The sequence below is a fragment of the Zonotrichia leucophrys genome, chromosome 4, assembly GCF_028769735.1.
Source record: "Zonotrichia leucophrys gambelii isolate GWCS_2022_RI chromosome 4, RI_Zleu_2.0, whole genome shotgun sequence".
NCBI classification, from domain to species: domain Eukaryota; kingdom Metazoa; phylum Chordata; class Aves; order Passeriformes; family Passerellidae; genus Zonotrichia; species Zonotrichia leucophrys.
In genome coordinates, this window is record NC_088173.1 from 48392339 (window position 1) to 48536517 (window position 144179).

The 144179-nt window shown below is 39.8% G+C and overlaps 2 protein-coding genes and 1 long non-coding RNA gene across 7 annotated transcripts; 1 reads left to right on the forward strand and 2 right to left on the reverse strand.

Annotated features, from left to right (window-relative positions):
- Nucleotides 1–9481: 9481 nt before the first annotated feature.
- HSPA4L (heat shock protein family A (Hsp70) member 4 like) lies at nucleotides 9482–29351 on the reverse strand. The gene is made up of 19 exons (XM_064711579.1): nucleotides 29114–29351; nucleotides 25879–25936; nucleotides 25116–25256; nucleotides 23998–24120; nucleotides 22594–22693; nucleotides 21194–21327; nucleotides 20341–20585; nucleotides 20181–20257; nucleotides 18883–19034; nucleotides 18327–18433; nucleotides 17833–17966; nucleotides 16449–16651; nucleotides 14287–14388; nucleotides 13666–13803; nucleotides 13193–13318; nucleotides 12486–12593; nucleotides 11484–11603; nucleotides 10976–11137; nucleotides 9482–10175 (listed from the first exon to the last, which is right to left on the reverse strand). The coding sequence occupies exons 1-19, from the start codon at nucleotides 29218–29220 to the stop codon at nucleotides 9981–9983; spliced, it is 2532 nt and encodes an 843-aa protein (XP_064567649.1). The 5' UTR covers nucleotides 29221–29351; the 3' UTR covers nucleotides 9482–9980.
- Nucleotides 29352–37430: 8079 nt separating this feature from the next.
- INTU (inturned planar cell polarity protein) lies at nucleotides 37431–72980 on the reverse strand. 5 transcript variants are annotated; one of them, XM_064711581.1, is made up of 17 exons: nucleotides 72847–72970; nucleotides 68224–68810; nucleotides 60245–60330; nucleotides 54895–55089; nucleotides 51526–51644; nucleotides 51150–51239; nucleotides 50700–50777; nucleotides 49325–49508; nucleotides 46621–46674; nucleotides 45364–45426; nucleotides 44885–44938; nucleotides 44129–44350; nucleotides 42569–42973; nucleotides 41954–42051; nucleotides 41137–41326; nucleotides 39113–39264; nucleotides 37431–38298 (listed from the first exon to the last, which is right to left on the reverse strand). In XM_064711581.1, the coding sequence occupies exons 1-17, from the start codon at nucleotides 72945–72947 to the stop codon at nucleotides 38187–38189; spliced, it is 2790 nt and encodes a 929-aa protein (XP_064567651.1). In that variant the 5' UTR covers nucleotides 72948–72970; the 3' UTR covers nucleotides 37431–38186. The 5 variants fall into 5 exon arrangements, with proteins under 5 accessions (XP_064567651.1, XP_064567652.1, XP_064567653.1 ...); XM_064711583.1 differs by having other exon boundaries at nucleotides 37444–38298; nucleotides 39113–39276; nucleotides 49325–49460; XM_064711580.1 differs by having other exon boundaries at nucleotides 37445–38298; nucleotides 39113–39276.
- A 272-nt stretch (nucleotides 72981–73252) lies between these two features.
- On the forward strand, nucleotides 73253–77702 carry LOC135446966 (uncharacterized). The gene is made up of 3 exons (XR_010439949.1): nucleotides 73253–73367; nucleotides 74956–75094; nucleotides 75571–77702. It is a non-coding gene; the product is annotated as an uncharacterized LOC135446966 (long non-coding RNA).
- The last annotated feature ends 66477 nt before the right edge of the window (nucleotides 77703–144179 follow it).

Below are 144179 nucleotides of genomic sequence, written 5' to 3' on the forward strand. Positions count from 1 at the left end.
GCCTTGATAGAACTGTTTATTCCTTCTGTCAGAAGAGAATGAATGGATTTCCTCTTTGTGCTTCACACAAGCAGCAAAGGAGGAACCATCTGTACCTGTCACAGGCAGCACAGTGTGAGGTGTGCTGTGAATATATAGGATTATTCTGGCATTACCTGGTGTCACATGAAGCACAGGAGCTCTGTGGTGGCAGTGAACAAGCTGAAGTGACCATTGCTGCATTCCTGGGATCCCAGACAACCTGTGACATTTACATAGCTCCTGGGCCATAACAACCTCAGCTTCCTCTTCCTCTAAAATAAGAGGAGCTTGGGAAAAGAGAATTAAGATTTCTGTCAGTTTTAGCAATAGAACCAATCACTAACTAAATGAATGTGGTTATTTGCCATCATCTTGGCTGAAAATAAATTTGAAGTGCCTGCTTAGACCATGCAGCTCCTCTGAAGCAATCATAAGAGAGCATTTTCCAAGGACAGAAATTGTAGTGGACTATTTTCAGCTGTAAACATAAGCAGCTGTAGATCCATTGAAATTAGAGAAGTTGTATAGCTCTGTACAAAGGTGTCATTTGATTCCTAGGTTGGGATTTAAATTTTTCAAAAGCAGGGATGTTATATTTCTTCTGTGACATTTGCAGCTCAATAGTGAACAGCCTTGCTCATATTGAATAGGAGGGAAAATTAGAATAATGGGAGTTTTTCCCCCAGTGCAATTCACATTTGGTTTGTTTGTGGTTTTTTTCCCTGCATGCTCCATTCTCAGAAGTACTTTGAGTTAATTGCTTCACATCTGTGTCACTTCCATGCCAACCAGTGTGTGCCTGGTTTTACTGGAGCCAGAGGCTGGGCCTGTGTTTGAGGATTAAGGAGCCTGTGCTGAGCTTTGTGCTGCTGTGGCTGCACCAGGACTCAGACAAGGTGCTTTCAAAGTGCCAGGGGTATATTTGCTATGTGCCTCAAGTTGGAGGTACATGAAGCAGTTCAAAGCTTAGCTTTGAAACTCCTTTCTTAGCCAAAAGCCTGTGCTCAGCTTTAATTATTGAGGTCTTAGTTCTCCTCCCTGATATTCTCTCCTGCCAGGGAGACCAGACTGGTTTCCTTGAGAACTTTCCGTGACATGTTTATTGCTGAAGTCTGACTAACAGTAGCGTAGCTGCAGTGCAGTACAATCTCTATTTTCACTTGCAGTAGCCCAGGTTTTGGTTGTTTGTTTTTTTAAAACTTTCTCCACTTCAGATTCGTTCTGTGTCTGCTTGTAGCCACATCTCTCTTCACAGAGAAAAGCAAAGCACAGCTTCCCAAGGATATTTTCTGAGGTTCACATTCTCTGAACCTCAGAGAAAGAAAAAACAATTCTTATCTCAATTGCTGCTCCTCTTGTTGTTCACAAGTGGAATACATTTTAGAAGATTGTTTACCTAAGAGAAATTAGTCATTAGATTCCAGTGTGAGTGTTTTGATTCATTAACCCATTAAATCCATGTGTGTGTGTAGGGACTATCAGCTGACAGTCAAGAAATTCTGAGCAGTGGAGTGAGGTTGAGTGCTTGTACAAATTCAGTTTAAATGTAGTATAATATAGTATAGAATAATATAATATAATAAAGTAATTAATTAACCTTCTAATATGCACGGAGTCCTCCTTGTCATTCCTCCCCTTTGTTGGGGTGCCCTAATTTACAATAGCTGCTCAAGAGAATGGCATTTTTCTCTTCAGCATGCTCAGAGGAAATAGGATTTCAGATGGCAGAATCTTTGTGTTGAGACAGGCTTGGAGCTGAACAAATATCCTGAGACCTGGATCACTTTTGATGCTTTGCCTCACACAGGAAAGGGCTGCAGCTCTCATCTGTCTGTATGATGGCGAGTTCTCCAGAGGGAGCATGTTCCAGACAGAAAAAATAACTGAAAACTTCTTCCTCCTGGAACTGACTGTGCCACTGCTGTGCTGATTGAGAAAAAAGATGTGGAAAAAATTGTTTCCTCACCTCCCCTACTTCTTTGGTAGTGAAATTCAGTTTATTTCAGAGAAGGAATTTTTTATGTAAATCTGTATCTTTAAGAAACAAGTCAAACTTGTTAGCCATGTGATTTAGTTTACTCATCTGTAAAAGTGACAACACGTTTCATCCCTTGGCTGAAGGGAAGTCATTTGTAATGTAAGTGAAGAAAAAAAAAGTTTGTTGAAAGAATGATTCTGAGAAGCTGGTCATTAAATATAATCTGTTTTGAGTAAAATGCTTGGTGTGGCAGAAGGCTTTGTTGCACTGACTAACACACTTTTATGGACATTCCAGCTTTGAACCCTCCTATGAAGTTACTGGCCTTAAGCCTATGCTACAGGAGCACTGTGTTGCTTGTGTCAGTGCTGTCAAAGGCAGGTGGGTATTTTATTTACTGGTTGTGTTGGACTATAGTGGCAGCATTTGGCAGCCCAGTGGGACTTCACCATTTATGCCAGCATAAGCTTCCCCCTCAGATCTTGTGTCCCTGTTGGTGAAGTTAGAGCAGTTGTGACTGTGTGGTACAGTGGAGCCTGTCCCTGTGGATACCAGGGCTGAGCTTGGGCAGTGACTGAGCACCAGAGCCAGGCTGACATCATGCTGGCTTATGGAAACAATGAGCTCGTTGGAAGGATTTGCTCATTTGGCTGATGCCTCTCGTGTAGGTGTCTGTGTTTGTTGCTGTACACAGCCCCACATTGTGCCCTGTTCCTGAGCAGGGCATGAACCACTCTGCAGGTTTTTCCAGATGCCTTTTCTGTGATTCTTTTGATTGTACTGCACTTGTGAGCACTAAGTGATAGTTTCTAATAGAGAAAACTTTTGCAAGTCAAAATAAATTCCATGAAAAAGGGTGGTCTCAGTTTGTGACCTGTTTATGAAGACCTAGCTTGGTCTGGAATTATCATTAAATCCATCACACAGTCTGCACACTTTGCATCTCCACTCTCTATGCTAAAACCACCATATAAGAGCATTTTGTCCTTGATATTGTAGACAAGGCAGCACAGGTAGATGATGGACTAGGTGGGGAATATTTATTGCAACAGGAGCATTTGAAAGATGTGAAAAGAATAAGTAAAATGGGAAAGGTTATTTTTGCTTGAGAAAGGAAACTTCTTGGGCCACATCTTCCTGTAGTATTGTCAAGACAAATGTTTCCTGTTTTGTTTTGTCATTTCATTTTCCAGGAGTAGTTCTGCTGGTTGCTGCCATGCTCCACAAGAGGAACTCCAAACTCTAGCTGGGATTTTTGTGCTGGTGTGTTGCCTTCCTGGTGGTGTTGGCTTATTTTCTGAAAACATACCATGTTTTTCCCCTGCAGTCGATATTTTGTGACTTGAATGCATCACTTAATTTCACTGTCCTTCAGAGGCATAATTAGTAACCCACATTTACTTCTGTCTGTTCAATGCTTATCAAATGCTCAGTTTTATTCCTGGAGTGTTCCCTCATGTGAGGATAAGGCTATTTTCTGAAGAAATTTGCAAGTAAAATGCTCTCGACCAATGGTTTTTAAGCGTTGTGTTTGCTGTAGAAGGTGTCATTTCTTTCTTTGTAATTGTAAATGCTTCAGCACCACTGAAAATCTAATTAACCTTATGAAAGGAAGAGCACATTGATATTTGCAGGGAGAATGAAGAATGTAGGACAGAGGCTGAGAAAGTAAAGGATAATATTTAGCTGCAGCCATGGTAATGATCACGGGGACACTCTTGTTTCAGAAGCTCTGTGACAAACACCATCCCTGTGAATAAATTGTTTTTATTCTGCAAGCAGCTCCTTTCTCCCTGAAACTGCACCCAGCCAACCCCTTGAGGCAGAGTTAGGATATTACAGTTCAGAGAAGCTGGCTTTCAGGCAAAATTTGAAATTTAGGGTCTTACAATGTACTTAAGCATTTTGATGGAAATACTATTGGCTGTGTTTTTAATTCCTTCAGAGTTTCAGCTGGCTACCTTCAGCTGCCAGGACCCAAGGGAAGGGCTTGAAGCTGTGTCAGGATAGGGTTAGGGTGGGTGATAGGAAAAGGTTCTTCACCCAGAGGGTGTCTGGGCACTGAACAAGCTCCCCATGGAAGTGGCCACAGCACCAAGCCTGACAGAGTTCAAGAAGCATTGGGACAATGCTCTAGGTGGGAATGCTGGGCCAGGAATTGGACTTGGATGATCCTTGTGGGTCCCTTTCAACTCAGGATGCTCTGTGATTCTTTCAACATTCACCTTATTTTGCTGTAACAGTCCTCTTGCTGTGTGACAATGGGACAGAACATCCTTGCACAGCTGGTAAATACTGGAGTAAGGAGCTGATTGAGTGCTCTGAGATGCTGAGACAGCAGAGTAGGTTAAGGGCAGTATTTTCCCCTGTACTGATAAGGGGAAGTTGATTTCTAGTGTACATTTTTACATTTGCACTATGTATGAGCATGTATATACATGTAAATATATACAGCTCTTTTAGTAGGAAGGACCTTTCCCCACCCCAAAATTCCAAACCTGTCCTGTGAAATATAGCTGAAATATTTTATTATTTATTGAGATGTAAGAATGCAAAGCCTGGATGAAATGCAGACTTTGAGGAGCTTTTAAAGCGTAGCAGGGAATATGGATATAAAAATGTTGAATTATGTTTTTTTGGTGCTTTTGTCTTGGTTATGCAGAATTCTACAGTCATTGCATCCTGGTGGAGGATACAGGGATTCCTGTCACACTGCTAGCACACTGAAAAATTCCTGGAGGAATACCACAGGTTGCTGCTCAGAGAATCAGCTGTGCCCAAAGCCATCCATTTCAGTTCAAGGCCCAGGAAAACTACGTGGAACTTGTATGTTGCAGTAAGTCATTCATGAATTTCTGGCAACTTGGGACTTTGTGTTTATCCTAACACAGAGATGTGATGGGAGCTGTGAAAATAACTGCAGTTCCACAGAAGCAAAGCAGTGCTGTGATTGAGCTGCAGCAGCCTGGGCCAAAAAAGGTGAGAGAAACAACACCAGGACAGGTGAGGCACCAAAAATGCCTTTATCTTACCTGTGGCCTTTTGGGCAAACTCCAGTTGTATCAACCCACAACATCAGACAAAGCTACTTTAAGGACATTGATGCAAAAACGAGGTCTTGGGTGGTCATTTCTGGTTCAAGTAGCTGTTTATATATTTATTATAATTATACACAACCTTGACAATCTGTATTGCCATTCAAAAATAAATCCAAGTCTTGTCAATTTGCACATGATCTGTCACTACTAAGGATCCCATTTACATACATGGTAAACTTTTTCCATACTTAAACACTGCTTGAAATTCTGATGCTCCCATCTCCTCCCCCCTTATCCCCTGGAGTTATGGTTATCAACTATGGAAAGAAACTTTTCCAAGCACTGCAACATTCAGGGTCTACCACCTTTTCTGATCAATTTAAATAAACTATTTCAACACTTGGTAGAGGTGGCTGGTGGGTGTAGCTCTCAATTGCATTTTTGTTAAAAATTATTCTTGATGGATTTCATTGCAATGATTCCTGGTTTTCATTGTTTGATGCATTTCCTTCTGACCAGGAAAGAGAAGGAAACCAAAGTTAAGCAGCTGTATCAAGTAAGTCACATCAAGCACATTCCTGGTTTAGTATTCTACAGTGCCAACAGTCACATTTAGTTGTTTTCACTGTTATTTACATGTGTAGTAAGTGGTTGAAGTCTTCACATTTCAAGTGCAGAAAATGAAGAATTCAGCTAGGAGTCAGCCACCACACACTTTTAAGAGCTTGTGTTTATACTCCAACTGCTATCTTGGGAGCTGAAATTATAATTTATGAGGCATTAACGCCTTTTGTTAAGCAACATGTTCTTTACCACCTCTTTTGAGAGTTTCTGTCTCCTGGTGCCTGGAAGATGAGAAAACCTAAGAGTAGCAGAAGTGCAAGAGGCAACAAAATATTCCTCCATCCAGTTAATAAACTCACAGCTAGTGGCAATTAATATAAGCATCCTTAGAGCAGGCAGACCTTATACCAGCCCACAACTCAAGTTTGGGCATCTGAGCTTCACTTGAGAAGGGCTCCCAGAAGTGGGGAAGTCTTACAGTGTGATTACACAGCAATGAGGAGCCCTATTTTGAGGAATGAGCTTAGTGATGGCTGAATCTATGGGAATTGAATTTCACTTCTTTTCCTACAGCAGCTGGGCAGGTGCTTTGAACCAGCAAACGCAGCATCTTTGCAACATGGCTTTGTGTTTTGGATGCCAGCATTGCTTAACTGACAGGCATAGAAACCCAGAGCTCTGACAAGTGTAGATTCCAACTTTTGTTAAGGCTGTTCATTTTTCACACCAGTGTCAAAAAATAATAGGGAAGAAAACCCTTCTGCCAGCTCCTTGCTTGTTTCCTGAAATTACACTTACATAATCCTTACAAGAAAACCCCCACTTATATATGGAATATTTGAGAACTGTTCTTAGCCATCTGTAGGAGAGACTGGAGTTCAGCACACAGAAATGTAGCAAAACATTTAGGAATTTCAAATGGATGCTTTTCCTTAACAGCTTCCACTTGTAGGTGGAAGAAACAAAATCTCCATCCCTCAGACCCCAAGGTGTCCAGACTGCTGGAGCTGCACTGCAGACACTGCCCTGCTTTTCCCCTTGCTCTGAACTCCCCTACAGCTTGTGGAATGCAGGCTGGGCGTTTCCCCACTGCCCCTGAGCATTCAGGACCAGCTGCTCACTGCTCTGCAAGCATGCCCCAGAGGCAGTGATCAAGCAGTGCAAGGACACTGCCAGCAAGGGACAGGAGTCTTATTCAGATTCACACATACCAAATCAAATCCTTCATTCACAATCAAGGGGTGTTTTGTCATGAAGCAGCAGCTTCAAGAAAGAAGAGCATAAAACCCCAACTTGAGTGTTTATGTTACATCTGAAGTTTGAAGAAACTCCTTGGAGTCTAAAGTACCATAATAATAAAAGTGGAAAGGAACTCATGAGTCAGTTCTACACTAAACTTAGTTTAGTAAAGAAATTTAAAACAAATAAATGTTGAAGTCCTTTCTTGAGCAAGTCCATTAGTGCTCCACACAGGAGAGAATGAGTCCTCTTTAAAGGAAAGAGGGAAGCTCTTACTGGTAAAATGAACCAATGTATCTCTGCTGGTTTCTAAATAGATCTTTACATGACACTTCAGCACCTGATTTACAAAACTTGTTTTTTAAACAAACTCTACTGCCTTTACAAAGATAGTGCTGCTTCCCTTTTTTCTTTTTGTGGGACATTGAGGGAACATTTTCAAATATTAGAAATGCATCTTGCCCTCAGCAGAAAGTTTCAAGTAAGACATTATCAAGAAATACTTGCTGTTACAATATACAAGATGCAGAGCAGCAGACTGCTGCTGGTTCTCTACCAAAACTTTGTGCTGCCAAGACACTCTGGAGCTGTCAGGGGAGGCAGAGGGACCTTGCTCATTGAGTGTGACACACAAAACCACAAGTTGTGCCTAGTGTCTAAGTACTTCAATCTGTCCTGTAAAATCCCCTCTTTGTAACAGGAACCAGATTACGTATGAGCAAGTCATGTATTAATGTGAACCTGGCTGTGGAAAGATCAACTCTGCCATCCCAAATGGGATTCCTAACACGGACCTCAGAGCCAGCTTCTGTGGGCAGCACTCTTCTTCAGAGGGATCTAGAGACAGACCAGATGCACAGCAAAAAAACTTCCTATTCTAGTAAGAAAACTTGACTACAGCCGTTTGTCTGAACCATATCTGCTTTGAAGCGTGCAGAATTCAGAATTATTCTAGCCTTTATCCTAAGCACTGCCTCAGACATCTGTGATGTGGTATTAAGCATCTGATGGCCATGAGCAGAGGACACACTGTTACTGCACATGAGCCTTGAGCTACTGGAGAGCTGACACAGGACATTTCTGCAGCTTTGTGCTCTTCTACCACAGGTACCAAGAAGTCTACCTAGACAAATTACTGTGCAGCTGGATTTTAGGAAGCCAGTACTTGAGAATGCTGCTCATGACACTGCTGTGGTAAAAGCCATTAGGATATAAATGGTGTTAAAGCCTACAGGACCCAAGCCAGCCCAGGCTGACTGAAAGGACAGCTGATGCTGCAGTACTGTCCCCCCTCAACACCAGAGGGGTGACCACCGTGGCAGAACTCAGGACTGAGGTCACAGAGGAACTGAGCTGCAGAACAGCTCTCAAAGTCACTCAGTTCTTGTTCAAGGACATGAAACATGTCAACTTACAGTGCCAGACCATCCACACTGATTGCATGGAAAAGAACAAAGTAGATGCATCTCAGTCACTTGAGGTCAGTCACAAAGATACAATTCCAGCACTTGAACTAGTCTGGCAGATTTCTGTACAGCCATGAATGATGCTTCCTTTTTCTGTGAAAGTATGAGAGAGTTGAATTCACCTCTCCCAGGGGTCATCAGTTACTTTTCATAGCAGGAACAGTGGTAGAAGATGAAGGGCATGGCTGAAGATAAAATGCCAGAAAGAAGATTGTGGCTCTTCACTTGTTTACAACAGCAACATCTCCTATGGGAGAACCACTGCAGGAGTGCCTGGTTAACATCTGAATTTCTTTCTGGGACAGACTTCAAGTCACTGAAGCATCACACTGCAACTTACTTTAGTTTCTTATGCTAGGTAAAGAAACCACTTTTCATACTTGGACTAGCTCATTACCATTCTGGCAACAGAAGAGTTTTGAAGTCAATAGTGACTGGCTTTAGCAAGTGCTGCAGCACCTCAGTGACTGACAGAAGCATTTGGAATATATTTGGGACACAGACTGGACCTTGACAACCTTTAAGACATCAAACAAAACAGTGATTCTATTGAGTAATACATTGCAGACACTTTCATTAGAGAGCTAAATGACCAAAGCTAAGTGGCAAGCTATGCAAATTCAGCAGGTAGATTCCACCTTTGGGGTAATAATATCCAGTTTTTAAACTCTTTTGTTTTGGTCCTTGACCAAAAAATGTACGTGCTGAGCATCAAGGCTTAAAGAAGCTCTCAGCATTTCTTTCAAGTTTGCACCAAACAACATTTAAGCCACCACAAAATCAGAGTGCTGATACCCAGTTTGCACAGCACTGTTTCTGTTTCTTCTCCTCCCCAGGATGAGATACAATCAGATGAAAATTGAAGTCAAAACAAAAGAAGTGTCAATAGTTCCATGTGTAATAAGACATTTTCAAGGGAAAGCTACACAGCAGGCCATGGATATTGTCCCCTGTCATGCTGTTCTCACCAGCACCACCCTGTCCTAAGCTCAGCAGGGCATGTACAGCAATGTGCAGAGCCCAGGGATTCCAGCACCCAGCAGAGCCACGGGGCTGGAGCAGTCTGCAGTCAACACTGGTAGTGGCATGGGAACCCAAAAAACGCTGAAGCTCAGATTAATTCCTATGAAAAAGACATTACAATTCTCATGGTACATCAACAAGATGGACTGGTATGCCAACTAACCTCTATTTAATATTTAAATTATAACAATACATTAACTAGAAAAGGTCAGTGCTTGAAGTGACAGGTTTTGCCACTTCGATTCCAATATTTTTCCAAAATAAAGATGCGATTAGATCTACACTTGAGCATCAGTAGTGCAATACAGTATCCTTTCCTGAATAAAGGAGCTGAGGTTTATCCACAATAAAAGCTTTAAATAAGGTAGATTGTTGCCATTTATATATCAATTCTGTATGTTTGATATAAAATATATTGGGAAAGCTTCAACTGACTTATACAATCTACATTTGGCTAAAGCTCCACATAAGCAGCATCAGTGGAAATGAACATCAGAGGTGTACTTAATATAAAACACTTTCAAAACTACTCAGCAACAAATGACAGAAGTTTGGCTAAGAATAACTGAACATCTGAGGTGTGTACCAGACAAAAAGAATGGACCCTGTGGTTACTTGCACTATTTTAATGAAGTAAAAGAAATGCAAGGTTTAGTCCACTTCCATTTCCCCGGGGGGTTTGGTCTGCTGGGGGTTGTCCTTGGCCGCTTCGGGCTTGCTTTCGGCAGCGCTCTGTCCGTTCACGGGCCCGTTGTGCTCCCCGTTAGCTTTGGCCTGCCCCTCACTGGGAGCTTCTATCTTCGGCTTGGGCTTGGACAGAATGGGGTTACAGAAGCTGTCCAACTCCTGGGTGTGACACAATGAGACAGCAAGGTCATTTGGTGGCACAGCAACTGCACCCAGCTACACTGCCTCTCATTTGTACTGTCCCTACTGTCACCATGACAGTTTATGAAAAATCCCTTCACCAGGATTTCTTCTCCTAGGAAGCTTCAGCTTCTCCATGTTTGCTCCTCTGGAATGTGACTTGGAGAATTATTTACCCAGCATGTGAATTGTTTTTAATTATTGGCCAATCACAGCCAGCTCTCTTGGACTCTGAGTCAGTCGCAGGTTTTTATTATAATTCTTGTCTAGCCTTCTGATGTCTCCCTTCTCTTTACTATAGTTTATCATTTTCATATCGTATCGTATATCGTATATAGTATCGTATATCAGCCTTCTGAGAACTGGGAGTCAATTCTCATTTCTCCCCTTGTCCTGGGGACCCTCACAACACCACAACACCTAGGGGCCTGGAATGTCATTGTCAAGGACCAGACTTGTCTATTCTGCAAAGTCTAGAAATTTCAAAAAAACCCTTTCAGCACTTGAAGAGATTCTGATTTGCTACAAACCTGTACGTGACAACCCATTCTGTAGAAACCTGGTGCTGTAATCCAGGGTATTTTAAAAAGACTTGTGCAAAGTTACTACTGTAAATCAAGAGCCAGCACTGAAGAGTGCTCTAACTGCTGCCCTCTCTGTATAAATCTTTTAATAGCTTTAAAATCTCTGTAGATGTATAATTCTAGCTCAGATCTAGGCTAAAATCTGGTTCATGAAAAACTGATTAGAATGCAACAAGTACAATTATTATTTTTTACCTTAGATTTTGCAAGTATTTCTGCCACTTTGACAACTGGATCCTGAGTTAGACTGAGTTTGTTCTGGGCATTCATTTTGCTGTTCAACCAATTCATAGCCTCATTAATGTATTTTTCAACTTTCTCCATCTCAGCAGGATCTAGGTGGTCATATTTTTCATCCTAAGGGGAGAGAGAGAGAGAAGTATTTGTATCACCAATTAAAATACGCTGCTCACCCAATTAAGTTAATCTTTGAAGTTACAGAAACACTGGTAACAGCTGTAAGTTCAGAGATCCATTTCAGGTGGTACCAGCCACCATAAAAACACAAAAACCTCTGATTTATGTTCTCATGAAGCAGCTCTTTCTGCTAGCAATGCTGAAAAAAGCAGAGCAAGAGGCAACTTTACAGGATTTATTTAAAAGACTCTACAGCAACTTTACAGGATTTATTTAAACACAAAAGACTCTACAGCCAAACTCAAAACACCTACAATCATTGAGCAGCTAAAGCATCTGGCTTTACCTTATTTTTGTATGCTTCTACTGCTTTCATAAGGAGCTGAATCTTCTTCCCCAGTTCATTTAGAACTTTTGGTCTCTCTTCATGTTCTATGCATCTTTCCTGGATAGGCTGTCCAAATTTCTGGAATAATACGCACAAAGATCTTTACAAAACACATATTTCCTTTAGTCTGCTCTAAGAATACAATGCAGCATGGGAAGGAAGGCTGCCTTCAACTCCTTTTCTCACCCCTTCAAAGAGCCAAGTCTTTGCATACTGCTTTAGTCCAACAACAAAAACAAAAAAAAGCAGAAGGTTAAACCCAGGAATAGTGACTGTTCTTTCTGGGCTTGGCATTTTGCTGTTTTTTGCAAAAAGAACATTTGGAACGGAAACCAGTGAGGCTTTAAGGGATGGTTTAATTTTTAAGTAGTTAATCTGAAAACATCTAATTTTATCCACTGTTTGCTTTTTCCTTCTCTCGAATCCAGGCAGTTGCCTGGATCTACTCTGTTTCCATTAATTATTCCTCCCCTTGAGGAAATGTGACTGGAGAGTAAACAGCTGGAACCCAAGGGCTAGACACATCAACTTCCAATAAAGTAGGTAATTATTCACCAGAACTCATTTTCCCCATCAGATCCTTAAAATCTGAAGCATTTGTCATCAATAAACAAATGATACAATGGAAGCTACTGTTAAAGCACCCCAGAGCCTTTATTGTTGGATATTAGACTCAAAAGTTGGCCTTACTGCACATCGAAAGAAGATCACTGAGAACAGGGAAAACAGAATATATATTCTGGAACATAATTCTCATTACCCAGGAGTGCAGTCAAACTACTCAGAAGCCTCTTGCAGACTGTAAGAAGTCTGACAGAAAATTCCCAGAGCAATTAAATCTATTACCAGTAGTGACAGTCTGCTTCATTTCAACCATCATCAAATTAGGAACACAACTCACATTAAACTGTATTTTTAGTTCTAAGTATGAGTTTTCTAGAAAACAACTTAAAACCTTACTTTTAATTCCTGAAGCTTATCCATGTATACTTGTTTTGGCTGGTCCTCTCCATCTTCATAAAGCCAGTTTTCTGTGTCCTCCAACATCAAGGTCAGCTTGTTTGAGTCCTTCAAAGCAAATTATGGACACTCCAAGTCAGAAAGGAACACATCAAATGAGACTTCTGTCCCTGGCACAAACCCACCCTACTCAAAAAAGGACTGCTTCATCAGCTTAAAACATTCCAAGTGAGAGTGAAGGAAAACAGTAATTACCAGACTTCAAAGGCAAGATTTTACAGTGATGAGAGAGGCAGGACAGCCCTGCTCATGTGATTTGCAGGTGAAGTTTACCAGAGTTACAAAATCAGTCCTGAGGGTATTTAAGGCAGTCCATGCACCTCTGAAGAGTGTTCCATATTATCTGTTCATTTCCTTTTTATTCCTACCCACTCATGCCATTCAGAGCCTACTTTCCTGTGCTGACCATAGGGTTTTCACTTTCTGCCTGCATCCCTGACCCTTCCTTGCCACTGAGGAGCTTCTCAGGCAGTGAAGAACTCTGCAAGTCAAATGTCAGGTGTAAACATTAACCTGAACTTCACTGAAGCCATCTCCCATTCCAAAACTATCCAAGAGACCCCTGCAGCCTCCACAGAACACACACTCAAAATTTATCCACACAAAGGAACTTTTCCCAGCAGCTGAAATGTATAAACAGGTCTTACTTCTTCAGTGATGAATTTCTCAAAGGCTCCACACAGCTTGTCTCTGAATTCATACACATATTCTTCAACAGCATTCTTAGCATCATTTCGTTCCTTCTCCAGCTTGTCCTGCATCATCATCTTCCCCTAGGGTGGAGAAAGGCACACTGAAAACTGAAAGCGTTTTGAAGTGTCAAGTTTAGTGACTGCTCTTCAAACTGCACCAGAGAAGCTGGCAAAGGCCTGATAATTCACAATTATTGATAAAAATGTTCACCTCTGTCTAAGTCATCACTACAAGCACAACCAGAATGGGCTAAGTCCAGAGAAATTGAGACATTTCAACAAAAACCAAAACCACAACCAAAATCTGTTACAATTATGGGCAACTTTCCAAAGAATTCTAAATTAGCTAAGTCAATGATTGCAAATTTTTTTTAGATACTTATTTACAGTGACATGAATTTGAGCAGTCACCTCTTTATGCTGCTTACCTCATTTTCTATATAGGAATTGATCAGATCTTGTCCCAGCTGCCTACAGAGGCTTGCCTGTATAGGGAGGTCAATACTCTTAACTTTTGTTTTAGCCTTTGGCTGGGAGGGATGATCTTGCTTTTCTCCAGAAGCAGCCTGTGAAAAGAGTGACACTACTAAGAAACTTCCAGGAATCTTAAATATTATTACATTTATGACCGAAAAAGAAAGACAAATGAAACTAGTTAAGACAGCTACAAATTAATATTATGTAAATTAAGCACCTAATTATTTCTCTGTATTCAAAATCACTATTAACCTTAGTTTGGAACCAAACAGGTGAAATGAATTTCTTTGAAGAGCCATTAAGTAAACTTGTTCAAAAGCTTAAAGCACTGCATATTATTCTTCACAATGTTTCCTAATCTCCCTAAATTTCATCTTCATTAGAAAACCAGGTTAAAAACCTACTTCAAAGTTTTAATCATGTTGAAAATTTAAAGTGCTATGGAAGGATTCCTGACTTATCCATTTCAGTACAGCTGTCTTCTAAACACATTCCCATGTTTTCCAACTAGCAAAATCAGTTAAGTGTGAGAATACTGGGCTAAAAATGTCCTATCAACACTGAATACAAACCTTTGTTTCATTTCCAGCATTTTCAGTCTCCTCATCTGCCTGGTTCTGTTGTTCAGCTTGACTTTTCTGCACACCCTCTTCTTGATCAACCTGCATTTTATCCTGCAGAGAGTTACATAACTGAATGCAAAGGTTTGCTGTAAGATTGAGGACTGATGTCAACTGCAGTAAATCCCACACAACATACAAACTTCACAATCAATCTTGAAAATTTACGGTTCACCATGTTTAAACAGGCATTTTGATGTAGTATTTGTAGTATTTGTATTTATAACTTTCAAATTAAATGAAAATTCTACTCTGCTGATGTTGCTGTCTGCCCCCATTAAATAATTACACTAAGCCTTGTGAATACTCCCTTGAAATTGGAAACAAAAACATAAAAAATGAAATCAAAGAACATTCTAGCAACACACCACCAACACAAGAAACAACAATGGATTCTCTATGGAACAGCCAGAACTTTGACCTTCTGTCATTTCTGACTTCAACTTTGAAGCTTGCAACCGAAAGCAGAAGTCATTTAATCACTGTAATTATTACCTGCATCTGTCTCAAAAGGCAGTGAAATCAATAAAAATTAGCTTCTGTAGATAATTTTTTTAAGTAATTTTTCTGTAGCTATTTCTTTTAATCCCAAAGTAGCCTCTTGGGAGTATATGAGCAACTATCTTCCCTCCATGCCACCCAAAATAGAGAGAGCCTCACTTAAATTTTTCAGTAAGTTTATCACTTTTGCCTCATTCTAACTTTAACAATCTGATTGGTAAATTACCAATGCAGATCACTTGGTTTAAGTAATACAGCTCCATGTCATCACTCAAAAGCACTTTTAATGACAGAGTAATGAGTAAGCCTGGTGTATTCAGGATGATTCTAATGCTCAGAGATCCAGAGCATTAATAACCAACATGCTGTAGCTAAGGTCTGAAAGGTCCAAGACTGCCTCCATTACAAGGAATTAATATTTCTGGATTCACAAACTACATATGAATGTAGAATAATTTACTACTAGTTCTGCAAAATAATAAGAACAATTGTTTAAGGATTTCAAACTCTTATCACGGGTGCCTATGTTGTAGTTCAAAGTGGAGAACAAGAAGACTACTTCTACCAAATTTAAAGTTTTGTCACCTGACAGTAACAAAAAAGTGGTACCTAAATCTTAATTTGCTGTTCTTACTGTTCACACAGAAAAGCCAACAACTGGAAGGAGCTGCTTTGCCTACAGGAAACAGCTAGAGAGGGGATAACAGGACACACAGACAAGACAAACCTCCTCCTCAGAGTCGAGGGGATGATCCTCAATACTGAAAGGTAATTGCTGACAAGCACCATCGTGAAACAGAAGATGTGTTAGATGAAAGAAGTGCTACAAATGGAAAGCCTGAGCATGGAGGCAGCTACTCTCACACTGAATTCAGCACACTCCCAGTAAGCTCCACGAGCCTCTTACACTAAATGCCAGCTCCAGCACTTCCAACCTTGGCTCATTTGATCACCAACATCATGTATGGAGCTGCACCATGCTCAGCATTTCAAATATGCCCACATTCCTGGAAAGCAGTGTAGTGTTCAAGAAGTTGCTTATACCAATTATGTAATCCTAGTTGAGTAACCATTTGCTCTAATTCCTGTAGAATACCCAACTAAGGTGGGAGAAGCTAAGGCCAAATCCTAGGAGAAAGGCTGTCAGGGCCAGTGCTGGTGTTGCTGTTTCCAGCTCCAAAGGGGCACCCAGACCTCAACTCTGCACTGCAAGGGGGCACAGCTGCACCCCACTGGGAGCTATTTCAAGGAGCCAGTGCAGTTTTCCATGGACAGAGAAATTCCATAGATTTTTTACTCACTGAAAATATACTTTGTGAGGAAAAACCTTTAGAATTAATTTATCAGCAGATCTCTCTGCCTTTTGCTAGCAACACTAAAGACTAGTAGAGAGATGATGAAGAACAAGGAAAAAACTACTTTGTGACTTTTTTAGAATCCGTTTTCCCATTCTTTGTTCCTATTGCCACACTCAAGCAGTTACATAACCAAAGAAGTAATTGAAGGGTGGAGCAGCAGTACCCACGAGAAGCCAAGCAGGGCCATTTACCCTGCAATTATGGGCTCTCATTGTTGCCACAATGACAGTGAAGACGTTTACAAGCTTTACATACCAGCTCCTCATCTCTGCCTTGGTTCTTACTTGCAGACTCGGTGTCCATGGGGGTGTCGTTGTGCTCGCCCTCCACGCTCAGCTTCTCGATGATGGAGGCGCTGGCCACGCTGAACAGCCCGTGGATGTTGACTCGCACTTTCACCTTCACCTTGGAGTTGTCGCCGTCGTGCTGGGGACTCACGTTCTGAATAGTGAAACGCCCTTGGGAACGACAGGAATGGCTTTCATTGTTGTCCCAAAGTGCAGAAAAAGGGGGGAAAAAACCCCAAACACAATTCTTTAAGGGTGTTAATTTAAACAGCAAGTTCACTGTTTGGAAACTTTCTGCTTAGCTGACAATCCTACAATTTAAGCTGCAGGTAGATAAACTAAAAGCTGGTTCCCCAATTATTATCAGTTCACTGATAAATTTGCTTTATCTGTATTCATAAAAAAAAGACAGTACTTTACTAGGTGTTCTACTTCTCTGTTGCCTTCTGTAACCACCACACTAGAGAAACTACTCTGATTTCATCTCAAATGGTTTCTTTTGTCCACGTAACTCAAACTTCACACTGAAAAATAAAACGTTAACAAAGATAAAATATACTGCTTAAATTTCATAACATGGCTGCACTACACTTTTCAGAAAATGAACAGTGCTTAGCAAGGTTTCTGAAAGCAGTGGGGTTGATCATTTATTTTGCAACTTGTTGAATATTTAAGTGCAGATGATGTGCATATATAAAGGAGAATGTTTCTTCCTCAGCACCACAGATTTCTTGCATAGACAGCCAAACAGATAGCAGCAAATTTTCACCTGATTCATGAATCAGTGAATAAAACAATGAATTAAGGAAGTGTACTAGTAACTGCAAAAAAAGTAGCATTAGCTAACAAGACACTTATTTATGCCATCTAATTCTTTAGACTATACTACAGGTGCTTAAACTGAGGAAACACCTATATTTTATATTCTCAGATTAACAGAAAGAGACATGACAGATAGCATGAGACAAGTTATCTGTCCAGACAGGCAACAGCTCCTCTGATCCAATTTCTTTGAAAAATACAGGCTGGCAGGCACATAAGATCCTAATCAATTTTATAGAGACTAAAAGAACCAGACAATAGAGCACTAAACTCTTCGTGCCTACTTCTTTTGAAGCATTCAGTAACTGTAAAGATAGACAGAAGGATGAATGCAGAGGTTTTTTTAGGCATGTCAAACAGAGATGTCAACATGGTTTGCTCACTACACTTAAATGAAGAAGCCTGTGCTGAGCCTTTCTAAAGAACCTAAGCTAGAAAATATGGAAGTAACAGATCTCACAAGAGAGGAGAACCACTTTTTCCCATATCAAAAGGAGCTAGGGATGGGGGTTTTATTCCCTTGTCCTTACCTATTCTGGAATCAGGATAAGGCACTTCATGTGGATGGGTATAATAAGCTTCCAAGTCAAAAGGCTCCTTCTTGTGGAAGGTAATTACTTTTGAGAATGGAGCAGCATGGTTCTTACTGAAGACTTCACACTCCCTACAGCAATAAACGTTAGATACCATTAAACCTCTGAGCGTAACTTCATGGATAATCAAAGTCAAGGTGTGTTAACAATCAGCAGTCCTGCTGACCAAGCAACTGAGTAATTTGGTTTAATTCAGTTTTTAACAAGAGTTGGAGGTTGAAGGCCTCTAGGTCTCAAAGCTGGACTCTGCATTTTATGTCACACTTGTTAAAAATTAGGCAACTTCAACCCAACATTTTAATTAACTGTATTTCCAATTGTTAAGCAGTAACTGGAACCCAAAAGGCAAAATGCTAAAAAAGAAAATTAGAATTTCAACATTTCTCTTTATATCCAAACACACATTGTTTTGTTGGCACTGTCCAACTTACCCTGTTCCTTCTTCATAAGATGATTTCCATCTCAATGTTATAGAGTAAGGAACAACATCTGTGATGGAAAACTCACGCACTTTAAAAGCTGGAGAAAGAATTGCACACTAGGGAAAAAAAGAGACCAAAAATGTATTATATCCATGTAATCAAATAAATAGCAAGTACAAGAATTAATACTTATCATATGGAGGCCCTGCTTATCACAGACATTTCTTTTTAACAGAAACTTCCTAGAGTTAATCGAACTGAAAGATTTAACTAAATTAATAGGCATTATTTCTTCAGTGATTTTCAGTGAAGGTTCCAAGTGACAACACAGAAGTGGAACAGCAGAATTTGGGTTCTCAAATTTAACAGGTCTTTTTAACAAGCCTGTCCTTCTAACATCACACAGCAAAGTAATGAATGTAACAGAATTCCAATTAGTGCAAGAACAAGTAAGACTCTACTACATCTTGTCTCAGCTGCAGTACCTTTTGCTTGTGGTTAGCTGGATTTCATTAGTACATTTTGTTAAAGAAGCAATATTAAAGTTTTATTTCAGGAACTATACCTGCAAGGCACAGCCTCTTGCAACAGCTTCATCAGCATTTAGCGTGGTGCTTATCTCTTTACAGAAAAAGTTAGAGATCTGTTCCTTCACTGCTGGAATTCTAGTAGCCCCACCTACTATTTCTATACTGTAGATATCTTCACGCTGAAGCTCTAGAAAAGAGAGTGCATGCCCTTAAGTTATTATCAAGGTATCAGAAAGCTATCTTTGGACAGAGAAAAAGCAGAGAAAAAAAGATAAAAGTTCTCTTATTATCTATACACTGTGACAAGGGCTGAATGTATTTCATGGCTGAAAAGATCTTTAAAACTCTTTGTCCCTCCTGTAGGCTACAAGGTTTTCTAGTTGCACAAACCTGGGAAATGCAGAAGCCAAGCATCAATGAGAACAGCTGTTCTTTGAAGTGTGTTGTCCATGTGCATCCCCTTTCTGCTCTGCATGAACTCAGAAAGGTGAAACTGGGTCTTCTGCACTACTGGACATTATCTCACCTCTCTCAAAAACCCAACAAAATGAAACCCAAATAGATCTCATTTTATATTTGGCTGAATTTTGCTTGCCAAAAGAGAAAAGAAAACATTTAAAGCCAATATATGTAAAAAATAGCACATTGTGCTTGAAGGTTAACTTGCTGATTCTGGAATCAGGATATGTGTATGAAGTCATCTCAAACAATTGTCAGTCCTTGAACAGCTCTGCTCAGCAGTTACTCAGGTTTTTAATTCCTGTATTTGCTATCGAGCCAAGTCACAAGATCAGCACAATTCTTCCCTTTCAGTTGAAGGTGCTGGAATTGGGGGTAAAACCTTCCCTGTTAAAGTCTACTTCTCTCCTTTACACTACATTATGCAAAAAAAAAAAAAAATTACTTTGTTATTGGCACATGCTTTAGGTAATTCAATTTAAGAATATACTGCGAAATTACCAGGTCAGTGAGGACATGTAAGTACCACATGGAACAGGCTGGCCAGAAGGTTGCAGTAAAGAATAATATATTTTACCATCATCATTTTGGTTTGGTTGTTTGGTGTTTTTTTTAATAAATTCAGAGTGCCAACCTTTTCCATGACAGAGGGTGAATGAGGGTCAATAACCAAGGCTGCAGAGTAGCATGTGCACTAAATGAGGCAGGAATGGGGTCATGCATTCATGGCAAGCATATGAATGGAACTTACATTTAACTTTTCAGTATTTAGCTTTGCAATTCTAATAAATACAAAAATACATTGAAAAGATAATCATTAAGGAGATCAGCAATGACTGGCTTACTAGCAGCACCTCAAGAAACTTGCACTTACTGGCTTGATCCATGGCTGCTCTTAGAGGAGGCTCCACTCTGGCCAGAAGGGCAGCACACAGCTGCTCGAACTGAGCTCTGCAGGGCAGGGAGAGTGTTGGTGTTACCAGGCTGCTCAGACACCACAGCCCCTGGCCCAGAGAGGGAACAAGAGCCAGTACCTGTTCATCTTACTGGAGACATCCAGGTCGTTCATGAAGCACTCGATGTTGAGGGGAAGGTCGGAGGCGTTGGCGCTCATCAGCTTCTTGAGCTTCTCACATTCCTGGTACAATCGCAGCAGGGCCCGGGGGTTCTCCTTGACATTCAGCTTGTATTTTGTCCTAAATTCTTCAGAGAAGTAATCTACCAAAGCCTCATCAAAATTCCTGCCACCTACGAAAGGGTCAAAGGTAGTGGCCAAGACCTGGCAGAAGTCAAAGAACGAGATCAGAAGTTATCAGACAGGGTTTGTGCTGTGTCATTTACTCAGCAAAGTAAGAAGTACCATCATTGCCCTCCACACAGCTTCAGAGGGCATTTGGCTACCACAGACAGGCCCACAAAAGCACTCAGCCTTTAGTAGGTCACAGACAAAAAAGTCTCCAAACCAGGAGGCAAAGACTGTGCAGCTTTGCTTCACATCCCACTGGATTTAGACTTTGAACTGTCATAGATGGCACAAAAAAAAAAACCCCAACAACTCACAGTGACTCAGGGCAGTTCAAGAGTCTCCCATAAGTGAGTCAGTTGCACAACTGCAACACTTAAGAAACTCCCTGAATATGCAAATATTTCAGGACATGGCACAAAAACTGTGTGGCGTCCTTAATGATCAAGCACTTTCCAAAACACACTTCTGTATTTTACAAAAACTGACTTGATGAAATAGCCAAAATGTAACAGAAAGGTTCTGTATTTCACATTTAAAAAATATTTTCTATAGACACATTTTTTTAACAGCTAATCTTTCCACAGAGCAGTATTTTGAATTTTAAATACTTCAGGCTTTTAATGTACAACTTAAAAGATTACCTTCAGTTTTCCCTTGTTAAAAGCACAGATGGAAACCTGATATGCAGAATGCCCCATATCTACAAAGACCACATTTCTTGGCTTCTCTTCCAAGGCTGGCAGATCTTGCTTGTATATTCCATAGGCTAATGCAACTGGAAAACACCAACCCATGGAAGGTAAGGGGAAGGCACACACAGCTGCAGACCATGCATTAAAACACCACCAAGAGACAGACACTGCCCATGTTCACCCTTCCTAAAGACCTTCACAACTCTCATTAAAAACTCAAACTTGTGTTGAAAACACATTTTTCATTGACAAGAGAAAAAGATATGAAGGTTTAGCACTAATAAAGACTCCCCCTGTATTTCAATTCTGCTTGTAGCCAAATTAACACTGCAATCTGTGAAACTGCACAGATTAAGACTCATGCCTACACCTCTCCCTTGAAATGCCCTAGCTTTGAAACATTCAAACATGCCCAAGAGATAAAGGAAATGTGTAGCTATGATATTTTCTGAAAAATCCTTTCCTTAGGATTTTTTTCTCCTGAGAAGCTGAGAGGCCTCAGGAACAAAATGTAAACAATTACATTTTGTTTATTAACAATTACACTGTTGATTATCTGCTGCTGTGGAATGCAACAGGTGCATCTGTGATTGGTGTCATGTGGTTGTTTCTAATTCATGGCCAATCACAGTCAGCTGGGTTGGACTCTGTCTGACCCACAAGCCTTTGTTATATTCTTTCTTTTTCTATTCCTAGCTAGCCTTCTGATGAAATCCTTTTTCTTCTATTCTTTTAGTATACTTTTAATGTAATATATATCATAAAATAATAAATTAAGCCTTCTGAAACATGGAGTCAGATCCTCATCCTAAGAGCCCTGTGAACACAGTCACAGAAATGTTTTGGAAGATTCATTCACACAAATCTATGCTTTCACAACCAGCACTCATTTGGAAAGCTTTTTCAGACTTTCTAAAAGCAAAGAGAATCAAGAAAAATAAAAATTAGTGATTTAAACAGCTCCAACTTCAGTCCCCATGAAGTGTTATGTATTTCTATGCTCTACCTTAGAATTCACCAAAACCAGAAGAGAGGAGTAAATTCCTTTATAGAAACAGTTTGTGCCACTGCTCCAGCAGACAGGACTGCCCCCACTTGAAGCCCAGACCCCAGGTTTATTTCCAAAGCCATTCCCAAGTGTGAGTGTGCTCAGGCCAGCAAACCCCAGCTCTCATGGTGCCTCCCAAGGGCTGCACACCAGCTCACTGCTGTGTTTCCAGTTCCCAAACTGGAATGGGCAGTACTAGCCTGGACAGCTCTCTCCCAGGCTCCCAATTGTGTAAGAGCAGGGTGTCATCACACTCACATTCAACAGCCTCAAAGGACAAAACAAAGTCCTGGCCCTTTACCTGCTGTAGTTTCATTCATCAGCTTCAGACAATTTAATCCTGCAATCTGTGCAGCTGCCATTACAGACCTTCTTTCAGCATCAGTGAAGAAACTGGGGACCTGTTTCCAAAAATAATGACATTGGATATTACAGGATATGGATTTTTTAATTTAGAGTAGTCAGACCTGCCTATCAAGCTATCCTATAAATGTCATTACCACAAGAAACTGTTATAAGCTAGCCTCAAATTATTAAGGCTGTCTGAATAAAACAGCTAGCAAATTTATTTTAATGCATATTTTAATTAAAAATTCAAAGTATGACAAAAATGAAGTTGCATCCAGGGTTGTTTTAAATAAAGCAGATTTTAACATGCAAAAAGAAAATCCTGAAAATGTTTTCTTGGATTGTTGAACGAGTCTTTCACCTTAAAATGATCACCAGTTTCTGCAAACACTTGTGCGGGACAAAGCCAACCCAACAAATACCCACAGAGAGCCCCACAGCAAGTCAGTGGCAGAAGCAATGCTGGAATCCAGCTTGAACCTGCATCCCTTTCTCAGCTCTCAGTGCCAGCTTGCAGCGTGCTGCAAGGCTCAGGGCCACCAGAAACAGCCCCAGCACCATCAGAGCCCATTCAGGATCTGGCTGCAATCAGCTGGCACCTCTTCAGCAGCCTCTTGAGCACAGCTCCATTTTGTTGTGTGTTTTCTTGGCTACCCCTGTGGGGCATTGCCAAGGATGCCTGGGTGTGTGGGAGGTGTTCTCCCAGCTTAAGGAAGCAAGGAAAAAGATCAAAGCAGGTTTTTGAACAGCTCAAGCACACAGCTTTCCAGTTCCCATGGCTGTGCCTGACAGGGAAGGGATAGCTGCAATCCTTCCCGCCCAAACTTCCCAGCAGGGCCAGCAAACAAACACCATGTGGAAAGCAGACACAGGACTGAGGATCCAACAAAATAAAATTACTTTTTCAAACAAAGCCAAGTGGTTTGGGGGTGTCACATTATCAGCATGACCCTCAGAGCCCTAATTCAGGCAACTCTCAAATACAACAGTGTTCCCCCATGCAACCAGAAAGAAACTTAACAAGAATTTGGGAAGGCTCTTTGGAAGCAAGAAGGAAATGCTTACACCTAGGACAGCTCCCATTTGTAACAAGAGCTACAGTAATCAGAAACACTGTCTGTAGCCTTGGAGACAGACAGACTGCATCAGCTGAAGCACTGTGTCCTGGCTGAAAATACACTCTGGATTGAACAACCTTTTCATCTCCTCACACATGCTTCAAGAAGTGTTCTCATTTGGAAATCCTGCCACAAAGGCCCATTTTTGGGGATGTGATTTCTATCTGCTACTTGAACCTCTTACCATGGTATAAATGGCCCTAGCTTGCATGAATCTGCAATAAATAGACAGAACTTACTGAAATCACACAGTCAGCCACTGGTTTCTTCAAAGCACTTTCTGAAGTCTCCTTCAGCTTGGCCAGCAGCATTCCTGTGATCTGTTCCACTGCAAACAGTCTCTCTTCATCCAGGTACCTCACCTGGAACAGAGAATTGGGATTCTGTGACCAATCATCCCAACCTTGCTCTCAAGATGTGCAACTTCATAATAATTATTCATTCATAATAATGGATTATTATTCATAATGTTGAGCACTGAGACCCACTGAATATCAAGCTCTAGACACAAGTGACTCTCTTTCTATTGATCTGTGCTCCCTACAACAAATCTTCAACAGTTCAGCTTGGGGTTTTTCTTTTTGTGGGAAGCTTAACACCTCAGTTATCTCAAGGGATTATTCACAATGATACAGTATTTCTGCTGCTTGTGTATTTTGAATAAAAAAAAAAAGGCACAAAAAAAAAAGAGCATAATATAAGTAGGATCACATTGTGCTATAACACAGGCTAAAAATAAAAGCTTTGGAGCAATCCCAAGGAACATTTGCTTCCTGCAACAGTCACTCAAGCACAGGAGGCAGGGAAGGTGTAAACCAGGCAATTCCAACACTCCTGCCCTGCTCAGGAAACGTGGCTGAATCCTCAGCCTCCATGGGAGGTTGTGTGTCCTGAATTCCTAACCAGCTATCATCTCTCCAGCAATCCCAAGCACTCCTGCCATTTAGTCTGGAAGCAAATTAAAGCTAACTTGTCCAAATTTCATATTCAGAGCATTATGTTGTTTTCCTGACACTTGGTCTCTGCATGTCTGATGGGAACTAATAATCTCACACTGTAATTACACAGATTTGAAGATAAATCTAGTAAGGCCAAGTGAAAAGCTAATGTGACTAAGGAAAATTATTATGATTGATGAGAAGCCTCAATGGACATCCTGGAGAAAGTACAGACTTCTTTAGAGACACAGCAATTTTCTAAATCTCATCATTTCTAAATTTTTAGATTTCTAATTTTCAGATTTTCTAAATTTCAGATTTCCTAAAGGAAAATGGAACTGACAGAGTAAGTTAAGTGACAAGGGCCCAAAGTGCTCATCTCTGCCACCAGAGAGATCCCACCCAAAGCTCTCACCCACCTTCACTCCTACAGAGCCATTTGGCATCTTCTGAAGCTCATAGGGAAGTTTGGCCCTCTCAGCTTGGATGTAAGGATCTTCAAACGCTCTTCCATGCAGTTTTTTGAAGCCATGGACTGCATTTTTCACATTTGTGATGATCTGTGGCAAAGATATTCTCGTTACCCATGACATTCTGATACAGAGGATTGTGCAGAAAGGAATTTTTCATGTTGGGCTTAATGCACACACTGACCTGTGTCAAGCGCCACACATTCACCAAAAAGCAAAGTGTGAGGAGAGTGAAAGAATCACCTACTTTTTAATCTATGGCCACTATTAGAAAAATTCATATTTTCTTCTCTCTGTAATATCCATTACCTTGCTGCCATCAATTTTCACTGCACTTTTTATTTTAGAGGAGCTTTTGATACAGCATGAAATATTTAAGATGCTATATTGTTGCAGTGGCTGCCTGCAGGAACTAATGAAGTTATTACCTACATTAACCTTAAATGAACCTTCAACAAATTAACACATTTCCCTTCCTTTAAAGTTCTCCTCTAATTCAGATCCCATTTGGATGTAAAGCCTCCCCACACCTATTTTCTCACCAGTTTTTTAACCTAGTCATTTTCAGGACAGCCTTTTAACCAAAGAAAGAACCAAAACAAACAAATCCCAGCAAACACAATACTTCAAGCTATCAAAATAAACGACTACAAGACAATCTTCTCCAAGATGAACTTGATTACAGGTCAAAAAAAGTTTTTGGTCCATTTACCTGGCTCTTTGCTGCATTCCCGATGGCTCGGGTCTTGGATCCTAAAGATATACATGCTCTATGCAAAAAAAAAAAAAAAAAAAAAAAAAAAGAAAAGAAAAGAAAAAATGAAAAATTCAGCTTTAAAAGAAAACATCATAAAATATTTCTGTGGTATTTTAGAACACCCACAAAAATTCAAGCAGCAGGAACATGGATGTGTTAAATAACAGCATTATTGCATGAAGCACCAGAAGCTGAAGTGGAATTCTAGTTATTTTGTAAATTAGCTTAGAAACAAGCAACTGCGACTGTTACCATTTTATTTGCATTTAAGGAATTCTGTGAAAGCTGAAGTGTTCCACAGTTCTTATCAGGAAGGAAAGGCACTGATAGTTCCTTCTGGGTTAGAACCTCAGAAGCCTGAGAGACCTCAGTCAAACCCCTGAACTTTACCAGCCAGGATCTCTCAACTCCACAACCCTTGAGCCTCACAGGGCCACATTCACACCCCGAAAGCCCTCAGCAACAACCCCAAAACAACAACTAAAATCCCACAAACCACGGGAGCTGAACGGGCTGTGAAATGCTCCCGGGTCCTTACTGTGAGTGGGCACCAAGGGATGGAGAGACCTGGGGGCAGCTCCTTCCCAAGCACTGCTCCAATCAATCCACAGCTCCCTGCAGCTTCCTGGCCACCAACACCACCCCCTGGATCAGCAAGGGCTGCCTCAGAGCCCAGCCACCATCTGGCCTCTCAGCGCCGCCTTGGGAAATGTTCTTTCCTGTTCTGGAAGGTACTACCTGCACCTTCGCATCTCAGACCTGAAATACAACTCTGCCCCGAAAGGCAGATCTGGCCAGGGCCATCCAGGGGCAACAGAGACACTCGGATTTCACACAGCTCAAATGGAATTGTTTAATGCACAAAGGTCACTCCAGCACACTGCTTCCTGCTTGCCCTCCATCACTGGGGGCACGGCAATTTGGCAGGATTTTCTAGCAACCTCTTCTCTGTGACATCCAAAACCTCCTCCGGATTCAACTGCTGCAAACACACCAGGCATCTCCCTGCATTTTGTTCAGCTTGCACAAACAACTTTTACAATCCTTCAGCTCCCCAATTCCTCTTTGTGATAATTAGGGGAAGTCAGATAAACGAGCAATTTCCAAGGCAAGCAAATGATTTACAAACGAATGCTATTGCATCACACCTTTCCAGGGCAGGAATTCTACCTCTGCTCACAGCCAGCACAACCTGCACATCACCCCACGCAGGAGCAGCTCAGAGCCAGCACAGCTCCTGCCATGGGTTATTTCAATTACTTCCAGCACAGGGGGATGGATGGATTTTCCCTCCTGCAGCTGGGAAGCCAAAAAAAAAAAATAAACGTGCCCTCGTTGGCTTCAGAAAATTCAGTCGTTTCCAAGATTCCTTATTACATCATCTCAATTACAGCATGTGATCACATTAATCACACCTGGTGTGAAGTAAGTTATGAGCTATCAGCAACGGCCTTGTTTTCCCACAAAACCACAGAGGGTGAGGCAGAGGCACCTGAAAGGACCATTTGCCATGAGCTTAACGTGCCAGAAGCACTGGAAATGTGCTCAAACAGCCAGGAGAAATCAAGTGTCAGTTTTCAAAGAGATACAGGGCCAAAAGCCAGGAAATATCCAGGTTTTACTGAAATGCAGGGCTTATTGGCAGGGTCTTTTTCCCTTCTTTGTAAAATGCTTGTGCTAAAGCTTCCAGGATGATACATAGTTGTACTGACACTGGATTATAGACTGTAATTAACTAATAACTAACTCAAGCACCTGCATGATGCGAGCACCTCCACAGGAATAAGTTCATTTAAATAAGTCCACATTCAAATAAGTTCATTTACCGTGTGCAATAAGGGAAGTTCTGATGATTGAAGAATTAGATGTATCTGTATCACTTGAAGTAAAGATTTAGCTACTATGAGAAACTTACATAACAGCAATAACCTGTTACATTTCTATTTACCTTTGTTTGATTTCTCTCAAGACAATAACACTAGAAAAAATGTTCCTCAAGGTCTCGTGTATTACTACATTTTGAGACAGAAAAGGTCAATGAAAATGTCACTTAAAGTGTGACAGGCACTGTCTTTAAGTGTATGTGCACTGCAGATGCTGTAATTGCTAACTCGAACCTCTTTCACAATCACTTTGCGAGTATCTTGAAAGTACAGTTAATCAGACATCAGTGTGAAAAATATCGAATGCACGTAAGCCTACCTGCACAGAACACACTCCAAAAAGAGCTAAAAATCACAAGTGCTCTTCACCACAAGGGAGAAGGAAACTGCAGCTGCCTGAGGATTCTCTGGGCAACAGTTTCATGGGATACTTTGCATTTGAAAGGGCAGAGAATTTCAGTTCTCACTGCATATCTGGTGCACAAGGATAATAACTTCCTCAGAGCTCATATGAGAAGCACATTTTTCTAAACAGCAAACAGAATTTTCAAGAGTACTCCCATTAAAACAGACGGCATGCTCTTCGGCCACCAACTTCTTTGTACTTTTAAAAAGCAACTTTTTCGAAAGCGAACCTGCATTTCCCCGAACTTACTACAGTCTGGCACAGCAGGAACAGCTTTCCCTGTTGGCTCCGAGCCCCTTTGTAAAAACAGAAGCACCATCCAACCCCCGATTTTCATGAGTGTTACACGAATCCCTGAATCCTCCTTCCAAATTATGCACAGATGGAGCTCTAAAAAATCCTAGACGTATCCCATAGAAACAGAGGAGGAATATCTCCACCTCCTCTTGCGTCTCCCATCATCACGGCCGCTGCCCGGTGCCCCCCCGTTCCCCGCCAGACCTCGCTATGCCAGGGCCGGCAGATGCGCTGCGAGCACCAACAGCTCCAAAGAAAGGGAAAAACTCATCGCGCCGCTGAATCAACCTCCTCCTCCTCCTCCTCAGTCTCGCCACCACTCGTGTGATTGCTAATGGGAACGCTCCCAGCCCTGGCAGCCGATCCGGGGCCGGGCAAACACGCTCACTCCGGGGGTATCCCTGCCTGCCCGGGAGCCCTGCGAGCAGCGCGCCGCCCCGGGCTCCTCTGGCAGGGATTTCAAGGGCACGCCGGCACACACCCCGCACACCCCGCTGTTCCCGGCAAGGCGCTCTGTGCCGCCTCCCGGCTCTGCCGGCACTGCCGCGCCGGGGATCCCGCGGGGGGACGCCGGCGGGCGGGGCGCGGGCGCGCCGCTACTCACGGCGTGCAGCGGTCGCTGTACTCGTTGGCGATGGTCTCGATGCCGCCGCTCCGCGCCACGCCGATGTAGCAGTTGAGGAAGCCGAGGTCGATGCCCACCACGGACATGGCTGCGCCCGGCGCTGGCTCTGGCGCTGGGACCGGCACTGGGGCTCCGCGCCCGCCGCTCCCCCACTGCGGAGCGCCGGCACCAACCGGCAGCGGGCCCGCCGTGCGCAGGCGCCGCCGGCGGGGAGCCCGCCCGGCCCCGGCGCCGCCTCGGCTCTTTCCGGCAGGGCTCGGGCGGCGCTGCCCTTCCAGAAGGATCTGGAACGGGAGGGATGGGAGGGATGCGGGCGAGCGGGGCGGGAGCGGCGCCGCCCAGAGAGGCACAGCGTCAGCGCTGCGCTGGGACCGCCCCGGCCGCCTTAAAGGCTCCGGGCAGCGCGGCTGGCTGGGGGCTGCCGGTGCCACAGGGGCTGAGTTAATGAGATTAGAACAATCCGCAGCAATTAGCGCAGAGCGGCCATGAGGGCACTGGCGCTGCCGCCCTCAGGAGCCGCCCTGAGGAAGGGGCAGCCCCTCACGGAGAGCTCCACAGGGCTGTGGTGCAGGGCGAGCCCTGCCGTGTGTGAAAAACGCGTGTTGTATGATTGGCTTTTCGCAAATATTAAAAGGAAGATCATATCTGTTATGTTAGGAAGTTAGGCTGTATAAATTTAAAAAAAAAATCCTATGTCGGAAGAAACTAACTTCCTCCCGCCTCGCTCAGTCATGAAGACGCAGTCAGAATTAAGAGGAAGAAAGTGACACTGCCCAGACAGAATCCTGTGTTTGAATGGAATTTATGCATCATGTATGAAATGTATGAAAATGCAACAGGCTGTTGCTTTTAAGGGTTAATCCTGTGTTAATGTGGGTCCTTTTTGGGGCTTATTTTGCCCAGAAAGAGATACCCAGAGTGTCTGTAACTCCTTGTTCCTATTGCCTCATATTGTCCTAATCCAAATTGTTCAAATTTCTATTACTCTAATTATACTACTATTTTTATAACCATCTTGTTACAATTAAACTTTTACACTTTTAAAAACAAGTGATTGTTGTTTTACGCAGGTGGAAGCTGTGTGTGCCCCAGAGGTGGGCACAGCTCCGGGTGCCTCCTGAGCCAGGGCCAGGCAGAGTTTGGGCTCTCTGCTCCTCCATCCCACCCATTGCCAACACCTATGGAAGAGTCATCCTCGGCTGGGCTTGGGCTCTGTCTATTTCCAGAAACAGACCCGTCTGTTTTCTTTCCCTAGGGAGAAAAGTCAACTCGAACCCCAAGTGTCTCTGCTTACCCCGCGCTTTATGGGTATCGGATATTTATGTTTTGAAACTTCACAGAATAAACCTACAGGCTGGAAAAGTTCCCCAAGTATTTATTTGCTTCTAAAAATGACACTGTTTCACACAGCAATGTGACGTCTTTGTGACACAGCATGTGACACTGCACTGCACGGTTCTGTTCCACTGGAGAGATTAAAAATAAGCACAAAACGACTAAACTAGTTTAACATCCCTGTCAAGAGGCTTGATTATCTCCCCATTTATCACGGCCTCAATGGTCTCCTAAACAACCAGAATTTTCCTAATGAAAACATGTTCTTTTCCTCTAAAACCTCCAGAGGCAAGAGAAACCACTGGTACACAGAATTATTTCTAACACAACTACTCCACCTGCCTTGATTATCTCATTTTTACTTGCTAGGATGAGAACTGCAAACCAGGTTCTGTCCCATCTACAGTAGCCAGGGAGGCAGATCCCCAGCTCCAATTCCTGCTCTGCTCTTTCCATGGCTCAAGGCATGGCATCAGCACTTGAGGCTGACTCTGACTGAATAGAAGCCTCAGGGGCAAAAAGATTAAATGCAAATGCTCCTGTGTGCTTGTGCAACCCCAGCCAGCTGGTTTGAAGCTGCTCTGGGGAGCAGCAGACTTGTGCAAACATTCCTGACAGCCACCAGAAAGTAAATCCATTTGTACAAATTCCATGAGCCAAGGGTTTCACGTCAAACTTAATGGCTGGGGTGAAATCTTAGGAACACTGCTGGGCTTAATTTCTTTGAAACCAGACATTTAAATGCCACTTAAATGCTTCTTTTATCCTAAGTTGTCAATACTCCACAAGGTTTGGTCTTTCCTCCTTGAAGATTACTACCTCAGAAATATGAGTTTTCTCATTAATCTATATGCTAAGGATTTATCCTAAATACTGAGGAGGATCCTGAGCCATTTTAAACTTTCTCAAGAAATACTGTAATAAGTATGCTTGAATCTTTGTATTTTTGGGCCATGTTTTGGCTAAAAATGCTGCCAGCCAGGTAAAAACCTTTTCGATGTTGTTTTAGTATGAGCAAAATGGAAACATTGAGAATTTCAAACAAGAGGCAAATAAGTATTTTCTTGGATTCCTTGGTCTTTCTGTAGTACAGAACACTAAGGAACTTTTCTCCTAATGGATCACTCCACAGGAGGATCTTTTGACCATTAAACATTTATCTGGTGTCACACTCTGTGTTAGCTGGGACCAATGGCTAAATTTAGAAAAGCTGTGATCCTTCTTCTGATGCTTTTTTTAAGCTCTACTGGGCAAGTAGAAGGCTTAGGAATTAAATGAGGTCACTCCCATCCTAAGGGTGCTCTGAATTCTTTCAGTGCTGTTCAAACTTGCACAGCTCATTTTTTTCCTTCTTTAGTAGGAGTGAAATAGTTTTTTTACCAAGTAGAATGCTGTTCATAAGTGATCAATAGAGTCCTCTAAAATAGTTTAAGGGCTGTATTAGGAACTAGCACTGGGTTTTTTTTTTGTCTTCACTAGCAAAAAACATGCACACATTTTTTTGGGAGAGACAAATCCAAATCCCTAATTATAGTGGAGAGAAGACACTTTTTAAAAATTAATATTGATTAAAATTCAAGTACATCTGAAATAAACTCCACTTGCAAGGTCAAGGTGAAGTTCTGGGTCCTCCATAATGGCAGAAAGACAATCTTCTCTAATTCAGGCCACTGATACACACATTTGAATTTAATTTTCACAATAAATATAATATTTATGTCCATCAATATAAATAACTGGCATAACCTTGCTAAAAAGCATTTAGCATATTCTATTTTGGATAACATGAATGTATGCAAATGAGAGGCTATTTGATAATTGTTGTTGCTGCTTAGCTGACAGAAACCAGTTTTGCTGAAAACAGCAATTGCAGTACAGTTGTTGTTTCAGAAAGTTATCCCATCTGGAAAACAGAGTCTTAACTGGGGAAATAACAGGTGATATATTAAATTCAAGGCCTCCACCTGAATCAAAATTAGCAGCATGACAAGAAGTTGTTAAAATCATATCAATCAGCTTCATTTGTACCTTCAGAGCAACACGAATGAAACAAGGATCACTCACAAAATACATTTGTACACCCGCAGCACATATAAATCCTCTCATTCTCATATTTTGTGCTAGTAAACCCATTACCTTAATATAAATTATTATAATTTGGGCTTTTAGTAATCTTGATATTCTTCTCTATCCTACTGGCAAGTTAATGACCAGAAGCAGAGGCAATTCTTTGGCAAAGCCTCAAGAGGCACAGCACTTTGAAATAAAACCAGCATGAACTGCAGGCCTGCTGCTCAGATAAAGCATAAAACAGTGAAATCACCTTTAGTCTGAAAAGGAGACATCAGTAGTACTAATGGGGTAAGCTTCAAGGTTTGTGATATTTAGGACAGATTACCAGAGGTATGCAGGGCATTATGTAAGAATTTAAGAATCCCTGGTATTTTCTGAAATGACCTAAGCAAGTTCTATGCCAACATTTATTCAGATTTTTTTTTTTGACTTCCTGGAATGCCAAGAGAGGAGATCCTTGAAACAAAACACTTTGGAACTAACAACTCCTGCAAAACTTGCTCAGGGATGCAGGGAGCAAACTCCTGTTTTCTCAAGAGCATTTTCATGGTTTTTAAAAGGAATTATTTATTTGAAGATAATCTTCACAGCAAGAATTAGCATTATTAAATGTACTTCAAATGCTACTGAGCAACCTAGTAAAATTATGCTATCCACAAACCTGCCCTACTCCAAATACCTGGCTCTGGGTAGGAAAACTCATCCTAGTTTTCTACTAAAAGTTTTCACCAAGCTGTGAACTGAATATAATTCTTCAAAACAAAAGTGGAAGCCTGTACAAGTTCTGTAAAATCCAGTAGATAAGAAATGTCATTTTGATCAATTTCTGCTACTGTAGAACGGCTTGGCCCTTCAGTAATAGTCTGTCAGGCACAAATAACTGTAAATGGAAAAGCTGGTGCTAACACCCTCATGAATTCTTAATAAACATGATGATAAAGATTTAAAAGGCGTTCATTTCTGTTTGTAAAAGCTCCCTTAGTGGTGTCCATAACATCCAAAACTGAAGGCTTGGTGCACAACAATTCCCTGTACTGAGCTCCCCAATCCCTGCACAGGCCAGGCAGCCCATCTGTATCTGTAATTGTAATAATCCAGTGCCCAGTTCTGGAACTGCTGCTCAGCAGCACCTAATCGAAAAGAAATTTATGCACATTGTTATGCATGCAGGCACTCTGCTTTCCAGCACAGCCTGCAGACCTGAGACATTTAAACAGAGGAGATCACTGCTTTGTCTCATTTCTAACAAAGCACAGAGACCTGGAGGGGTGAAGACAGAGTATTCCCACAGGTAGTGCCTTCCATTTGCTGAAACACTTCCCAGCTCAAATATCCGCCATTCCAAAGCTGCTGTCCTCCAGCAGAATCCTTAAGGATCAAATTCTCTTCCTTTTTCTCTGCAAAGAATTTTTTTCTATGGAAAAGCAAGCTTTCACTTCCTCCCCATACATTCTTGCTCAGATGTATAAGAAGCATTACTTGTTTCAGCTTTTCCCTATAGTGGAGCAAAAATTAAAAAATCTGTGTGACAATGTTAAAAAAGTTAAAATTATAGGTGTGGACCTTAAATCTGTTTTCCAGCTCTTGGGATTCTCTACAGGTGAAAACATGGCAGGCAATAAACCAACCTTTGAAGAACTCCAAACTGTGTACCTCCTTATATCAAAGGCATCACAAAATTATTAATTCAGCCCAAGTAAAAGGCACAGGGAGCAACAGGTGAAGCAAAGCAGCCAATTCCTGGGATAACCTTGCACAGACAAGAACCAGAGTTAAGTTGTCCATTGCAGGCACATCAGGAAAGCCAACAGCCCCAGAGACAGCAGAGATTTCTCTCTGTACTGCAAAACCTTCCAGACATGCTTTTCAGGAAATAATTTTACCTGTTTGAATGAATGAAATGTATCTAGAGACATAAACTACCCAGAAATCATCTCCAGTTGAGAAAATCTTCATGTGATATTCTTGATACAGAACAAGGATGGTCATTAATTCTTTTAATCACACCCCATAACACCTTAAGTTAGGAGAAACCAAACTCCTCTGGTTTCTGCACCCAAAGTTGGCAAAATCCAATTAAAACCTTTCCCTACAGAATCTAAACAAATGCAAAATTTCAGAATCTAAACAAATGCTGTGCTGTGCTCAGCACTACTTCCAGGGAATTTTCTTTCACTCCACTTCATCCTTTTCTTTAAGGATTGTGCATTTCTTATTACTTTTATGCTTCTAATTGCACATTGGTAAATTTTTAAGTACCAGAAAAGATTCTAATACTATTGTGCATTGGTCTGCCTCTAGAAAGAAGTAAATATAACACCTGAGGCACATTTATGAAAACCCATTTCTTTGGTAAGGTAAAGCTGGCACCGCCACTGCAGAGGTTTCACTGCCTTCCCCTGTAGGAGCAGCACGCTCTGACAACTGAGCTGATCTCAGTGGATCTGGCTCCTGCTGCCCTGCCCAAACTGAAACACAAAGATTGCTGCATACAGCTGTGAAAACACAGCATGACAATATTAGAATGCTGACCTTTCTACTAAGTGAAACTTCAGAGCACCAAGAACAAGACCTGTCCAAAACACTGCATTTACAAAATAATCAGGAAACATGGCAGTCTCAGAGCAATTCCTACAATGAGGTTTTTTTTATCTTTGCACTGGTACAAGTTGATCACAGTAGGGGAAACATTTTACTGAAGTTTTTACAGCTCTGACATAGCTGTGCTGCCTTTATCTGCATCAGGGGCACATCTTGGGCAGTAAATACAGACCATGTGGATGTACCCAAAAATCACTTTTTATTTGCCAGTTTAGGAACAACTCTGCAGCTGTAGTATCCCATTTCCTGACCTGAGCAGAACATGTAAGACAGCATCCAAAAACCCTGAGCTTCAACAGTGGATATGGCACTTGGCTAAATATTGTACTCCTAAGGAAATTAATCTTGAGTGTTATTCATGGAATGTTTCTAAAATTTGAGTCTCGAGCTCACATACACATGTGAGCCATCTGGAAGCACTTCCAGGAGACTTTAAGAACTATAAACAGTGTTATTTACACAATGCCTGTTTCACTTCTTTCCACTACAAGTAAAGAAAGAAAACAACCTTAAAATCTTCATACATAAATGACTGTAATTGAAAAGGGACTGCTTAAGAATTTGCATGTGATATCAGGAGATTAATCAAACTTTAGTGACTGACAGAATTCCTCCTGGTCAGCACTACCAGAAAAGCCTGTGGCAAGGAAATTTTCTGGCAATGTAGTAAAGAACTGTCAACAAGAGAAAACACAGAACACTGGATTTTTGTTTACATTATCAAAACCTAATCAAAGAAATCCTGAAAGAGATAACTTAAGACAGAGACAAATGAAGCAGATTTTCCATCTATTTTCACATTAAACAAACCAGAGATGAAGAATTTATTTTCCATTCTGCTGATATGAATGAATTTTATACACTTTGCCAAATGCCAGTATCAACACTCCATATTCCAAGACCAAGATTCCTTGTCATTAATTCCACGGGTGTGTTGACCTGTGTGCCTTTCAGGAATCCATCTGAATGGAGGGGCATTTGCAGGCACCTCAAAGTCATCAATCATTTAAGATCAAACCCAAATTTTATTGCTGTAACAACAGGCTACACAGTAAAACCTGCCTCTTTGTACCACCACTAATTACCAGCCATTCTGAGGGAAAGAAGTGCACAGCTCTTGACCAGATCTATTTTGTTTATTAAAATTAATATGCAAAAGATTGTTTTTACCTGTTTTCCTTTATCCCCTTTGGACAGAAAAATGTTTGCATTTGTCCTTAAAATTTTAGAGCCTGTTGGGTAATGGTGCATCACGTTTGCCAAACAGTGCCAGAAATTCTATAGAGAAAGAAATGGATGTTTAAAAACAACTAGAGATTTTGACATTTCCAAAGTTTATACTATACCAAGCATATTATAGAATATCACTTCTATTTGGTATGAGCTGCAACAAAGGCCAATAATCTTCCTTTTCAGGTCCTTTCTTTTTCAAGGACTTCCTTTTGGAAATCTGGATTTATTTTGAAACTTACCAACAGTGTATGAATTTGGTGTTAGCACTAGAAAATCTCAATGTACAAGTGAACCAGACATTGCTCTCCTGCAGCATTTTGGCTGACAGAGAGGGTGCTCACACTCCACCTTAAAGCAATGCCTGACAGCTGATACAGGTATCAGAAACTCGGTGGCACTTTTAGAATTAGATCAAATAAATTAAATAAAGGCTTCTCCTGGACATTAAGATAAACAGCTGAAAACACTGCAGCAAGCTTGCTTTCCTCCACGTTCCTTCTTCCATCTACCAGGAAATCTAATGCCAAACCTCAGGTATTTCAGACTTTTGAGAGGTGCAGCAGTGTAACTCTGCCATCACTTGATTTATACACAGAGAACAGAGCTCAGCCACTGCTGCTGTGATTTGTAGGCTCAGACTGAAATACTGCTGCTCATCTGCGAGGAACCATAAATCCCGGAGAAAGCTGATTAGCAAAGTCCTCAATCACAGCTCGCACTTCAGGCCCAGGACTTCTGCTGCTTGGAACTGAAGCAAGTGCTGAGTGATGAAGACAAGCTGTGAATCACCCTGTGAGCACTGCAGGCATTTGATTGACTGTTTTAGCACCACCCCAAACTGTGTCCTTACTAGTGAGAACAAGACCTAAAGATTTGGCCATGAGAACCCATGAAATTAAATTTGCTTTCCTAAACACTTAAACTTTTTGATCCCGTTATTTGAAATGCAATTCTAGTTATGCATTTTATGAAAAGCGCTAATGAAAAACAATTAGAACAAAAAAAAACCACAAAAGACAAAATACATTAAGTAAAAAAAGAAAAAATCATGCTTTACTGTTCTTTAACAAATATACATTTTTATTATGAAATTATGAATATAAAATCAGCCAAGTCCATGCACATCTTAAAACCACCCAGCCCACTCCCCTTCTTTTTTAGGGTCTTCAAAATTGCATTTTAACAAATTTAAGTAATATTTACAGTTAAAACTCATGGAGTCAAGTAAAACACCAACCACACTATAGTCCTTGAGTGTCCAGGACAGCAAAAATGGTAAACCATCAGTTTTGTGAGACTAAGTGCCAGGAATTGTCTTAAAGATTTCTCTCTGTTTTGATTAACACAATGCTACTGAAAACATTCAGTGTTTTCCAGGCTCTCAGAGGTGCAAAATTTAATGTTACTGGAAAAGTTTTTTTTTTTTCCTCCACCACCAATTTCCATGTTCACAGAGTACTTTGAGGATCAGCTTACCATTTTATGTGGCATATTGTACACTGAACAGCAGTGAACATACAAATGATGTGTTGTTTCCATATAATAAAGTTAGGACCAGGATAAAAAAAAAAAAGTGACTGTATATAAAAATAAGAACTTTGGTTCTCTGAAAATAAGCATTCCATTGATGAGCTCATCAGAAGCACCACTGAAGTTTTAACTGCTTCATTCCACAAAGTATTTGATTTTTTTAAAGCATTTCAAAGATGCCCCATGGGTGGCACCCAAACTGAGTTCATTTCCCTTGACATGGGGTATTTTAAAGAATGAACACCACCCTGCAGGATGCCTGAGTGTGCAGGAAGCTCAGCTATGCAGCTAAGCCAAAGGACAGCTTGAAGGCCAGCTCCACAGCAGCTTCTGTCACCGAGTCATGGAAACACACGTAACACTCCTGAGGTTTGGGATGGAGAATGAGTCTCCTGGGGAAAAAAAAAAAGGAAAGAATAAAAAGAAGAAAATCATCAAAAGTGTTATTTTTTTTTCCTCCTCAAATGGTAGATTCTGGTTGTACTGCAAGGTTTCAGCAGGAAGTTAAAACAAGCTGCTGTGTAGGACAGTTGGCAAATGTTGGTGTCTGTCCTTTACCTCTTTCAATACACTGGATTTTAAAATCAAGTTATTCTCTACTCAGTTTTTTTAAGGCTGTGTAGGGAAAAAAATCTTCAGGTTTTCAGGATCTTCTGGGTCTGTTTGCAGCAATACAAGCCTGTGGGCTACAAGCTGCCATCAAGGACATTGGGAGCAAGCCCCAGGATTCACATATTTACTAATTTTTAAATGTAATAACATCTGGGTAGTTACATTTCCACATATTAATCCAATGAGGTCTCCTAGGGAAAGAGCTAAAGTAGAGGAGATAATTATTTCTTAAAAGGTACCAACAATAGCATAAACATTTTTTCAATGTTTTAATTTTTTCCACACAAACAGCAGTTACGTACATTCATGCTGGGAAACAATTATTTTTCTTCTTTCTCTTTAAACATTTTTCTTCCCAATGAAAGAGCCTCTTTTAGAATATAACAGTAATTATAACTGTCACCTTATTTGTTTATGTCATTGACTCAGCAGCTGTTAAAGTGGAAATTCACATCGGTGCAACTTCTCAGTGCCCTTAAATTAAAGCTACCTCAAGTCAGCTCGAGTGATGTGCTACAGTTCAAGTTATTTTTCAAGAACACAAAGGCATAGTCCAAATGAAAAACTGGAGGTGAAATTTGTCTTTAAACCTACCCCACAACCCAGTAGTTCATTGTTGGTGGTGGTCTCTTCTGGTCAGTCCAGTTTTCAGGAGAGCACTCAAACAGCAGTCCGTGTTCTCTTACCAGCCCTGGGTCCTCAGCTGCCTTACTGAAATCTGAAATCCCACTGCCTGCCTTCTTTTTCTGTAAAAACAGCTGGTGAAATGTTAGTGGAGAATGAGACAGGCAAATACAAGCATGTGATTTGTTCAGGACTCCCTGATGGGTGACTCTGCTGTCAAAAAGCCAGGCTTAGGAGATAGAACTGACTTGCTTACATGATTATTTTCTCCACAGTTTTGTTACTTGGGCATCAAAAGGCTTTTCTGTTGTTATACAAGTTGGAATTAGACATATGCTCCTTTTTTTTGACTTTTCCTTTCAAGCTAAACACTGTTTTTCTAATAAGACATCTGAGTTACTACAGCACTCTTAAAAAGTGTGCTACAACAGCTAAAGCTCTCACCTTTCTTTTCTGTGTGCCTCCCTAATGAAGAACTGTGATAGTAAAAGTCTATTAAGTAAATTTAGCCAGGCAGGAATTTCTTTTTGTATATAAGCAGCTGAAGCACTTTGCTCAGAGCATTTTCTGACTCTTACTCAGTATGAAGGCATAAAATCATAGAAAATAAAGACATTTTTGTGTTTTCTCAAGCTGTTAGAGCTGTGTTTTGAGAAAAGTCTTTGAATAAACCTTGCAAATTTCCAATTTATCTCTTGATCTGCCAGTGAAACAATTGCTTCAAAGGTCAAAGAAAAGGTGTTTTTAGAAAACAACTCAAGGAATTTCTGTCTGCCACATGAAGATGGAGAAACCACATTGGTTCAACCTGCCTACAATATTGAAGCTATAGGGACTGAAGATTGAAAAAATATGGTCAAAACATCATATTTTAGGGTTTAAGACCACTGAGCTGATCTTTGCTAAATTTAAGATTTATTCAAAACTCCTGTACACATTCTAGAAGTTAAATTGTGACTTTTCAGTTCTCAAAAACAGAGGAAAAATTAATTATTGATCAGTTTACAATAACTTTGCATTACTGGTGCAGCTCTCTGGATCCCAAACTGAAACAATATTAAGCAGATAAAGAATACACAGTATATTAGTACATTTCTGTATTTGATTTTTTTATCATGTACTACAAAAAAGGCAAATTTCTATTTGTTCTTTAACATTCTCCTTGTGCCATTATACAGCCTGCCAATTTCAGCATTAATTGCTAGAGCCAATCTGCAAAGACTACAGCACATTTTGCTGAAAAGACATGTCCAGTTATTTCTAATTCCCAGTTTTTATGACTTGAACTATAAAATGTCTAGTTAACAGCTATATCCAAAGGCAATTTGATGCCAAGATACACTCATTCATTCTCTCTGCTTGCTTTTGGGTTTCTGCATCTCCCAACAGAAATGCCCAAAACACATGGCTCATTGCCAAAGTCCTACTCAGCCAAAGCCCAGTGCCGTGTGACCAAGCCACCAAATTAACACCATTTTTAACACTTAAAAATCCCTTGATTTACAAGGCACATGGGTCTAGCCAGAAATGGAAAAGAGAAAGCCTCAGAGAAAAAGGAAAACAATAATTATCTCATTTGCTTCTCCTGTGTTGTGCTCATGTGGGATGAGTTTGGAGATTGTTTACCCACAGGTGATTGTTTCTTTGGTCTCTGGTGTGGGTTATTTTGGCTCATTGACCAATCAGTGCCAAGCTGTGTTGGGACTCAGAAATTACTTCTTCAGTAACATCAAAGAAACATGAAGAAAAACCATGCTGCTATTTGCAAACCTGCCTTCATGCAGTCTGTACTGTTATTTCCCCTTTTCTCACTTAACTCACTCGCATTGTCACTTTAGGATCTAAAAAATACAACTGACACTGTTCCACTTTGGTTTAGAGTCTGCAGACATGCAAATACAGCTGCTCGTGAACCACTGAAATCATGAAGTGAAAAGAACCTAGAAATACTGAATTGAGAATGTGATTGGACAAAGAAATCCAGATTTCCATACCTCTTTCTTCATGGACTGCTGGAAAATGGAACGGATTGAAAGGCAGCACTGGTAGAAATTCTCAATTAACTGAGGGTGGATGGAGCCACCAAGCTGGGCTACTTCTTTGTGAGTTGGAGTAATAAAGATTCCTTGCATTGTCTCCAAAAACAGATAGTGGAACAGGGTGTTCTCAGGACCAGATGTCAACCTTAAAAATATTGGAGAACTCATTTAATTAAAATAATTAAAATAATTAAAATAATTTGCAGCTTTTGTTTCTTAAGGCAGAATTGGTTTTCTAATCACAAGAGGGTACAAAATGGATACAGGCATTCAAAGGTTTCTGCCTTCGCACCAAGGAAATCCTGCTGCTTTTGACTATAATACTCAATTTAAAAAACCAACAAATTAAAAATTGTGCTGCTAGTTAGGCTTTGCAACATAAATTTGTGTTCTCAAAAATTGTCTCCAAAAAAGGAAAGTGAAATAAAAGCTTTTTTCATTGTACACCTACCTAGAGATAACATGGAAGCAAGAAGTTAACCACATGGGTGGTCCAGAAACTCCTGCTTGAAATTCCAAGGTCACACAGATGTGGGACAGGTGTGCACAATACTGACATATTATTCAGAAACAGCTTTCTTTTATTGTATTATTTCAAATTTTTATGTTTAATTAAGCTCTCAGTTTAACAGATTCACTTCTGATAATCATTGCATAGAAAAGCTTTGGTTGGGATAAAAATCACGAAGGCACTTTTGCGATCTGTGTATATTTAAAAAAACAATCTAAGCATGGCCTAAAAAAATGAAATACTCAAAAAATAGTTTCTTACCTCATAGCATTAGGAAGTTCTGTATCTTTCTCTGAAGAGTTCTTTTTCAGGTTTCCTGAATGAAATGGGTTTGGCAGGGTGTGTTTTTTCCTAGTGGCCTGAAGAACAAGAAGATAGCTGAAATAACAGAGAACACACAGGGAAAGAAAGAACAGAATCCAGCCAAACCAACAGAAAGAAGAGGACAGTGTTGTGTTTTGAATAAGGCCCAGTTATATCAATTTATATAAGTGTATTTTATAGCCTATTTTAGACTAAATTTAGACACAGTTGTACAATTGTACAGCAATTAGTTGTGATGTGTGACCCCAAAATAACCTAACTGTACAGAAATTAGTTGTGATAGGTTATTTTGGAGATAGTCTCCAATTACATCTGCTTTTTTCAATGCAGCTGTGCCCACTTCATATGTGAAATCCCCAAATATTTACAAGCAATGATAAAATAAAAAAGTGCGATGGCTCTGAGGCTGACTCAGCACTTCCCAAGGCAACAGAATTATTTTATAGGGAATTCAAGGGACTTACTCTTTTATAATGTGCCTTTTGTACAAGTCACCTTGGGTTTGAAGGGGCTGCCCTCTCCCCAAGCCCCCAGCAGCTGTTCAATTCTGACCTGCTCCATCAGAGGCTGTGGATTTGTGCTCTCCTCCTCCGCGGGCGCCTCGCTGCCCTGCTCGGCCGCGCCGCTGCCCCGTGGGGTGTGCCCGGCGTCCCCAAAGAGGCTCCTCCTGCTCCCTGCAGTGCTCCCAGCTTTGCAGGAGCTCTGCAGCTTGCTCAGCACTGGGGAGGTGCTCAAGCTCTCCAGCCTGTCCCGTGCTGCAGGAAGGAACCAGTCAGCACAGGCTAAAGGTGGCATGGAGGGAGCATCCAGCCTTTCCTCGATGCTGGCGTCGATTCCTTCCAGCTGGAGAATGGTTGCTTTGACCTGGTCTACATAGATACAGTCTGGTCCTGGGTTCCCAACAGCTCTGGATGCACAGCCCCCTGCCTCCAGCAGGACACACAGGACAAAGTGTCTCTGTAAATGCAAACAGAACAGACTGCTCACAAACTCATCAGCTGTTTGCGGCATTCACATTTTCTGAAAAATCCCTTTCCCCAGGATTTTAGTCCTGGGAAGCTGAGAAGCCTCAGGGAAAATGGAAAACAATTCTTATCTCATTTGCTTCTCCTCTGTTTTGCTCATGTGGAATGTGTTTGGAGATTGTTTACCCACAGGTGATTGTTCCATTGGATTCTGCTGCGAGTTATTTTGACCCATTGCCAATCAGTGCCACACTCCGGAAAGAGTCACAAGTTTTCATTATTATCTTTTCAGCATTCTGTAAGTATCCTTTCTGTATTCTTTAGTTTGGTATAGTATTCTTTAATATAACACAGTATCATAAAATAATAAATTAGCCTTCTGAGAACATGGAGTCAGATTCATCATTCCTTCCTTGGTCTGCAGGCAATGCAACTGCAATAGCTGTCTGCTTGAAACAAAGTCCACATTAGAAAACCAAACCCAGACATTTCTGATGTGAGCTGTCTGAAAAGCTAAGATGATGAAGGTAGAAACATTTTCAACTGGAGTCAAAAGGCATAAAAATAATGAGAATTTCTTATAAAATGCTCCCTAGGAAATTCTATCCCATGAAACAGCTACAATTTGAGTATTTCGAAAAAATGACCCAACTATCGGAACAAGATGACCCCTGTGGCAGAGAGAAATGATGAGGAGGGCTCCATCTTATCAGAAGGCTAATTAATTAGTTTATTATACTACATTATTCTATATTACATTACATCTCAACTGAACCTGCCAAGCACTCAACTCCAACATCTCGTGACTGTCAGCTGACAGTCCTGAAACACACAAACCTGGATTCAACTGGTCAGTGAATTAAAACACTCACACCAGACCCCAATTACCAATTCTCTTCAGGTAAACAACCAATGCATTCCACTTGTGAACTAACACAGGCACAGCAAATGAGATAAGAACTGGTTTTTCTTTCTCTGAGGTTCAGAGAATGTGAAACCCAGAAATATTCTTGGGATTGCTTTTGTCTGTGAAGAGAAACGTGGCGACACCCAACGAAATGCATGGGAAATGTTGATCTGGTGAATAGACAACTCACAAGAGCAAAGGAGAGGCTCAGAGAATGGGCATGCTGCAGCATCAACTCACCAAGCCCACTATCAGTAAGAAGTATCTTGCTTCAGGCTCCCTGTATCCTGTGAAATGTGACTCCTCATCCGGCTGCAGGTGATGCTGTGGGAACACTTCCCGCCAAATCACCAACTGCCCAATCCTCTGCTCTGCTGCCAGGGATAACAGACAGTGGTGCTGGCAATAGAAACCCACGTCAACAAGGTCTTCCTTTGGCAAGTGATTGCCAATCAAGTAACCCTTCATTAAACACAGCAAAGAAGAGTGTTCAGTGAGGATACAACACCACCACGCAGCACTTCAGAGTCCTTTTCATACAGAGATACTCCTGCTCCGTGTGCACTGAGATCTTAGGGTTTCTGTCCACAGACTTTTTGGTGTACATTTGTACAACACTGAGCTTTTTCTAAATAATCAAAACACTAAATATAAGCAAATCAACAATCAGCACATATGTGAGTTATCAAAGGTGAGCTGGGCTTTCCCAGCTTGCAAAACAGCTACAGTGTTAAGGTGCTCGAGTTCTCATTTAATTCTCTAATAAATCTCACTAATAAAATTATTAAATTTTATAAATGAAAAAAAAATTGGAATTAATAAAATTTCCAAAGAAAATCCATATTACAGTGGTTCCAGCACTAAGGACTTCACAGCTGAAGTGCTCTCATGGTAGATACTGTGCAGTTCCACTTCTCTTATAACACTCCTAGCACAAAAAACAATTGCCTGATAAAATTCTTAAAATGCAGGTTTTCTTAGAGCAAAGGCTGTTACCTTCCTCTTTGTACTGTTGATTACACTGTCTCCATTTACCAAAGAGAAATAAGGCTGTGAATGAGGCCAAAGTGAAAAAAGCTGTCAATACAATTTCTCAAGTCTTGGACTCAAAGACAGATTCAAGAGAGAGCATCTGCTGTTAAAACATAGGATTGCACAAGAGTTCCCATTAAAATATCCTACAATCTCAGTTGAACAGACTCTTACTACTTTCTTATTACTCCCTCTTTCCAATCCTTGGACAACACCAAGAAATTCCAATTTTAAAGAAGTGTTTTTGTTTTTGCTGTTCATACAGTACATAGCATTTCCTGACACTGATTTTTTCTGTTATGGTGTTTAAGCTTTAAGTCTGTCACTAAAAATACATGCTTAAATCAGTTATATATTCACCTCAGATTTGTGAGATTCTGAAACATTAAATCAGATTTCTAGATGCATTTTCCTAACCTTTAGGTCTTAATCATTTATATTACCTTGTAAAAGAGACAAGAGCCCAGGATCACATATAATCTTCTCATGCCATAATAATCTTCAGACTGTTGGGGGGGAAAAAGCATTGTGCACTTTTTAATTCTGCATTTTAATTCTATTTACCAAATGCAAGTGAACTAATTCTGGCCAACTATAATATTTTAATACTTTCATATTTGACCACCTCTTATTACCAGTACAGCAGTTAATACTGAGCATTTCGGGGAAATACCAAATTTTTAGACTCCATTATTGAATTTTGTGTCATTTACATTTTCTCTAAAAATTTCAGCTTAAAATAACTAGTTTCTATTTAACTGTTATGTGCTCATAAACTATTTTTGTTAGAATATGTTCATTCTCACAGTTAACAGCAAAGTAACTTCAGCATAACTACTGACACCAGGGGCCCTCCTAGAGTAAAATTTACAAGTCAAAGCATTTTTTTCCAAAGCAATGGAAAAATGCTTTGAGTAAAAATAATTTATTTGAGTAAAATACTTATTTATTATTTATTTGAGTAAAAATTATTTTACTCAAAATATTCCCATTCATTCATCTTGTATTGTCCAGTGCTCTAGCAGCACTGTTTTTAGATAGATGCACTGCATTTTAAGGTAAGTAGGTGGAATCAATTTCTGTGCAATTTATCTGTGCAATAAACTGTGACTCAAACACTGATTTCTGTAAATGATCATCCAGCTTGTTCAGTGCAGGGATTCTTTTGAATAGAATTTTAGAGTAACTTTAGAGTAATTTGGATCTCAAGACAACTACTTCATTACAAATTAAAGCTGAAATGTCTATTTACACCTTGCACAGCTAAGAGTTACTGAAGTAAATTATACTATTATTACCTTCTGTAACATTATTAAAACTAAGCAGAATTCGTAATTTTGCGTTCTGTAAACTGGACAATTAAATTCTGATTCATAGATGTTTCCAAGTTGGTTCACAATTGCTTGGGAAGGAGACAGTTATTTACACAAAGAAGAAATGGAACAAGAATCACCTCTGTGATTTTTGTAGACATCCCATGGATTTAAATTATATAAAATCATGGATTTTCAGTGACCAATCCTATAGGATTATAATATGTTATAGTATTAAGCATGGAGAGAAATTCAGGATAAACTGCTTTTACTCCCACTTCATTAAAAGAAGTTGATGGATTTTGAAAATAGTCTTTGTTTAAACCACTGAATGTGGCACCAAGGCAAGGAGATACTGCACAAAGCAAACAAAACCAAAATATTTACCAGCTCTGCAAAATCAGCTGCTTCCAGATCACTCAGTGCTGTGTCAATTTCCATCTGAAATAGTAAAAAAAAGGAAAAAAAAGCTTTTTTAATAAACATTTCCAACACATGAATTTCCAGTAATAGCACATCTCACCCTGTCTTGCTCATCTCAGATTGGGATTTAAAGTGATTGGATAAAAACTTGCACCTGTTTTTATTAGTAACATCAAATACCAAGAACAGCTGGGGATACCAGAATTAAGACAAATCCTTCCTAATTTCTGGCTATTTTCCTGCTCTTTGAACTGTCCCATTTCTCTGTTTATGTGCCTGCTGAGCCCAGTATTGGTACAAAGGAGATGTTACTCTTACTTTGTGTGCTTTAAAACGTGAGGGCTAGAGACAAACCTGGCACACTGCTGCATCCAACTGAGTTTCCAGAAAAATTTTTATCCAATGGATTTAGGTTTTTTGTCTCTATTAAGTCACCAAAACTTTCTCACACATGATTTTTGTTCCATTGGAACTACTTTAAGCTTCCTTATTTCTGGAACTGCAAGAGCTGTTGGTTAAATCAAGTTGAACTATGGGTACTTTCCTTGGTCCAAGGCACAAACTCATGACATAAATGTGCTACCTAATGAAAAGAACCTAAATCACATGGTTGCAAACTTCTTGAGCTGTGTTAGCAGGCTGCCTCCAATTGAAATACAGCCAGTTTTCAAACAGAGAAATGTCAGCAAGCCTGTTGGCACTCAACAACTAATCATCCTCTCAGCTTTTCCCCAGTCAAAATTTAAATGGCTTTCTGCCTTAAGACCTGACATTTTTAGTTTTATATTCCTTACAGAACAGAGGAGCTCTTCACCAAAACTCTGACTGGAAATGTCATCTTCTGCAACAACAAAACTTTGCTGGCAAATGGGAATGATCTCAAAGAACTCTGGAAAGTGATGCCTGTATTTTAAGTATCAATGATGATGTTTCCTAAGTACTTTTAAAACGTATTGTTTTATAAGAAAAAAGCAGCCTGCAAGCTGAACTGGAGACCAAGGCACAACAGAGCCTCTACAGAAACATGAGAAGTAAGAAAAAAGCATGGAAAGACTCCTGATCAACAAATTGTAAAAAAGCAGTAAAAACCCTGCAGTGTAAGGTGGAAAGAACTAAATAATGATCAGTCTGTGACTAAAGATAAAGGAGAAGATAATTCTCCTTTAAAGGAGAAAAGGGAGAAAGCCACATGAGCAAAGAGAAATCTGTTTAGGAACAATGGCACAGGCTAACATATTTTAAATGTCTAGAGTCACAGATAATAAAGTAATGAAAGTGAGGTTTACAACTGGCAGCTAAAGTGTTATCAATTTTATAATTAAATAATTATTATAATCTATATTATTACATAATAAAATTATATAATATTTTAATTATTAAAATACATTCTTATAATTTATATAACTAAGTTAAAATTAAAATTAAAGTTAGTTACTGTGATCTACCTTTTGTCTTACTACTGCTTAAAGCACAACTCAGTTTCTAACATGGAGGTAACATGGCACAGTGAAATGGTGCAGAACAACTGTACCTGTTTAGCATCAACAAACCACATGTAGGTATTTATTTTGATTCTGTAACAGCCATTTATAACTCTCCTAAATTATGAGAAGTACACGTGTCACCTTGATTTTTTAACATTTTCTAAGCCTTCTGATTTTAGATTCTTGTAACAAACTTACTCACACACTTGATGTAAATAATTTATTGTTTTGCATTCTTTTATGGAGGAGGAGAAACTTGATGGACTGTTGGTTTGTCCAGTGTCATTGGGTGGCACTGTCACCCTCCAATCCACTGGCACTTTTAAAAATATATAATTGTTGGAGTCAGAAATTAGAAAATTCCTTTTCCCTTGCAAAGAGCAGTGTCCACATCACATTCTTTTGTGGCCTATAGTGACATAAATGGGCTTCTAGAATAATATTTCCTTCCTACCAAAATACTTCAATGGTTAAAATCAAACACTGAGCTACATACCAGGGCCTGCTTTCTCTGCTTTTCCTAGAAAAGTCACTGAACTAGACTCTGTTGGAGAATTTTGCTCAGACATGGCTTGAAGGAAAAAAGGCCAGGAAAATATACAGCTGATGGAAAAGTAAAAGGCAGCTGTGAGGAGCAAATTCTCAAAGCCTGTTTCTGTAAACAGCAAGATTCTCAGGCACGTTTATGTAAACAGCAGAAGTTCTCAGGTTGTTTTTAATAACAAGTAAATATCTTGTCCTTGGATAAGGTATGGGAAAGCAAAATGACAAACATGAAGGCCTTGAGAACCTTTCATATCAGGGTGACAACACAAATCTTGGTTTCAATAACAAACCACAGGTATTGAAAACAAAAAGAGGGGTTAGTGTTTAATCTGTAACCTATGATGAGCTCAGATTTTGCAATATGCATGAGCTTAATTAACACAGTTATAAAAAGTGACTGATTGAATCAATAAATCGGAGTTCGATGCTGATCAATTAAGATGGGTCGTCTCCCTTCACTTCGTCACACTCTCAACAGCAATCCTGTGGGAATGGTGGTGTAGCTCCAAACTTGAATTTTACAGGCAAATGGACCATCTGGCATGGGCAAAGCACTTAGGTAAATCAGAGAGGAAGAGCACTGACTTTGTGGCCTGTCATGGCCAGGAAAAGCTGGAGAGAGGTGAGAAGGACCTGACCTTGACTTGCTGGGGCAGCGTCAGCCAGCGCAGCGCGGGGAGAACGCCCGGGAGCAGGGCACTGCAGGGATCCTGCAGCTGGGCACTGCTGCCAGCCTGCAACCCCGCAGGACGGAGGGCACGCTGGAAGAACAGGCTGAAAAAGTGATCCAGGCGAGAAACGTTTTCCACCTGGCAAAAAGCACTGGACAAACATGAACTGCAAGTTAGAATAACTCTGAGAATTGTGCAGCTTGTTTATATAACCCTCAGTGACACAAAACCCTTTTTGCAGCATCATGCTACATTTGGATTTGTTTTTTAACATGAAAAAAACCCACTAGGCTGATATCCAGGCAGTACCTACAAAGAACAGATTAAACCAGTATGGTGTTACCATAGAGCAGTGTCACTGACATGTTTTATGAAAAATCCTTTTGCTAGGATTTCTCTCCTGAGAAGCTGAGAGGCCTCAGGAACAAAATGTAAACATTGATTATCTGCTGCTGTGGAATGCAACACGTGCATCTGTGATTGGTTTCATGTGGTTGTTTGTAATTAATGGCCAATCACAGTCCAGCTGTCTCAGACTCTTATCAGTCACAAGATTTTATTATCATTCCATTCTTTTCTTTGCTAGCCTTCTGATGAAATCCTCTCTTTTATTCTTTTAGTATAGTTTTAATATATCATTTTCTTTTAATATAATTTATATAATAAAACAATAAATCAGCCTTCAGAAACATGGAGTCAAGATTGTCATCTCTTCCCCGTCCTGGGACCCCTGCGAGCACCACCAGAGAGCAGCTTCAGGTGAGTGAAAGATCAGCCTCATCCTTTTGGAAACTGAGATTTGCTCTTTTTCATTCACTATGGCATACATGAAGCCTGAATTAAATGCAAGAATACGAGTAATCCACCTGGGCAGTTTTATTTAGGTAACAGTCAGACTGAAAGTCTCCTGAGCGATTTCCAAATGCAGAGAAAGACACTCACTCTGCCAAATGGAGTTTGGTGCTCCAGACACTCACTCTGGCCAAGTCCAGAGTATTTTCTAAGTTAAAAATGTAACACTGATACACATGTATCTGTCACAGACACAGGGTAACATTTGCAGAGTGCTGCTGACATCCACGGTGACTTGGATTATGGGAATGATTTAACCCGACCAAGGGCAAAACTTTCAAGTGACAAAGCCTGCTGAAACAGTATCTTACTAATGTTAAGGCTGAAACCAAAAGGCAAGACCAACAGAATTCCTGTTTTTATACAAGTGTAAAGAAACATGCCAAGATATTCCCTGGAAACATTAAAATTAATCCTAATATTTGTCTTTTTCGGTGAGCACCAATGAAAAATGAGTGACTGAAAAGAAAATACTTCTGACAGAACTCACCTGTCCAAAGAACTGTACATGAATGTCAAGGTCCTGACAACATTCTGAATCATGTTCCTCAGCTGATAAAGTGGCACACTGACAAAAATTAAAACATCTTTATGATGAATAAGTCTCCTACAATGTGTAAATATGTAATATTATTGTTATTCAGCAGTCTCTGCAAAGAACTTGAGTTTACCAAATCCTAGGGTATTACTGTTTTCTAACTTACAGGTATTTTTGGGATCTTATTATCTTCAGAGGAAATGAAAAAGAAATTATAACAATGGATATATGAAAGACATGGATTAAGTCAATCAAAATAGTGAAATCACAGACATAAAAACTAATTACAGTAAAAAGAGAACATTTTAAGCCCTTTCTTGCCTTTTTTGTTAGAAGAGTACACACAATAAAGTTGAGGACACACAATTTAAAGGAAAACAAAACCTTTCCTTTGAAACTCACTTTTCTTCAGGAAGGCCAATTACCAGCAACTTGTCAGATTCTTTCCAGTAAACAACTTGAACAAGTTTTTCACACAAGAACAGGGAGGAGCTAGAAAAATGAAACCAGAAGTGTTTCTGTTAACACTGTGAAGTTATAAAGGAGTTGAAAATCATTTAACTGAACTAAAAATCCGAGTTACTGCTACCCACTACAACAAAACTCCCCCAAATCCATTTACATCCAGGCTGAGCACTCCAACTGTTGTAGTTAAAGAGTTACTGCCTAAACAGGTTGAGTTGCTCTGGTTTGCCTAGAACTTGATGCATGAGCCCTGTTTGCTGTACATGTATGTATAAAAGAATAAAAACAGTAATTACATTTCAAACACTTTTACCTGATAATCTCGGTACCAGTAACACTTTCCAGTATGTCAGACAGTGTGAGAAATATCCCTCTCACACTTTTCAGTTTTTGGGATGCTTCTGATATGGGGTACTGATAAATAATTTCTTGCTGTGAAGAAAGTTAGCTGTTAGTTAAGTAAACCAAAACAAAAACACCTCCAAAAATCCCCACAGAACACAAGATAATGATTTTTTTTGTGGCAACAGTATTTTTTTTAAACATGAAATCTTTTATCATATCCTTTTATAAGACATTGGAACCAGCATTGTGCTGCATGGGCATACTGGAAAGTTATAAAAGGCATATGAATGTTCCTACAGTTTTTCTATAGTTTGAAAATCTGTATTTTATAGAAAAGCATGACTTATTTAGATTAATTATTACATGGAGAAACGTAAAATGACAAGCAGCGTGGCCACTGCAACTTAAAGCTTTAAGTACACTGTTAAGACATCTGAGGCCAAGACAGGGGAAAAAATTCTTTATTGTGAGTGAGGGTGCTGAAATTTTAAAATACACCACTATGATTTCTCATGAAACATCTGACCAGATACACTTACACAAGCCATTTGAAACTAAAGCTCTATAGACAAATATTTGTGAGATATTTTTCTCTAACCATTAAAAAAATCCTTCTTTTATTCAAGCACTTTGAAGAACTTTATTATTTCAGCAACTATAACAGTATAGTAATAAGCAAACATGATTGCTCCTCATTTATTGCTTTCTGCCAAATCATGATGGGCCATTATTTTTTTTGCATCTTCTCCACTGCAAAGATTACAGTAAATTATCTTTCTCCACAAACAAATGAAACACAGGCATGATTAATTTCCCTGTTTATGTCACTAATCACAATCAGCCAGTGCCAATATCCATTAAAAATTTTTCCTTCATCAAGACTAAAAGAACGCAGAATTTCATTGTAGAAGGACCTGACAAACTCTTCATTTATATCCAATTTAATTAACTCTATTTAGAAATACTCATTAGTGACAAGGATCTTTTTTCTGCAATCAATCCCTCAGCTGGAGAAACCCTGCTGTTTTCTAATTGCAGCATGCAAAGGGCTAGAGAGAGAATTTTTCTCCCCCCCACCCACTATGAACTGGGGCTTTTAGACAAAATTTGTTTGAGAATGACCTGAACACATTCCCAGGGAAAGAAAAGCCAAGTGTAACAAACAGGCGGAATGTTATCATGTATGGATACAGTGATTTAGCAAGGGCCAGCACATGCCACCACATCAGCTCTCTCCAAAGCAAGCCCAAAGGTCACGAGCCAATGACAATGGGATTAATAAATACAAGCAGCTCATTTCTTCAAGTGTAAATCCTCCCTCAACCCAGCCCAAACCTGGACAGAACCTTCCAGTAACAGCAGAAGGAAAATGAACATTATTCCTTTTAAGACATGCTATTGCCAAAATCAGGTAACATACAAAGATGTGAGTGTTGCACACTGCTACAAATAATGTGTAATTGCAATACTCACCTTAAACTAAAATATAAAAAGGCAGAATTGACCTTACTCACTGAGGAACTGTTACAATAGGGACACACATCCCAAATGATTCCAAATACTTCCCTGTAGAGCTGAGCAGACAGAGCTTACAAGCCTTAAAGCTCATTAATTCTATTTTAGGTGCCAAAAGCTCCCAAGTGGAACACTTATTTACAAGCTGCAGTTGCCACAGTTGACACAGATGTGATCTGCATACTGTGCCTCCCCTGGGTATGGGCAAAGCAGCTTCTTAAAGGATCATTCTATTTCTATTGGGCAGGATGGCTTTGGTGTACCATAACTTCATTTAAAGTACAGTTTAAACTAAATCTGGGACAGCACATCTACAGGATAGAAGCTGCTTGAAGTACAGAAAATGAAATTAAAGACAAATGCCTTAAAGAAGGCAGCATTCTTTTGCAAGGAAATGTTATAAAGAGCTTCATTGTATCAGCAAAGCATCTCTCAGCATATTTGGGGCTGCATGATTGCCAAGACTTCTCAGGAAACAATTATTTCATGTTGTGAAGGGACAACAGGGGCATTACAATCCCTCTTTTACCTCTGCTCAGTGTTCAGGATTAATCCACCCCTTGGGAGAATGTAAAGGAACAATGGGGCAAGAAACCAGCACTCAGTTTACTGTCAAGTGCAGAATTGCAATCAGGCTTTTACATGTGGAAGAGAGGAGCCAGAGGCCCTGAAATTATTTTTTAACTATTTCATAAAGTTTATGTGGTCAAGAAAACACTGGTATTGGACTAGTACATATTATGGTACCATGTAATTTCCTAGGGTTCTCATTCTCAGCCCTGTTTCCAGAAAATAAAATTAAATCCTATTTTTATAACTGTAACACTTTATTACCCACCACCAAGAGAATGTAGATTTATATCAGTTGAAAAACACTATTAAAAAAAAGTAAGGGTATCTCAATCTAAGGATAAATTCCAAGGGAGAGAAAGCAAAATGATTTCTTTCTGCTCCCCACTCCATCACTGTCTTGCCATTTTAGTCCCTGGGCACTGGAAAAACCTGTGCTTTGTTTGCTGTCTCCTCAGCACAGATTATACAGGGTCACTGAGACACAATGCTAAATTTGAGAATTCACACAAAAGCAGAAGAGTTTTTTCCCCAATGTCTGCTCCTAAGAAGTCCACTTTGTCCCCTTGTCATTCCCAGGCTGGGCAAGAGGCCAAGCCCAGCTCTGTGTCCCTGCCTGGAGAGGAATTATTTGTAGCTATGGCTACACCCTGAACAACTACACAAACTTACATGCACACTGGCAACATTTTCCCGAAGAACACAATAAGGAAAGAGTGAAAGGAAGCTTTACAGGATAAATAAAAAGTACCTCAGTGGCTCTAAAAGCTGCCCAAGCAAGAATCAGCAGCTGACTGTTACCAGCAGACATACCAGAGCCCTCTAAGAAAAGGCACATTAGCATTTCAAAACAGGAGAGGCCAGACAGATTATGGATGAGGACTGCCAATAGCTCCTGCAGGGGGATATTTTTTGACCACCAGGCAGATCCTGGTGTTAAAAACCTCCAGGTCAGCATCCCAGAGCCAGCCTGGCACTGGGGAATGCACCTTGGCTGTGGAGTCACCACCGGGCTGCTCCTCACCTGACTTCAAGGCCAGCCAGGAGTTTGTCAGCAGCTATGCTGAAATTTCACACCTTATTTCTACCAAAATGGCTATTTTATGGATAACTCCCAACTCCAAACCATTAGGAGGATTTTGGATTTATTCTTTTACATCAAACGTCCTAGGAGCTGCTGTGGTCAGTGAGCTGAGGGTGACTGAGTCAGGCACATACCTCATCCTTGGCTGTCCCAGAATCAGGCACATACCTCATCCTTGGCTCTCCCAGAGTCCAGTTTCAGTGTGAGGAACATGACAATGTGAGGCACATGCTGCTGAGGCTCCACAGTGTCCTCTCCCCACAGCAGCCGAGCCAGGTTGTTCATGCTTGACTGTGTGTGTTTGTTCCTTTGCTCACAAGTCCCTTCAGCCTCAAACACCGAGGTCTCAAATGTCAGTTTAACCTATTAAGGTAATTAATTACGGTGAGAATGAGGCTGTACTTGCAATTACTTTGCAGTAGCAGATGAAACAGATGGAGTTGGAGCCCTTTAAGAGGTTAGGTTTTCTCAGCCTCAGCTTTACTGGGGAAGATGTAAGCAAACAAAATTCCTGCTGTTTCAAGAAAACCAATGATACATTCAGCATTACATAACCAGCTATTACAAAGGACAAAGCCAGCTATTACATGGTCTATGAACCATGTGAGTAAGCATGTGGTTTGCTGTGTTTTCATACTTAATTCTTATGGTTTTGAGAAGGGAAAAATAGACTTACTGCTCTGGCTTTGTCTGAGCACAAAAACCCATTACTGTGCCTTTGAAACACACACAGTATTTGACTTCTTTCAAAATGTCAGCAGTTTCCTAAGTACATATCCTGAAGGCTCTTTCTTGAGCATTTCTTTGCCATTTTGAGTGCACTGACACATTTGCACAGGGAAATCCATTTAAATTTACACTGGACTGCAAAAGTCTGGTAAACTGTAATGGCAGCAATTCTTTCATTTTCAATATGTTAACTTTCCTTTTTTTAACTATAAAATCAGAAAATAAGTTTTGTTGCTGTATTTAACAAATGACACAACTACCAAGTAGCCTAAAAATTACTTACATCCCTTACTGTGCTATGCCTTAAGAAAAAAAGATCAGAACACAAACACAACATCATCCTCTCCTAAACAAAACCTTTAAAGCTTACATGATCAAGCTGATTTTGCAAAAAAAAAAGTTTACTGTCCCTTATTTCCCAAATAAGTTTAAATCCAGGAGTTTTAGAATAAATGAGTATTTCCTGACACACAAACAACATATTATCCAAACTTCATGTGGAAACATGCTTCAAAATTTGCCATATAGACCTCCTTTAAGCCCTAACTTAAAAATATTATGTTTGTTAGTTGTCTCAGCAGTGATGAAAGTGATTTTTTATTTTGTGTGAACACATTATCCTAAGTATGAAAGGAGGAGATGTGAGAAACACTTATCTCTTGAGTGAGCATAAAAATGCTAGTTCCAAGGAGAAGAAATTCATTGATGTTCTTGGATGAGACCTTATTTTTTTATCAAGCTGACTAAAGATACATTTGGACTAAGTTGGCATGCTCTTAGTTTCCCCTTTCACATGTTTTTACTCAAGACTGTTTATCTGCCTTGAAATACTGCAACATGGGAAGTTCTGAACATAATACATCACACCAAATCCTGCTTGTTAAAATCAGTGGCAATTTAGCCTGAGGACTGATGCAACAAAATCCATTTTTCTTTTCTCAATTGCAATGAATTTTGAGAAGCCCAAGCCGATAATTTATACATTTAAAGACAGATCATTTTTGCCGTTGTGCATGTGTGTACACAAACTTCAGGAGAGGAGTGCCAGCAAGAAATAATAATGATGCTTTAAAACACCCACTGCCTGTCAGACTGGCTCAGAGAGAAGTGCCATCATCAGCTCTTACAGCTACATTTGTCACTGCTTGCCATCCTCCACCTCACTCCCTCTCCCAACACTTTCCATTGATTTTCCCCTCTCCTATTTGGGCTGCTATCAGCCTTTTTTCTCCTCCTCTTCCCTGGTACTGCTCTCCTGTCCTGCACCACCTCTTTCTTTTCTGGCAGTACCTCATCCCTCACCCTCTCCTCACCAGTCCAGTTTTGATTCCTGACAAGGAATCCAACTCTGCTGAGAAGCAGCTGCTTTCTAAGAGCCAGTAACTTGATAGCTGACAGTTTCAGAAGAGTGTGTTTTCTTCTCCAGCATTCTGAGACTTGGTTCTGTTTCTCTGTCACGCCATCTGCACATATTTCAGAATATTTCCTCATACTCTAACTTCTTACAGATTTCCTTAAGGCTCAATAGTTATTTCTCTCAACTTCTACTGCATCTTGTCTCTGGACATTTAGTCATGACACTCAGGCTACAGTCTCTACATTAATGACACACAGATGTCATTCTTGCTGCAGTCTATCTTTTAGTCTGTCAATTAAAATAAAAACAAACTTTGTCTTGTCTTAAGAGACACAACCATAGGATCCTCCAGGGAAGAGCTCAAAACAAACTGGACTGAACAGAGCTTTACCTCTCTCTCAGTCTGGAGTCATCCATGCTGCCTCCCACATCACTGAATAGAAATGGACCAAGAGACTGCATTTCAACATATCCTAAATATATATATATATATAATTTTTTTTGTGGAGAAGAAATCAATCTTCATCCTGAGCAGTGCATAGGATCTGATTAAACATGACTACTCAAGTCCCCTTTTATAAGTAGTGATTGTGAAATCTTCCACAGCTTTGATTCCATTTCTCCTGAAGAAAATCAGCTCAATGCACAACAGAAAACAGAAAATGACATGAAGAATGAGAAAAGCATTAATAATCCACTCTATATTTCATGCTCATGTTCTCAATACTTATAACATTTCTCAAGAAGAATTTAATCAAATGGCAAGAAGGTGGCAGGAACAGCACACTGTGAGGGACATGGATCATCATTTTCTGCTTAGGGAAGGTGACAAAGTGGAACATGACAGAGCTCTCCAGAGCCATGGCAAGGTAAGACATGAACAATTAACTTCTTCTCAGAACACAGGAACACAGGGGTCTGACATGCACTTGGTTAGATGGCAATTTGAAAGCCAGTGATAATTAACATAATACAAATCAGTCACATAAATCACTGCCCCAGAATGCTGTGGAGGTCAAAGGAATTCTAAGAAACAAAGGAGAACATAGAAACCCTTAACTGATATTACAAATCCTTGCTGGAAGCTGGAAAGTAATGACTGGAAGGTCACTCTGTATTTAATCTGCTTCCTAATACCATTATACATTTCTCAGTGTAGAAACAGAAAACGGAGCTGTTGTGCCACTGGCCTGCCCCAGAAAGGCATGATTTCATCTGCAAGAAAGCTGCATGCTTGGAAGATGGATTTCATTACAGACAGAGCTGGGGGCACTGCCTGCCTTTTAAAGGCTGCCTGCTGCTTCCTGTTCCCAGTATCTGTTTGCCATGTGCTTATGGTCTGCACAACTGCAACTCAAAGTTCCAGGCTGAAATTTCTCATTCTAGATGTTTGCCTCAGGCTGGATAGTTTTAGCAAGTTTTGAGTAAAATGGTTCTGCAACTTCTGAGTATCAGAGTAAAGAAGAGTATATTCCTTCACCATGTCTTGCCTTTCCTATTCTGTATTCTGTGTCTTGTGGTGCTAGGAAACAGCAACTATTTTGAAAGGACTAATGTAGCACTTGGACTTCTATTACTCACTAAATGCACTAAACCAGCCCTTACAAGCCTAGATCTAGTTGTCTAAACTGAGGTAAGAAAAACAAAATTCTGGAAATACAATAATGAGATATTTTATGTCACATAGTGCAATTGAATCTAGGTAGTCAAGTTTTTAAAATTCCAGCAATTTTTAACATGAATCCAGAGGAATAGGGACTTCACTTACAGAAATAACATATGTAAGTAAAAAGGTTTTAAATTGCATATTTTGATATTCTGCAAGGTAAGATGAATGAAAACACAGAAACAATTTGGCTTGTATTACAAAATGTCAGCTACAACAACCCTCTGTTCCTTCAGTAGCATGACTGCAGTGTAGTGCATTGCAAAAAATCCAAAAGTCTGTATTTACACCTCCACTAGTCTATTCTAGCCACCACTTGTCTGGCTTGACTCAAGCTGCACAGTGGAAAAGGAATAATTGCACTTTAATGAAAGGATTTGGAAAGCCACCATGACAAACTGTTCCACAATTCAAGTCATCTCTGCCTGCCTGACAGATTTACTGACAGAGCAAACACTGACACTGCATCACCAGAACTGCTCTGTCAAGGGCTGCATTTGGGCAACAAGAAATACCCACACCCTCATCTGGAGAGGGTGCAATCACACACACTGCATCATCTCTGCCTTTTTCATCATTCTGTATTTAATAACAGTTACAGCAACTCTCTATTTGGTCCAAGGCTTTTCTCCCATGGAGCTCTGCCAGTACCTGACCACGGCTCCAGTAGCTCAGGCAGACTTCAGGCTGTCAGATATCTTGGAAAGCTTCCTCAACTGACATCCCCAGCACTCAATCTCACTGAAGATCTAATTTCCACAGAAACTTGCAAAGAGACCTTTGTGTTCAAGAAAACAAAAATTTCCACTTTGAAAAATCTATAGATTATAAAATATGTCTATTATTATCATTACCTTGTATATTCTACCTGAAGAAAAACTACCAAGAGACACTTGAATTTTTAACCTGCTCCTGCTCACACCTCATACACATAAAAATTTCAACTTTTATTTTGTCTTCCTGTCCATCAGGAAGTGTATTTAAGCAGAATAACTCAAAATATTCCATTTTAAGCTAGTAACATCCTAGGTAAGTAACATTCTCCTCGCTTAGCTCTGAAACAGCTATCTAATTCTTCATTACTTCTTTAATTCTTCATTAGAGCTCCAAAATGATTCAGCTGGAAGATCTATGCAGTAAGTTTTGGGAAAAAAAAATATCATTTATCAGATTTTTTTGAACTTCTCTTGGTACCAATTTTTATTACTAACTTCTATCAGTTTCATCACTGAGGAGTTTTGAAAGATTTTGAAAGTATTCAATCGAACATCTCTTAGAACCCCAAGAATTAATTTTTGTATTTAATTATTAAACCAGTATCAATTTTACAATTTAAATGCTCTTAAATGTTTTAAACAGCACTCCATATTAACTCAGGCTTGTTTTTACTGTTGTGGTTTGTGAGTCTTGTTTTCATTGATGAAGATATATTTATTCTATTTAAGTATTTTCAGAGCAATTATTACAATTTTAAACACAGTAACTGGCAAAATAACCCCCACTACTACTCTGCTGACCTGTTGATTTTTCAGCTAGACATCAGCACCTATTTTCATAGAATTTTTCTGATTCTGATTTTTATCAGAATTAAACTCTGAAATTTCTACTCTGACTGAAGTCAAGAAATGCAGTTAGAAGATAATGGAGGAGGTTTTAAGAAAAAGGCCACCTAAATTTTGTTTCCTCAGGAAAAAAAGGGCTAGAAGCAGTACTAACTTTTAGAGAGGATTTTTGGAATAAATGCTTAATAGTACTGTATACTGTACCTGCATAGGACCTGGAATGCAAGACAAAACCCTCTCTATGTTTTCAGAATTCACATCGACATCATTTACAGCAACAAGAACATCTCCTGGAGGTGGAACAGACAAGACATGAGAAATTCAGTTGCTACTCCATCACAATACAGAGCAAAACAAAGTTATTAAAAAATAATTAACATGCCATTCCAGCTGTCACAGATGTCCATTTGTTATATTTAAGTAGATGTTTGCTACTTGTTCAGCATAGTTACATTTTAAGCCTGGACTTGGCAAGAAAGATGTGCAGAAATAAAGCACTGTAAGGTTCAGTGTGCATTTCAATTTTCCAGGGAGAAGACTTGCTCAGCTCCAAGTGACACAGTGCTAATGACATGCACACCATGGAAAAGCACAGCCTGAGTCTCTGAGGTCTTTCCACTCCCTGAGAATCTATTCAAGGCCACAGAATGCTCAAGTTCAGAAGAAGACTGGCAGCTACCATTATTTCTATGTTCTACCTTGGTTTTAAACACCTGCAAATTGCAACTGGGATTTTTCCCAGGTACAAGGTCGATTGCTCAAAATCAGCAGGGATCGAAATCAAGGCCAACAAGAGGCAGAACATCCTTCTTCACCATCAGTAAGGACACACTGATTACCTCCAAAATCCAAGCAATATTCCTCTTTAATACACCAGGTAATCAGTTGCTCACTCTTCTTTTACATTAAAGGGAAATTCATTCCTACTCCCTCTGGATGCAAAACCAAGAAAAGGCTACATTTTATTCTGCATATAAAAATGCTTAAAGTTTTCTTTTTCAAGAAACAGCTCTCTCCCTTAACTGTGCTTCTTGATGCACAGTTAAGTTTTAGTCTGTCAAATCTTCAACACAACAGTAATTCAAAGACAGAAAAGCTCAAAGTTAAACAGCATTTAAAAGGAACTCAGTAAGTCCATGCCAGAGCCCCAGGACATGAAAATTAGTAATGAAAAGCAGAGCACTCAGGCTACTCTAATATAACAAGAATTATAAACAGGATTACTATGTTCTTTGCTAAGAACAGTGTATTACAGATCATTACCCACAACTACAAGAGAAAGCATAAATTGCTCTTGTACTCATCTTAAACTCATCTGCTCAAACAAAAGTTGTTTGTGTTCTGTTTGTTTGACTGGATCTTTAGGAATTCTGCTGTAGAGCCATCCAGGGGAGCTGCACACACTTTGTGAAGACCAGGATCCACACCTGAGCACTTGAGGCAATGTTTTGGAACCACCAGGGTGGAACTGACAAAGCCACTTGGAAGGGAGAAGAGCCATCAGTATTTACATGTTACACACTCCAAGGGTTTTATTTACTCAACGCCTAATGTACACATGTAAAACTTGCATTGCAGCAGTAAATATTTATTCCATCCAATTGGTAAAAATGTAATCATGGACCGTACATGGAACAGTTTTCCAGAGCACACAGCCCAAGCAGCCCTGTAAGGCTGCCTTTCTTCTGCCAGAAAATCCTGTATCAAAGAAAAGCAACTTGATACACAACAGAAAATCTTTACCGATTAGTGTGGATTTTCCAGAACTGGGCGTGGAGTGTTTGCATTTTTTGCTACTTTTCTTTTTGCCACCCACAACAGCAGTCAAAGAATAGAGACTATGAAGTATCAGAATAAATAACATCACTGGGCAAAGTATGAGCTGTGTCAAGTGATGAACCCAGAATAGTCTTAAAGCAGGACATGACCACAAGATCTACTCAGTGTGATAATTAACTGCAGGGAAAGAGTTAATACATGCAAGTTGTACTTTGTAAGAGCTTGACATCTACATTTTGTTTGAGAATTGTTTCTTGCCCTTTAGCAGAGTGAAAAACTTACAGAAAGACAAATTCAGGTGTTCAGACATTAATTATGTTAAAAAATCAATGCAATTGTATTAAGTTTAATCTAATTTCACTTACCTAATGCTTAAATAATTCATGTTAAGTGAAATCAAAGTGTATATATAATATAATACAAAATAAATAGCTTTGGCAATTGTTTAAGTTAGTCTAACTCAATGGTCTGCAGATTTAAGTGAAACCATCCCAATCTAAAACATCACTGAATTAAAGATATAGGGAGAAACAGCAGAATAAAGGATCACTCATGAACCACCACTGCAACAGAGCAAAGGAATTTTCTTCAGGCAGCTCCAGGATATCATTCCTTACAAATGTACCTTCAGAAAAAAGACAAGTCCTTCTGGATGAAAACAGTTTAGATTATGTATTAGGAAGAGGGAGTTCCCTGTGAGGGTGGTGGGGCCCTGGCACAGGGTGCCCAGCAGAGCTGTGGCTGCCCCATCCTGGCAGTGCCCGAGGCCAGGTTGGATGCTGTGGTGTGGGCAAAGGACTGGATGACATTCAGGGACCCTGCCAACCCAAACTGCTCTATGATCCTGTGACTCTTCTCAAGGAATGAAGTAAGCTTTACTTAAATGTCATAATCATCAATGATCAAGCTTTTCAGGGCTGTCACTTACTGTGGAAGGATTCTCAGTTCACAAAGAAACTTTAAGACATCCATGCATGTTCTCTGCACATCGTTAAGCAGGGCTGAACTTGACCTGAGTGATGAAACAGAATTCTCTCTATTTTATTTCTCCTCATCAGAAGAGACTTCTCCCACCCAGTCAGCAGCAACTCAGACCAGTGTGTGTTGATCTCAAACACCCAGTCTGCACACAGCTGCTGGAATTACTCCTGCCTCTTTAAGGACAGAGTTTAGCCAAGTCTTTGGCACTGTTGACATCCCTAGAACGTTTATTTCAGAGCTGCCTATCTCTTTGCCACTTGAGGCTCAAGACTATGACTTCTGTTAACCATCCCTTCCCTAGAGATAAACCTGCAAGCACCATTTCCAAAAGTAGATCCCCACTGGATTAAGCCCAGGGACACTGACCAGCAATTGAGCACAACTTCCATACTGTGATGGGAAGGACACATTTTTCTTCCTGATATCATGAAAATCAAATGGTTCCCACGGGAGAGGATGGAGGACACTTTTGTCATGGAATCCTGATATTTAGTTTTCTCCATTCTTGGTAATGAGTTGGTGGGAGCACTTAGAAAAGTTCCCATATGCCTTTCCAAAAAAGGCAAACTATGGAACGCATTCCTACTGAAGAAAGGCAGATCAATTACTTGTTTTATATGTTAGCAGGCTGCTTTCATCCACACCAGTGCTGCTGTGCCTCAAGAGGAGAGTAAAAGAATAAAAGCCACATCCCAAATGCCACAGTGAGAGCACAGCAAAGCTTACACAAACTCTGTTTCCATCCTGTGAGCCCAACATGTCTACTCTGGAGAGTCTTTTCAACAAATACACCATGTATGGTAATTCCACATATAAATCACAATCTCTCCCAGTATTTTGGTCCTTTCAAGGGCTTTTTTTCCTGACAGGACTCTAAGGACAGACCTTTCAACTGAAATCTGCAATAGCAGCTGTAGCTTTTGCATACATGTTCAAAACTGGATTATTATAGCCCATCTTTACTATCAAACAATTACTTCTTGTCAGTGGGGAGTTATTTTACAATTGTACACACTGAAAAAGTATCATACTGAGAAGATTGATGCTGAGCTATTTGGCTATGAGAGCATTAAGATTCTTTCAAAGAGGATAACAACAGTACATTTTGCTGGTGAGAAGAGCTTTACTGCATTTTCAGTGTCACTGGAATTAATTTTTTACTTTTATTATGATAAAAATGATGCTCAACAGCATTTAAAAGAACTCTTCCCTGGCATGAAGCCAACATGTTTCAATTTGAAGGGGACTGGGAACCAAATTATAATGGCATTACCTATTACAACCCTTTTTTGTGAGGATCTAAACATTTTTTGAGGTTTTAATTTTTGAAGATATGCTCAAGTTTTCCACAGCAGACCAAGCTCTGCATCATGTTACAAATTAACTGAAGCAAGGAAAAAGTTTTGCCAAAAATACAAAAGACACTTAAAAAGCACTTAAAAAGACAGAAGCAACTCTATTTCATCTTAACCAAAATCAAAGTGGCAGCGAGTTTAAAAATCAATGAGGGCTTTTCGGTTTTGAAAATTTAAGATGGATGCTGGCCTGCTAAACATAAAAACAAAGAGATAAATAAAGGAACTGATAAACAACACATGGATAGAGTGCCATCTTCTTGGAGTTACAAAGCAGCAGGGTTTTTTAGCTTGCAAAACTGCTGTGTTTACTTTCATATGGTCAGTGCCTGCATTCCACTTGGTTAATAAAGTACAGCAACAAGAGTTACAACTTCCATATGCAATCTTCAAACCAAAAATTAAAGTGTGTTGTGCAAATAATAAACAGATGTTTGAAGTGTTCAAAGCTATAAAGGACACACATTTCAAAACAAATAGGGGAAGCCACCTGAGGAAAGTGATTATTAAGGATGGAAAAAGAAGTTACTTCTAAAAATGCTGAAGTATAAACCACTTTGTGAGTCAAAATGAGTGCTGCAAACTGGTGACCAGGAAGACAACCAGATGTCATTTTAAAGTATGTGTTTTTAAAGGAAAACATAATTTGGATTTGGCTCACAAAAGACTACTGCCAAGCTGGTCTGGACCACTGAAATATTATAAAGCTAAATAAGAACAGGTTAATGTTTATACACATACAAGTCACTGGCTATAAACAAAGTTATAAGCAGAGCAGCCAGCAGGCATCATGCTGTGCTGATCAGGTATTCCTCATTTTGATGACCTAAGAAGCCGCTCACTTGGTGCTAATTCTTCAGCTTTAGACTGAGCACAAAACCATACTTTACTGGCTGTTTCTGCAATTCCCCATATGACTCCTAAAACCTGCTTTGATCAAGAACAACTGAAAGTCAAAGTTCTGCTGTTATTGTGCTTGAACTTTGTGTCCAGCTTCAGCTGCTGTGATGATCTGAGGAGCTACCTATTGAACTCTAGTCGCTTCTAAATCAGGCTCTAGGTGTACACCACAGCTATCCCATGCTGTCATGTGCAGTACAGAAGCAGTAAACCCAACAGATTTTTGACAAGAACAGCATTTTTTTACTGTATATTCTTTATGCAGACAAGACTGAAATCTGAGCATCTAATTTATGCAAAGCATCCCTATTTCTAGACACCACATAAAAATTCCAGAGTACTCAGCTTCACTATAGATATATAATTTGAAAGTATTTTTATATGAAAATTATATATTTTCCACTGTTGGCACTGAAAACAGCTCATTTTCCCAGTTATGAGCTGAATAACCCCAGTATGCTTAAAACTATTTCATTCCCAATGTGCAAAAAAAGGGCTGATGATAGCCTGGGACATAATAAAGTGTAAGACTCCTCTTAGATGAAGTTAAATGTTCTTCTATTAGAAACAAACAAAAAACCCTACAGTTTTTGTCCCCACTAGCTCTGGGAAGCATTAAGTGCAGCAGATGAAACACTGTCTTTGGTTAGGTCACCTTGATCTCCTGGATCTGGTACTTGCCTACACTGTTGAGACTTCACACCTGCCCTCACAAAAACGTCATATGCAAATCTGTGTCCCCAAATTAACTCACAGGTTACAAACACCCACTCTTACACTAATTAGATTAAACACCCTTAAGCACATCAAGTGGAAACTTGCTCTCTCCTCCCTCACATCTTGACTAATCAGTTCTTGCTGGTAAAATTTGAAAGTTATCCAAGTCTCCCTCTGGAGTATTCTTCAGCATCTCTACCAAAAACTCATGCTGGAGCAATCAGCCAGTTGAAGCATGATGGGCCTTTTTACACACACAACACTGGAATTTCAAAAGAGCTCATGCTGACTTTGAGGGATTTGTGATATTTATATGCTGTCTTATATATTAAGAGTTCTATTATCATTATAGTGCAAGGGTGTTGTCTTATATACCAAAGGTTTTTTTATCATTATAGCGCGAGGATTCCCTATCACCAGAGTTTCATACCTCCTCAATGTTTCTCACAGGCAGCTCCTCTGAGCACTGACTGTTCCTGGTCCTTGCAGCAGCCATCTGACTCCAGATCCCACCAACCCACTCTTTTATACCACTGCTATTATTGGCCACAGGTGTGGCCTGTTAACATCAGGCCTGCTCCTGATCTTTAGTAATTGCTCCAGCTGCTACTCTTTAGGGGGTAAGATTACATTCTGTACCACCTTTCAATTACCCACACTGTATCTCCCTACAATCCCCGCTTTTTCTTTTAATTACAGAGTTGCAGCATTTCTAGAAGTACATATTCAAATAAATTAATATTATGACATAGTCATATATTTCATTCAGAACCAATAGTTATACAGATGCTCAGACAACATATCACAGGACAAATATGTATTTCTGAGTGCTGGTTCAGTTTTGTAGCTTCTCAGTATACAAAGTACTTTTCTTCAAAATCTTTTATACTCCTATTTAACAAACACTAATAGCTGTAGTTGATATATTTTACCAATAGTTTAGTAGTCAAGTCCTCTTCCTCAAATTCACGTGGTTAATATAGTCAAATCCTGTTTCCCCGAATCCACAGGGCTATCTCAAATCCACAGGGTCATATAGTTTAATCTCAAATCCACAAGGTCATATAGGCAAGTCCTTTTCCCTGAATCACATTGGGGCCACCGTTTGTTGTCATTATATTGCAGGAGTTCTATTATCAGTACATTGCAAAAGTTCCATATCACCACAGTTCCATACCTCCTCAGTGTTTCTCACAGGCAGCCCCTCTGAGCACTGACTGTTCCTGGTCCTTGCAGCAGCCATCAGCCATCTGACTCCAGATCCCACCAATCCACTCTTTCATACCACTGCTCTTATTGGCCACAGGTGTGACCTGTTAACATCAGGCCTGCTCCTAATCTTTAGTAATTGCTCCAGCTGCAACTCTTTGGGGGATAAGATTACATTCTGTACCACCTTCATTTACCCATGCTGTGTCCCCCTACACTTATAGCATTAAGATTTTTAATGATCTTCTAACCAACCTCACATCTTTGTTCTCCCACTCTGTGAGCAACCATCTCCAAGGGTAATGAAATAATCTTTCACCCTTTACAGATGTGGCCTGGTTGTCTCACATTTACTGTCTCTGAGGCTGATGTCCTGTGAGTGCTGGGAGTGGGAGTATTTCTGCTCCCTCATTACCCCTGACAGCAGTTTATTCCCCTCCATCATTCACATTTGGGTGCCTGTCAGACCTTCTGTGACCCAAGTTTAACTTACTGCACCAGCAAAATACTAGACAGCCAATTTCTCTTCTGGGTGAGTTTGCTGCCAGCTTATTTCATCAGCTCATGGAAGGGCCTGACTGCCAAACCACCACAAAGGCTGTACTGGCTCACTGCCTCCCCAAACTGCAGCCCTGCCATGCATTTGGAGCCTCCCAAAGTCACAACTGCTGAGGAAGCTGCTGTTGGACTTGCTAAATAGAAAAATAACCAAACAAGGCTGTGGGGAAAGTTTGTAATGTAAGAATGTATCTTACTCAGTATTTCTCCCCTCATTTTTATGATACAAAATCCATTTAAAGCATATATAAGCAAAGCTTTTTATCTAAGGGGGATGCTGTGGAGAAAAAGGAAATCTAAATGCAGTATCTGCCAGGCTATAGTTTTGCTCCAGTCCCACTTAGCTACTGAGGAAATCCTCAGCTAAAATCCTAAGTCAAAGGTGGTTGTGGGGTATTTCTTGCTCCAAGCTGCCCAGTCTCTGAACACTAAGGGATGCTCATCTCCTCACTGTATTAACTAACACCTTTTAGGTTATGCCACATGTTCTAAAAAGCAGTAACACAGTAAAACTGACTGGGTACCAAACCATCAGATGCAATGACATAAAGCAACTCCTGCAGAACTGATGTAATTGCTTACGTCTCAAGAATATTCAAGTCAGCTGCCTCTAACAGCAAAAACCCCATAAATCTTCACATTAAAGGAAGAGTGCAGCACTTGGCTATTCCTTCAGTTACTTACCAATCAGGATTTGACCAGTTTTCATTGCAGAACTACCTGGCACCAAGCCATGTACCACAAGCTTCTCTTCACTGACTCCTCTGGTGGCTTTATCCTTCCTGCCTTGTTTTTCCACTCTTCTGCTGCTCCATGAGGACTGATGGACAATCCCTACTAAGGCTTCCAGCAGCCTCTGCTGCTCTTCTTCCCCAGCACTGGAGAGTTTTCTGGGATTTACATACACAGACACATCTTTGTACTTGTGCTGAACAGTGACACCCATTTTCTGAGCAGAGCGGTGCTTCAGTATGGAAGTAGGACCAGAGGGGTGCTCATTGCAGCTTCCACTGCCTTTCTTACCACAACTCTTTGGTAAAAGACTCTTCTTTTTTAGCATTTTGGTCCATTTCTTCAGTTCATACTTCCTTTCCTTTCGTGATCCCTCTTGAATGATTTCAGCTTCGTTTTCACGAAACCTGACATGATTCACTGCTGGCATTTCTGGACAGCTGTTCTGAAGCAGAACTTCTTCTTCACTTTCACTTAACTCTAAATAAAACAATTCTCCATTTTTCTGAACACTATCCAACCACTCAGGCTCAAGATCACTGGAAAAGAAAGAATGATCAATGAGTTCTGATAAGGAAGTGCAAGTGAGATCTGATTATTTTAAGTAGGGAGGGGACAGAGAGAATGCAAGGGTTGAATAAAAACCAGGAAAAATAATTGTTGCCTCCTGAACATTGACAGCTCTGCTGCTTTAAGTCTGCCACAAGGATTAGAGCTTGTTTTAGATAAATGATGGATATGGCAAGGAGAGACATCCCTCTCACCAGTAAAATAGTTTCTTCGAATTTCTTCTGTTTTCCTTAGAGGAAAACAGCCATTGCAAAAAGCAGTATTCTCTTTTCAGAAAACAAACATTTCTTTGACGTGCAAGTTTTAATTAGTAATTACATTCATGTGCATGATGGGATTTTCTCTTAAGAGAAAAAATTCCATTCTGTTTGTTCTCTCCTGTTATTTTTTCATTTATGCATTTGTAATATAACCATGGCATGATTTTTTGAGGTGGTCCTGTGCAGAGCCTGAAGATGGACTTGTTTATCCTTGTGGGCTCCTTTTAACTCAGGATATTCTGTAATGCTATGGGAACACACTTTGCACTGCCAGCAAAGTGAAGCCTTTGGAAAGAGAAGCTAAACATTTTAAAAATCACTTAAATTTAACATTAAAAGAAACCCCAAAACAATCTAAGATGAAATCTAGGGAACAGTTTTTAAAAGCCAAGTTCCAAATAGCATCTGCAAAAATGCACACTAAAAATGCAAAGAGGCAGCAGCACTGCTACAGAAACCGATCTGGCAGCTGGTGTGGATCACCCAAAGGCAAGAGCAAGACATTTCTGCAAAGCAGCTCTAGGATATAACAGAAACATCATCAGCACAGTGCAAAAAAATTTTTGTCCTAATTTGGCAACAGTGATGTGTCAGCCACGTCCAGTTTTGGATAGCAGGTTTTAAGGAAGATGTAATAACTGGAACACACCCAGAACAAAGAGACAAATGCGATGTAGCCTATAAACACATTTAAATGGAAGGAGACTGAAGGAAATCTTACTCTTTGGGCTGAGGAAAAACAAAACAAACCAAAAACTGCCTGCTGAAGGGCAAAAAACCCAATGAACCTCGAGGAGAACCATGGAGTGTTACTCCGGATAGATGAGAATCCATAATGGCCAAAGTAAGAAGAATCCTCAGAGGTTTAATTACCTGGGATGTTCTGCATGGAAGATTTTCAGGAACAGACAAAACCAGTTAATTCTTCCTAACCAGATGAGAAAGAGGTCTCTCTCTTTCATACAAAGCATATAAGGAAAACTGAGACTGGAGATTTACATCATAATTATTATAATAGTAAAGTTCACACACATTCCTACATTTTACACTAGAACTACTTTTACTGAATAAAGAGTGCAAATAGAGAATTATTAATTTGAAAACACAGATAAATGACAAAGTTTAGCTGAATGGAGAACATTATACAGACATTGCACCAGAGCACCTTTAAGGGCTCAACAAGAGGATCTGGCTGGACTAACAATACAGCAAACATTGGCATTACTCTTTCTGGAGCTCCAGTTATTGAGAAAGGTCTATGGGTCTTGCAGACAAGAAGAAACATTACCTATGTCCTCTGCATTTTTAGCTTTTTTGCCCAAATAGATAGTTTAAAAGAAGAGCCACCACTTGTGATAATCTGCCAATACCTGAGGGATAAATCCAAGTTTGTGATTTCCAAAATCCTGAGTTCTTATTCAAGAAAGTATCAGAATGCTGACAGAACCTAAAGGCTGTCAAGGGCACACTCTTTCTGATCCAGCTTCTCTCAGAATGTGGTAGGCAAGAAATAACACGATAAAAGTTTTTCCTTGGTTTGTTTTTTAAGGAGTACTCGCACATTCTGGCATGTGTAAGCAAAACTAAGCAAAAACAAAGAAACAAAAAGCCTCCAACAAAACCCAACCAAAACAAACAAAAACCAAAAATCCTCAAACCAACCAACTCCACCCCCTCCAAAAAAAAAAAAAAAACCAAACAAAAAAGGAAACAAAAAAGGAAACACTAGAAATTTACCAAGAAATTACATCTGGATTAGCAAAAACTCCTGTTATGTATGATAGCATTTTATTCCCTCTTTAAAGAAGACTGATCTTTGGAAAAGCTGTTTCTTCTTTGGGGTAGATGTCAAAATTTCAGCCTGGACATGAGTTCATACACTCAAGTCCTCCAGCTTTGTTCTCTATTTTGATTAGAACAATATGGGCCAAAAAAATGCTGTGGGCATGTCTGGTGTTTACTCTGTGTTCACCCAAACAGAACCACTCCAGAGAGAAGTCAAGAAGGAACTGTACTGTAAAAAATAAACCCAAAAGCTCTCACTTTCCCAACAGAGATCCACACAGACATCTGGAAAAGCAAATATGAAACAATTCAGCACCTAGCATGAGAGGTTTTCCCTCCTAATGCTGTAGCATCACAACAAATTTAAACCAAGCAAGGCAAGAAGAAATAAAAGAAAAAAAAAAACTAATTTTGACCTGTTTTCTCTTGTGTCAAAACAAATGCTTACACAATAACCTCAATTTGCCTCTAGGACTGGAAGCTTCAGTCAAAGGAGCTAAAAGACTTGAAGGCTTGCATTTCTCTAAGAATAGTTTCACTGATCCCACACAGGTATTCCCTCTTTGGGATAAATCTCTGAAAAACTGTGCTGATTGATATTGGCCATTCATGGAAGAAAGGTAGATTAGAAAGGATTCAACTTCTGCTGGATAAATTGCTATATAGATAAATTATTAAAAGTATTACACATGTTATTACAAGTAGTAGATATGTGTTATATGCTGAAATCTGTGGTACAGCTTTATCCCCTAAACATACATAAAGAATGACAGTAAAATGGCATTTCAGATTAAAGAATTGAGAAAAGAAAAAACCCAAACATACAAAACATTAAACCCAAACATAAAAAATATTAGAAACCCATGGCTTCAGGCTGAAATGTTACAGTTGACTTCTGGCTTATAAATATAGGAATCAAGTAAGGTAGGGGTAGATACAACAGCTTTGTCTCTGACCCAGAGGTATAGGGCAACTACAAATAAAACCAGGCTTGAACACAACTCTAACTTCTCCATTTAAACCTTTTTTTTTTTCCCCTTCCCCTGCAGAGCCTGATGAAACTAACATGCTGAAAGAAATGCTATTGATTAGACCCTGAAATACACATTGGAAATGTCAAGCACAGCTGTCCTAACACAGGGAACCAAGTCGGTGCTGTAAGCTGCAATCCACCAAGTTATTGTTGTAAGTTTCACTTCATCCGAATTAAAAGATATACAAATAAACTAAACACCAGAGGTTGCTGGTGTTTCTTTTACCTTTAAAATGTGTATTGTTACAGAACTATCTTCTGACTTAGAAGATGTGTGAGATACACATTCGAAGTATAAAGCACAGCTGTCGTAACACAGGGAGCCAAGTCAATGTTGTAAGTTTAACTTCATCCGAGCTAAAAAACATACAAATAACTAAAACTCTGGAAGTTGCATTTATAAGCTTAAAATCTGTACTATTACAGAACTGCCTCCTGACTTAGGAGATATGTGAAATACACATTCGAAGTGTAAAGCACAGCTGTCAACACAGGGGACCAAGCTGATGTTCTAAGGTTAACTTCATCCCGACTAAAAAATATACAAATTAACTAAAAACCCGGAGGTACTTTAAAATACGTATTATACACAACTCCCTTTTGACTTGGGACACTGAGATGAACAACTGTACCTTTCCTGCTACATCCTGTGCCAAGTCTCTCCTTGCGCTCCGTTTCCCAAGGGTGATGCAGGAGCCAGCGCAGGGACCGCCCTGAGCCCATACAGCGATATCGCCAGGGCTCGGCAGGGAGGCACTGAAACCTCGCATTGCTCTCTGCTCCTACAGCCACCTCATTTTAGCTAAACCCAGCTTAGCTAAACCCAGCTCAGCCCAGCCCAGCCCAGCAGCGCCGGCGCGCTCCTGCAGCCTCTCGGCGGACCCCAGCCGAGCCCCCGCGGCTCGCCCCTCGCGTCCGCGCCCTTACTCGGAGCTGGCGGCCAGCGAGGAGCCGCCGGAGCCGCCGTCGCTGTCGGTGTCGCTGTCGGTTCCCGCGGGCTCAGCGCTTTCTCCCCGGGCCGCCTCCATCCCTTCGGCAGCGCCGCTCCCGGCGGCCGCCATGACAGCCTTGATCCGGGCGGGGGTCACGTGATGCGCGTCGCGCCCTCCCATTGGCCGGCGGCCCCGATCGCCATGGGAACGGAGGGACGCGCGAGCGCCCGGCCATGAGGGGCCGTCCCTCCGCGCTGGGGGCGAACCCTCCATGGCCGCGGGAATTGCCGTGTGCCCGGCATCCCCCGGCATCTCCCGGCTCTCCACGCCTTTCCCTGCCTCAACAGCACCGCACCACACTTTATTTAGTTGCCCCATTGCAAGGTCCCAGCAGCCGTCCCGTAAAACACACCGGCTGTGAAACTCCGGGGCCCTGCGGTGAGGCTCAGAGCGTTGTAACCAAACACTGATCAGGAGGGGGAAACACGAGGTAAAAAGAGGTTCTGAGGGCAGCTGGTAAGCAATAGGATGCCTCTGTGCTTTATTTTATGTGCTGTTGTATCAATTTAACGAGCTGTGAGGAATTAAGGTACTTTCTCCTTAGCAGGGCTGTTCGGGAGAAGCAAGGATGTGATAGGCCCAAACAAATGCCTTAAAACAGCCCCTGCAGTCTACACGTATAAAATCATGCACAGCCGAGACACGCACACAAGAAAACTCCCCCCACTCGGTTTTCAGGACTTAAATTATTCACATCCATGAAAAACAAGACCTATGGCAGCCCTGCAGACAGCTTGTAGTGTAGCTGTGTCAGTAAAGCCATCAGGACACACATGGTCAGCTGGGAAAGGGATGGAGAGTAATTGTTGGAACATGTTTCATGGGCTGGATTTAATCTCTGCTCTGTGGGATATTTGCACAGCTTCAGCAGTGAGGTTTTATAGCCCTGGAACACTACAGAGGAGTGACAGAATCCTGGGATGAAATTGCTGTGCCTGAAATTGCTTTAGGGAAGCGTACATTAGCAAGCGTGATTTCAAGTGAATTAACAGACAGAAATGTTTTGGACTCACATCCATGTGATTAAGGCTTCAACTGGAGTAAAAATACCTATATTAAGTACTGAAGGGCCATTCTGAAGTCCCTGAAGAAGACCTGATTTCACAGATAAATTACTGTTGCATGGTTATTAAGACTACAAACCTATCCAGAGAGGGAGACAGAAACACTTCCTAAAGAAAAAAATCTTTTTTACTATGGTTTCATTTAGAAGGTGAGATACACTGTCCCACCCTCCCTAATTATGCTTCCATTTGCAAGCACTTCTAATACACAGAGCAACACACTGGAGTGTTTCTGTAGAGAAGTGATAGTCAATGCCAGATGGTGCTGTGTTAGTTAAATTTCTCTGAGTTCAAGAGCTGATTAATTGGTTCCAGTTGTTTGCTCACTGAGTGAGAAATACAGGCTCTCTCTCAAGGAGCCAGTGGTTTTAGACCACTTGCTATTTTATAGGAATAAGCATATTGGGAATGGAAGGATGATGGAAGGCTTTGGGTCCTCCGAGAGGAGTAGCTGGGAGCCACCTAAAGAATTTGCTGAAACAAATGTGGAATTTCTGCTGCTGTGGGAACAATTAAAGATTGCAGGATATATATCTCACACAGCAGGATCTTGTTTTAGTGAAGACACAGATTTTCCCACACAATCCCTCTTGAGAGGAAAGCCTGTCATTTCTTGGGCATAAATATTAGGATGAAACTTGAAATAATTTGTCTTCTGGCAGACACTTCACACTTAATCCAAGGAGCTGGGGCTGATGCTCCTCACTAAGGAATCCATAAGCCTTCTATGCCAAGTTGCTGTTTTTAACATGCAGATGGTAAAAATCTGCCAGGGGGTATCACTGGCATCAGTATCAGTGCTCACCCTCACTGGACAACTGGGTAATGAGCACTTAGCAGTGGATAATTAAAGCCTGAAGGTTGTTCTGATTTGCTGTTCCTGCAAAGAACAGCTTTCATGTGTGGAAATTTATTTCCTGAGCAAGAGTTCCTTGTTGTTATTTCTTTTTTTTTTTTTTTTTTGGCTTAACCTGTTTCAGAAGCTGTTGTGCTTTAAAAATAACAGCCTGCCTCGATCCATGCCTGTATTCAGAAGGAAACTGAAGTTAAAAGAAGACAGGGTATAGGACACACTGGTGTCCATCCTTCAAATTGCAGCTCTTCATTAGTGATAATGAGGTAAGCAGGCCCTAAGTGATTTGTTAATGTTTCATTTTTTCCTTTCTTGATTTCACATCACTTAATATTTCCAGGAAGGCTCTACCAACAACTGGACAGATACAAATGATACATAGATAAAGCAGATAAAACTAAGAGGGAAATAGTTTCATCTTTGTTTTTCAGTTGTGTTTCTTGCTAACACCTGTTTACTGAAAGAAAAGCTAGCCAAAAAATATGAGTGACATTATATTTCAGCTGTTGATTCCTGGGGTTTTTTATTTCTCCAGGGAACAGCATGAGAAAAATATGTCAGAAATAATTTCCTCTTTTTTAAAGATTAATGACAACAACACAATTTTCCCCTCACCTGCCCAAGTGTTTCTTAAAGGACAAAATACATATTTCACTAGGATTCCTTACTAATTAAGATTTTTTTGATTACCATGTTTCCATAAAACTCTGTAAGACTGTGATTAAAAAATCTCCTCTGACAGGGCTGTGCAGAGACCATCCACAGCAAAGTGGCATGAATGGAAGAGTGACACTGGGCTGTCATTTTAATTGGGATATTTACATATAAACAGACTCCACGGAGAATGAAAGCTATCTCTGGGACCAAAGGGACAGAAATTTTGTGAGCAAACACACTAGTGCTCAATAAATGAAACAGAATATTCTGACTTCTTAAGCTTTCTGTATCAGCTCTCATCACAAAAGGTATTTCAGAAGAACACAAAACCAACAGGGAGACAGCCATGAAAAATCTGGGAAGAGCAGTACAACTCATTCCATTCTTTTAAAAAATAGTCTCATAGAGTTAAGAGTTTTCTCCAGAATGAAAAGCAGCTGTAATTTTCATATTTTTTCCTACTGCTTTTACTTCACCTTACATGTTTTAAATGCCCTGTTTTTAGGATCACCTGCTATGCATAGCAGGCATGTCAGGCTTGAAAGAAAGCCATTATTTGCAGTCAGTCAACATGCAAATGTTTCAAGCATGAGTAGCCTTACTCCACTTAGAGCACATGAACGTAAGCAATACCACGGGGCAGCACGTTTTTAATCCAGCCCTGAAACAGAACATTTTCAGTTAAGTCACTGAGAAATCCGCGGGGTTCTGTTTGCACAGAGCACATTTATTGTGCATAAAGCAGCCTCAGAGAGCCGTGCCGGACAGGCTGATTGCAGCGTGCCCTCTGTGTTTGCATCCCCAGCGCTCACAGGAATGGATTTCACACGCCTTGAGCCGACTTAACAACCACTTGTTAGTTTCCATAGCAAGAGCTGCTTGGAGCTGGCGCTGGAAGTGCCCGTGAGCTTTTTCTGTGCAGCTGGAAATGAACCAGCGTGGCTGAGAAACAGGAAACACTTTAGCAGAACTGGAGATGAGCTTCTTTTGGATTCTGCTGAATGGGATGCGTTTTTCTGCCTAAAGTTTCTGCGGCTCTCAGCATGGAAAATGCCATTAAGGGTGGCTTTCAGATCTGGGCAAGATCCTATTGTCGAGATGCCTTTGTAGGGGGATACCGTGGAAAATCGCACGTTAGGGATGGTGAAAGCAGGAGGAAAAGCAGCTGCTTCTCGTAGAGTGTGCCGCCTCCTGTACATCCACTTAAGGACTTCTTTCCCATCCCTCGTGGATTTGTGTGCGACTTAGAATACATTATCCCCTGCCCTTAGCGAAGGGTTCAAAACGCTTATGGCATGCATGCAACAGCATCAATCCGTTAAAGAGAATCCGCACGTTTCTCTGCACATGTAAGAGCCCCTCACCTGCACATCCTCCTCTCTCCAGGAAGGAGGGAAGGAAACCCCAGGGCGCCTCGGCTCCCTGCCTGCAGCCTCCCCTTCCCTTTCCTTCCCTTGCCGTGCACAGAGGGGCAGCCCCCGCAAAAGGGGAGCTCGCTGGGGCTCGGGTGGCTCCGCTGTCCTGCGGAGGGACAGGGGTCCTGGAGGCTGCCGAGCTGGGGAAGCCATCCCGGGCAGAAGAGATCTCGGGCAGAAGAGATCCCGGGCAGAAGAGATCTCGGGCAGCAGCGGTGCCGGGCACCCCGCTCCCCGCGGCGGACACTGACCTGTGCAACAGGACGCTCTGCACCGAGTCCAGGTCCTCCAGGTTCCTGGTGACGGGCCGCGGGATGCTGTACCTGCCCGCCCCGAACATGGGCACTGCGGGCGGCCGCGGGCAGGTGGAGAGAGCCCCGCAGCCCGCCCGTCTGTCCGCCCGTCCGTCTGTCCGTCCGTCTGTCCGCTCCGGGGCCCAGCGGCGCCGCGGCGCGGGGCGCGGGGGAAGCGCGGCCGGGAGAGCGCGCCTGCTCCGCCGCGCTGGGACACGGCGTGTGTGGTTTGTGTCAGGAACTCGCCAAGCGTGAAAAGCACAGTTTGAGATGAATGAAGTAAAGCAATTCCTAGCTGCAGCCGTAGATTTACACCTCCCCCCCACCCAGAGCTTCATGCCCAGCGCCTGCTATGTGAGAAAATAGTTCTTCCCCGTGTATTTTCCTGCTGGTCAAAGTAATGGATTTGAATTTTGAATTTTGAATTCCGGTTGATCCTCTTTCCTTAAGTAACAATGTGAATAATTACCAATCGCACAAAATCCAATCCGGTCTTTATTCCCTCTTCCACAAAATATTAGTTACAAGTGGTTTCAGATGATCACAGGACTCCTTACTGGGTCCCCATCTGTAAAATTCTGATGCAGTATATTGAATGAACAGGGACATGAATGTATAAAACCCATATCTTCACCGTTTTTATTCTTTCCTGTGAATTGCTATAATTGATTTTCTCTGCTCCCTTTTATGGGTTCAGTTTTCTCTAATTTTTCAGGATGTGGTCATCTCCTCCAGGGTTTCTCCGACAGCTGACATAAGATCAATAGCTAATAAAGTCTTGCAATCTGTTACAAAACCCATGAATTTTAGTCTCCCTCAGAGATTGTGCCTGAGGTTGTAACAGAAGCACAGCAAGGCAGTAGTTTCCCAGAAAGACCATTAAGAGGAGGACCACTGGCATGATAGGCAATGGAGAGCAAACTGGAAACCACAGAATATTTTTAGCACCACACTCTGTGGGATGGTGGCCACCACATGGAGCAAAAGCTTCAGCTTTTTTGGAGACTTTGGCTTGAGTAGGTGGTGGCAACAACTCAGTTTGGAGAGAGTGAACGCAGAATTACCGTGAGTCTGTGGGTGGGATTCTCACCAAGTAGCGTGACTCGAATATTTTGGTGTCTTAAAATTTTTTCCTTTTCTTAAAATTTTGTTTTGTTTTTCTCTTTGATACCAGCATGAAATTTTAAGAGAAGGACAATCCCCTCTGAATCCCACTGCTGTCAAAGATGCAAACCACCATCCTCCATTGAGGTGAGCAACAGCAGCAGGACTACAATAAATTAAAATCACTGGCACCAGGGTGCTAGGGAAGCTGAATGTACACCAGGGTTTTGTGTCTAAGTAGCAGTGACTGGAGGGGTTTGGTATGTACAGTATCAAGATCAGCATAATGCTTCCACAGTGGCACTGAGCAAAGAACTTTTTGCATTACCCACATTTGATTTCAGAAAGCTGATGGAAAATTCCTGGTGGTTGTGTCACCATTGCCTTAGAAAAACACTTAGGCACCATCCATATTTCAGCCTTTTTACCTTTTCCATGCTCTGAGGGAGCAGAAATATTTCATTTGTACACAACAGGGCTGTGTTTTCCCTATTCACTTAGGACAACACCAACTGCACATCTGGGTGAGGAATTTGGTGGTAGAAAACAACAAAACCCCCAAATGTTACCATCAAAATCACCCTGTGTGTCCAGAAGGCCTTTTCAAGCTCCTTGTCAGCTTTTCTTTTTCCCTGGGCTCCTTCTCACTGGGAGATTTTTTTTTTTTGTGTTTCTTAAGCTACTGAGCTAATGCTGAATTTAATGGTAGTATCATCTGCTACTAGTATTTTACTTTTACATGGGTTTAAAATTGGTTGTGAAGGTCTTTATTAGAATTATTTACAACTCAACAAAACTAGAATGAGTAAATATAAGAATAGTGACCCCCAAAATGTGCCAAAATGAGAGAAGGTAACTTAGGTTTTTGTAGATTATGAAATGGAAGATCACATAGCACCACACTGTTGATAAACAGCCACATGACTAATTTTAAAATCAAATAGAATATTTTTCTGGGTGTGAGTTACAACTTCTACCACATTTAATATACCTAGACTCAATATTTTTGGGTGACACAACTGAAAAACGAAAGAGAAGCCGACAGCAAAAAGTGATATAGTGGTTACTTTCAGAGCCCTATATCTTTTTCTGAATATTTTTGCATTACCTTAGTTGTACATAAGTTTTTAAAGTTAAAAGACAACAGTCTGAGCTGGCATCAATCCTGCAGGTATCCCAGCCTTTGACATTTACAAGAATTACTTTATTGAGTTTTATAGATTGCAGTTGCACTAAAATACAAAGTGCAATTGCATTGTATTTTCTGCAAGATTTTAGGCAACTTAAAAGGAAGGTCACAATTCCATTTGAAGTTTGCCAGCTCTTGTACTTGTACACAAATGAGAACATGGCACTACAGCACATTTTTCTGAGTCCATAAAATAAGTGCAGTTGGAGAAAGATTATAAAATCCTGCAATGCAGACAAAGCCAAACCAATAGGGATTGGGGAAGGAGGAAATTCAACCACTTTAAACACACAGGAATGACAATAGTAGAGAATTTAAGAGACACCTTGCCTACAAAGTAACAATAGCATACCTGGGCTCCCCTTCTATTTGTTGTACTTTTGCTGCCAGCTGAACTGCCGTGTGAAAAAACCCTCCTGCTTTGTTACAGAACAATTCTGGTGTTGCTGATAGAAAAGGAAAAAAGAAGTAGCTAAATACTCTGATGCTGTGTTCATGGCATACTCCTCTTTCTGACATTATACTGTGTTTTTTCTCCAGCTGATGTTAGGCTTTAACAGACTCTGCAATTATTTCCTATGCTGACAAGGTCAGAAGTTTTTGAGTCATAATCCCTTTTTGGAAAAGACTAAAAGAGGTGGTAAAGCTACTTTTGCAGTATTCAAACAGTTTTAATCTCCTTGACTTGGCTGGTGAGTTTTAGTGTGCCCAGGGATCAAAGATTAATCAGCATTTATGGGCTGCACAAGGTGGAAATCAGCTTATTACTTCATATGTATGATGTGTCATTTATGTCATGAGTCATGAGATGTTAGCACATGATGGGGAGAGTTGAAATGTTCTGGGAAAGACTTCATGACTTCATTCTTTGAATTGAAGGAAGAAAGTCCCTGTTTTTCTTTTTATTTTTTTTTTTTCTGTTTGGTCATACTTGTGAGTAAGGGACACTGTACTTTACTGTATTCCATTCCCAAAGTAAGGGCCATGGCAAATGTTTGTTAGGGTACAAGGTTACTTTCCTGTTCTGCCATTCTGTCTAGAAATATTCCTTAAATCTACAGGGATTAGGAAAATCAGTATGATTGATCTTTTGCTGACTAACAGTGGATAGTGTTGGCAGTTCTGTGGTGTGGGCATTGCTGTTCTTGGCCAACAGGGGAGGTTCTCCCTCACCAGATGCATCCTCAGGCTGCTGCTGCCTGTCTGTTGCCATGTTTAAAAGACTGAGGAGTGGGATTGGTGGGGTATTTTTCCAAGAGGATGTTTCCTGGCTGTGCCTCTTGTGCACAAACAACTGGAAAGATTCTAAAAGGCAGAGGCAACACTCTAATTTTCACCTCTGACACAATCAGGTATGGACATCTACCTCTGGATTTGCTTATATTCTTATTGAAGCTAGTGGCATCTGAAAAAAAAGCCCCATACACAGAGAGATTTTGGTGTTACTGCATCACTTAAAGAACAGCTCCTTGTTTTGTGTCTGTGTGGAGGCAGCTGGGTTGCCCAAGCTGTCCTGTTACCTGCCTTGTGCTACATCAGCACTGCACTGCAGAGAGCACAAGGAACAGCTCTGCTGCACTGAGTTTAATGATCTCTTCTTGTCAGACTGCAGGGGCACCAAACATTCTGTGCATTCCAGGCTCTGCCTTCAGCCCAGCCTTGCAGCAGCAAGAGAGAAAACCCAATTTATTTGTCAAACAAATCTCCTGCGCTTCTGGGCTCTCTTCAAAAGCAGCCACAAAGGCAATGCTTTTGGCAAACTGGTGAAGTCAGCAGTACAGGAACCTCTGGAAATACAAATTTATAGTCTGTGGGGAAACCATTAATCCAAGGAGTAAGTGACAAGCTGAAGAGCAGCATTGGATGATGTCACTCATTTCATATCAATCTTTCACTTCTGCCAAGAATCTTCAGTGGGGATAGGCTGGCAACATGTGGCTACTTCATGGCCTTTAAAACTTTGCTGGATTCTTATTACTTCCTCTAAGACAGTTCTTGTACCAACAAGAAACCTAAACCTCGTTGAAAAAGTCACCCTAAAAATTATTACATGATTGATATATTGCAAAGACTGATAAAATATGATTAGACTTTGTTAAACTGAAGCTGATAAAGTTCTTGTAAACTTGTCTATAAATACAGTTTGTGGCCATGTGCTCTTGTGAGAAATAGATCAGAACCATAAAAAGGGGCAATGTATTTTTTATAGGAACATCTGGGCAAAGTATAGGAATATGTGGCAAACATGCTACATAAAAAAATAATCTTTGAATTTTGACTCCAGATTTGTTTTTTAGGATTGATTTTAAATCTCTCTCTCTCCCTCTTATCCCCAGCTTCTGGTCTTGTCTGAGTTTCTGGAGACACAGACTTTAGTGCATTGCTTTGAAACAGCATGTCTGTAATTTAAAAATTTATAAGCAAATACACCTACTTTATATGTGCTTCCTCACAAAACAGGATTTGTATTAACATGAACTTTCTTTTTTTGTGTGAAAATACGAGAGAAACATATGTAGAATTTCTATGGATTAAACAGTTTATAAAACTAGCTTAATTGTGAGAGAAGTAGAATTATTTTAAAGACTAAAGATAGTTTTAATTTTCCTATCAGGTGTGTTGGGAATCCTCTGCTTCTTAAATATATAAATGCATAACACCAAAAGCAGCCACAAATAATTTACAGTATGAGATAATAGATACTCTTCTCACTCAGAGATTATTATTTAAAAGTGTAAATATTTTACCAAGCTACAAAATTTTTAAAAAGCAAAATAGCACCACCTGGTGCTGATCAGAGTTTTCATGAACAGTTCCAGCCTCTCAGTTTGAGATTATTGTTCTATGGATAAACCAATGGCTTTCACAACATCAATTTGAGGTCAGATAAAGAAATAACTTTATCACTCTTTCTATTATTAATCTTTGGCTCCATTTTCTTGTAGACCTTTCTTCCCTCTAAATCTTTATCCATTATTTACCGGTTTTTAGGGACTTCTAGAAAAAGTTCTAGTTTAAACACTGTGGATATGTGTAAAGAGTCATTGATTAAAATATGATTTTTAGGCTTTTCTGCAGCTGGTTTAGATTTGAGGATGATCAGAGACTCCAGATAAAAGTGAACTTCACTGCTCTTTTTCTTTGTTTCTAATTATTTCTGGGCTTCCTTGTGATGCTCAGAAATAAAAGCATAATTGAGGTTAATCCCTATATCCTGAAAGGACTTCAGCTGCCTAAAACCTGTTGAAATCAATGGGCAGGAAGGTGCCTGAGGATGAATCCCTAAGAATTCAATTTCTAGGCATTATATGTTTATTTCTGAAAGAAGTTCCCTATTCATTCCTTCTCAGTGATTGATGTAATGTTATGTCACTTTGTCACACAAACACAACTTTGTGTGACACTGTTTTGCTTATATTCATTATCTAAAAATGAATTTTGTATCATTTCTTGTGAAGTAAAAAAATTATTAAGTCAACACATTCCTGAAATAAACATCATCACATTCATTAAATAAACCAACCAATAACTAGTTAAACCCTCAGAAATGAGTAGGGGATAGCTTGGGAGTTTGCCACAACATTGTTTTGGAAGCTATTTTTCTGTTCTATTTTGATGTGTTTGAAGTATGAAAACTAACTAAAATTGGACTTTTCTTCAGATTAATGAAGCAGAACTAAGAAATTGCTGACTAGGAATCTAAGAGATACTTGGGACATGTCTTGCTGAGTGCACACAGCAGGAGGGTGGGGAGACCTCAGCCACCAGGACCTTGCAGAGCAAGGGTGATACTTTGTGAGAGAGTTGCTTGAACATAAAAGCACGATCAAAGCTGTTTAGCTTGGGCACAGGGCTGTAATGATCCATTGCTGCTGCTGGGCTGCATGTCAAATCAAAGCAGCCACTGCTCCAAAAATAATTGTTATTTCTTAGATAGTTGCTAGCTAGATGACAAAATCCTGATGTTTGTGTAGCTTTTATGATTTCTGCCATTTTGGGAGAGAACTTTGTAAATACATTGTGTCATGTCTTGGCTTGGCTGTTGTCTTCCAGCATCAGGGCTGTTTCTCAGTGTGTACACACATAAAATCCAGGGCAGTCATGGAGTGGTGGTTTAGGGTAGGGTGCTCTCCCTGTCTCTGAGATAATGCAATTCTCATCAAACTACAGTGCAACTTTAATTTCTTGTGGTCTCTGCAATCTCAGCGATTTGTTTGTTTTCCATCTAATGGAGGATGGTATGGTTGTATTTACAATGGGTTTGTTTTCAATATCCACCAAGGCACTTAGAAGTGCAACTAACCTAGCTTGCTAACAAAATTTCACTCTAAATTTTGATTTCCAGGCAAGAAACACTAGAGGGCATTGCAAGTTCTGTGCTCATCCATGTAGTAACTCCACAATGCTCTTCTGTAACAGCAGTCTTCTCAGTTAACTAATAAATAACTCAGATTAACTAATAAAAGCTTGCTAACATGATGGGGAAAGCTGTGGAGACCATTTGCAGACTGCAAAAAAACTTCTGCTACCTAAATGACAAATGCAGTGTTTGCTTTGGTCAGCAAGCACACGCTGCACACACCATCAAAACCAATGTAATGTGAAGCTGCACATGGATTTCTCTGAAAATGGAAGCAAAACTATGTTAAGGACGTTCATTTCTGCAAATAGAATTGTGTAACTTGTGACTGGCACCTGGCAGGGTTATATATCCAAGCCATCTCTGGGCTGAAAAGTAGAGTATTTTTTCCCCATATGCATTGTACAAGTTCTGTTCAAAATAATAATAATAAAAAGCTGATAATTTCATAAGGGTCAGTTTTAAATGAGTTCAAAACTGTGCATGTGTTTTTATAAAGAGAGAAGAAAAGTACAGACAGAATATATATACACAAAGGGGGGATTTTAGGAGTAGTTTGGAAGTCAGTGATGGGAGTAGGATTTGCAAGACTCTTCTTTGATCCTGCTGCCAAAAATTCAGGCTTTTCAGAAGCTTCTGTCCCCTGCAAATGTCGCTGATTGTTCTTCCCGGAAATAACAGTGCAGGAAGAATTCCAAGGACACAGAAGGTTCTTGAGACAGAATTGCTTAAATGGGATGCACAGAGCAATGTCTTCCTTTGAGGAGCCAAGTTGCTTACCCTCCCTTATCTCTTTATCTGTTTTTGTGTCTGCATGTGTCAGACTTCAAAGAGGTTTGTGGTTTTTTTTGTTTTGGTTTTATTTTGCTTCACTTTTGGTTTTTGTTTTGTGGTTTTGTTTGTTTGTGGGTTATTTGTTTGGTTGGTTTTTTGGCATGCTTGTTTGTTTTTTTTGGAAAGTGCAAATGGTGCCACCATGTCAGAGGTGAGTGAGTGATGCAAAGTGATGCAAGGAAAGGCAGCCTCTTCCTGCTTCCCTGATTCCTGAGAGCTTGGCAAACCTGCACAGAGCTGTCACAGGCTTTAGTGTTTAACCAAAAATTATAAAGCCTGGATGCTTTTCCTCAGTCATTTTGCATATTGGTAATTTACCCAGCCCATGGAGCTGTTTAACAGGGTCTGTTACAACTGAACTGTTCTCAGGAGTATTGGAGATTTCATATCAAGAAAAAGACATTACTCATTTTTCTAACCCAGTTTTCTATTTTGGAAAAATCACAGGAAATGGAGAACTAGGATACATACAGACACAGATGTCATTATCAGGAATATCAGAAAATCAGAAAGCCAGCTCAATGAAATTTGCCTCCCATGGCCTTAGACCAGTCTCAGCAAAGGCATATTCCCTTTAGAGAATGAGAATGAAATTCCTTCCTAGGGAGGAATTCTAGGAACTTCTGCAATACAGAAAACAAGCAGACAACACTTCTCTTTTCATTGAAGCTTTTGTGCAAAATCCAATGTAGCATGTAGCATATGACTTGCAGATAAAAATTATGGTGTCTAAAGTCATGCTTTCATAAATAGAAAATATATTTTTTGAGGATCTGAATTTTGTACTTCTCCTACAATATACACTATTGTATATAATTTCAGAAAGGTCTGTTTTTTAGGGAGAAAGAAAGGCAAATGAAATTTTTTCATCACTGGATTAGTGTTTTGAGTTGACTTTCAAAAAATCTGATAATTCAAGATAAACAAGGAGAGAAATGTGATCAGCTCTGAGAACAATTGTGACAAGGTTGTAGTATATAAGAATAAAGAGCAACTTTCAGCAAGGGAGAACATCAAATGAGTTCTCTCTACCTGTCATAAAGCCCTGGAGCTTACAAAAATAGCAGACATCTTATTGCATTCTTCACAAGTTGTCAATAAAAATCTGTGAGGCTTGAGGTCACACAGAAATGTTTGGAAATTACAGAAAATCTGCAGGGGAAGCTTACAAAATGAGCACCAGAATTCCTGTAGTGTTTTCAGTGGAGCAGCATCAGATTTGTGTCTGACAGTTCAGGCTTTTGTGAATTGCTTTCTCTTCTTGCTATGAAAAACTGCTGGAGTGGCCACTAGCTCTAGATTTCACTGGAAGAATTGCACTGTAGGATTTGAAAACGTTTCTGTTCAGTGTCAGATGCTATGGGTTCTGCTGTTTGGTATGACAGGGAATTTAGGTGCTGGCAGGTCAGCTAAAGCCCATCTCTGATGAGATGAAATTTACTAAATGAGAGATCTTCAGGAACTCAAGCATGGTAGTTGCACCTTCTCCACTGGAAATACCTTGTGTTTTGTCATTATATTAATCTTAACATCTAGTTTTCTTTACCTCTCAAAAATTTCTTCTGTTCATAATCAGCTGTAGTTAAGAACTCGGGCAGTTCATTGTACTTACTTGTCATCCATTCCAGGTAGTGGCAAATCACAGAATCATTTTTTTGTAGCTATGGCTACTCAGAAAATTATTTCTGCTTCTTTGGTGGTGAACTTGCCACAGCAATCCATGCATTGATCTGCAGCTTTGCAGCTTTCAGGTTCCAAACAACATAAACTTTAATATCTACTGTCTGCTCTCCCTGGCATGCACTATGGCAGGGTTTCCAGCACATTCCTGGCACAGACCAGGTGAAACATGGGACAAGTGTTTGTAGCCAGGTTGAAGAGTCAGATGCACAACCAGAACTTGGCCAAAATGCATTAAAGGACTTTTTATTGACTGTTGCTACAACACCTTTGACTTCAACAGGAAAACATGTCCATTGAGTTGAACATTAAAGTCACAGTGTACTTTATGCAGATGTAATTTCATTTTTAAATTAGCAAGATAAAACCTCATTTCCTTCTCAGGAGAATCTCAGGTGCTTTAGTCTGTAAATTATGTGTACATTTTTAATGTGCATAGAACAACTGTGTGACTGCCTGTTAATATTCAGTAGTTTATTGAGAAAGAAGACTGGGATTAATCAGGAAGATTATTAAGAAGAGAAACCAGATCATCCTTTGACAATCAGGTATTGGAGTTTGGATCAGGTATTGCCAATCATGGCCTGGAGTTTTCATATTGCTTTCCTGATTCAGGGAAGCAATATGAAAACTCCAGGCCATGTTGAAGGAGACTGCCATGATATATACAGGGAAAAAGGAAATATTCTGTTAATTTGGAACATAGACTAGCTTAAAACTCTTTGTGATGTCTGGTACCTGCTGCACAAAGCACTGCAACTTATGTTTAGTTGGAGCTCTCTTAAGCACAAGTGGTTTATAGGAAAAAAAAAAATGGAACTGCAGTACAGCAGAGCACATCTCTTCAATTTAAACCAGCATGCCAAAATAATACCGATACATTCCAGAAACATCTATAAAGGCAGAGCTAAATGCAACTCTGCTTTTATTAATGCCCAGTTATGTCAAGATGCATAACAGACCTTCATTATTGTCATAAATCAGTGACAAGGTATGCCATAAAATCACATTGTAGCTTAGCTTTATGTTTTCTGATTGGTAACTGATGAGGTCAGGCCATGGATTTACTGGAGATCGCTGGAAGGGCAAGGTGCAATCATATTGTTTAGATTATGCACTAGTTTCCAGCTCATAGTGAACTCTAAAATACTCCTCTTTTTTTTCCTCAAGTGTTATTTGAAACATTTAGAATATTTCTACATGTATTACATGTAGGCATTATTTAAAAAATGCTTTTAAAAAATAATTTAATACACAAACAATTGAAAGCTCGTGGATCTTTGTAGCTCTGGTGCCTTTTTTTGACAAATACCCTGTAGTGGTGCTGTGCAGATCTTTGGATATTTACTGGTTAAGGCATCCAGTTTTCTTCTTTGTCACTGAAAATGGATGTTCAGAACAGAGAGGAATAGTTAAAGAGCTCTGAAAGCAGCAGCTGATCAAGTAACTAAACCCACATTCTTTAACTTGGAGATTTGGATTCTCAACTTTAAGGACTTTGATGAAAACAGAAATAAAATTTTGTCATTTATATTGCATCAGTTCCATAATAAATACAATTTTGGAGTGTATGCAGATTTTTAAAGGGTAGTTCAGGATCTGACTAGAAGACAGAGCTTTCAAGAAGAATCTCTCTGATTTCATGCTAAATATTGAGGAATGCATTGAGAGAGTGAGTCCAGGGCATTCTTTTACACCCCCAAACGAGAACATAAAGTTACTAACAAGTTACTTTCCAGAATTCTTTTGAGGTTGGATGGGGCCTGATTTCTCCCATCATTCTGCAGGGCAGCAGAGGCAGCTCTTTCAGCTCTGTAAAGGGAGAACACGACAAATTGCCCTCTAGCCAGTTAAGGAATTTTGTAAAGGTTGAGGAGTTACATTTCTGGAGAGAATCCCAGTTTGATCTCCTCCACAAAAGAGGCCAACAGTAACAGCAGGGTGTTACTGATTAAAGGCTGGAAAATGCAGACAACACGATTTCACAGAAGACTAAAGAAAAAAAATTCATATTGTGCAATTTTAAGATATATTAAAGCAAAGATTTAAAACCAGTACCTATTTCATCAATTGTAAAAAATTATTTTTAAGTTAATAAGTCATTATACCTAACAACTTATACTATAGATAATCTTGAAATAATATTTCTGTATTTGAAAAATTTTTTGTTTCTTCAGATGTAAACATAAACATTCCAGCTCATACTTTGTGCTCAATAATAGAGAGCTTTCTCAAGTACAGGATTCAAAAAAGTGAATTCTGCTTAGTCTGCAGATAGCACTGAAAACAGCCCCAGCTAGCTGCATCCCCAGAAATCATGGGAACTTTTCTTGAGAACTGAGCTGAGAAGAGAGGCCAGGAAACAGCTGACTGCAAATTACTTTGTATGTTGTTGTTTGACCAGAATTGCCTGGAATTACTTTACACTTCATATGTCAGTAAGAAGCTCCTGATAACCTTTTTCTGCACCACAGATCATTATATCTTTTGTCTTATCTGATACAGTTAATGAACATGAATTTTCAAAATCCTAGACAATTTCAACTCACAGTTGTGCTCATGTTTACTGAATCATGGAAGATTTTCTTTGGGCAAAGGTAGTTAACAACCTTGTAGGTATAATGGAAAACAAGAAGCATTTTGAGAGATTTCCTTCCCTACTTTGCTATTTCTTTAGTTGCTGGCCAGCATTCTAACTTATAAAATGCTAAGTTTAAACTGCTAAGTTTAAAAACTTCTAAGAAGTCAAATGGGACAATATTGTTGCCTTCCTGTCCTTCTATAGTGAAGAATAATAAACTCATTAGTATTTTGTTGTATGTTTTATAGTTGAGGCATTTAATCCTTTAATGGTGAATGCAGTTAAAAATCTGCAACCTATCTCCAGTTTAAATTTGTCTTCCTTCAGCTACAGCCATTGTCCACGTTGTTCTTGTTAAAGAGAATTTGTCTTTTTTCTTTTTCTGGAGAGGAAAATGCTTCAGTTGTTGGGTTTTGGTTGTTTTTTTTAAAATCAATAGGCTGACCAATGTACATTCTCTCCCTCTAAGGTGATGCAAGGACAGCAGAATGTGCCTTCATGTCTGTGGCATTACCTTCTCCAGCTCATCCCTCCAACTTCCAGTCTGGCACTCTTCATGGATTCCACACATTTTATCCCCTGCAATTTTATATTTACTTTCAGATCATTGATCAAAAGATTAAATACCAGTAAACTTAGGCCGAATAGCAGGAAAATCCTATCAGATGCAGTTTTACTGAGTTAAGCTTTCTAATGGATACACACTTTGAGATATATAAACAGATTTTTCTCAAGCTAGTTAATATGCTATTTTAAAAAATAATTTTTTTCAGGTATAATTAAAAAATCTACACATATTGCCATTCAGTTTATAATGTGGTCCAAAGCCAAATGTAAATCAAGGAAAACTTCTTTATTTTTCTCTTCTTTACAATATGAATGAATCCGTATATTTTTTTATTTATGTTTAAAATTTCTTATTAGGAACAGCTTAACACATTTTGATTAATTGAAATGGTAAGTAGCTTTACAAAAACAGGTTTGCTATTGATTTGTCTCTGTAGAGTGAATCTGGAAGCAGGACATCCTGGTTTTCAAATTTCTGAAAATCCCTTTAACTTCTGAGTATTGAAAATTTCCATTGCATTGCAGAGACAAGATGAATGATTTTCCCACAGTGGGTGATATGGTCACCATCAACAGGAGCCTGCAAAAGTCAATTTAGATTACTTATTACAGGCTAGATTTGATTTTGTGATGTTTCACCTCTTTCACTGGCTGAACTTTGGGTTGTTTCAGCATGTCCACAGGCACTGAATTTGATTTTTTAAGGAACCAATACAGCTCTCAATTTTTACAAGTTCACATATTTATTTTCATGATGCTGTACTAAACATAATGGGTGCATTTAGAAATATGCACAGCATTTGATTACTTAAGCATTTTTATCTCCTAGTGTTCCTATCAGATGTGGAGAGCTGTCAGCATGAAATGATATCCTGTAACTTCTCAACCTTATCTAATGAAAAAAAAATAATCAGAACACCAGAACATTTTATGGATTTGTCATTGTTTGGAGATGCCTGTAATTGCTTTGTATTGCAAAAATACATGCCATGTTCCAACTCTGCTCTCCAGAGAGCTGGATCAAGAATCCCCCTTGCTAGCTTGTAGTTATGTTTCTCTGCCTGCTGGGGCTTTTGTTTTAAATTACCTATCCAGTCATTAACTTTTGCAGATTTTTTATATTAAACACAACAGTTACAAATGCTTTAATTTTATATTTTATTATTCACTAAAGCCCTCCAGCTGGCCGGATTCCTCCTGTGTCAACATTCCAACACTTTTGTTTAGAGGATATATCAGCATGTGCAAGGCAATGGCCAATGAAATCTCCATTATCTCTGTTTGACAGGGAATGCTTTGAAAGGCTGTGTATTTTTAATGAATAGGAAAAATCAAAGACACAAGAACATCTTGGGCTTTTGCACATAACAAAGGGGGCATATTTATTGACTTGTTAATTCTGAATGTCAGATGGCTGTGCTGAGAGTCGGCACTCTCAAGTGTTCCATCACCTACAGGGAGTATTAAATATAGAATAAACAGTCCACTCTAAACCAAGGGGCCATTTTTCTATCACAATAGCGGGTGGGTCTATTAACTTAAATTATTAACAGTGAAACTGAAGTCACAAAGCCTCAGATGAAATTCCAGGCAATAACTCATAATTTTATAGCTTTCTATGCTTGATTATTCCTTCCTCCCCAAACCTTGAACATATTTCTTTCTACAACAAAAATAAGCCATCTTTCTGGGTTTTTTTTTAGACTCCTCTTTCAGGCTTGGTATTGATTCTATTTTTTCCCTCTGCTTCCCTTGTGGAAGTTTTAACAGCTCATCTCTCTCCATTCTATTCCCTTCTTGTCCTGTACTACTGACACATCTTCCTTGTTGTTCCAACACTCAGTATTTGCTGCTCTAATTTGTCATCTTATCTTTCCTAAGAGCTCAATTTTTATAATAGAACAGTCATGGAAGCAACTCCAAGAGGTACGGTTATTTTGTATGTAAAGGAAAAAGCTAGTTTTAATGGTATGATTTGGGAAATGTAACGGCCATTTTCCCAAATGTATGTCATTTCTTTTGGCTCCACTAGGATATCAGATCTAATTCTTTATGTATCTAGAAAGGCCAACCATGCCTGAATTTAAATTATATAAATAAGCCTATTTCCTGATAAACAAATGAGAAAAATGTTAGCTCACAAGTTTTCAGGCTCTCAGACTGTTTGGGTTGGATGGTTCTCTGGACATTCCTAAACTGACCACAGAGTGCTATTAGATTTGTATATGTAGAGGAGCAAGACCTTAAATAACTTAAAGATTCAAGTTTTTCCTAGCTGGAACTGATCATACTGATTCTTGAATGTTTAGAATTAGACTGGGACAAGATAGTCTTAAGAGGAAATGTGAGCATGAGATTTTCTTGGTGTTTCCTGTGCACAGGTGTGGAGGATAAGGCATTGAGACCCAGCATTGCATAAAAACTGCTTAGCGTCTGGTTTGCTATCAACAGGTCAGAACTAAAATCCTTCTTCTGTGAAGAACCAGTGAATGAAAATCTTTGGCAATGGTAAATATTTTTCCAAATAAATATTTGGAAAATATTCTTCCACGGGTAAATGTTTTCTTGCTCCAGCAATATCAGCCCGTAGAATTTTCCTGGATTGTATTAATAAGAAACGAATGGGTATAAGGTCTCAGGACAAGAGCCATTAACAACCCATTTGATACCCTATAACAAAAGCTCCAGGAAAGGGTATCCTGCAGTTGACCCTGTGATGTCAGCAGCCACTGCATGTGCTCAGGGGGACTCAGCTCTAGCACTTATTTGATCCCAGGCCAGGCCTGCTGATTGCTGAATGTCAAAGAAAACAAGAAAAACCGAGCAGATAACACCAAATTGTGTAGAGGAGGAATTGTTGCTGAGAGAGTTCAAACAGAACATTTTGGACTGGAGTCAATAAAAAGCTGAGATTATTTGGAAAAGAGTGTAAGGCGAAAGGATATGCCAGTGAAAAGGTCATAAAGGAAGTTTAAGGTAAAGTAACTTGTCTCAGATATTTGAGAACTTTGAATTACCAGACTAAAGCTTGATATTGTTGCAAAGAACCAGAAGCTTTCTCAATTAAGTCCTATCAGTCTATTGTGTTTTTGACTAATGCATCCTGAAGTCCTGCTCAGATACAGCAAGGCTGGAGTAAAACATGTCCCAGATTGTACAAGGTAGTTCTTACATGGAAAGAGCAAGACAGATGTAACCAGTTACCAAATGAAGTATTTGCTACATCCTGTACCCTAAGGCACTGTTTACATTTATCTAAATAAAGCAAGCTTACAGTAGTTATGCAGTTGATTAAAAAAAATTAAAGTTCAGGATGACCAGCTGAGAAGGGACAAAATTTGGGATCTAATTATGCTTTCATTAGTCCTTTTAAATCTTGTTCCTTCCAACACAAGCTTCTGACTTCTTCCTGTACTTCATATATATGCCTGCAGACTCTGAGAGCAAAAGGACAGTTCAGCTGCAATTTAGCTTGGCCTGGTCTGACATTGTGGGGATCATTTACTGTGCCCCACAAGAGCCAGCTGACCCTTGCAGAGCTGTCCATTTCAGAGGAATGAGAAGGGCACCAGCACATCCATTTATTTACTAATAGCTGGTTATATTTCAGTGAGCAGGGGTTGAATTGAAAGGAATGGGAATAGAGAATTTTCTGAAGAGCCTCTCTCTTAAGTTGTCACTAAGTGAAGATACAATCACATAACCTTCAACTCAAATTCCCATAAGTATTGCAGATTAGGGAATTCTGTAGTAGTCCTGTGCATGGGGAGCTTACAAATAGAGCAAATGGAGTATACAAATAAAAATGGGAGACATTTCTATATTTGATCCTGAAAAATCTGTCTTCCAGGATCATGACTTTACTGGAGCAGGGCTGTCTTGTACCTCTGTAAAGGCACTGCTGCAGAAGCTGTGTAATTTTCTGTAAGATACTGAAATGTGCCCTGACTCAGAAACACTGAGAGAGAACAATTCTCTGACCTGGTGACAAGAGCTCTTAGTTTATCAGCAAACCAGTTGCTGTTCCAATGATTCTTTAACATATTTGGGACAGTTAACTGTTTCCATGGGAGATGAGGAAGATCTAGAACATCTCAGAAACAGCAGCTGTGATCCCTTGTGTTTTAGGGGCCACCACAACCTTCTTCATTTTGCTTGCCTACCCCTAAAACACTTCCCGGTGAGGTGTTGAGGCAAAAATAGGCACTGGACAAATTCAGCAAGAAAAAGTTTCTTTTGATAAATAGTCAATTTCACAGGAAGTGTCACCAAGTTGTGAACATTTAATAATGAAGAGAAAGCCATTCATTACTAATTTCAACATGACCTACAATCCTTGCTGCCCCAAAAAGCCCATCAAGTCTCAGCAAAAAAATTATTATATGTATTATATATGTATTAGTAATTATTATTAATTAATCCAGGATTTTTACTGTTTTTGAAAAATAAAGTAAAACTTGAGAATGGTTAGCATGCAAGAATGCAGAGAAAAAAAATTACCTAACATGACATGGTCCCATTTTCAAAATGACACGATTCTTGACTGGTAGCATTGTATTTGTAAACACAGGATATAATCATTGGAGTCACAGCTTTGCTCTGTCAAAATTCTCCTTGCAAATGGTGTTACACTTCCCTCCATGGTCCAGAAACATCAAATTGATAAAATCTGAAGAAGAGAGTGCTAAAGTAGGACTTAAACCAGCCTCATTTTATCACTTAAAGATGATTTAAATAGATCATTCAGGGAGAAAACATCAATAGAGATTCTGTGATAAACAGAGCTTTAAATTGGTTTAATAAAATAAAATGTCTCAATTGTTGTGAAAACATTGCTGAGAGATGTAAACAGACTCCACTGCCTTGTTTTTAACACTCAGCTGAATTCTATGTGTGCTTTAATATTTGTTTGTTCAGAAAACAGCAATCTGCCTCAGGCACATCAGTAACAGGCAAGCTGGCATAGTCAATTGTATAAGGGATTCTGAACTAGCAGCTGAAAAGCAACTATTTAAAAATCAGCAATTCTGTTTCAGAGAGCAAAATAAGAGACTCTGAAGTATTCTCTTTACTAGGTTTTATTTGAATTGCAACAACAGAGGAAAAAAAAAACCAGGCTTCTTTCTTTGAACGGCATTGCTGAAGAAATTCCTTTCAAAAATAATAGTGAAGCAGAAGTGAATCTCTTTAGACATACAGGCCAATTTGCATCATCCCTGCACACACAGAAAAGTCAGTAACCATGCCACTTTTGTTTGAAATGCATTAAATATAAGAAAAGGGACCTTCACTTCTCTTTTTTGAAGGAAAAGCATTATGAAGTTGCCAAGATAATTATTTAGAAAAACATATTCAACAAGTTTCCATTAGAATGTTCCTTCTTAGCATATGTATTTGTGTCATATATCAATAATTCATCTTAAAACTCACCCTCAACTGTGTGTCTGGAGTGATTCTGAAGGTGACAAAGGGCACCTGTTGTTTTTAAACTCAAACGCAGCTTTTCCAGTGTAAGATCACAGCTGGCTCACCTCACTCTCTGCCTCCCACTCTACTGATTCCAGGGCTCCAAATCTTTTCTCTTTCCCATTTCCATAACCTTAATCCATTTGCTCTTACAACAAGCATGCTAATTGTTTCTGTCAATAGAGTGGGTCAAATGCTTTCCTTTTAACGCCAGTGACTTTTCTGAGGCTGTTTGTAATCAAGAGGGGGAGATGGTGTTTCCTCATTAAGACAGTAAGGAAAGAATCTCAGAGCAGAAATATTCCTGGGGATTTAATGCATATATGTATGACTGTCTCTTTCATGTGTCTGCTATCATGCAGCATCTTAATTTTTTTGAACTAGTCTCCTGTTAAAAGTTTTAATTGCTGCTGTATCTAGTTTTATTGCAACAGAAGTGGAGTTAGCTACACTTGTAGTGAGAATTAAATATATCTCTATTTCACACATAGGAATAATCAAAAGGAAGTGCTAGACTAAAACATGAATTCCAAAGTTTTTAAAGATGAAAAAACAATATCATAGTTTTAGTTGTCTATTTTATAGGAGTATGTATGTTTTTTCCATTCACAAAGGCTGTTTTCCTTCAATTTCAGCCTTTGAGGAAATGTGGGGTTTTTTAGTTTTTGTTAGTGATGCCTACAGTGAAACTCTGAAAGTAATGGGGGAGATTCTCTATTTCTTATCTGGAGGTGGTTTTGATGCAGAGTTTTCATTTGGAAGGTGGAAATTAATATTTCAGTTAAAATTTCTGTGATGTCATCAGTGACTTGGGTATATCAAGTAAAATACGTGCTATGTCAAGTGAAAATAAAGAAAATACTCCCAGATTTTACATTACTGAAAGCTCGGAGAAAACATCACCCATCACCTGACAGGGCAGGAATGAATTCCCTTCAGCAAGGGAGTCTGCTTCTGTCTGTGGCTTCAAAAATTCAGGGAGTGTCTATCCATAGAAGAATTGCAGAGGCATAGGAGTAGAAATGTGCAGAATACTTAAATTTTCTCCATTTATTTGGGAGTGGTTTATCAGGTTATGCTTTTGCTATCCAATATCTTCAAAGCTATGTCAGTGGAACTGATAAAAAGAATACCTGCTTTTAAAAATGTATTGGGACATGATAGTCTGTACTGCCTTGGGGGACTGACTTGCTCTTGCACATACTCCACATGTATGAGAGGTTTTGTACCCTTATATAATATGGTTAGAGAATCTTTTCTGAAAATAGAAAAGCATCTCAAACCCTGTTCATGTGTGCCCAAATCAGCAACTGTATGTTTAAAGAACAATAAGCACTGCACCTCATTCCTATTGGATTATTTCTTAATAATTGGTTACAATGATTTTTGTCCTTAATTAAATGTTTACTGGGGATTTTACAGTATGAGGCTAAGCCTTGAGAGGTCATTAGATAAAATGACACAAAACTGGAAAGGCAGTGGTTCTATAAAAGATTATTAGGTTTGGCAGGAAAGAAAAGGCTTGGATGGGAAAAAGCAATGTTCTGTAACTTCTGTCATTGCTTGGATGTCATTGCTTAGATTCATTGAGAGCATTTCTGTTTGACAGAGTAAAGTGATACAGGAAATTCCATGGGCTAAAAATAGATTACCCTGCTGATACAAAACTCTCAGTGAAAGTCATTGCAGTACTTGACTAAAAATCCTGGAAATGGGAAGAGATTAGCACTGTTTTCTCCTGGCATCTTGTTTAGTTTGTTTCAAACCTAGCAGTCCAGGCATTGTGTAGTAGTTTTATGAAGTCTTTCATTTTGCTTGTTGGCTGAAACACAGCTGGGACTTTTTTGGATGGGTAACAGGTTCTTGAAGAATGAATGGGTTGTCTGTAATTATTGACAGAGCAGTCAGAGGAAGCGATGTGATTGTTTGCTTTGCTTTTGTTGTCATTCTCTGCCCATACTCATTCCTTGTCTAATAATATCTTGGCTACAACATGAGCTGGGCCTTAAATCCCATTTAAATGTTCCTCTTCAGTAACAGGACTAGTTACTTCCACATCTGTCTCTGTCAAACAAGGTGGTCTTACACTGGATATTTGGGTGACAACGTTCTACTGCCCAGCTGTGATAATAAATAAGGGGCAATAAGATCTAGTACTTGTAAACTCTTTTATTTTGGAATTTTATCCAACATCTGGATAAAATTATTCAAAAACCTATTCCTCCAAATGAAATATTTTTATCTAAACAGTGATATGTGCCATGAGTACAGATAAACTAATATTATTCAGATAGTCTGATTAACAGCAGCAACATGAAAATGAAACTATCTCCCTCCATCAATTTGTTTGATGTGTGGGCATGGTCCTAGTCCATAAGTTATTAAGTTATGGCTATAAGTTGTACCTCATTCTGTACACATTTTGATCAGTCTGTGATACCTTTGCTGGTACCTTAACAAGACAGACAAGGATATAAAAATGAGGATGAGTTAGACACCTGAGGTGTAGGTATCTAGTGTTATTTTAGGTGCTTTGGTGTATCCCAGCTGCTTTCCAGCTGCTGATAAGGCAGGACAGCTCTTCCAGCCCAGCTCTGCCATTTGTCAGACCCAGGCAGGCAAAACTCCTGGATGCCCTAGGGTATCCAACATAACAGTGGTTGCCACTCTTCAAGCACATAGATTCTTCCAGTGACCCTGGCTGGCCCTGCTGGCTAATAAGCATCTGTAAAAGAGGGCTGGAGGTGAGGATTTTTCTGTTAGCAGAGCTTCCTCCTATGATGTAGAGGGATAGAATATAAGACAATAAAGGTAGTATAGAAAATAATCTCACCCCTAAGGAGTTGCAGCTGGGCTAATTATTAAAGACTGGGAGCAGGCCTGACTTTTCAGGCCACAGCTGTAAGCAATGAGAAGAAGAATGTTATAAAAGGGTGGGGTGGCTGGGTGAGAGGGGAATGGAGTTGGTTGGTTGTTGTGAGAAGAAGGAAGAGTTAGTGCTTAGGGGAGCTGCCCATGGGAAACACCAAGGAGGTATGGAGCCCCTGCAATAAGGAGATAACAATATGGAACCTGTGCAATATAATGTAACACTCTGATGGGAAGTTTAATCCCAAATACAGAGTATGGCATTGACAGCATGTCTGATCAATAACCTAAAGCAGTTCTATGTATTTTCATACATGCTGTAAAGCTGACTTGGCCCAATTGAAACAAATGGAAAAGTTTTTAAGGATCAAATCTCAGAAACACTTTAAATTAAAGTTCCATTTATAGATAGTGGTTTAATATTTGTTACATGGTTTCCAGATGGATTTCTGTTCTTTTGTAGCTACTGATCCAGTATGTTGTACTTCTTTCTTGTTACATTGAATTCTCAGCAAGTGTTTGCAATGGCAAGAACTATAAATATGATGTAATCCAAGTAAATCTTTTCAAAATATGCCTGGTTTGTACCTTTAATAGATTATTTGAAGTCTGAATTCTTTCTGTGGTGTCAGAGATTTCTTTGGGTTTAATAGGGCTTCACCACTGTGGCTCAAAGTGGCTCTGGACCACGTCCTGGGCTGCATTCAAAGCCCTGTGGGCAGCAGGTCAAGGGAGGGGGCTCTGCCCCTCTGCTCTGCCCTGCTCTGGTGAGAGCCCACCTGCAGTGCTGCCTCCAGCTCTGGGCTCCTCAGCACAAGACAAAGTGTTGGATCGAGTGTGGAGGGGTGGCGCACATCTCCTGTGAGGAAAGGCTTGGAGAATTGGGATTGTTCAGCCTGGAAGAGAGAAGGCTTTGGGATGACCTCATTGGTGCCTTTGAAGGGAGCCCACAAGAAAGATGGAGAGAGACTTTTTACAAGAGCCTGGAGTGACAGGACAAGATTTTGAAACTGAAGGAGAGTAGGTTTAGATTAGATATTAGGAGGAAATTCTTTGCTGTGAAGGTGGTGAGGCACTGCAACAGGTTGCCCAGAGAAATTGTGGGTGCCCTATCACTGGGGATATTCAAAGCCAGGCTGAATGAAGCTCAGAGGAAACTGATCTAGTGGAAGGTGTCCCTGCCCATGGCAAGGGGCTGCAATTAGGTGATTTTTTTGAGGTCCCTTCCAACCTAAACCATTCTATGAAAATGGGACAAGAGTCCTACTTCCTATACACTATCTTTTCCCAGTAGATTTATGAAAAAGTAATTTTGATCAGTTTGATTGACTCTTTTAACATCTCCTGAATATTTTCATTTTCTTTATGGATAAGTTTAAAGATAGAATCTATATATATCTGTACCTCTGGTCAATGTCTAGCTCTCAGATCCATGGTATGATAGAAATAATGTGTGTTATGAATTCCCAGGTCAGACTTGAAGTTAGACATTTTAGTGATAAAATCTTGGTTAGGTTGGTAAATGCACTTGCCACCTTGCCCATTTATTAAAGATTTCTTTCTGAAAATTCTGTGTATTTTTCTTTACTGCCAGTGTATGCAAATTGACTGATTCCTATTGTAGTTACTTTGTCTTTCTAATGAAGTGATTGAGTTGCAGTTTCCTTGGTTTTAATTAGATTTTGGGTTTTTTTTTTTTTCATAATAGGAAAATATGTTTTGGTAGTAATGTGAGACTGCTTTTGTTTTTTCCCTTTTATTGAGCTAGTAATTAAAGCTATGTCATCAACAAAGTCTAGATTTCAAAATCTGTATAATATCTCTGTATTTCTAATATTAAAGTCTGGCAATACCAAACATGACAACATGATTAATTAATATCAATCTATGCAATTAACCATTCCTTCAAGCCTATGTGGATCTATGCAAGCCCCACTTTATTGATGGCAATAATTTTTGTTGGAACATAATAACAATTGAAGATGTTCTGTACTGGTTTGTGTTAGAAGCTCTCCATGTGCTGGGAGAATCTGTGAAGTTTGTGCTGAGTGGTAAAAAGAGTATTTGATGCTTTCTTTGATGTTTATACTGAGGGTAAAAAATCTGTCCAACACATGAGATGCAGCTTGTCCTTGTAGCTTGTTCTTGGTTGACTTCAGCTGTAAAAGAAATAGAAAGGAAGAAAGGTGCTTAAAAGGACTATGCACATAGTTTGGTGGGGTTTTTTTGCTCACCTCAATCACTGTTACAGTAAGTTACACTCATGTGAAATGCTGCTTCTGGTATTTCAATTTCAAGGGCTGTTATACCAAAGGTTTTTCTTGGTCCCATATAGTTCTTCATTTTCACAAACTTCAGCTGTTTGTAGGTCTTCCAATTATCACTTTGTGTTGAGACATGTTTAATGTTTAGCTCTGGGAATGTAATTGTATTGGTGAAGCGTCCTGTGATGCTTGCTGAGCTAATCTTTGAAAAGTAAGACTTTTTGAGTTTTCTTCTCAGTTTTCAAGTTTTTTTCTGTTTGTTATTGGCATTTTCAGATAGTGTAAACCGGCTTACTGTAACTTGATTAAATTGATAAAGTGATTTATTATTCCTTGTTTCAGCAACCACTTCAACCTCTTTGGCAGTGTTGTCCACATATTTTCTCTTGCCTTTTGTCTCCATTTTCTGCTGCCTTCTCCTTTGTGTGGGAGCCAGCTGCAACTCTGTCATGCCTGTGATATTGCCATGTGACAAACTGTCACATATTCCTGATGCCTTCTTGTGATGGCCTTGGTGAGAGCTGAAATCTGCTCTTCAGTTTGAAGTTTCTGCTTTAATGGTTTATATGGCAACTCTTTGATAGTGCTTTTTGGTGGAATGTCTTTTCTCTAGCTGTGAGACCTAAAAGCAAGTGCAGTTTTTCCAGGCTTTCCACACTCCCATTTTGAGACTGGCTGTTTGTTTGTAGCACTCAGCTTCACTTTCCATGTCCCTGCCCTTTATTCAAAAATGAGTTCTAAAACACACAAGGTTTTTCAACTACAGTAGAATTTATTTACTTTCTTGGTTGAAGTTATTGCACTGAGAGGATAGCCACACTCTTTTGTTGCGCTCCCACAAAAGGCTGTAACACAATCTTGTGTAAAATAGTGGCAGTACTTTTGTGGTCATATTGGTTTTTTAGTTGAAACTGGGACAAATTCAGTTTGAGAGTTTGATCTACAAGCCCAGGGACAGAAAAGCCATTTCATTAAATTCTAGAGAAATTGTTTGTGTAGTACAAAATACAGGAAGGCATGGAGAACCAGGAGGCAATCTGGTGCTCACCATTGCAGTAGCAAGTGTTCTGTAGGGTAAGGATGCCTGAATTTTCTTCTGCATTGAAACCTGTCAAATGGCTACAGCCCACCAGTTTGAGCTAAACTGCTTTCATTTGGAATTTAGTTTAGAAATAGAGGAAGACTTCAGGAATGTGGCAAGATATGCAACATTATCTTTCAGATCTTCTGATAGACAAAAGTGAGCATTTTAAGGGGTTCATTCAAGTTCTAATATGCTCGGTCAGCTCAATTTTTATGCTAAGAAATTGTCTTTCCTTATTCATGTAGATCTACCTTAGTTCCCTAAGCTTTCTTTCTGAAGATAAAATTGGTTTAGCAATACCATATAAATAAAATATTAAGGTATTTGAGGACTCATAAAGAAGAGGTGGAATTCATTGGTGGTAATCCTCCCTGGCTTCACAATGAAATTATTAAAAGAAAATTATTTATTAATCATCCCAAGTTAAAGCTGTCAGAAAAATAGGCAAAGAAACAATCAGCTGATCTATTTCCAGCAGGTAATTGACTAGAAAAAGCAAAAATGGAACTTTGAAGATAAAGCATATTAAAGCAGTCTAATTTTCATCTCTGGCAGGGTTCCTCGTGTAGATTAGAAACAGCATGTCACATGCACCTTAAAAAGGCTTTTGAGGTTGTCTCAGATGGCATTCAGCTAAACAAATGAGTACAATTTGGTGTAGATTAAACTACTCTCACGTGAGTCCAGATTTGGCTGCAAAGTAATATTCTCTGCATAAAATATGCCAAGCAAATGGAAAAATGCACCAAGTAGAGTTCTTCAGGGTTCTCTCCTGTGTTGGTTGTTGTTCACTGTTTCATTAATAACCTGAGTGGTGGAATAGAATATTTGATTGAAGTTCCTGTGGAGAAAATAATCTTAGATTTAATAATTTCACACTGGAATTAACAGAATCTTAGAATTTTAAGGTATCTTGATCAATTGCAGCAGTTTTTAAGTATTTAAAAGTACAATTTACTCATGGTGTATAAACCCCACTGCACTGACGTAGGAATAATCAGAGACTGTTTTTATGAGATCAAATATTGAATTATTGTGTTCTGTAGCTTAGATAAACATAGAGCAGGTCTCAGAGAGAACTTGTACATATTTAAGAACAGGTTAGAAAAACATATGAGAGAGGTTTTATATCTGTTTAATGCTACCTCCTGGCAATGGTGTGGATCAGAGAGCTTCCCAAATCCCCAGTCTGCTATGGAGTTTATTATCCCAAGAACCCAGTGTGCTGGCAATAGTCAGACCTGTGAGGATCTGATCTGATGTCACACAGCTGCCTTGAGTGAGTGGTTTACATGACTCTAATTGAGCTACAAGTTAATCCCTACTTGTGGGGATTTCAGAAAATCTCACTGGCTCTCGTATTTGCCCTGAACACAAGGTGCAAAATTCCCACTGGAGTTATCTGGCCTTGAGATAAAAGAAACCCTTTTGGAAGCTTCATTCTATTTTATTTATCAGATTAATTTAATTGATGGATCCATATCACTGAGTGTATCAATACCCTGCGGTTTTTGCATCCATGGCTGGATGTTGGTGCCAGCAGGGATGACCTGCATTATTCTGTGGGATATTCTTTGTTCTGAAGGGTGTTGACAGATTAATTAATTCCCCTCTATTGTTCTCTTTCTTTAATGGCATACCCAGCTAAATCTTTTTCTTCTCACTTCAAAGCTGCATGCTTTCTGACAGGCCAAAGATTTGCTGATGGCAACACTCTGGAAGTGTTGCTGGTCTTGGTGGGAAGAGAAATTAATGATAGACTTTAATTTCTCAGGTTGCCTCAGAGCCAGCAGCCTTTTACGAAGCTTCTATTTCTGTATTGGCAGCTCATGAAACCACAGCAAACCAGAGGAGGAAAATTTGGGACAGAACTCCAGTGCACCCAGAATTTAAAGGTGCCTTTGTGATCCATTTTCCCTGTTGTGAAGCTCTCCTCTTAAATATGAGATGAGCACTGAACTACAAATTGTGCCTTTTCTGTGCTGAGCAAGTTCACCTGCTCTGAGGGGTGACAATCCTGTCTCAGCCCAGAAAACAGCACACTACAATAGGAACAGGGAGCTTTTCTCCCAGCTACTCAGCCTTTCAAAGTTACACAGCATCCACTAACCATGGACCAAACAGACCAAACTCTCCAGCACCTTTCAAGGATCCATGTACCAATCTGTAACCCTCACTGAACATCTGCCATTTAAAGAGCATCGCATCCACTGTCCCAGATTCCTTTGGACCTGGCACCTCTCTGAACTCATGCAGCCAGCAGGCTGGGAACCCTGTCACAGGAATTATTTTCTCAAGAAGTGGATTAAGATGTCTATGAATCTCTGGCTCCTTTCCCAAATTGTTTGACTTCTTTGGACAAGCCTGACTTCTGTATTGTATGTAGAGAAAATCCAGCAAAATTGCTGGACTTTGCTTTTTAGGTGAAAGTCTTTCTGTATTACCATAACATTTCAGTCTTGTAGTCCCCTCTTGAAGCTGGAGATGTGATTCGCATTGCTGTGAACCTGGAAATACCCATAATGCATGCATATGCATTCAAGTGAAAAACTGCATATTTTTGATGACTGCAGCCTTTCCTAATAAGAATTTATAAGATAAACACCTCTATATTTGGAAGCTAACCTCCCTTTCTCCCTTCTTGAAGAGGTCAGACCTTGGAACATGTGTGCAGTGAAATTTCTAATATTTACAGGAGTACTTACAGATGTTTGCATTAAACATAAGCTGTAATAATTCAATTCATACCAACAGATGATGTCAATAGTCATATCCTATGATAGGGAAAGGGGAGTATTGCACAGAAGTACTGAAGGATCCTGGATTCCCTGTCCTACTAGACAAGCAGTACCTCCAGATGAACACCACCACCTTTGTACAGGTTCCTTGGCACTCAGTGGCACATCAGGGGGTACAAAAAACATTCTCACATTCCCTTTTTTGTGTCCCATTTGCTTCTGTGGAGAATAGGTGGGTGTCTGCTGATATTTTTGTGTACTGACAGTCTATGAAAGTTCTTACTGTGCCACTTTCAGTAGCACTTAGCCTATCAGTTTGAAAAGAAAAGGTTTGACAGGGAGCAGGAAAATTGGAAGTAAAAATGAGTCAGGAATCTTTTAAATTCCAAACCTCTTGAAAGTTCAATTGCCTGCACTAAATGAAACAGTTTTGTGGGTTTTTAAAACTGGAATAGGCTCCAGATTTTTTAATTTGAAAAGGTGAATGAAGTTTAAAATCAAAGCTCTATTGTGTGGCATAGATATTGAGCTAATCTGTGGCTTTTGGATTAATTTTATTAAAACATTGAGGTCTATTCACTTTTTACATGAGTCACCTATTAGGGCCACATGGGAAAACTCAGTAATAAGAGCAGCAAATTCTAGTCCATGGTGGGAAGAAGAGTCATAACATCTGAGTTTAAAAGCCCAATCTGTTCTGATTTTATTTTTACTGTTTTAATGGAAAGGATCAGAAGATCACCCCAGGACCCTGTGCCAGAGGAAGCCACAGGGCCATGACTGTGCCACATGAGGAGGAATTGCAGTCCATACCAGTTAGCACTGACAGCAGGCTAAAACTTCCATTGCCCTCTTCCATAGAACTGGTGATCAACTTAATCCCAGGACTGAATGGTATGTTCTCCTCCGAGGAAAAAACAAAACAGGATTTTCTTCTTGCAATAATATTTTACCCTTTCCTGTGAGAAACTTGGGGGGAAAAAAGAAAAATTTCTGACTAAAGCTCCAGTGGAAATTGGAAGTAAATGTGAGTTTATGTCCCATGGTACTTTGCAAGCAGAAGTTCTGCTTTCCATTTTCAGATGGCTGATTGCTGGTTGTGTTGCAGAGTCTAGCTGAGAACTTTGGCTTTGCTTTGGCCTAGCCATGTGGCACTTAGCTTGTTCCAGCACAGAGTATGCAAAGCGTTCAGCTCCATAAATCTCTAGTCTCAGAGGAGCCGTGTTTCCATATCTGACATTAACAAGGCACACCTGCACAGTGTTTGACTATCTCTGTATCATCCCATGGATCATGGCTGGCTGCTTCCAGCAACGCACCACTACTAAGACAATAAAAAAGGGAACAGTTTGCTCATTAGGAACGCAACAGTTTCAGTGTTTTGGCTTCCATTCTTCCTAACATCTGTTGAACAGCACTAGGTTTGATCAATGTCTAAGTATCTACAGACACATTTATGAAAACAATAATGCAATTTAAGTTTCTTTTTTAGTGTTGTGAATGAGAGGGGAAGATGCATAATTTCAGATGTGGTCTGAAACCTGGTAAAAAGAGATGCTGTGTCAACTTTCTGCGTTTTGTTCTATATATTTATCTCTGCTTAATTAGCCAAGTAAAACACTAAGCTGTTTGACTGATTGTGTCCATGTGAGAAAGAAATGCAGAAGGGTCAAAAACAAATTTAAAAAGCGCAGGATGAAGAAAGGAATGCAGCACTTACAGAGCCAGCTGGTATCTATAACATCACCTGCTTTCTGTTAGGGTGAATCTTCTCTCCTAATGCCTGGCTTTTGACTTCTATTTGGGCAAAGATGCTTTAATACAGAGCAGAGTGATTCTGCTCTAGACCTTGCAGAACTGGAGACAAGATAAACATTTCCAAATTTGGGAGAATGAAAACTGGATCAAAGATCCTTGACAGCGAAGGCAGAACTGGGTTAGAGCTTCTCAACAGTGCAGGCGAAGTTCAGTTTTGTGCAGATGTGAGTGATTCTGGCAGAAATGGTGAAAAGCAGTTGGATGGGATCAATGAAAACTGGAAGAGATGAGGAGGGTGCAAATGAGAAGAGTGCCCAAAAAACCAGGGAAGTTGACAAGGAAAGTGGAAAGTGTTGGGTAGTCAGAGAGAGACATACACAGAGGGGTAACTAGTAAGAGTTTGCATGGGGAAGAAACCAGAGGTGTTTTAAGGGGTTGAAAAAGCTGTGTATTTGCTTTTTCAACCCCCCCCCCCCCCTTCATGAAATTATGTTGCTTTCCCTGGCCCTTGCATCAATGCTCCCCTTTTTATCTTTTTAAATCACTTCTTTTAAAAGTAGGGCACCATGGAATGGACAAGCACAAATACCTGTTTGCCCTGAGAGGCTGTTATTTTGTGGAATATAGTTCTTACAGGAATGATTCCATCAAGGAGTTCATTAAAGCAATTGATTTTCTGAAATGTGTTGATGAACCTGAGACTGTTGTTTTCTGTTAGTGAATTCAATGGAGTAACACTTGCAAGTTGATGAGGTCATGAATTAGAAACCCATTTGTCCCTTAATATAGAGAAATGTCAAGAAAGGATAATCTGGCTTTGGCATTATTATGGCATTTACATAGGTAGGAAGACTTCAGCTCTACGAGGCTAATGCTAAAGCAGTTAGTTTTGCTGCTTGCTTTTTTTCCTGAAAATTACATAATTACTTTAACTGTTTGGGGTTGAGTAGTTTACATACATTTATAAGAATAAGTATATGAAAAATTTGGAGGAGTTTTTGGTCTGTGCTGAGACTCCTTCAAGATCTCTCAATGTAGGTGCAATGCATATCCTAAATATAATACTGGGAAGGCTTTAAGAATTTTTGATTTTATTGTTGCAGAAACGCATTTTAATAGATATTTCTTTTGCTTATAACAGTTCAAAGTATCTTCTGACCTTAGTATTAGCTAGGATTTTGCTGGTTTTTTTTTTCCATCAAAGTATCTATTCATTAAAAAATACACCAAACAAAAGAAAGAACAGGAAACCTAAAACTACTATTGCTTGAGAGGCAAGGGTGACTATTTCTTTTACATAAAACTCTTGTATTGCTAGAGGAGAATAGAAAATAAGTCACATTTCTGTAGAAAAAATAGATAACATGATGAAGTGGAAATGGAAATGTCAGTGTAGGCTGCTGCTTTTTGCTCATCAGTGTGTTCTACTTAAAGAAGAAAAGAAATCCCAGGCTGTGTGAAGCATCAGGGAATTGCTGTAGCACTGGATTGCTTTTGAAGAATAATTTAGGCTGACACTGGAAAGCAGCATGCTCTCCTTTTATTTCTGTCTAGTTATCCTTGCTTTCCCACCTCTTTTCAACATGATTTAAATGGTGGCTGTCAATTACAAAAATCCTCAGCACACTTGTGCTGCAGTTGTATTTTTTCCCAAAGTCAAACAGTCTCTGTTCCTGTTTTACTAAGTGCTTTAACTGTTGTGAAATTAGGGGTAGGAGCTATTTCTCTCTTTAAGATTCTCATTTACCAGACAAGTCCCTTCCTGGAAGTTTCTGACTCCTTCTGTACTTTGGACCACTTGACTTGCACAAAATGAATAGTAATTCTGTGATTCTAATACAAACAACTGACTGAATGCAATAAGACATTTCTTGACTTTAAAGAAATAGTATTTTGCCTCTTAAAGTGGTTATGTGGAAGGCAGTCATCTTCAGGAGATCATGAATTGAATCAAATGCTTTGAAACTCAGTACTTTTGTTTACTCCTGTAGTTTTCTTATATCACAATATTTCATATCAGTTTAAAGAAAAAAATGAAGAAATACTGCTGAAAGGTTCTTGTTCCTTTTGTGTTACACAAAATTTTTTGTCAGCGGAGACAGTCACAATTTTCTTTTGGTGAACTAGAAGCCAGTGAAATGTTAGCCATGAAACAAACATCCCAGAGAGCACACGAATCCAGCAATAAAACAGCTTCTAATCAGGCAGCAGAGCACATGGCACAAGCCATAACTCTACTCCAGAAACCATTTGCAACTTCTGCAACACTCAGGAGACTGCTGCTATGTTACAGCCTCTCTTTGCTGGCAATGTGAGCCACAGAATGCAAATCAGAAGATTAAAAGTTTGACAAAATTACATTACAGCACACCTATAAAAACTCTGCTTTGGTCAAGGGTCTATGAGAGGAATTTGTTTCCAGCACTTGTGACCTGCCAGATCTTGACGAGGGATTATTTTCAGTATTCAGCTCAAAAGGCAGAGAAATGGCTTTGAAAACTGGACATTGCCAATGAACATAACTGACAAAATGAAGCTACAAAGCAAAGGACAGAAGTATTTACTGAATATGATTACATGTCTGTCAGAAAAATCTGAGAATTATTCAGCCAAATAATGAGGATTATTCAGCAAAATAATGCCTAGCTGCTGGATGCATCTGTGGATATGCTTTTAAGTTCCATTTGCCCATTGGAACTAGAACTCGAATTTATACAGTCTAATCATTTTGCTTTAGGTGACATAGAGAAAATTGATACAGCATTAATGTATCTATCACACATTAACATTGTAATCAGATTAACATTAATTTGTGTTGTAGCTGTTTATATCTTTTGTACTTAGGAGAATTAAAATGAGTCTGCCTGTGTAGCACTGAAGATGGTGTCTGGAATTTCAAACATAACCCTGGTAGGAATTACTGGATTTCTTTGTGATTTCAAATCTTCTCTTTTAAATAACTATTTTCCACAGTAATCTATATGCAGTATTCTCTCAGCATGGTAAAAGTATTAGTAATTAAATATTTGTGGAGGGTTCTGTTTAAGAACCAACAGAAGATAAGCAGCATGACTTTAATCTCCTTTCAAGCTTTCATAAATATGACCTTCAGCAATTCCTTCCCCTTTTCTTCACATAACATGCAACAGATTTTATTTTGCGTTCATTTTCCCCCTGAAACTTAATGAGTATTATATCACTGGGATTGAAATGGGGCTTCTAATCAAGATAAATTAATTTCAAATATGTTTTAAAAAACATTTCTCTTCAGAAATTCATAATGTATGAAAGAGACATATAAAATAGCAAGTTAAATACACTGGGGTAATTAACAAAGTAAAATTAAATTACATTATGTTCAGATTCATATGTCAGTAAAAGGTTTTGCCCATTCATTTCCTCACTTAAATTTAACTTTGTCGTCTCAGCTCATTTATTAAATTTTGTTTTTTCTGGCATCTGTTAGCTAAGAACATAGACCTCGACAATAGCATATTCAGGAAAACCTTTGCTCTCATGTCACTGGCTGCAAAAATGCTTATGCTGTGTAACATTCATATATGTATAGCAGTATCCAAAAAATTTGGTTTTTTTTCTCATGGTGGGATTTTTAACTCCCAAGACAATTAAAAGAAACTCTCATGGATGCCATTTTTCAAAATGATTGAATTTGATTGAAGAAAGTGGACTGTTACAATATCGCCATCCTTTAAGTCACATAGAAGATCATCAAAAGGAGTTGACTTCTGCTTTATTGCTTGGGAAGTAGATTTGGTAACATATTTCTACTGTTCACTTTATTTTGTAAACATTCCATTAATCTGCTTTTGACACAAATGATGTAATAACTTGTACCCTGCCTGTATCCTCATACTCCCTCTTACTTTGAGTGTTTTTTGACCTCCCAAGGTGCTTTTAAAAGTGTTATCTCAGTGACCTTAGTACCAAGCAAATTCTTATCTTGACTGTGATCCACCCAGTCCTGTCATGACTGTACCATCACATGGCAATACCAGGCAAAAATAGTTTATTTTGAAAACTTATTTTCACAGAGTAGGTAAGTGTGTAAAAAATGTGTGTTAAATAAAAAAATCATTAGATGATAGCACAGTCCTCTGCAGGAAGGGTGTTGTCACTCTTTGAAATCTCTTGCAGTTGAGGGAAACTTTTATCTTGTGTATGAAAGCTGTTAAAAATATATAAAATTTAGAAACATCTTAGAAGTAATAAGATATATTGAAAGAGAGTAGCTTTAGATTGGATATTAAGAAGAAATTCTTTACTTTGAGGGTGGTGAGGCCCTGGCACAGGCTGCCCAGAGAAGCTGTGGATGCCCCAGTCCCGGAAGTGTCCAAGGACAGGTTAAATGGAGCTTTAAGCAGCCTGGTCTAGTGGAAAGTGTCCCTGCCCATGGCAGGGGAGGCATAGCTAGATCATCTTTAAGGTCCCCTCCAACCCAAACCATTCTATGATTCTATAATATATGCTATAATAACTTTTACCTTTACATATATATCCTATTATATATAAATTATTCTGTATTATACAGATTGTACAGGGTCTGTGCTTTTTGGATTTGTGTGGATATATCAGTAGTTCAGACAATTCTTCTGACCCTATTGAGAAAACAGATCAAAGATTCTTTAGAGTAGGAAAAGGCACATAGCTCAAAAAGAGGATTTATGAAAACTTTATATAAACACATTTCCAGAGTGAAGAAACACCCTGATCTGATCCTTCAGTCCTCACTCATGAATTTGTTTGCATTGAAGAAAGTAGGGATGGGTTGTAAGATTAAGAAATATTTAAATGAATAAAGGTAATGTGACTTTACTAGGGAAATTGTAGGAATATGCAGTTGTAATGTTGGATTAGAGATTTTATTTAGGCAGTATTGAGGCTGGAATTTATTGAAGAAGGTAAATTTGATTGATTAATTGGGTTACCAGAACACAGCCTATGTTTGCCTCCTAAATTCTCAGTCTGACATCAACTGAGTATTAATGAATTTATGCTGATTTACTTGAACTGAGGATATATCCCTCTCCTTTCAGCTAAGTTCCTATACTTGCTAAAATTCTCCTTTCTCCTTTCTTCTTTTGCTCCCTGCCCAACAAAGCTCTTTTTTGCTGTAAACTGCAGTGCCTACACAGCTTGTTTTGCACTAAGGAAAAAAAATTTTTGCTCCTCTAGGCGCTCTAAATGGTCTGATAGTATTTTTACCTATGCAGTGCTTCAAGGAGTAATTATTCATATTTTTCCCTCAAATGTTGCCCAGAGGGTTGTTGCTTTACACAGTTTATAAACAGAAGAAAAGCCAAAACCTTAGCAAGGAAATGGTTTCCACTTCTTTGCATGTGAAAGCTTAATGTATTCTAGTATGGAAATCTTAATTTGATACTTCAGCAGACAGAAAATTTGTTATTAAGTAGACCCAAAATAACAGCTTGATGAATATGAAGTTCCTTGGGAATGTTATTTTTGGTAACTTTTGGGGGAAAGGCTATTTTAAAATGTTGATGGAAGTTGCACTTATACAGAAGTAGAATTCAGCTCTGACATTCAACAATTTGTCCAAAATTCAGAAATTATAGCGGTGTTGTTGAGTAAAAATGAACTCTTCTTCCGGTGTGATCCATGTGTGTGAAGTTCTGAGACATGTCTGTCTTGTTTACCTTCTCTGCAATCAAACTTCATAATACTTTGGCCATATTTAGAAGTTGCTCTTACTGGCTGTAGAAACTTTTGCTCCAGAAAATCAGTTGAAAAGGAAAAAGACTTTTAGTACAGCTCAGACTAAGAACAGCCAGTATTTTCATGATGATACTGAAACATTATATTTCTATTTGGCACACTTCCCTATTTACTCTTCCTGTCTTGGCTCAATAGTTGGTCCTTTTCACTTTGTGTGGCTTTCCTTGCTTTCACAGCAGCAGGGATGTGAAACACACTTTATTTTCCTGTTTAGTAAATATTTAGGTTGTTTTAGATCACAAACAGATAGGGACTTCAGAACTGATGCTCCACCTGTTGGTGACAATACAAACTTTAACTGGAACTTAGAAATCAACATAAAAGAATTAGACTTCATTTTAGAAGTCAGATTATTTTGGATCCAACATTTTGGAAGGACTGAAAGCTTTTTAAGGCTGTTGGCTCAAGTTTCACTCACATAGGAGGGGTCATCTCCCTTCTCCCCACAATGTGCGTGTCTGGGCATCCTTGTTCTTCTTCAGTGCATTCAAAAGAGCTGATTTCTCTAAAGGTGTTGTTCCATGAATTTAAAAGTCTGGAAAAAAATTGGGATGAAGTTCCTGTTCTGTGCAGCCACACCAGGATGTACAGCTCCATAAATTCGAATGGAACAGCTCTATTGCCCAGAAACGCATCAAGTTTGAAAATTCAGAGAACCAGTCAAAACTGAACTGGAGATCCCACAAGATGAAGTAGTTTAGAACAACTTCTGTAAATCATAATTGAGCAGAGCATTTTTTCAATAGTTCAGTAATTGTCAACAGAAATTGTGAACTGAAAAGGAACCTTACTGTCCTTGAAATGTAAAAAACAAGGATTTGTATTTTATACCTCATCTCTTGCCTGCACTAGGTAAGGTTGCTTTGCCAGCTAAATTCACCTCTGTGATTAGAAGAACTGCTGCAAGGAAAGGAAACATCACTGTTACTGAATTTTGTGGCACTGCTAATGAATACCCATGGGCCTAACCCCCAAACACAGAGTTATTTGGGTTTGATTTACATGCATGTGTTGGATTTATTGGTAGATTAAGCACTAAATTATAGAGCAGATAAGTTTCTAAATTCTTCTGTGTCCCAGAGAATATCTTACTCAGTCACTTTCATGCGTTTGTTCTAGATTGAAATTTTAAGAATGCTCACCCTTGGGGAAAAAAGGAGATGTGGGGGCAGAAAAATGGAGCAAACTGCAAAATTACATCCTTGCTTACTCAGGAAATGATTTTTTATTGCCAGCTAAAAGGTCTAGCTAGATCTTTTAGCTGGCAATAAAAGCTAGAGTAGACTTAAAACTCCACTTATCCAAGTAGCTCTCCTAACTGACTCAATCTCATTCATGTCCCTATTTTTACTGATAAGAAAATTAATCCAAAGGCTACTTCAGATGCCTGTGGTTTTCATGTTATGGTAATTAAAATCTTCCATTTGCTCTGCTCACCAACAGTAACCATTTAAGTGGAACCAGTGAGAAATAAAATCTTTTGAGTAAGCATTAGCAATTACTGAAAAAGTATTTTCTGCTAGTAGTTTCCTGTCATGACACAAGAGTTTTCCTGGGGTGCACCCATTTCCCTTAATTCTTCTATATTTCTCTGTATATCAGCCATACATTTGGTACAGTGAAATTTCTAGGTGACCTCAAGGGTGTTCATGTCACAAATAAAGGGGTTTTACACCTCTGTGTTACTATAAACTACCAGCACGACCTCTTGGTATTTTCTCTAGTGATTCTTCAGATTTAAAGAGCGATTTCCCTTCCCTGGCATGTGGCATTTTTAGAGTAAAGGACAATTCCTTTGAATCTTCAATATTCCTTTGCAAATCTTGCCTAATTAGATGCAGTGTACTACTTTCTGATGGCTTTGTGGTGCCATCACAAAAGTCTTTCCTTGAAGCATCATAAGTAACAGTTATGAATACAATATCTAATGCTACACTGACCTCACAATCCAAAATGAATATTTTGAAATTAGCAAGCACTGAGTTATTATTTTGTCTGCACCTCACCCTATTCAATTTCCAGATCATAGCATCGGTTCTAGCAGTAAAGGTGCTGATATTGGTAGTGTGAGCAGATCCAAGTTCAGCAGCAGAAAGCAGTTTGTACTAAGCGAGAAATAATTCTTATTTATTTTACAAAACCACCTTTCAGAGAGAACCCACACTTTTTTTCTTGTCCATTTGTGTTAGTAATTCATGGTTTTTGCTTCAGCTGACATTGGCAAATGGGGACAGGTTAATTGCCGAAGCTGTGCTAGTCAATCACCACTAAGGTGATGATTTTCAGCTGAGGAACAGGAAATTTTGGATAATTATGGTGCTGATAATCAGTAACAACAACAAAGAATGTAAAAACCACCATGAGGCTTTCAGGACACAGAATTATATTGATGTTTCTCTGTCACATATAATGGTTTGGAATATGTACTAAACAGAGATTTTTACCTGATTTTCTTTTTCCCTGGAAAGCTGTGTTTATTCTTATAGCCAGAGGGAGTCACATGGAGTTTTTTGTGAGCGTGGCCTGAAATTGTTGTCTGTGGCTTAAAACAAAGCAGTGAAAGACATTCCCTTTTGCTAATTTTCCAGTGTGTTTCTGGAAACTCAGACCATGAAGTTTGCCTCAAGAAATTGGTTCAATGTGGCTAAGACCCTTGTTTACTTGTTCTCAATTAAGCAAGCATTAATAAGCTGTTCCATTTGCACACACATTGCCCAGAGAGGGTATTTTTGCCCTCTTTGGGTAACTTTGGCAGTAGTATATTAAATCATTGTTTTATAGTCCAAGGGTAAAACTGTATTGGACCTGAAAGATCTGATATTTAGGAAATACGTATTCCAGTTCTGCTTTGCTTTGCAACTAGTTTCTTAGTCCTCTTGGAGTCTGAGTGTTAGTTTTGTTACTTTTGGACACATTAGAAGAATGAAATGGAATGTTTATTGGACCTCTAGTATGAAAAGTTTGAGATCCATGGAAAATGATCTAAAGTACTCTCAGTGAGTGTTTCCGATGGGCTGTTCTTGGGAGCAGACATTGAATTAGTTGCCTTTGATGTTGGTGATATCTGTTGATCCTTGAATTAGTTCTGCAAATTTGGATTTTCTTTTTGTACCAGCAGTGTGCCAGTGGTGACCTAGCAGCACATGGTCTGCAGCTCAGCTCATATTCTTTATCAGAATATTTTACTGTTCTGCTCACAGTGGCACCACTTCCAATGCAGATGTTGGTCCACCCATGACTGGCAGTTTGCTGGAGCCGGGCATTAAAATACCCGTCAGCTCTTGATTGCTTGCAGGATGTTCTTCCTCTGAACTGGGAGATGGTCTCTCATTTTTAGTTTTGAATTTTCCATTTGCTGTTGCAGGGAAGATGCCATTCCTGAATGAAAACTGGAGTTAGCCTGTGAAGAACCATGAAACAGCTGAGGGATGGACAAATTGAAGGACTAAATCCTTTCCTCCTTGCAACACAGGGCAGCAATACCCTGGAAACTGACTCGTCCCAGTCTGTGTTTGCTGTGGGGCATGACAGTGATGGGGGCCCAAAATATGTGACTGAAGGTCTGTGTCCAACACAGCCTCAAACCTGGCCCCAGCAGGTACCACTGCAGGAGCAGGAGCTCCTGGAAGGAATTAGTCCTCTGTCTTGGCTACAGCAGAATTCATTTTGCAAGTCTCTCTTCACTTTCCTTACTTCTTTCCTTACTTCTTCTCACTTCTATATCATGCCAGTGTGGTGTTTATATTGTCAAACCAAGTTAGCCACTGAGAACTTTATCTGAGCTGTGGTTTGCATTTCACTTTGTTGTGATGTCTGGAATTGGTGGAGATCAAGTGTGGGCTTTACTTTCTCAACTTCATTTTACATGGCTGCCATCTGGCAGTCTGGATCTGCATACTTAATTGTCTAGCTCTCAAAATTATCTTTGTTAAGAGAACATTTAGGAATGTTGGCATGATGGCTGTAAGATTTCTGTGTGGAGTAGTCGCAACCCAGCCTTTCTATTTGTTATAGTTTTTGTTTTGCTTTGTTCCTAAAATGAAGTCACAGGGATCTGACACAGGACCACGAGAGGGCACTCTGGCTCTTTGAGTGCTCCTTACTAAACTTTTACCACTGTGGACTGCAAAAAAGAATAAAACCTTCAGAAGAAAAATGCTGATTTATTTCTTACAGAAGAAATTACAAACAGGTATATATTTTCTAGCTTATCAACAATCTTGGTATTAATTATGCACGAAGATGATTGCACTGCTTTTGTAAAATGTGTGAAAATAGGAAGCTGCACCATGGATCTTTCCTGACAGTTACTTTTTGGCTTTGAAAACAAATGAATTTTCTAGTTTGTGTTTTTCTTGACTCTGTCAGTCTGAAAATTCTACTGGGTAAAATACACAGAAACAACGGGTTTCTGAGGTTGTTCTTCTTTTGTTTTTGTTTCAAGTCATCTACCAGTAAGCACACATGATTACTTCACTTAAAGCATCCTGACTTAACAGAGAATGGCGTTAAGTATTTCCCTCTGTGTGTATTTGGCCATTTAGATTTTAATAGAAATAGTGTATTCATTGAGACATCTGAAATGACCACACAAAATGCTCATGCTGGGGGTTTTCTAAAATGCTTAGATTTCAAAATGCCCATTTCAAAATGCTCATTTTCTGGGGGTTTGCTGGTGACCTCTGTGTCAATAGGAGTGATTTTTGACTCCGCTAGTGAACACCTGAGCACTGATCACAGTTTCCCCTAGTGGACAGGTGTTATAGTGATAATGAACTTTTTGGAGCCTTTCTCACTCTGCCAGATTATTTCATCTGTGTTTAGACTTGGTATGGACCCTTCTGAAGAGAACTGCTCCAAGTGCTTTCCTTCTGTGAGTTACACCTTACCAGATTCCCCAGTAACAAGACTATTTGCTCTTTCTTTGTTTTGCAGTCCCAGCGCTGCTTGGTCATTTCAGTGAAGGCAGCCAATTGTTTGCAGTTAACCAAACGACACAAAACTGTCCCCACCTCGTGTGCCTTTGAGCACTGTCACTTCAGAAGCAATTGGAATAACAATCCCCCAGTGTCTCAACCCCAAAAGTCAGGGCTGCAGGGCACAGCACGGTTTGTTTGGCTGTTCCTGGTTTCAGCACAGCGCTGCCTCCATGACCAAGAAGGATGGGCTCGGTGAGAACCCCTGGGTGTTGCATGCAGGCTTGGGCTCTGACAGGCAGAAGGCTCTCAGGCAGTTCCTGACTCGGCCCCAGAGCCCATCTTTTGCAGATTATAGGCTCTCTTCCTGGCCAGTCACCAAGAAATCCTTCCCTAGAAGCCTGATTCCTATTACTAGCGCAGGGGGGCAGAGCCCAGAGCACTGCATTAACCCATCCCTGGCCAGAGGATAGTTTGCATATTCTATCATCTTGCTTTATTTTCTTTCAAAGCTTCTGATTAGAACTGTGTGTCTCTGTCTTCATATGTATCAAATGGACACAATCAAATTACAGAAAGATTGCTTTAAACTGTTTGAAAACACAGAGGGTCCCAATTTTTACAGCAGCAGAAAGTTAGAATAGCAGTTGTTGAGGAACTGGTTAAAATACATTGTCAGTGCCTCAAGTTCACAAAACACTGAGTAGGAACTATGGGGTTGAGGGGAAGGTTTGTTTTCATGGCCTGTGGAGGGCTGGCAGTTTGAAGTTATTCCCTCTGCATAAATATGGCAACATTTTGTAAGCTACTCCAGATCACTTGCTGGAATGTAAAGTCAGCAACATTCTGCACTTCAGAAAATGATTGTACAGCAGGACTCCTGTAGAGGAAGTATTGTGTCTCGATAAGACAATGTGTTCAGCTGTTTAGTTGCTTTAATGGTGCTCCTTAAGGCATGAATTGTGGTGCATTTCCTCACTTTCTGTTTCTTCCTCATAGAAGAGTGTCTGTCCTGAGCTGCTTCTCTTCATACACACTGTGGTGAAGGTTGTTAGCTCACAGGACAATTCACTGTATTTACCATTTGGGAGAAATCGTGCCTCCACCTCCAATTTCCTCTCCTCCCTAGTATTCACTGGAGGCCAGGAGTCGTGGTCAAAGTTTGGATTTAAAACTCAGCTGCAAATTAAAGCTCAGATCCAAGCTAGTAGCTGGTACCCAAACTGGTGTCCAAAGCACCAAGTAACACACAGGGAGCCAAAGCAGCTCCTGTGCTGATCACATGTATCTGTCCCCCATCACTGACAGGGGGACAGATAAAGGCAGGGTGAATGCTACATTTGAGTTGTCATATGGTCCAAGGAGGTTTCCCACCCACTTGAGACCTTCACTCAGGACTGCTGCCTTTGGGAGAGACATTGGTACATTTCTGGTTTGTGGCACCTGGCCAGGATGTATGGAGACTTGTGCAGTTCCTTTGTCTGCCTGTGAGGATTCAATCTTCTCACCCACATGCCTCAGTTCTTTTCCATGTCCCAGGCCTGTTCCTGTGTATTATTCAACAACTGTTTTGTGCAAAATACAGAGGACCATCTGGCAACAAAAGCGCTCTCTTTTTTAGCTCTGCTAATTGTACCAGATGCCTTCCATGGATTCTCCAAACCACAGTAGTTTTAGTTCTCAAAATGTTGATGATATATAAAGATAGCAGAAAGTAATATTATGTGGTAAATTGCTTTTTGGAGTGATTTCATGGAGTATAAAATACTTCAAAATATAAAATGTAACAAAAACACGTGTCAGACAAATGAGAACACAGGAAATCTGAGGTAATTTCCCTTTGGGATACTGAAAATGTTACAGGCTACACGGCTGCTGTGCTCCCCAGGAGACTGCAGTGGCACTTGTGGAACCACTTCTTGGTGCTCTCTTAGCTCAGACTGCATTCTCTTTTTTGAAGTTGGACGACTTTGCTTTTTTCCTACAACAATAGGTGAAATAAACCTGTAAAATATTTTTTTTTGAGGAGTAATGTCCTGTCAAGTATTTGAAAGGCTGGCTGTGAGCAAAGTTCCAATTGATATGTATTTGACTCACACTTGAGAACTCAGATGTTCTGGTAACTAGGTCACTTTGGCGTCAGTCTTGTGAAACTGTGACAGTTTTTGTGGCTTCTCTGCTGAGTTTCACACTCAACAACTTATATCCTGCTTATACATGCCAAACATCTGTGCTTATTGCTTTCCTTTGTGTTATTTTGAAAATCTCCCAGTTCTTGACATTAGAATGGGTGGCTGAGAACCTGGTGAGATAATTAGTGTTCTAACTATTGGAGAAGGACTCTTGACAAAAAAATAGTCCTGGCCACTCTTGGTTCAGGTTCATAGATATTGAAAGTCTGGTATTCTGCAGAATTTTAAGAAGTATAATCAACCTCAGGGTCACAGCTAAGCTACTGAAATAAGTAGCAAATGCTGGCTGCTGTTTTGAGGCTCCTGAAGACTGAGATATTTTTCCTTGCTTCAGTTCCTGACTGATAGGAAAGACACCGAAGAACCTAAGATGAGGATGACAAAGCAGCTGAACCAAATCTGTCTTTAGAGGATTTTCCAAAATCCAAATGAAACTTTCAAAGGTACCTTTTCCATGCATCCTGAAGCTCTATGCTCTCTTTCATCATGGGAAGATAGTGCTGATTCAGTCATCTGTGGTCAGAACACAATTATGCTGACAATCCTGGCAGATAAATATGGCTGAGGACTTCTGGAAAAGGGTTTGAAGCCACGTATTATTCTTAGGAAGAGAAGTATTGTCAAAGACCATCAATGAAACATGCAAATATCTTTGTAAGGCTTCCAAATTTCAGCAAAATTGTTATACCCTGAATAATGGTAGATTCAGTCTTTGCCAAAATGCAGTTGGGCAAATCTGTTACTTCCCATATGGAAAGCAACTGTTGAAGCAAGTTATATAATTATACACTATAACATTGCTTCTGTCCAAAACCCAGGGCTGCTGCAGAAAAGCCAAGATTTTTTTCTTGTCTTGCTATAACTAGATTTTTTTTTTTTTGGTGTGTGTGTTTTATTCAATTAAAGCCACAAGGGAGTAAACAATTCCATTCTTTTCTCTTTCCACCCTCACCATTCCCATATCTGATGATTTACCATTAACTATTCTGGAACATGAGTTGGCAGTTTTGGCCTTGCTGCTCTGTGTTGGTTTTCCTGGATGGAGGCTAATGAAACAAGAAGCATTTTCCTGCTGTAGTAAGCTTGATTTCCCCACTCTGAACTTCCAAATGTGGATTCTGAAGTTGACATCACAAGTTAAAGAAGTCTATGTAAATTAAAGAAAGCAAATTGGAAAACAAACGGATCTTTCCCTCATTTTGCATAAAAAGTTCTAACAGTGTTAGAACTTAATGCTTGTCTTTTGAACCCTCTACAAATGTTTGCTTTATACAGCAGAGGTCCACATTAAAAACTAATATCCCCAAAATGGGGAGGAAAATGCCTGTATTTAGAAGGATATTAGCCTAATTACCTTGGAGCTTTACTAGATCTTATAACCTGAGAAGGTAGTTAGGGCTGCAAGACCTACCCACTCTCTTGCCAAAATATCTGTGCTGCTTTTTAGATGGTGATGGCTGAGAGACCAAAGGACATCTGGATTTCATGTCAATGGGTGACTTCCACTGTACCACAGCAATTTTACTCCAACTTTGAGCTGGTGTAATTATGATCTGGGTTAAGCCTAACCCAGCAAAAAGCTGTGTGTGTTTAACCTGGATAACAGGTAGGCAATGGGATTAATCCAAATAATTTTGCTGCATCCCAAAGGCTTGTGGTGGCCTGAGGGATGGAGTGGTGTAGGAGTTGACAAGGTGGCCTTCCATGTCAGGTCCAATTTATGACGGTTTAAAATGCTTTGTAGGCCTTCAGATTTATTGTGTTTCTATATAACATATTTCCATAAGAAGGAAAAGCTGAGAGGCAACAAAATGAGCAAAATGGTTTAAGACATTACAAAGGTACTGTGCTGATTTAAGTTACCAATTTTGCTGCGTGAAATTTGGAAATTGATTGTTCATCATTGGTAACAACGCTGCCCATTCAAGACATGGCATCCAATGCATTTGGAACATGCTAATTAAAAAAAAGGGCGTTTATTGACTAAAAAGGAGTAAATAGAACTGCTGTTCCTAAGTGAATGAGTGAGGTTGTGCTCCTGTGAGTGAGAAGAAGGTAAATGTTGGGCTGTGGTGTGGATGTGTGAGCTACCTGGGGAGCTGTCTGGAGGAAAAGTGAGGAGTTAGACACAGCAATTGTTTTCAGCTGGAGGTAGATGCACTTGTTTTCTCGTGACAGAGACATCACTGGACACATTTGCTCTGAACAGTTGTGCACAGCTGGAATTCCAAAGCCAATGTTTTGAGATTTGGTGTCTGTGCTTGTCGTGGGGCTCATGGCAGGACATTACCAAAGTGCACAGACTGTTTGTGGTGTAAAATGTAGGGCTTCTCTCTGTGGAGCAGGGAGTGTTTTCCTCTGCTGCTCTTCTGTTTGGCTTTTCCTGAACTTTGAGCAGCTTGGTTTGTGAGAACTCCACAGTTCCTGGCTGCAGGTAGTCAAATCCTCACTCCAGATTAGAACGAGATAGGGAGTTGCATTCCCTTCTCCTCACCTCCTCTCTGGCTTCCCAGGACAGGGGGAGGTACAATGAGCCTGGGCGCTCTCTGAGTGGCTGGGGGACCATGGAGGGTTGGGAATATGGACCAGCAGACCCGCCCTGCCACTTCTCCAGTGCTACCCAGCACTGCTTGTTCTTCTTCACCCAGAAAAGCCCAAATGGCTAAACCTGAGCAGGAATTAGTGAAGGGTTTGTTTACCTTCAGAAATAGAGAAATGAGTATGTTTAGGAGTTTTGTGAGAAATCCTGTCTTCTCAAATAAGCTCTTGGTTTCAATAATATTGCTGATTTTTTGTGAGGCACAGTTTCCCTCAATTTAAACCACTGTTTTTCATAGGAAATTTAATTAAAAACCATGTATGTCTTACTAAATGGAAGCCTGTATTAGAAAAACAGTGGAGGTTTTCTGAAGCCAGCACTTGTCTGGTTCTGGCATTAGCAAAGGAATTGCTTTTAAAAGACTTCTCATCATATGAGAGCAAAACAGAACCAGGATCTAAAATTTTAAGATTTGTTTCAGAATCCCATAATTATTTAAGTTCAATCTTAATAGAAAAATGTCTCAGATTTATAACAAACTCTGAAAATTATTTATCTTTAAGAATATTTCAAGTTTTATTCTCACTTTTTGCTTGTTATACTGCTAAAAACTGATGCCTGATGTTGTATATGCATCTTAATCTAGTGGACACTTCCTGGGATGCTTCCCACCTTGACTTCAATGATGGACATCAGCTTATGGATATTATGTGGCTTTTGAAATTTTCTTATGAAAGAAGATTAAAATAACTTCTATATATTTGTGTTTATATTTCCCCCTCAAACAACAAAACCATTTTTTAGTTTTAGAGGTAAAATATATGTTTTTTAAAAGAAAAGTTCCATGGTATTTGAAATAAAATATATAAAAGTAGCTGATTTCCCAGCTGCTTAACAGTTCTGAGAATCAGTTATAAAAAATAATTTTTCCAAGTCCTTGAAGAGTTAGTTTTCAAGCCTCTGAGTTATCCTCCAAGCATTAATCACTTTTAAGAAAAACAAGACCTCTTTTTAATTGTTGGAACTACCTTTTTTTTTCAATTTTATTCACTTAAGCAAGTGGAAGGCTCCCATGGTTCTCACCCCTGCTCATACTTATTTTTCTTTAAAGCAAGTTTTGACACTTTAAATGGGACACTGTTTAACAAATTAGGATTTTTATTAAATGACTTCACAAAATGTTAAGTTTTCATAATTTTTAAACGTGCTGTTGAAAAAGAGAGGTGCTAGTGGAAAATTAGTCTGGCTTAGCACAGACCATCAGCTGTTCATGCTAGTCTGGGTGGGACACAGACCCAACTGTCTCGCTGCCATCACAGCCTGGTTAGTGGCTCTTACACCTGAAGGAATGCCCTGAAATTCCCTCTCATCCCTCAGCTCCTGTGAAAGGTTCCCATCCCCAAAACTCTGCTTAGTGAAACCTCTTTACATGTTCTGAGACTTCTAATGGCCAGACTTTGCTGTTAGTGCTGTCACAGTGGAGCTTAAGAACTCACTGAACTGTGAGTTTAACTCTTTCCATTATCCTGAAAACTGCTGGAGTTCTCAACATGTGCTTTAAAAATGTCCTGATCATTATTTCCTTCTTGTCTTCTTCCTAGACTTTGCTGAAAAATTCAGCTTGATAGAGGCCCCGATATTGCCCAGTGCTGCATCTTCCTGACAGTCTTGTCTCTGTCAGTTCCTGGTATACATTCCTTCAGGTTCCTTCAAGTTTGAAATGAGATATATTTATAGTTCTAAATCATTGTTTCTTACCTGAATATGCTACAATAATTCCTTTTCTTGTTGAAAACCTCAGGGCATAGTGGAATATGACTGGAATTTTGTGGCTAGGAAGTCAGTGCAGAGCAGAAATGACAGCACAGTGCCTTATGGAAATGTAATATTAAGTGGAATCTCTCTATGCAGCAGTTACAAGAACAAGGAAAGAGGCTTGAGAGCCAGCAAATAGAGAGGCCCGAAGAAGAGACCTTACAGAAAGAGGAGTTTGGACACTCAAAAGGAGTGGGCTATGATCATCTCCCATTTCCATGGCTATCTCTATGACAAACAGTTGTGTTTAAGTAACTGTTTCTCAGCTCCCCTGACACTATGCATCCTCTCCAACTATTGCTTCATATAGGCTTTGTTATTAGTAGGACAGAAATTGTATAACTATTGTACAACTGTAACATCATCGGAAATCTGCGTTGCTCAACATAAATTCATTCTGAGTGTCCCAGGCTGCAGTGTGTGATGAGAGATCTGAGCTGTCTGGGGAATCCAAACCATGGGAAAAAAATAGAGACACTAGAACTCCTATGTACATGAACAGCTTTTCAAAATCATAGTTTGGGTCTGACTTTTTTCACCTAACTGTTTTCTTTGTGGTTTAAGTTTTTTTTAAACATTCTTCTCCATGTGTTTCTCCCCTTCCTTATTGTGCTCTTGCAGCTGTAGAGCTGACACTGGTTATTATATAATTTATCCCTTCTTTAACACTTAAAAAAAAATTGTGGAGTTCCAGAGTAATTTCATTTGCTAAGTAGAAACAGTAATTTTGTATGTTGAAGGCTTTCTGATTTCTGATGTTCTAATTCTTTTTTATTACCAAGTTTTTCAAGGTCTGAAAAGTTAATTTAAAAATCCTGAAAGATTTTGATATAAACTCTCTTTTCCAGAAGCAAGGGCTATGTGCAAAATACTAAATTTTGATTGCAAGTTTCACAGGAATATTTGTACAGTATTTAATAACTAAAGTCTGAGCACTCCAATTCTTTTATCCGTCAAAAAATACAGGGAATTTGGTTTTTTTAACTACTGATCAATTTGAAGTCTGGTAAGGAAATAGAAGAAGAGAGAGAAAGAGCCACCATGCAAAGAATACCAAGACATTATAAAGTTAAATTTTCTTAGTATTTTGGATGTCTAGTTCTAAGAGGAAAATCATTACAGATTTTACAGATAGGGGTGTAAAGTTTTTTAGGACTTGGTATACTTGTTTCTGAAAGGGAAATAAAATGTTAAATTAAAACTCTGAAATGCTTTACAAAACAGACAATGTCAAAAAGTCTATGTTCTTTTTTTTCTCCTCTCTCCCTTTATATCACACAGTTTCCTTTCTTGGTAAAGGTTTCTTCTGTATCCCTGGCTTTTTTTCTATGGCAGTTTATCTTCATACTATGAGATCAACTGTCTAACATGGTTTGGAATGCCAAGATAAATGATCTTCCTGCCTCTTATTGGTTAATTCATCACTACAACAGACAATGTGCACATCATTTCATTATTTTCTTCTAATATTGATGAAATATAACTTAAAAGCTAGAGACAATGCCAAGGAGGAGAATATTTGTGAAACAAAGCCAGGAAATTTAGAAGAAAGACACTAGCATTCTTCTTTTTAGGTTTTTTCCTAAATACTTAACTGGATAAAAATTGCTTGTAATATAGCAGCAGACTTTACTAATGTGCTGTTACTGAACCCTTGGGTAGCATTACTTCATTTGATTAATAGCTAAAACCACAATGTTAAGATTGGTACTTAAATTGCTATTATGTATCATTAACTCACACAATCAAAATACTTTGCAGATTAATTGATTCCCAAAATGACCTTGTAAAAGAGATAGCAGTATTCTGTCCATCAAGAAAATGACTGGTTTTACAGAGTAGGAAAAGTTCCTCTAAGGGATTTTTTTAGAGAAGAAGATTCTGGAGTGCATCAAAGACTGTGGATGTTGAACTCCAGGTACACAAGTTATCACAGACCTTCTCTGATGTGATGGTAACATTATCTGAGATTTGAAATGAAGATCTGATTTTGAATTAATCCAAGCAGAGTATATGTTTTGCCTGGTGCCTGCTTATCATATGAACATCTGCCATATGTTTGTGGAATAACTGTGGGCTAATTCTGTGTGAATATATGGTTCTCCTCCTCCAGATATTTTACAACAAGCCATAGAGAAACCATTAATTGCTGGCTTAGTGACAGAAGGTCTGGTTCAGAAGTGCAGGAAATATCAGAAATAGCAAGGACACATGGCATGCTTGGTGAAATTCTCATATGCAGGGATGGTAAGAAAGTCAACAGATAGGGCACTTTGGCACCTTCATCAGTCAAATAGACCTATGACAGAGTTGTTCCTTTAATCAATTTAAAGTTTATTTTATGCAGAGCAACCTGTGACGGGCCTTTGGAATGACTCCAAGTATGTCTGTGAGCTTAGTTTGTGTTTCTGATGCAGCCATATCAAAAGTATCTGTAAATTAGATGATCAGGAGCTGACCTGTGCAGACATGGGAACACTGACCCCCTGTTCTGCAGCCCAGGGCTGTGAATATTGGCATTGCAGGGCTTCAAAATCTGACACCACCATTTTCCAGGCATCTGATAAATTGCAGGGAATTGCAGTACACAATGAGTTACTATGGTTTAGTGAATGCATGCTGTAAGAAATCTGGGCACTTCTCCATTTCAGATCTATTTGGCTTAGAGCCTTTGGATGGAGCACAACCTCCCTCTTCCCCTTCCTTCAAAACCAACCCAGGTCAATGCTTTCTTTGTGGAGGTTAAATTGCACGCTTTAGTTACCTCCCCTGAACCAAAGGCAGTTCTAGACACAAACAAAAGGAAAAGCCATAAAACACAATAAAGAGAAAATATGAAACACATTATTTTTCTTAAAAACATTTTTAAGATATAAACAATGCAGAAGATGTTGTGAATAGTGGCTGCAAGTCTGGCAGTTAACCTCGGAGCTCACAGACACTTCCCAGGTTTCCTGCTAAAACATGGATGGGTTAGAAAGTAGTTCTTTGAGTTCTCAGCATATAATGGTCTATTGCTTCACATTTCTGTTTTTGGTGGGATGCTCTGGGGCTGAAAGCAAGTCCCACACCTGATGCTTTGACTGTGCTGAAGTGGGGGATTTGGTGATTTTTAAGGACTCCACAAGAAGGCCTCTCTTCAGTCTTACAGGACTGATGTGTATTTGAAGGACTTTTGAAAGCTGTCATTTTGAGTATGCAGTGTTTTCCTAAAATAACCAATGATACCTTAGACAGCCTTTCCTTGTTCTGTGAATTCCCAGGACTTTGCCCTTGATGAGAAATGCTTGTGATCCCTGGTCTCTTCAAGCAGAACACATGCTGGGAGGGAAGAGAGAGTGGGAAGTGAAATAACCCTGCTCTATAAGTTATGGTTTGTAGCAACCTGCTTCCAGAGACTGGTGGTAGTCCTAACTCTTCAGTTGCACATGAGTTATATTTTCAGTCCTTCTTCACATGTTTCTGTCTTGCCAGTTCCAGTTTTAATGATCTCCAGGGGCGGGGACTCAACCACTTCCTTGGAACGCCTGTTCCAGTTCTTGATGACCCACTGATACAGACAAGAATTTAGGTGTCACAAAAGAGGAATCAAATGTGGAAACGGATAAAACTCCTCCATTTCCCAAGCCATTTAATCAATACTACTTCTTACTGAGCATCAGTCAAAGTTTTTTGATGTGCTATCCACCTTTCCAAAAATCTGCATGACTGTTTGGGAACTTTTTAGGAGAGTGACCATTACAGTGGACTTAGAGACAATTGAACAGACAGTGGAATCAAGCAGAATTCATCATACCCTCATAAAAGTCTTTCCCTCATCAAAGTCTTCCCTCACCATCCCCAGAGGAACCTGAGGGAAGACTACAACCATTCTGCTAAGCTTCTGTCATCTGGGCTTCCACCCCAATAAAGGAATTAATTTTCCTCTGGGGACATCCATCTCGTTTGTACAGAAGGAAATTGCTGGAACACAGCCCAGAATTTGGGCCAGTGTATCTATTTAGACATAAACATTTACATAGACATGAAAAGGTAAAACTCATTCCTCCTGTCAGACCACTGAAGCCTATGGAAATACAAAGGGATTCGACTGATCTAAGGGTTGCACTGGGGAGAGGAAAAGCTACCAAAATTGAAGATGAAAGTAAAAAGCCTCTATGGACTTCCTTTTTAGATGTTTCCTTTACTCTTTCAAGACTTCTTAAATCATTCTCTTTTGTGGCTAGATCAATCAGACATAACCGTGCTTACCATTTTTGTTCCAAGTTTTTGAAGGAGCTCCTGTAGCCACAATGTCTGGTGAATGGGTTATTTTGGTGACAAAAATATCCTGTTTTCCAGGTAAGAAATTTAAGAAGCTGCTAAGAAATCATCAGCAACTAAATAGGCTCCAGTTGTACTATTCTGCCTCTGGTAAATTTGTTCATAGTATCAGTAGGAGTGGATGGGCCTCATTTTTTCAGTCAGTGAGGCAGTGCTGTGAATTACTTTTTGCTGGTAAAAAACAGTACAGGAGAGAAAATCCTATGTTAGGTTTTTGACATAGCAGCTCTGTCTTGTATGTTTGGTCAGAAAAATATGACTGGTCTGCTTCTCCGTCTTGTCAAAAACCTTAGAATTGGCTGGGGTTTAGTGAGCTAAATCTGAAGATTGGAGATCTTCTAAAAGCAAAAATAGTGGGCAAAGCCTGGGGCCTCTTACTGCTTTGAACACCAGATGAAGGCAAATGGCATTGTCATAATTAGATTGGGAGGCTTTATTATACTTTATTTAGTGGCAATAAGCTATGGATGCTCTTTTGGTATGTTCTGAAATCCCCAAGGGACTAGATCATGGACTGGCATGGATCACAGAAAGCAGAGCTGTATCTTTTGTGTTCATGGCTCATAGTTTGGAATTTCTGTTTTAACTGCAACTTTGATGTCTCCTAAGTGCAGAAAATTAATTTTGGATGATAAGTTTGATGAATGTTGGAAATTTGGTAGTTTTTTCATGCTTAGATACAGGAATAAACTTGGAAGAATTCATAAAGAAAATGGAATGTAATACCTTAGAAGTAGCAGGTTAAACATATGTTCCTTGGTTCATACCATGGCCTGACTGTAGTGTATAAAGCCTTTTAAAATCAGAGGTAATATTGCTGGATCATAAATCCTGTTCTCGAGTATTATGTGTGTAACTCCAATTGACGTCAAGGGAAGGCAGAATTTGAACTACTCTAGCCGACATGTGAGAAGGAAAAATGAATAATGAAATGAAAAGAACGTTTCCTCAATTTGGCTGTAGGTCTCTACTTAAACCATGTGTCTCTTGAAATGATCTGTATGAGCTATTATGGTGTTTTGTGGATTACAAAACCACTAAAGAAGGAGACCAAAATAGTTAGAGGTGGTGATTCTGAGTTCATCTGCCCAAGCTGACATGTGGATTTGTTTCTCAGCTGTAGAAGAATCCACAGAAATCTATACATTGGAGGAAATCACTGCAGAAGTTCCTGTTGAACAACTATCAGTCGAACCAGTCTAAATCAGGGATTCCCTCCAACTCTTGAGCGCTGGTTAACAAGACAGTCTCCTCTGTCAACTCAGTCCTTCTCAAGTTTCATCTCCCAAGCTGAGTATCAGGTTGTACCTGTGAGCCAGATTGTGTCTGTACTCCAGTGAAATTGCAGTCCAAGCTCCATTGCTTTCCACGGGTACAACAAAAGTCTGTTGTCAATTATGGATATTTTTATACCTAAGCCACTGTGTGTGCAGCTCACACTTGAGCCTGAGGAAAACTGGATCAAATGCTTAATTATGTGTATATATCCTGGTGTCAAGCATTGAGAAGTTTTCTAAATTTGGATAATTAACAGTCCACTACAAGCAACAATCAAAATACTTCTAAATCTTTGCCATTTGGATTTTCATTCATATTCTGAATCATTCAACTGGTTTCCTCCAAAAATGAGAAATTTAGGAGTACGTAGTTGCACGACTTGTCTTGGGCAAACACTCATCTTAAAACTTTGTGCCTGATTTATCCAAATACACAAAATCTTTTCAGAATCATTTACTGGGACGTGGATGTGCCAAACAGAGAAAAAAACCCTTTCTGTATCTCATCACCTCTCAAATAATTTCTTAAGGTAATCCAGCTCTTGAAGTCAAGACTTACATAGCTGGTGTCCACTCTTTGCTTGCTACAGACCAATCCAATAAATGTGAAGTATTGGAAGTCAGGAGGAATTGAAAGTGTGCAATTCAGTAGTGCAAACCGGTACTGTGCAAGCTTGTTGTGCTCAATTTTCTTGTCAGAAACGCCGTAAATTATAATAATTGAACTATAAAATTTTGTGACAGCTTTGATCCAGTTGCCTAGACAAAACCCAAAGCAAAACATGAACTGAGGGACATCTCAGCTTCTGGGAAGGGAGGTGATCTACCCTGAATAGAACAGACACTTAGCTATAGATTTGAAAAGATTTGAAGCTTGAGGGGTGTCGGCTGCTTTACGTTTCCGACTCTTGAGACAATTTCATGCTTCTCTGCCTGCAAGATTCTGGATGCACATCTGAGCACTGTGTCTGGAAGTTCTGAGGCTCTTTATAACCCTGAGAACCTGGAGAATAAAGGAAGGAAACAACATATATTTCTTGAATGAAGTGGCTAAACAGCACTTGTGAGCCATGATATGAAAGGAAATAATTTGAATTAGGTGAGATGTGCATGGCAGTGTAACCGAAAGAGAGTCTCCTCATTTTCATCAGCTAATAATCAAAACATTTTGACAAAACTTCCAAAGGAAGCCAAAAATATGGAAACAATTATTTAGAGAAGAATACAGCAAAATGATGTATATGCTTGTATTTTGCATCTTAAGGTAAACTATACTTTTTTTGTATCCAGATGGATATCCCAGACAAATATATTGACCCAGAAAAAAGAAAGCAGGACCTCTGAGTGACGTAAACAACCTCATATGTACAAAGATATATATTTTTATTTCCATACTTAAGTTACCATGTTAATTCCAGTGCTTAACAATTGTATGTGCAATTGAAGAGCAGAAGAAATCTTCTTGTCACTTACATAAAGAAGCATTTTTAAAAATCAAAGAGTGCATGACTTTGATGTAATACTTGGCAGCCATTTTGACCTTGTTCTTTCTGCTACGGTTTGAATGGCAATGGCAACATTGTGCAAATAACAGATTTTGAATATGAATTAGTTTTTTATTCAAAACAGTGTCACCTGCCAAGTCTGAGGTTTAAAAAATCCCAGACATAATTTTTTACCTGGGTGAAAAGAAAGCACCTTAAACTATATTGTGATCTAGTAACTCAGAAAGTGTCAGAATCCTGTTTTGTCATACTTGGCAAAGATTTCTCCAGACTCAGACCAAACAAAGGGAGCTGCCCCGAAAAAAACTTTTTCCAAAATTATGAATCAGAATTGGATTTTTATAAATACATATAGTTGCATGAATGATGTATTATTACTATTTGCTTATTCATGATTTTCCATCATTTTTGCTTACATCATTCACATGTTTGCAAAATAATTTTCTAAATGAATATGGACTTTGAATGGAGGAGGACAGATGGATTATGTGTTACTGCTGATTCAAAATGACACACTGCAGACAAACTACCATCAGTGCAAAGATACATTTCATGTTCCTCCAAGGAACTGAGCACAGTCCTCAAAGTTGAAGTTCGGTTGCTTTTATTTATATTAAATGGGGATGTTACAGTTCATGTAACATGCTTAGGGATTGCTGAGTCCACACTCTCTCTTCCTAAACTGCAGACCATATTAGAAATACTTTGGTACGTGTTAGATATCTATAGTAAAAGGCAAACATCAAGGTATTAATATTGTAAATTGTGGGAATGAAGAAGATCTTTTGATTAAGAGCAAGGAATCAAACAGGAGATCATATGAATACATAAGAATGCAATCAGAAATTAGAAAGGATGATAAAATATAGAAAGAAGGTACTCAAGTGGTAACAAGCAGGCATTCTGCAAATACATTAGGGGGAGGACAGAGCTAGTCTGCTGCTCAAAGAGGAAGAAAAGCTAAAAATAAATGCCACCAAGATGGTTGAAGAATTAATGAAATTTTGCTTCAGTCTTCACTAAGAGGATAAGAAACCTAGCATGGTATCAACAACAAAGTTAGAAGTTTTCAGGTTAGAGAAGGAAGGAAGAAAGAAAAAAAGATGACTGGCAGTCAACCTGACCCATTCTGACTGATTTTCAAATAATCTGTATGTGCCAGACTTCCTCTGTGAGCACTCAGGTAGCTCGATGAGAAATGTCAGCATCAACAGTGGTTGGCTCTGTAGAGCTTGCAGAGGGATGAGTGGGATCCAGAAGACTTTGGAAAGACCATGACTGTTCATAAACTTGTGAGCTGCTGCTGACTTCTCTGCTTTACTCCCGGCTGGAAAGGGCATTCCGACATCTCTCAGGGCTCTTTTTTAGAAAGCTTTCCCCCTCTTTTTCAAATAAAGTGGGTTTTGGTTTCCAGCCAGCCCTTCTCAACTGCCTCTGGAATAACCCAGTTGCACTTGCTCAGTTGAGCTTGATGGGAGTCAACTGCACCTCATTATCTCTGCTCAGAAAAATTCACCAAATTCTAGGCCATTGTTTGTCTTGGCTGAGGGTGTTTTTCATAAGAGCAGGGCATGACAGCACCAGTCCTGAGGACACCAACTCTTATATAGTCAGTCATGTTTCACAAGGTGCCAAAGAAAATAATTATAATTTACTTGAAATGATTGGTAAAGAGCATGCAGATTTGCTTCTCAAGAGCTCTGCCATTTGGCTGTTTCCCTGCAATAAATGCTACATTTATCTGTGGAAACAATACATAGAATAAAAAACATAATAATGATTTGTTTTGCTTTGTTTGCACAAAGCAGGATCCCACTTACTTAATGTATTCCTCCTGATACTTCAGGAATGTCCTGTGCATCTATCAATTAATAGAAAGGAGTATTTTTTGTAGTTTGTCACTTCTTTAGTGTATGCTGACAACTCAGAGTTACAGTAGATGTATAAGATATGTTTCTTAATATCCTTCTAACTTTTTGTTTCCTTGAATCTGCTGTTCACCTGCTTATGAGGAAGCTGAGTGCTATTTCTTCTCCTTTCCTGGGGTGCATGAGGAAGAGCACTGCCAGCAGGCAGAGGGAGGTGATCCTGCCCCTCTGCTCAGTCCTGGTGAGACCACATCTGGAATGCTGTGTGAGGTTCTGGAGACAGTATTGAGCTCCTGGAGCAGGTCCAGTGGAGGGTAAAGAAGATGGTGAAGGGACCAGAGCATCCCTCTTAGGAGGAAAGGCTGAGGGAGCTGGGGCTCTTCAGGCTTGGGAAGAGGTGACTGAGGGGAGACCTCACCACTGTCTGTCAATATCTGCAGGGAGGTGCCAAGGGGATGGACCAGGCAAAGGGCAGAAACTGATGTGCAGGAAGTTCCACCTGGACACAAGGAAGAACTTTCCTATGCAAGTGACTGAGCGCTGGAACAGATTGTCCAGAGAGGGTGTGGAGTGTCCCTCGCTGGAGATATCCCAGAACTGTCTGTACACAATCCTGTGCCGTGTGCTCTGGGATGACCCTGACTGAGCAGGGAGCTTGGATCACATGACCCTTTGTGGTCCCCTCCAGCCTCACCCATTCTGTGATTCTATGAAAAAGTGATGGCATTTTTAATACAATACATAATTATTACATTTTATCAGTGAAAAAAATGACCAGTACGGTTAAAAAGTATCTGCAGCTTCATTAAGTAACTTGAAGCATGTGCATAAACAGTAAAACTCATCACTGAATATATACAAAATTAATAATTTAGGAAAGGATTTGTAATCAATAGTGATATCACATAGGAGAAAAAAATATGTTGTGGGGCAGAAGGCAGCCACTGGCTGGTGGCTGGCTTTTCTAGGGTTGGCTTGGATGTGGCTTTATTTAATTTCTGGTAAGAGGTTTTAGGGATAAAACTGCATTTGGGATAAAACTAAGCCCTGCTCTCACTCATGAAAGCTGTCTCTGCAGCATGTCTGTGCCAGAGAACAGCCTGGAAAAGATCTCTCTAATGAGCTCTACACAGTAGTGCAGGATGATGGAAGAAGCTTTGTCCTATAGAATTTAGAAAGAGTGAAATTTTATCATGATTCTTCAATGTGATGAATGTTCTTCTTTTTACTTTGTGCACCTGCTTAAAATGTTCTTTGGACCCTGACGTATGAGGACATGCTTCAATCCAGACTAACATCAACACGATTCTTAAATGAGAAATTCTACAGGTAGTCACTGCACTGATGGTCAAACCACACAGATTTCCTGGTTTTTTTTGTCCTTTTCCTTCCTGACATTTTAAAGAATTATTTTCCTATTTGGAGTCACCTGCTTGTTGGAGTTTTCTTTCCTGCTTGTTCTGGATGATGACAGTCCATTAAACTATCCTTCCATTGCCTTCCATATGAAGATGGCTGGCTGGCTGTTGAGCAACTGCTATAGCTGAAATGGGGAAGAGGTGGTGGAATAGGCATAGCCTTAATATTTTATGGAGAAAAAAAGGAGACAGTGAGGGAAGTGTCATTGCAACAGTATTTCCTGTCTATTTTTACTGACTTTTTAACACACACACACACACACTCTCTTTAAAAGGCTGATATATAGAATTGATTTTAGTATTTTTAATTTGATCCTTAATAGTTCAAACTAAAGATATAGAAATTGCTGTTGGCTGCATGTCATTAACAAAATTTCTGCATCCTATATACAAAAAACCCAACCTCTCCAACCTACTTTAGAATAAATTAAATAGAAATGTTTAGAATTCTTATTTATCACATTTTGGGGATGTACTTTGTCAATGTGACCAAGCACATCTCCAAATTTTTTTACTTATAGTTATTAGATTTTCTATTTTTTACTTTTAATGATTAGAATATCTATTTTACTTTTTGATTATGTTGACTCTCTAGCTCAGAATAAATTAGCTCTGAGGTGGTACTACTTGACCTAACCACTATAAAGCAGGTTTAATGTGTATTTTTCTCATATGCTGTGTTTGAAGATAGGTGCAGAATGAAAGCTTCAGTTCATGTGTCCTTTTTCAATGTATTTAGTTTGCTATGGCAGCATGTTCTACCTGTGGTCAGTAGCTCCGGAGCAGGAGTTTTAAGTAGCTGGGGGTTTGCTCTAATGGAGCATTCCAGTACTTGACAAATGGATTTAGTAGCTTACTTTAGGATACTGACTGTATCATGCCTCTGAGCATTTTGAATATATGTATCCTGTGAGTTTTTATTGCTGTAAGCTTTGTGCAAATCAGGATACTTTAAATATCTCCATAACGACATAAATGGGAGAGACTGAGTGTATCCTGAGCAATTGGGTGTGCTGGAAGGTGTCCCTGCCCACAGCAGGGAGGGTTGAACAGGACCTTAAAGGGCCCCTCTTTTCAACCCAAACCACTCCATGATTGAAAAGAGGGGCTGTTTAAGGTCCTGTTCAACCCAAACCACTCCATGATTCTGTGATTGTTTGAGTCAGGTATTTGTGAGGTACTGTTCAGTGAGGTGAGTGTGTGTGTGGGGAGGGATAGGTGAAAAAAGGCAGTGAAGTTAAATAAAGCACATGTTTAACCAGCACATATTTAATCACCACAAAATTTACTTCAGGTTTTATTAGGCACCATGTGCTGAAACTGCACTCCAATAACTGAACCTGGGTTGTTTGATGGTTTCTCCTGTTGTGATAGTTAAAGATCTTGTTTAAAATGCTCCATTTCTTCTTGTGGCTTGATTTAAAGGTTGATTTTGGCTCCAGAATTAGTCCCATGTGTTTTGAAATGTGAGCCTGAAAGCTCGTTGAAAGCTCATGTAAATTTGGTACCAGGTTGCTCACCTTTGACAAGGAGAGGCCACAGAGTGCAGTAAACAGTGCTGAAATGTGGCTGTGTGGGACAGGAGTCACTGTCCTGTAATTCTAAGTTATGAGACTCAGTGACAAACAATGTGGCCTACACTGAGTGTGCCTAATCTAACTTTGTTCCCCAAAATGGCTCTTTAAACTTACAACTTTGCTGTTCATAAATAACATACACATTCTTCATCTAAGCACAGGCAAATGCATGATATATGGCTTCTGTTGTATTACACATAGCTCTTTTATTGCTGCTGTTAATGTTGCCCAATAAGTATTTATGAGGCAGTCTGATAATGGGAAACATTTTTCATTAGTCTAAATGCTTGCTTTTTAAACAATTGGTGTTCCAGTCCTTAATGTTTCAGCCTCCCCTTTTCTGGTGGTTAGTAGGCTCTAGCCACCTAAATTGAATTGTGTCTGTTTACTTTAGGATAAGCTTATTCTACACTGGTAGGTGTTTTTCTTGTCATTAGAACATGAGAACTTCTTGTATTATTGATATATTAGAAGGAGTTTAGGTAACTGTTCAATGCAGATTAAGAAGAAAATTAAAGTAAGAAAAAAATGAAGAATGACAACAATGCCTCCCTTTGTTGTAAGGTTTCTGACATCATTCTTCAGGAAAGAGTGAAAGGGTGTCACAGCAGCTTGAGTTCTGTCATTTAACTGAGCAATTCAATGCCAGTGACAAGATTCAGAGAGTAACATGAAGATTCCTGGAGATTACTGGAGGATAGGTGGTGACTTATATTGTAAAATTTCTCTATAAAAATTTTTTATTAGCTTTTTAGAGACAAACTCAAAACCTTGTTCTTCCTGATTCCTCTTCTTTCTAGGAAATGTATAATGGTTTTGATTTGCATTCATCCAGTAGAAAAAGTAATCACAAAACCAGCAAAATAGAGGGGGTTGTATGTTCTGTGAATGACAGAATTTGAAATTTCCTCATCTATGTGAAATCTGAGAAAGAAAAGATCTATATTGTTCCTTTTTCCAGAAAGAGCAATATTGAAACACTCATTTTTGTCTTTCGGACATGGACACAGTGAAATGGAAATCCCGCTGGTGAGAAAGGGACTAGAGAAGCAGCATGTCCTGCACCAGAACTATTAGTACTCACAGATGCTTGTAACAATTGTGATAGACAAAAAAGATATGATAAATATGATCCCAAAGAACACTGCTATAAAGGTAAGCTTGCAGCTCATCTGTCACAGAATCACATTCTAAGTGCCAACAAATACTCTCCTTCAGTTAATTAATCTTAAATTTGTTTGGCTGGGGGTTTTTTGGTTTGATTTTTCTTTTGCATCATTTTATAGCTGAGTCCCTGTCTTCTCAACCAAAGGTAATGTGGGGACACTGTGTTTTAAGGACCACATTTGAGGAAAGAGTCCAGATATACAACAAAGCAGACAGACTTTTTCCAAAATGGGAACAAAAGAAACTGCTTCCCTCTTTCTACTTCTTCAAGGGTGAAATTTACCCTGACCTGAGGTCTTGAGTGGGATTTTAGTGCTGTCTGATCCTTGAACTAATATGGTAGAGAGGTGAAGGGAAGGTTTTTAGGTTTTTTCCTGTTTCCTGCACAAAAGAAAGCAAAGCAAGCATTGTGTTATAATTATTGTAAATGCCCACAGGATACCATGTCTTTGAAAAGGCCAAAATGAAGATGCCCTCTGCTGATATCTTTTATAACCATTGTAAAGTATTTCCATTAGTAAATTTAATAGTTTAACTAGACAAAACTTCCAACAAAAATTGGAATAAAATATGTAGCTAGTTGAGAATGGGGTGACTGAGATACTTGCTAGGAAATGTGTGCCTGTATGAGGCTAAGAAATCAGGATAGAGCCAGGCTGAACTCATCCCAGAAGTGAGAAGAGTGGACAGCCCCAGTGAACTATGATCTGAACGCATCAACCACAGAGGTCTCTGTGTGTATTAAAACCCCACAAGTACAGTGAACAAATGATTCCCCTAAATATCATTATCTTGAATGCTTTTTTCTTCAAGGTGAAAGCAGAAGAAGAAAGTGACTGTCATAAAATAATGAACAGAAATTAAATTTAAAGTGACACAGAAAACCAGAGATTATCATGGACCAAAGCAGGAGTACGAATAACATGCCAGAAGGAAATCTATTCTTAGCCCTCATCTAAAAAAAAAGGACAGAAAGAGGTTCCAGTTCTGACCAGCATCAGAAAATAAAATGAAAAATGTGAGATCTGTGGAAAGAAGTAATAAACCCAAATGCTGGCTTTAAATTTAGTAATGGGCTGAAGAACTCAAAACAATGAAGTGCAGTGTGCTTTGTAGCTGCTTATTTTCACTAAGTTGTGTGGGTAAAAGTCTCTGATTTCACCACACTTAATTTTCAAAGACCCCAGAGCCCCCTGTTTAATTTAGAAGACTTACAGGTTTTGAATAATATCTCATATAAAATATCTCCATGGAGCTTGGCAGGAGATGCAGAAAAATGTTCAAAAACAGACGTTATTCTTCTGAAATCAATAGTTATACTCAGCAATGAATTACATTGCTCAAAATAATCTGTTTCTCAACATGGAGGAAATAAGACTCACAAGGATATTTTTTGTTGATCTATATTTAATTTAACAAGTTGGCACCCTAAGGATCTTCATAAATAGATGCTGATAAATAAATCAGGGCCTGATCCAAAGACTACTGAGAGGAATAGAAAGACTCTTGTTTTGTATTACTGTGTGTGGATCAGTTTCTAAAACTCTTTCAGAAGTGAGATTTTTATTGTTGCATTAAGATTCATGAAAAAAAAATCTGCTTTTATGTACCAGCATTTCAGTAGTTGTCTGTGTCTTTGATACATGTATACATGGAACTGTTATTAATCTCTTGATAGGAATATCAGAAGTGGTGAGTGATGGATCAGATGCAATGCTGTTATAAAACAGAAGTCTGCTGTGTCTGATATTTTTATTGGGTCAGGTTAGTAGTAATGTGGAAATATTTAGCATGTAAGATAAAGTTTTGGTGAGCATTGTCCTGACTCATAATTTAGGTTGCAGTTATATTCAGTTTATGTGCTGGTAGGAGTCCTAAGTGTCCAATGTACAGGATTCAGGAAAAGCTTTTCCTTCAGCAGTGCCTTGAGTTTTAGGATGGAGTTGGAGCAGCACTCCAAAGGCAGTTCTGTGCTGGGGCAGCAGGGGTATCTCCAGACCTCCTCCAGTGCCATACCCTCCTAGCAGAGAGGAATGGAACTCCAAAGGGACAGAACTTGTCTCACTTGGAAAGCTAAGATTGGATGCATGAACAGAGCACATGAGCAGAGAGAGAAGGAGCACAGGCAGTCAGCTGAGACAGGACCTGTGTCATGGGAGTGACAGAAGATCACAGAATGCACCCAAGTCTCTACTGTGGGCTCTGGTGATGAATTCTTGACAGAGGAGTGCACCCAAGAGGCCCAGCTTGGAGGGATCTTGGGAGCTGAAGGACAGTCCTGGCCCAGAGGCAGGAATGGTGCACAAGACCTTTGATGTCCCCACAGCACAGTGCAGAGATTGAATCCAAGCATGCTTAGGAGGAGGAGGCAGGTGAATACTGACCACCCTCTTCTTTCCAGCTGCCCTCCATACTCCTGCAAATCCTATGGGTACACTCAGGCCATCCATTCTGGGAGGTCTGGATCTCCTGTGCAAACCCATCAATCGCTGTGTCCCCTCTTGAATGAAATATCAAGAACACAACACAGCAATGTGTAGAAAACGTAACATTATCAACTTGATTATTCTCAAAATCTCCAGCTAGAGGGTAACTAGAAGATTACAGATTCAGAACCTTATGCCAAAAATACTTCAGCCTTTGGAAGTGGAGCACTGAGAGGAACTTGAACTTCTTGAGGAAAAGGTGGCAGGGAGTCCTATGACTAACAATGGGGGTGTGTCTAACTCCTAAGATGAGGGATGTTGCAGAGCCTGGGCTGGGCAGTGATCACACATCCCTCCACAGAGTGCCACTCTGGAGCTGGACAGTCAGTACTGAGGGGAGACTTGGAGTGTCCTCCTCTTCCAGACAGCCCCTTCTGCTGCTCCCCTGGCTCTGTGCCTCTGCTGAGAGCAGTGGCACAGCCACAGCATGGCAGGGCTGTGCCTTAGCAGCTGGAGCAGCTTCCTGGGGCAGCCGTGTCCCCAGCAGCAGCATGGCCCTGCATGGGCTGAGGTGTTCTGGCACTTCTCCTGCAAGGCCAAGCATTGGGATCCCCAAGGAAGGGGCAGAGAGGGGCCAAGGCCTCTGTGAGAGAGACTCAGGGCTGGCTGGGCTGCCCAGGGCAGAGGCTGCAGCAAGCAGAGCTCCAGCTGCCTCTCCTGGTGCTGTCCCTGGGCTCAGCCTTGGGGCCGATTCCCAGCCAGGAGCTCAGCCCTCCTCTGCCAAGGGGCCTTGGCCAAATGGCTGCCCAAGAGGCTCAGCAGCCTTGGGGCCTGCCCAGCCTTGCTCATCCATGGGGTGTCTTGGGCCTTGCCTTACCTAATTGTCCCAAGGCCTTGGTGAGTCTCAGCTCCCAGCTGCCTGACCCCTCCCTCATCTCTCTCCAGCATCCCCAGAGCCTTCTGCCAAGGCAGCATCCCAGGACAATGCCCATGATCAGCAGCTCCACCAGGAAGCATGTCCAGGACACCAGCCCCATGTCTACCAATGGGGTTGGCTCAGGGTCCATGTCTTGCAGCTCCAGCTCCTCAGGAAGCAGACCCAAGGTGCCCATGTCCCTCTCAGGATAGCTGGAAGGGTTGAGGGGATGGATCAGGAGCATCAGCAGGTAAAACTGCAGGAGGCAGGAGAAGCCCTGGCCAGCCATGGTGCTCTGCACGAGGAGCTGCCACTGCCACACAGGCTCTGGATGTCGCTCCACACTGAGGTCTGCCTGGGCTCTGGGCATGGTGATGGCTGGGGACATTTGTTAGCCAGCATGCTGTCCCCAGAGGCCATGAACTCACAGAATCACAGAATGCACTGACTTGGAAGAGCCCTGCAAGATCAAGTCCAACCTCTGACCCATGAACATCGTGGCAAGCAGAACAGAGCCCTGAGTGCTGCACTCAAGCCTGCCTTCAGCACCTCCTACAATGGTCACTTCACCAGCTCCCTAGGCAACCCCTTCCAACACTGAATGCCCCTTTCTGGGAAAAAGTTCTTCCTAATGTCCAACTCAAACATTCCTTGGCACAGCTTGAAAGCCTTGTTGGCATCTGCTCCATCTTGCAAGGCCAAGCACTGGGATCTCCAAGGAAGGGGCAGAGTGGTTGCAGACCAAGGTTGCCGTGTCCTCGCAGGACTGCTGCAAGGGTCAAAGGGATGGGCCAGCACCAGCAGCATGAGCCATGCACCAAACTGCAGGAGGCAGGAGAAGGCCTGGCTGGTCTAGGTGCTCTGCAGGGCATAGGGTTACAGGGAAGTGTCTTAATTTGCTGTTACTGTTTCCCTTGTACATCCTTTTCACCATAAACATCATATATGGAAGGGATTTCACAGATGAAATCACAAAGGAATGGACGTCATTGTCACAGCTGATGTGCTGTATTTGAGCTTAAATTATTTTAGGCTACCTGCAAAAACTTCTATGGATGACTGCATAACCACATAAATTGTAAAGTTAGGAGATGCTAGTAAAAGTAGAGGACCAATATCCTTCATGCAGTATTCCTTTTCATTAATCAGCATTGTTTGAAGGACGAATTTTGTTCCTGTTTTTCAAAAGATTCAAGGGAAGGTTTTTATTCTTCAGGTGCACTTACCCAACATGCACATTAATTAAATTTGCTTTTTTCTTCCCATCCTGACTCAATGAGCTTAATTGGCTACTATTTTAATTCTTCAGGCTGCTTAATGTAGTTACACAAGAGCTGGTTTTGGTCGTTATCTTATTTTCAGGTGTTGGGTCTTTTTATGCTGAGTTGAAGCCTTTAAACAATAAGAGTTGTGAAAAAAATTAAAAATAAAACTAAATATACTTGTTTTTAAAGACAAAGAAACCCAAGACTGCAAGCCTTGTAGTTACCAATTTGCTCCAACATCCATCTGTCCATCCATGAAAGGTACCATTGCACAGGTACCTCAAGCACTGTAAAACAGACATCAGAAATTTCTACTCCTGGTTAATATTTTTGGCTTTGGGAGGCATGATGCATCTATCTCCTTATTGTCCATTAATCCCAGAAAGAGATGGCAAACTTCCCTAATGTGATAATGGAAAGCTGTTGGGTATGATTGTGTTTCAAATTAGGTGATACCTAACAATGAGGTAATCTCTGGAGCACTGGAATTCCAAACAGTCCCAGAGCTTGTGGGAAAAGTTCCTCCTAATGAGGCAAGGTTTCCAGACTCATCTGTGTGCAGGAAGTCCATCCAGCACATGTGCCAGCATCCAAAGGTTCCAAATACAGCTGTATGCTATAGTATCTGGTTTTAAAAACAAGTAACAATTGTGTTTTAGATATTGTCCCAGACAATGATTATGTCATGTGCATCTATACTGCTGTGACTAAAAGCACATGGAGCAGCTACCAGTGCTGAATTGTTTGCCAAATAACCATGTACCTATCCATGTGACATGGCTAGCTACACATTTGTTAAATGCCAAGACAGGTGCTGCCATGATAACTTTCCATTTCCTAAGCTCCTGTGGGCTTTGGAGGCCACAAGAACTAGTTGATGTCAGAATTCGTTGCTGCCCTTGTGAAAATTGCCCTTAATATTTTCAAATTTGATGTGCTTTCAGCTCTAAATAGGGAGGTTTTCTTTCTGAATTATGGGTAAATGAAATGCTTTAAAAATGTCTTCAGCAAGCTGATAAATGGGCAAAACAATATTACAGACTTATCTTTATATATGCTCAGGAAACAGGCTATCAAGATGAATTCCCACCACTGCCCTTTGAAGATTCATGTTAGAAAACTAAAGAGTGTAGAAATACCTGGTAAACTCACACAAGGAATGTAAATTTAATTTGTTACCTATACTGTCCCACAGCTTTACTTGTTATGCTCCATCATCTTTAATCAAAACAACTGGTTTAAATATAATCAGTCATGATCCCTGGACTTATTTTTAAGAGCCCAAATAGTAGTTGACTGAGAGGCAATGCCATTTGAATTTTAGAAGATACTTAATTCCTTGATCCTGCTTTTGTAGTCAGGACAAAGAAACATGAATTCAGCTGTTTTCTTGCTTGGGCTTTTTTTTGTTTTCCCTTTATTTTTTTTTTTTTTTTTTGACTACCAAAGGGATAAAAGGCAGTACATGCTTATTGAAAAAATAGGAATTCTAGCTTCTTTTCATTAATTCCAGGCCAAGCACAATGCAACAGCTGTCGCAGGTCAATTTTTCCTTTAGAAAATGGACTGGGTGAGTAGAATTCAGACAGAAATCCTGTTCAGTGCTGAAGGGAAGGCACACTGAAATTTTGTAGAGTGCAGGTAGTTTCAGTTGCCTTTGTGGGCATGAAACAATGACATATTTTTGCAAAGAATGAGCAAATTCTCCTAAAATAAAAGCACATCTTGGATAACAAAGGTTTTAGTAGGCAATTTTTTTCATAGCCATGCACTTAGCCCTTCACTTGGCCTATGTCAGAGCAGTCTTATGCTGTGCTAACTTGTGCAAGTTGTTAAATACTCCTTGGAGATAAGGAGTCATTGGGATTTTCTGGATTGAAGGAAACTTTGGCCACTTTTACTTTCCTTTGATTGTACACTACTCCACCCTAAAACACTGATGAGCCTCTTGTGCCTGGTTATGTTGACTGTAAGACCCTTTATGTCAAGCACTTACAAAATTGTCATAATGTAACCCCAAATTGGGGCTATTCCACTGAGATAATCTGTGATAATTGACATAACACCTGTTTGCTCTCACTAGAGTCAACAGTTGCATAAGGTTCCAATTACTTCAGAATTTGGCCCTGAGTTTCTGGGAAAGTGGTGACTATGTATAGGCTGCTGTACATTTGTTCACGGCCCATGTACCTGAAATATATTAAAATGTGTTTTTCTTGAAAATCACATTGGAAAATATTGGTGACTCCTTTTTTGACTTTTGCATGCTGGAGAGACCCGCAAGGGAGACACTGTGGAAGAGGCCAGCAGAGAGAACTACATTGAGGTTTGCTCAGAGAATGGATGATGCATCAGCTTTGGCTCTGTACTTCTTGGGGGCTCAGGATTAAAAATTGCTTGGGGAAGCTTGTTACTGTTTTAAAGTTGCCAGTTCTGTGGGTTTCCTGTGGAGTTGCACTCGGTTTTAGCAACAGCTGTGGCCAATTTTCAGGAGCCAGAGGTAGCCATTTGGGGAGCTTTTTAAAATGCTGCCAGAGAGCTGTGGCTCTCTGCTTGGTGCAGTGATTTCCACTGTAAATTCTGATAATGTCTCTGAGAACTGATTAGAGGAGGTGAGTCAGGACTGTGCATCAGCAAGCTAATGCTTGATTCTTCTGTCATTGGCCCTGGGAGCTCCTCAAGGACAATGTTTCCAAGAGCCAGTGACAAGCACAGATGGTTTTCTGAGTGCCGAGGGATTTTGCAAAGTCCTCTAGGCAATTGTTAGTACAGCCCCACTGAAATGAAGGGGGATTTTAATGCTTATCTTGCAAGTTTTACCACCCAAAGGGGGGTACTTTAGAACCTCAGACTCTAAAGGTACAAAAGCATTTACCACTCCGGGTAAGAGGCCTAATAGAAGAAGACAATTAACCCAAGAAAATATTTATGTTCTTTAAACAGTCTAGTTCAGGATTATTATTCATCTGAGATCGACCACAAGAACTATTATTATACCACAGTGTGTGATGGTGAATGACTGATGCGAATGTGAGGAGGTAAAGAGAGATACTGGACTTGTTCTTTGTTGAAATAGCAGATTGAGTAGATTCCTCCTACACCAGAGTGAAAATAATGTGGCAGGACAGGATAGAGGATGCATGTCTGGAAATTGTTCTCTTTGTGGCTGACAGTAGTAATTCCAAATGAGGCTCAGTGAGGAGACAAGAAAAGGTGGAGTAGCATTTAGGATTTCCTAATTTTGTGACTGTTGAATAGCAGCAACAACAGTAACCACAGCTATAAATACCTGCCTCCAATTGTACAGGTAATTAGATTCGGAGGAGCACAGAAACTTTTTTGCATGCTTTCTTCTCAAGTCATAAAAAGAACACTGTGCTTTCAGTGGCATTCCTATTCCCATTGTGTTGGATTTCCCTAATTATTATTTCAATCTTGTTCTTCCAAGGGGTGCTCATAAAAAATGTTTGAAAAAGTACAAGCAAGTACTTACAGGTAAAGAATACTGTGATTTCTGACTGCAAACCAAGAGATG

What these genes read in the sequence shown, in the direction of transcription:
- INTU (XM_064711580.1), bottom strand. Translation starts at nt 72,947, where the DNA reads ATGGAGGCGGCCCGGGGAGAAAGCGCTGAGCCCGCGGGAACCGACAGC. An exon ending in CGCTGCCCCAGCAAGTCAAG is followed by an intron (nt 46,675 to 49,324) that starts GTCAGGTCCTTC and finishes TTACTATTTCAG; the next exon opens with ATGGAAATTGACACAGCACT. An exon ending in AGCAGTCCATGAAGAAAGAG is followed by an intron (nt 39,277 to 41,136) that starts GTATGGAAATCT and finishes ACATTTCACCAG; the next exon opens with CTGTTTTTACAGAAAAAGAA.
- HSPA4L (XM_064711579.1), bottom strand. Translation starts at nt 29,220, where the DNA reads ATGTCCGTGGTGGGCATCGACCTCGGCTTCCTCAACTGCTACATCGGC. An exon ending in GATGAATGAAACTACAGCAG is followed by an intron (nt 21,328 to 22,593) that starts GTAAAGGGCCAG and finishes GGTGTTTTCCAG; the next exon opens with TTGCATTAGCCTATGGAATA. An exon ending in GTCTCCAGTAAGATGAACAG is followed by an intron (nt 20,258 to 20,340) that starts GTACTGGCTCTT and finishes CCTGCCCTGCAG; the next exon opens with AGCTCAGTTCGAGCAGCTGT.